Source organism: Sceloporus occidentalis, unplaced genomic scaffold (assembly GCF_023333645.1).
Source record: "Sceloporus occidentalis isolate IW3139 unplaced genomic scaffold, rSceOcc1.0.p SCAF_132, whole genome shotgun sequence".
In the NCBI taxonomy this organism is placed as follows: Eukaryota; Metazoa; Chordata; class Lepidosauria; order Squamata; family Phrynosomatidae; genus Sceloporus; species Sceloporus occidentalis.
Genome location: NW_028317112.1, coordinates 2,702,051 through 2,838,865, shown reverse-complemented (window position 1 = coordinate 2,838,865; position 136,815 = coordinate 2,702,051). Strand labels below are relative to the sequence as shown.

The 136,815-nt window shown below is 41.5% G+C and overlaps 3 protein-coding genes and 1 pseudogene across 3 annotated transcripts; 2 read left to right on the top strand and 2 right to left on the bottom strand.

Moving 5' to 3' along the window:
- Positions 1-277: 277 nt before the first annotated feature.
- Positions 278-4,429, top strand: LOC149281468 (single-minded homolog 1-like; annotated as a pseudogene).
- Positions 4,430-15,822: 11,393 nt separating this feature from the next.
- Positions 15,823-77,806, bottom strand: LOC149281467 (biotin--protein ligase-like). Its single transcript, XM_089499309.1, has 11 exons — positions 77,579-77,806; positions 75,541-75,684; positions 72,531-72,693; positions 70,255-71,159; positions 69,327-69,509; positions 51,666-51,937; positions 21,173-21,240; positions 20,134-20,294; positions 17,587-17,701; positions 17,155-17,368; positions 15,823-15,994 (listed from the first exon to the last, which is right to left on the bottom strand). Exons 1-11 carry the CDS (start codon positions 77,804-77,806, stop codon positions 15,823-15,825), a joined length of 2,625 nt encoding a protein of 874 aa, XP_089355435.1.
- A 9,860-nt stretch (positions 77,807-87,666) lies between these two features.
- LOC149281466 (protein ripply3-like) lies at positions 87,667-90,192 on the top strand. The gene is made up of 4 exons (XM_089499308.1): positions 87,667-87,764; positions 89,038-89,098; positions 89,417-89,487; positions 89,931-90,192. Exons 1-4 carry the CDS (start codon positions 87,667-87,669, stop codon positions 90,190-90,192), a joined length of 492 nt encoding a protein of 163 aa, XP_089355434.1.
- Positions 90,193-98,277: 8,085 nt separating this feature from the next.
- Positions 98,278-99,909, bottom strand: LOC149281465 (phosphatidylinositol N-acetylglucosaminyltransferase subunit P-like). The gene is made up of 4 exons (XM_089499307.1): positions 99,828-99,909; positions 99,391-99,463; positions 99,094-99,212; positions 98,278-98,411 (listed from the first exon to the last, which is right to left on the bottom strand). Exons 1-4 carry the CDS (start codon positions 99,907-99,909, stop codon positions 98,278-98,280), a joined length of 408 nt encoding a protein of 135 aa, XP_089355433.1.
- Between the last annotated feature and the right edge of the window lie 36,906 nt (positions 99,910-136,815).

The following is a 136,815-nucleotide window of genomic DNA, read 5'->3' as shown; positions in this document are numbered from 1 at the left end:
AAGTGAGCGTGACCATGAGAGCTACAACGAACCACAATAGGCCAAGTGCCTGAAGGGTGGTAACGGGGGCAAAACTGAGTGCCTGGTGGGCAATACAGAGAATCTAGCCCCAGGATGGTGTACCCACTGGAAATCTACATAGCAACGGGATAGCAAAGCTTCAATAAGCCCGATAAAGGATGGTTTACCTGGATAAAAGTATATCTCTAAGCTGTGCTATGGGAAGGAATGGGTTAAATCACCCATTGTCAGGGTACCTGTGAGGTCCAAACATAAGTGCTTTCTATTAATCATTGATTGTCGCGAGACAGTTACCGATCAGAGTAGGTAGTCCGTATTTGATGTGCACATGAAGCTTAAAGCGTGTTTTAGTATACCGCAATTCCGTGGGATTTTTGGGGTTACATTCAGCTGTTGTGGGTATTTACAGGCATCTCTGTTGCCATTTTCACACCGGAGAATAATAATCCCCTCTGATGGCAGCGACGCGGCACACAATAGCGCAGAGCGTCACTACCTCGCCCGTCTTCCGTACGACAAATGCAGAAACAAACATTTGTTTTTCTACTTCCCCGCAGAGATATCGAGTACAAGGACCTCCAGATGTCTTTAGAACAAGTGGCCGTCTCAAAGGCACCGTTTGCCTGCAGGTCCACAGTGACTACCTCACAGGAAGCCCGCAAGCCGGCCAAAATGAAAACGGCAAAACTCAAAGCCAAGCCAAGAACAAACCCGTACCCGCAGGTAACTCCTCGCGCCGGGTATGGACAAGATCAGATATTCCTGCGAATGATGCATTCTCCCCAGGTGCAAGTCCAAGCCCCGTGGCCTGGTAATAAGGCAGGCAGATACATTTGGCAGATAACACTAGCCATCTCCATGCAAAACATATTTACACAAAGCAAGTGCACCGGAAAACTTTAAAAGGATCCAGACGTTGTATAAATGCTGCCTAAAGTCCACGTTATCCTAGAACCCTTGGAATTGAAACTATAAGTAGTGTCCCAAAATCTTTAAATTAAAGCAGCCTGAGGGCAATAGACCCCCTTCCCATCACCAGTCGCGGGGACAGAGAGCAATGCCGGCTATAGAATCACGCCGGGCAATGGTAACCTCACACATCAATGCTAGAACAGGTAGACACGCTAAGCGTACGGCATGGACGCGTTATATATGCTGGATTACCAGCACAAGCAGAACATTGTTCACGTACCGCAACATTGTTACAAGTAGAATGTTCCAACATCCGGATCCTAAAAGGTTCATTTAGCCTTCAATTATCTAAAACAAGATCATATGGTTTCATGTAGAAAATACAGAAGATACATTACGCAAATCTGATTTTACCGTATGCATTGGGAAGAGCAAACACTTGAATGTCATGCAGCAAAGGCTGAGCTGGCCCTGTGTAATGCATAGAATAGAATGGGAAGTGACTTGACTGTTGAGAAACATCCCCACGTTAACTATCCAACTATCCGGTGTTCGCCGCAGGATTAGTTTTTAGACATCATCATATTGACATAAGTGTGTTATAATGTATCTAAGCAAATGGCTGAGGATTCAGGGGTAGAGAGGCAAGAGAGTTTGCGAGAGAGTTTTGTTTTCTACTGGTGGGTTTATCCAGCAAGAAGGGCTGAGCTGGCCCTGTATAATTTACAATTGCATTAAAAATTCTCACTGATTTAACTATACATTATCCAGGACCATTGAAGATCTTCCTGCAGCAGAAGGTCAATGGGGTTGGCCCTTCATAATGTAGAGTGAAGTCCAGCGGTTAAAACCAAAACTCCTCTGCAAACCCTCCTGGTCCACTCTCACCCAAAAAAGACTGGGCAAGCCACCATCGTAATACTGTGTCTTCTTTCTTTCAGCCATATAGCTCCTTCCACGCTGATAAAAATGAATGCCCGCAGTTTGGAAACTGGAAAGGTAGCCCTACATTAAACTCCACCATGAACTCAGAGCAAACCAACCATCCAGAAAACAGTGAACTTTTATATGCTCCCACATACAGCCTACCATTTCCGTACCACTACGGACACTTCCCCATTGACTCCCATGTTCTGAGCACTAAGAAGCAAGGAATGCCTTCTCGCTTTGCACAGCCTCAAGGGTCTTCTTGTGAAATGGCAAGGTTTTTCTTCAGTACGCTGCAGACAGGAGGTGAATGCCACTGGCATTATGCCAACTCGTTGGTGCCAAACTGCCCATCAAAAAGTATTCACGACCAACCGGCCAACCAAACCCGGCATGGCCTGGCTCAGACGTATGAAGGTGAGTCCGCTTTTAATATCCTTTGAAGCTTGTTCTGTGTGATGTGATGGGTGGTCTATTGATGGGATGGAACTTTTGAAAAGTTAAGCTTAATCAAACATCAGATCGGAAGTTGTTACTAAACAAAGATGGTCTTTGTAATATTCTCGTTAATATAAAACTCCTTCCTCTAAAGAAACAGTCTGAATGAAAAAGATCCTTCTGTGGTCTGCATGAAAAACACCTGATTCCCCATCTAGATATGTTGGTTTAATGCTTATGGGGTCCTTGGCAAGGTACCAATTCAAGGCCCCTTCATGCCCGGCCACTTGAAGGCCAGTGTCATTTATCCCTGCCGCACAAGAACCCTGCGTAAGACCCCAGCATTTAAGCTTCTGCACCCAGGTTGGGCAGGAATCTGTGGCCAGGGCTTTTCATGTAGGAAGCCCGCATGTCGTGTTGGGTTTATCTAGAAACATGCCGATAATAGAGAATCCTATAGAGTATATGGATGTGTGACCTCATACAAGTCCATGACCTCATACTGAATATCCACACTGAATATGGTTCAAGATGTGATCTAAGTTGTCATCGACCAACAATCTCTGAGCGTTTCTTAATTGTCCCAAGTCAAGTACCTATGGAATTGAGCAAAACGACTGAAGAGGTCAACTCAATGGAAACTTACTGCATCCCTGGGAAGCTCCTTGTGCATTTAGCAGTAAAGCCTCCAGGGTATGATGTAGGGACTTGCTCCTTATCCATACATTTGGTTGGGTTGGCCCTCTGAAACCATTAGTGAACACACCAAGGAGGTTGAAAGCAATCCTAAAATTATATCGGCCACAGACACGATAACATCTTACCTAATCATATTTTATTATATTTGCTAAAATGTCATTGAACACAAAAAAAGAATGATTTCTCTTTTTGGATTTTTTGTCACACGTCATGAATGGGTGAATTAATGGCTTGCAGGTTAACCGGTATCCATTAATGTTTGATCAGCATTACTCCTTAGCCTTTCTGCAAACAGAATTTGTAGATATAAGAGGCCTGGCTTCACCCCTGACTAAATAAGAGCTCAGTAGCTGTTATATTCACAGCTTATGGTTTTATGCCCCAGCAGTTCACAATGAAAAGTAACTATTGATGTACAGAATAAAAAGTCCGGGCAAGCCAACGCATAACACATATCAGTTCACAGAAATATCCTCCGCTGTTTGAGGCTTCGTATTGAGTTAAACGAAGTGGGAATGATTAGAACGCTGATAACCAAGTCTACAGATACATGAACTAATTACCAAGCTTTAGCATTGTTTTTTGAGCCAAGTGTAAAGTTCGTTTCTGGTCTTTTCACTCTTGGAATGTATGGACTGCAAGAAGAGCTGCGTAACTTGTTTGCGCCATATAAATAATACATAATAATAATAATAATAATGTATCTTTGTTTCAAACAGCAAGTAAGAGATACAACGTTGGAGACCACGGATCTGAAGGTTTTACGAGTTGTTCATCGTCAAGATCGAACGTCAGGTACAAAGATGAACTCTATTACTCGACAGCATCCAAGAGCAACAAGTTCGAAAACAGGGCAGCCTCAAGCTACCACGCCGTAAAAGAAGAGAACAAGTTTGCTTATGGCCGGTACCATCAAGAGAAGATAAATGCCACCGATAAGCATTATTCCAACTCCTTAAATAATTCTCTTCCGCCCAAATCAGAATGCCTCCATGCAAAGACTATTGGACAACTAGGCCACCTTCTTCCAAGACCGATGGTCTATGAGCAGACAAGGAGGATTTGTATGAAGGAACCTACGTACGGACATGTTAGTGTTCATCACACAGATTATAATGAACTGGAGAACAATGACAGAATGGCCCCAAAATTCTCTAACCCCAATTCAGAACACGAGCACTTGAAGTCTGGAGGACAAGTTCCATATGTACCTCTTAACTACCATGTGTTACCAAAACACGGGTCATGCCAAACGGCAACATGCGCAGGAACAGAACATGGATCAGAAAGCTATGGTTATAGCTCTGAAGAAGTAAACACATTTATTTACAAAAACCAAAGTCCCTCATCCATCTCCTCTTCAGAAACCCATCGAGATGCTGCACTTCCACATTATATCGGGACTTCTGTTATTATAACCAATGGAAGGTGACAGTAGCAATGCGTGGAGTTTTTGTTGTTGTTTAAAAGAGAAAACTGGAATTAAATACAGGGAACCTGAAAAAACTTGGTGACTGATCCTTACCAAGCGGAGCGGAAGGTCACAGAAGGACAAGCAAGCATGCGTTCTTGGCAAACCATGTGTAACCGAACCTATGAGGGCAGAAATACACAGTTAGCTTCACAATAACATTGTTACAGATTAATCTCCAGCGCAGGCCATGGCATTTAAGAAGTCCTATGCCAGATATTTCCTATGTTCCAACTGCAGAATGGACGGGAAGGGCAGTGGAACCTGCGTACAGATCAAAGCTTAAACTTTCTTTAAAGGAAAATAATATTCATGGTTACCGAAACTGAAACAATTCTTAGATTAAAATGATATCTGTGTTTTATATTTATATATATATTTACAAACACAGACATGCATATAACTTGTTGGTTATGCATTAAAACAAATCAGGTTCAAAAACATAAAAGTAGGGTGAAAAGAAAACAAATTACAGAAAAAGAAAACAAAATCTGAGAATTGTGTAAAATAAACCCATATCCAGAGGCTCTTAGTATGTGTGAACGAAATCAGCCTGCGTTTATACATACAGTCTACATTTTTGTGTCATTTAGGGTTGTTCCAGCTCTTTGCCGATGCACTGTTTTTATGCTTACTTCTCAATGTCTGCCACAAAAATGATTAAATTAAATTTGTCCACTTTAAACTATATTTGCCTGAATAAAAGCCTCCCCCCCCCCCCCCAAGTGTTTTGATCGTGAAATGACCGCATGCATGTAATGGGAAACTTTTATGCTCGCGTACCCTTGGCGGACGTATCCAGACACTGGCCACTGGAGCAGTACTTTCCTTCATTCATTCACATGGTGAAGGGAAACCCCCAAATACATTATAATTTAACCCATATTCCCAGCTACAGTTAGCGAAGAAAGGGCTGTCAGACCTCAAATATTAGACTACCGGGCGGCCTTTACCAGATGGGGGGGAATCATTCAGCGTGTCCTATAATAACAGGTATTCTTGGCCAGGAAAAGCTTTGCTATTATTCAGGGTCAGCCTTCTCCCGCAGCTTCAGAAACCCATCTGCTTCCAGTTTAGAAATGAATGATGAGCGCCTGAACACGGGGCAAACCCCTTAATCCAGAAGGAGCCAAGAAGGAAAAGGATCTTGGAAGGGTTGTCTTCAGATGGCAAATATTGGATACAGTTTACGATAAAACAATACAGTACACGGCACAAGTTCTCAGCCATTTTTGTTTCATTTTAAGCTTACAATGAATAAAAATCTTTAAATTGTGAAGTTCTGAAACCCTTACCTTACTTTAAGTTGGGGGATACCCTGACTTGAGTACAGGTGAGCAGATTGATGGACCGTTTCCTATATTTTACCGATGAACCCACTAAATTAATCTATTTATAAATAAAATGAATAAATAATTATCATTAATCTTAAATTACTGTTCTGAGGATCTGGCACTTTAAGGCCAGCGGCTGCCTGATGATGTAAGTATGGCCGACAGCTGTATATGCGAGGCTGCCCGCTATGTTTAAATGCGTTGGCCGCCCCAGTTTGTGTTTGGCTCTGCGACGCACAATATATATGGGCCGATTTTATACGCTGCAATGCACCGGGAAGGCCAATCGTCACTAGTAAAAGCCCAGGGGCTGCTGCCCCCTTGATCTTCCGCGCTAAACAGTATATGTAATTTTACTTTTCCCTGACCATATAATCCCCACTCCACCGATGCAGACGATGAGTAAAAGCTTCACTCACTGAGATGGACAAGCAGTGCGTTCCACTCATACCCTGAGCAGGAGTCTAGAAGATAATACTCAGAGCAAAGCTTGTATGAAAATATTGTATAATAAGGACGGTTCCTCAGAAATCTGATGTCAAATATCACAAATACTGTGGGACTATCCGCTACCGTTATCCGACTTAAAGAGAGTCATCTAGAAAGTCATTAAAAGCATGAATTCATTCCGCATGAGGTGGATATTCAGGAGGAGGACTCGTTATTAGTGGGGTACTTCAGGGATTAGTATTGGGACCTGTACTTTTAAATAATTGTATCAGTGATATTACAGAAGTCTGCAACGGGGTATATATTCAGGGTAAACTAAGCCAAATGGCAAGTGATTTAAGTAAATTAGAAGAATGGTTGAATGTGTGGCAGCTGCAGTTTAATGTTGATAAATGTAAGATAATGCACTTGGGATGTAAAAATCCCAAGGCAGAATATAGCATTGGGGGCACTGTTCTGTCAGTGACGACGGAAGAGAGGGGCTTTTTCTGATGTCTTAAAAGCGTTGCAGGGTGCTGGGTTGTATGATGAGAGGCATTAGTAGCAGGAGAGGGTGGTGGTTCTGCCACTTTACAGATCTCTGGACCTCACCTAGAGTTTTATGTAAAGTTCTGGAGGCCCCCATCTTCAGAAGGATTTTGACACGTTGGGGAGAGCTCAGAGGAGGGCGACCAAAATGGTGAGTGGTTTTCAGGACAGAAATGATCAGGAAATATATATCTCGGAGGAAAGAAGAGAGAGGGGGGGATGCGATAGAAACATTACAATACTTAAAGGGATTTAACAAAGTACAGGAGGAAAGCTTATTTGCAAGGAGGAGCAACATTAGAATAAGTGGTCATAATCTAAAACCAGATTGTCAGAGGCTTAGATATAAACGTAAGGAAGTTCCGCTTTACTGAGAGGGTAGTAGATAAGTGGAACAGTCTCCCAGCAGAAGTGGTGGAGGCTATTACAGTTTCACGCTTGCTGTATGAAGGCTCTGTCTTTCTGTGGTTTCACCATCGCACCAAACTGCTCCATAAGATTCGCAAAAAAGCAAATTGGAACTACATTGCTCCACCAAAAAAGCAGTTCCACATCAAGACCTCGGTGGATATTAACCCTTACATCGAGGAGCAAATTACAAACGATACAGGACCTCTGTTCATGGGATTTTACTGTCCGCTTGACACCTTTATTAATTTATTTTTTTGCTTTCTACAACATAACTTTTTTTTCTTCATAATTATGGTCATTGTTATTTGTATCTTGCAGAGCTGCATTCCATCATACATACTATAGATTTTATTACATGCACTATTTTACATTTGCAGCTTTTGCTCGTTTTCACATTCTTTCACTTTTTTTCAGCAGGCTGATTCCGACTATTTATATTTTTTTCTAGCAGTTTTCTATGGAGGAAAGCAGATGATGATGATGATGATCAGTAGACATGGCAGTAAAACGGCGTAGAGAACGCTAAGCTGGGGTAGCCATATGCTTCATATATCTTGCAGAAGTTCCCGTTGTAAGATTGTCCCCTCATTCTTTTTCTTATAGAATACTGGATAAGCATCTTTGGAGTTGTAGTTCTAAAACTTTTGGAGGAGCTAGATGGTTGGCTTCCCCTGGTTAATATTCATTTACAGAAGATGACCAGAGTTTGAAAAGCCGAACCTGGGGGCATTTCTATGTGCATCCAAGGGATGGAAGCCATTTTTTATTCACAATTGTTGAATACTCTATAAGGAATCGTATCAGCCCTTTAATAATTTAAGGGAGACTTCGTACATACATGTTTGTGTAATGCATGTACTTCATGCGTGTACTAGAACCAATACATTGGGATCTCAGTCCCTCAGCTAATACAGAATTTGATCCTATAATGGCAGCCATTTTACACGGAGAGTAATAAACACTAGAGAATCCGGCCTACTGAGGAAACCATTATCTTAAATACACAGGCTATGCCATGAACAATAACATTAAAATAATGCCACCGGGCGGCCGAACACATAATTCTAATCTTGTCAGGTAATAGTTTGCTATATATTCACTTAATGAGTTACCAATGTCAGGGATTACCGCCTCAGGGTGTTTCCAAAGCACATTTATTGGCTCGGCGACGCTCCTCGCTCTATAATCGCCCGTGAATATATTTCATGGCTCCGTGATTCGTACAAACATTTCAGCCCAAATCTAAATGAATTGTTCTGCAGTGAATTTGGGGATTTGAAGCTACTATCGAAGTAATTTTTTTAGGAATTAGTTTTTGCGGTTTCAATTTATTTATTTTTTTTTTAGATTTACCCAACATTTTTGTGTATTAAAATGTGTCAGGAGGCATAAATAACCAGCTTGGTGCTTTTAAGTTTCTTTTTCATTTAATTTAACTCAATCCATTACTATATTGCAAAAAAATAAGTAATTTCTAATTTAACGTATTTTCGTATATTCAACATCTACACTTTATAATATTTTCTGAGGTGTTCACCTCTTACCTGAAAATGGAATAATGGCAATAAATACCAATTTAATTTTCAATGGAAACGGGCCAATGGCTGCTTTGTAAAAAAAATAATATATATATATAAATATATTTTTTTTTAATAGTTTTTTTTGTTTGCCAATAATACATACGTTTGTTGTGACCCCTTAATGACAAAGCCCTTACATGTACGGGCTCAAAATTCATTGTTTTCAATAAGTTTAGGGACCGCCCAATGTCCTTAAGGGGTTAATAGAACTGTACACTTTTTTTTTTGCAAAATGTATCATTTCACTTCAAGAACAACTTTAATTGACAGATATGAAGATTAACGATACTTTTCCCAGAAAAAAAAAAACATTAAAAAAACTATACATTCAAGGAAATGTAAAAGATTTTCAGGTACATTTAATAGAGTTTTAAATTTCATAAAACTGAATTGCATGATGTCAAGACCGTACCTGGAAACTCTCAGGGCTTTTGCCCCAGTCTCAGGGTGAAGGGGCAGAATCACTTTGCATTGATCAGACGTTATCTGAGACTCCTAATCGGTGCTTTTGTTCACAGTTACTTTATGGTTGATATCCCTGCTTGAATGCAGGTGGATCAATTACCTGCATCTTTAAATAATGACAATTGAAGGCTTCCACAAGGACCTCTATTAGAGCCGTTCCAATAACACATTAATTAGTCGCTATACAGAGTCCAGCCATTAAAGGGTTAATATTTAGAGCATCTCAAGGATGAGACACGGAACTTACTTAGATCCCAGTGCTCATTGGACAGTCTTATTGGTTACTATGGAGATAAATCCACTTTCAAGCTTTGGGTTCAAATCATCATTAAAGTAATATTTATAAATAAGGGAATATATTTATGAATTATACCGGATTCATTATATTACCCACAACACCACCAAACATAAAACTCAGGAGCCGTACACGTTTAAATTCCCTCCCTGTATTAGCCTTTACCACACCCGCTGGGAGTCTGCTCCACTTATCTACCACTCTGTGGATGCCAGAGCTATGGACAAAGATTTAGTTTTCCCCACCAAGATCCGTTAATTTCCAATTATGAACGGCCACCTAGCTGCCTATATAGGGAAAAAATAATACTTCTGTCTATAGTGGTGAAAATGCTGTAATTCCTGTTTTTAGGATTTTTTTATTTATTTATTTTTTTAAACCAGCTCCAGTATTACGACTAATAATAAAAAAAGAATGACGGTGCTTTATATTCAGAGCTTTATTCAGACTATAAAAGCGCAGCCAGAAATATTACATTAAGCGGGACGCTATGGGTCGGCGAGACGCTACGGGTCGGCGGGACACGTTCCGCGTGGAGGGTGGGGAGAGTTCCGTTTGCCGGGGTTTATTTAGCAGAATGATGCTCCGGTGCCATGAATTCACATTACAGGCAGCACATCGAATCCAATCCAAAGCCAAAGCGTGCGGAAGATAAACAGCGGAATCTGAAATCAGGAGTGGATTACGGAGGCCTCTGAACCGGCTTTCTGGAACCGAAGAGCGCTCGGTAACCGTGCTTTCCCCATTCCGCTGAAATCTCCGCGTTAAAAACGTAATAACGCGCGTCATAAAAAATATTAACTCCATTTGTCAAGCACGTGCCCCTTTATAGAACTAGATTGCCCATCTGTCTAATTGTTACAATTACATTACTGAGAGGGTGGATCTGCCTCCCAGCAGAAGCGGTAGAGGCTAATACAGTATGGGAATTTAAACCTGCGTGGGGTAAAGATCTCCTGAATATAAGACGAGACCAACGACTGATTAATGTCCGAGTTACAGATGGGCAAATGGGTCTAATATGATGTAAAACTCTTACTTTTCTCTTAAATCAATAAAATATATTCTGAAATTTTTAAATACGTTTTGCATAAATTACATTAACGAGGCATTTAACCCTTTCGGTTATTCTCTTTTTATTGGTTGTTCACACAGAGGTATCTTTTTTATTTACTTACAACATACTTCCATATCTATAGTTTGTTTAGGGGGGTCCCGGTAAACTGGAGTGCCCCTTTAATGATAATTAACCTCTTAAGAGCCAGTACTCCGCTGCCCTATCTTTGTTCTATATCCCCAATTCATTCAATTTCTGCCAAAGGCTTTTGCGGCATGAGATTCTCCACGTACATTTATCAAGGGAAATGCACCAATATTCTGTACTTTCCCCCCAACTTATTACTACGACATACAGCTTTTCTAAATCTACAATTCTATGTAATGTTAATCACAAAGACAGACAGGGATCTGGATCCAGAGGGCCTAAAAAGACCCTCAAACTTTCTCATTCCCTATTCTGGGCGTGGGGGGGGGGGGGTGTCAATTTCAATTTAACGTTTTATATTCTGCTGTTTGTTTTTAACACCCAGTTTCTTCATTAAATTACTTTAAATAAACAATATTGTTTTTTTATCCGATTAATCAAAAAAATAATCGTTAGTTGCAGCCCTACCCAGGATTCTGAGGTACAATGAACATTACGACTTCCTGATATCACTATGCATTATACAGGAACAACCCCAAAAAACTTCAAACCCCCCCCCCCCCCCGCCGTGGACCGGTCACCCTAGGCCACTCATCTAAAATGTACTTCATACACGGCAGATCAAGCCCATAGCATGTATGACAATCAATCCCACATGCTTTGCGTGTCCCTGATATCTGCCCTCTAACACGCGAAGCGGAGGGAAGAATAACTCCTCTCGCTCTCCCCTCTCCTTGATTTCCTAAATTCCAACGGGTAGAAAAAAGTAACAGACATTCTAATATTCATACAATGCGTGCTACGCGGACCATTTATCAACCGGGGATTATTACAGACCATAAGAGCTCAGACTACAGACAAGTCCATTCTGACGTTTTATGTGAAACCAGAAATGCTTTTTTTTTTTTTAATAAAAAGCCCCAAATAAAGTCGCTCTGTTCTCCAGATGGAAATACCGTGTTTGACCAAATAAAGCCTGCACTTATTGGGGGTGCAGCCTATATTCGGGGTTTATCACAGGGATGCGCAGTTCGTGTCGCCCGACACATGTAGTTTCGGGGCGCCGGGCGGGTGTTTTTTTTTTTCCTTTTCATTTACTCCTGCTGCGGGGAAGCAGCAGGGTTAGGATCTGGATGCCCCGCAGCGCTGCAGGGGACCTGGATCCTACCAAAATGTTAAAATACATGTATTACTGTTCATTAAGTAAAATACTGTTTTACCATTCTACTCGTGTATTTTTTCTTTAAAAATAATTTTTTCTTTAAAATAGCACAAAGCTTATAATCGAGCCAATACGGTTTATCTCATATGACAAAAAGAATAAGGATACGTTTTTGTAATAATTACCTGTAAATCAAGGCACTTCCATTGGCAGCAAAAAAATAAAATATTTTTTAATGTCAATTAGAAAGCTCCTAGTAGTGGCAAAAATTGGGGGGAAAAATGGGAAAATATTTGTTTAAATGCTTGTGGTTATAAAGATCAGAGCGATACGCGCAGTAACGTAGATCTCTATCAGAGTGGAGCAATGGTTACTTTGTTTTTCATAAAATGTACATTACCTAAAGACCTGAGATTTTCCATTATAGGTCATTACAGTGTTTGGGCGACACCGCCTGCTTGCTGATCACACACTGCTAATTATTTTATGGGGCATTTAATAAATTCCCAGTCATTACTACAATTTACAGACCCAAAACGAAATGAGCTGCCCTCCTCTGTGGTCGGACGATCCTCGCCACCGACCAGAGATCTGTGAAGTGGCAGAATCAGCTCTTTCTTCTACCGACGCCTCTCGCTATGTGTAACGGGAACCTGGTCAACCCGGGAGGTTCCTGGCCGTTCTTGCCGCTTCCCTCGTAGTCTGAGGTGGCCAGAAGCGGGAAAGTCTCCCAAAGGTCCGTACCACCAGTTACATGTAAAACGACACACATAGAATTAGGGGAAAACAGAACAACGGTAACCCTGGGTGAACTCACAGAAACACAAAACATATCGACCGCCATTATCTCTGGCCAATGGAGCACTGAGCACGACGTACGAGGGTTCATTTGGTTGGACAAATACATTTGAACACGAGAAGCGGGAACAGGGGGACCAGCCGGGGCTTTTTATTGGGTGGAAGGGATAACCAACCAGAATGTTGCCTACAATTTGAATTTGGAACCCTGAGTTTAGGGGCCAGGGAGAACTCAATAAAGTACCGGTAGGGTTATCGGCTTGGTTTGTATGTTTTAAATAACCCGTCCGTAATTTATTGGCCGTCAAAGCATTGATTGTTGTTATTCATTACGCACAGAGACAAATTATTAACCAAAACTCATTTTTATTTTTTTATTTCGTACACTATTTATCCAGAAGGAACAGAACCAGATTCTCAGAAGAAAACATAGAAATACAAGGATTCTACGATTACAAAATGATAACTCGAGTGTGATAGGAAGGCCTGGAAGTGCTTTAATTCTACTAAAAACTTGATTATCTAAAAAAAAATGTAAATTAAGATGTCCTGCATTCTAAGATGAGGTTTATTCACTAAAGCTGTTATTTCCAGGTTACTTTTAAATGTACCGCCTTCATTATGCATCGTGAAGTGCCAAACCTGGTGAGTACCTCCTGCAAGAAGAGCGGAGTAGACTGCGAAGGTTAGGAATAACGTATCGATGAATGAGGAAGATTCCTGGAAGTCCCCTTCTTGCAGAGGAATCTCTTATAATGCACATGGGATTAAAAAGGGACGCTTTGCAATGTCCCCTTTACCAAGGCTCCAGCTTTCTTCCCATCAAACACATTTCATGGAATGGAATGGACTGGCTCTGTCTTAAGCAACCATGAGTTGAATGACTCCTACTGATTTCAACTGGAATGCTTTCCTGACACTGATTGGCTGTTTCAAGCAGCCAATCAGTGACAAGAAGCATCAAACCACAGAGGAATCAGGTAGCTGCAGCTCCAGAGATGCAGCTTCTACCTAAGTAGAATTAATATATTTACTTAATATTTTATGTCAACACATTTTAGCTCCAAACTCACAGTTTAATGAGTAATTTTAGAAGAGCCAGCCCTGTGGATTTTGTCATCACATTAGCCCTTCACAATGCATAATTAAGGAGTTAATATGAAATAGCTCATCTCCCAGGAAAGCACAGTTTAGTGAATAACGCCCAATATTAACCTAATCCCCTGGTTATAATCTACAAAGAATACGATTTACTTAAGACTTGCCCAGCGCTCTGTGACTTTAAACTTTCTCCTAGGAATTATATTCCAGAATAGGAAACACATTTCTATTAACCTTGCCTTCAATTGCGTCTTTATGGTTTTGGCTTTGGTAGGGATTTTGGGTTTCTGTAAGCATGCCATAAACCTGCAGCGCTTATACTGAATCTAAACACCGACTTATGACACCGACTAATATAGAACCACTTAGCGGATAATCGACTATATATAAATTCTTCGCATTCATAAAACCCAAACTAAACATATTTGGTTAAAAATTTCTAAAATCAGAAACAAACTAACTCCTCCATCATTTGAATATATAAAATGTAAATATCTAAGCAGTTTAAATGGCTTATGGAGTATCCCCCCCGCACAGCCCCGGAGGCTTGTGAAGTCTATAGCCATTCGTAATGCAGTCTACGGGGACGTTTTAAGAGCAAACGCGGAGCAATAACTGTAAAGGTCTCACACAATAGGATATTATATTCTTTCTTGCATTCCTTTTATTGCCAAAGACATTTGTGTAAAATAAATAAACCAAAATGACCAATTTGGAAGTAATATATCCTGTACCAACGGCCAAAAACACGCAGCTGCAGAAGGACTACTCCGTCGGTATTTTGGCTGCGACCACATATGTAGTTTTTTACGGAAGGGTTTTTAATTTTACTGTATGGATTGAGCTTAACCCTTAAACAGCCTGTACATATATATATATACATATATATATGCCATATATATATATAAATATATATACAGTATAGGCCATATATATATACATATATACATATACATATATATAAAAGGGTATCTGATTCACTATTAAAAAAATCACTACAGTAATTATTATTTTAATGGTTTTAGTATTTTATTAGCATTAGTATTTTTATTTAATGATCAATTAAAGATATTCAGATGTATATTACCCAGCTCGGGCATCCACTAAAGCATATCCACACCATTTTAATGCAAATTTGTATTTTTTTCCCTATATCTGATAGTGAAGGTTAGATACCATAGTATATTATTATTATTTTTATGTTGGGAATATTTACAGCAAATATGTAAAATAAACTTTTCTTTTGTATCGTGGAAGACTTGGTTAAAAGGCCACAATTTCTGAACCGCTTTATATCTTACGCTCATGTCGCTTCCGGCACGGCTACTCGGGACTACAACCCCCAGCACACTCAGCCAGACAGCATTTGTAAAATCACAGATGCCTATGGAAGGGAGATGGTTCTTCTGCTGCCCGCTCCTGCCATTCAAGCCCCCGTCTTCTCATTATTTTCTACGTTGGCCACGTAGGAGGACCGAGAAATACCTGCCCAGCTTGCGGAGTTCACGGCCATCTCTCCATCCCGTGTAACTTTAAGTATTTCCGAAGACCAGGAAAAAGAATCTTTTATTAACTTTGTATCCTTTCCTATTTCTTTAATCCTGTTAACTATCTATACAACGAGGGCATAGAGGGTTATTTCTACGGTGCGTGTGGATGTCACAGAGGAGGCAGGAACCATCTCTGCCACTGCGGTTACATGAAATTTACAAATATATATTTTTTAAACGCCCAACTATCAGAGAAAGACGCCTCGAATGAGAATTATGACTTTTTTTAAGGCAGTTAATGCTCTATATTATCCCAATTTCTGCACGTAAGGTACGGCGTAACTCTGCCATGTCTACACCGTTCCCTCAGTAAGATAAAGTAAACATTTACTAAACGTCAATCTATATAGATGGAATATATAAATTGATATAAGCTTGCCATTTGCCATTCAAAGTCCAGCATCGGATGTTGCGACCAACAAAGGCCATTTTCTTTTGGGAATGTCTTTTTTTTAAAGAAAAATCTAGTGTTAGGATTACGATTGCTTTGGCACGATTAGGTTTCTCAGCATGTCGAAAGAGTTGCCATCCGGATGGACCGAGACGATATCCTTCCCTTCTTGGAGAACCTGCAGAAATCCAGAGTCGTCTAAACCGACTATCCAAGCCAACGGTCCGTCCTCGCTGCCGAGCCGAACCTGGCACCCGCTGCAAAGCAGAAGAAGTCCATTAAATCAAGTCGCTCCAGGACTGGGACGATACCAGCGAGCCGTGCCACCCATTTCATGGAGTTTTTCATGCTAAACATCCCATTGTGCTACCTTTATAAATGTCTAAGAAAATAAAGTAAATGTTTTTCTTTTCTTGGACTGAGCGTCGCAAGGTTTACGTAAATTGCAAATTAAGAGGACAGAAAGTTTTCCGTAACACCGTGAGGCTTCTTTCTGGATCAAACCGATGAGTTTGTTGCCTTCTACCGTGTTGCCAAATCTATTTAGAAGATCAAGGCACTGTTGGGTCCTTTCTGAATTTTGTGTATATATATATATATATATATATATATAACCTGTGCAATACATTTCTTTTCATACACACATATTCAGTATGTGGTGAGCTGTAGTTGAGTTAAAGTCAGATTAATCTCGTCTCATCGTATATACATTTTAAAGAGCCGATAAAGACGAGGCCAACCTCCGAGAAGGGCTGACCTGGCCGTGAATAATGAGCAAGGGCAGGATTGTTCTTTCATAAACTCATCTGCAGCCTTGCGTTTAGCGAATAAACCCCATGGAGATGAATTGTGGAACCCGTCGTTCTATTACTAGGATGCTCTTAATAGTGTGGAAAACGTTAAAATGGACCTTCTCCCAAAACGTCCATTTTTAAGTTCAGCCGAGTAAATAAACCTTGCTAACGATACACGCTATACATACATCACGGGAACCGCCATTTTAACTTTCTCATGACCTCCCACCCCAAAACACGTTAAGTTACTCCTCTCCTACGGTTGTGGGGGCCCGGAGAAAGCATTCCTCAACATGGGGCAACTTTTTAACCCTTCGCTGAAATGCATACGGTTGCAGGGAGCAGCAGATTCCAGGCATTAACCGGCTCTGCTAGGAACGTGTTAAGTTCTTCGTCAGCTGAGCTTATCAATGCTGCGCAATGTTCTTATCTACAAGACAAATGTAGGAAATATTGTGCACACACCGCATAATTAAAAACAAGCTGTCTAATCCCAGCGTACAGGGCATGTACGGCCTACGATAAGCTATCTGAGTGTTATTTCAAGTATTCAACGGGTGAACTTTTGCCCCGTGCTGAGCAAATGGGGAACGAGCAAGAAAAAAAAAAGGGCCCCCGCTCACCTATGTACCCAATGTTTGTAGTAAAGAGGCAGAACGCCATCGGGTCCGTCCCTCTGAAACGCGTTAATGAGCTTTTCTAGAGCCGTCACGGATCTGGCAATCAAGTAATCCACCCTTAGTGGTTCAATATTTGTCTTGTTTCTCCTGTTATGCTCCATGACGAGGTCATTGATACAAATTGTTGGGTTACTATTGCTGACGTTGAACCCGCAACCTAGAAGGCAGAGAGAAAAGCATACAGTGCATTATATTATATATATTTATAAAGGCTGTAGGTGGGAATCTGCGATAATTCAAGTTCTTTATGTTCTTTATCTGCAGAGGTTTATCCTCGAATGACCGAATCAGGGACGGACCGGGGAAGAGAAGCGACCCTGGTCGCGGTGGGACGGGGCAAGAAGGATTCTGCGGGTAAAATTACATACAACATACCGATTAGAATGTGAAAAGTATTCCCCATTAACGTAGAATTCACCAGTACTCCGCCAAGCTTCATCAGGTCGCTGTAATATATATCATTCGGCCATTTTACTTTTAACTCGATATCCTGTAAATTAAAAAAAAAAAAAAAAAGATGTGAAAGAAGAGAGCAAAAACTTGTATTAACGTAAAATTATTACATAGGTATACATTCTATGGGATTATTAAATACAGAGACCCCCTGTTTTTAAAAAAGGTTTACAGAATAGAGCTAATAATTTACTGGGGGGGGGGGGGGAGTATCGAAGTTTGAGTTAAATTTCCCGAAAATAAACATTTAAGAGTATTAAGGCAACCACAGCATCAATATGGGAGAAGGGCCGTAAAGCCGGGATAAATCGCACCCCCCCCCCCTCCCCGCACTCTACCCAAGCATTTTAAAAGGTGAAATAAAACCGTATTTTCTTTGCCAATTCAATAAGCGTATAAGTCTATGGCCCTCTTCAAAGCGAATCCATCTGCTTGCGTTTAGTGGTTGTGCCGCGAGCCCCCCGCAGGAGAGACGTCGATACGTGCCCCCACACGGCTTACAAAGATTTAAGGCAGAAAGGTCTGAGGTTTGGGAAGAGCGGCAGGGGGTAGGACGCGACGTGCCGGGTTCCCATGCTGTGTGTAAAGCTAACGGATGCCGAAGAAGGCAGCCACGACTGGTCGCCCATTCCAACCTTCTCTTTCTACTGGAGACACCTAATATAGAGGAACGCGACTGATGAATGGACGCGGGGCATTGATACATTGGGGGGGGAGTACTGGTGTAAATGTGCGGAACGCGTTGCTTTGATGTGATACGGGAAACACATGGTTTTGTTAAACGCTCCTGTAGAGGGGCAAATGCTTATGGTTAGCAAATATTAGAGGACTCGGTAACAGAAATATAAAGTGCTAAACAAGACGGCTTTTCATCGCAGACGTCGGGCTGTTCTGTTTTCTCAGGAGAAAACCCGCTAACGTTTTTTGCACGTGATGAATTGCTTGTGCAAGAGAAGGAAAAGCCAAAGTAAATGGGATTTAACCTATCAATACCTAATTAGAATAATGGTCGGATAAATGAATTGTATAGACGAGGAGTGGAAAAAAAATCCTTAAGAGGTTTCAAGGCTTTCAATGACACCTAGAGCTTCGAAACCTACTCTCAGCATATTAAAGGAATGACTTCTGAGCGCTCTACAACGTTCATTACAAAGATGGACAGCATTGATCTGATATATATACATATATATATATACATATATATATATATATACACACACACATATATACATACACACACACACACATACATATATATATATATATATATATACACACATATATACACACACACATACATATACATATATATATATATATATATATTGTGGCAAGGTAACGGAGTCTGTCTATATCAGTTGCAGATTGGAGCGCTCAATATTCCCAGCATGAAAGGGTTAATAGATGGAAGTCAGCCATTTCATAGAGAGCGCTCCAATCTGCAACTGATATAGACACAATATATATATATATATATTATATATATATTATATATCCGATATATGTCATACTGGAGCAAATCTCTGGCATTGGGGTACAAGAAAGTTACCGTATGTTTGTAGCAAACCTGGAAAAGACAGCGAGAGATTTCAATTGGTCGACGGCTAATTAACAGATAACATGAGAGGTGAAATCTTGTACATTAAACATTTTTTATGGTTGCTACAAAAAAAATAAATATATATACCGTATTGGCTCGGATATAGGCCGCACTTTTTTCCCCCACTTTAAGTCTTTAAAGTGGGGGTGCGGCCTATATTCGGGGTCTAGCGCCCGGGACATGTAGTCCCGGGCGCCGGGCAGGCAGCGGGGTTAGGATACAGATCCCCCGCAGCGGTGCAGGGGACCTGCATCCTACTCCCCGATACGCTCAGACAGCCTCCCCTGCCAGCACTTTCCACGGGGGGGGGGGGGGGGGGGGGTTGCCGGCACGGGAGGTTGTCTAAGCGCATCGTGCGGTTGTCTAACCGCACGATGCGTTTTCCTCTGGCCCCCGACTTACCGGAGCAGACTCCCGGGTGTCTTGCGGGGCTGGCGGGGGACATCTACGCAATACGCGTATACAACTTCCGGTGCCGGCACATCCGGCACCGGAAGTTGTATACGCGTATTGCGTAGATGTCCCCCGCCGGCCTTGCAAGACACCCGGGAGTCAGCTCCGGTAAGTCGGGGGGCAGAGGAGGACAGTGGCAGCATATCTGGGGGGGGGGGGGGGGGACGGACAGTGGCAGCATATCTCGGGGAGGGAGGACAGTGACAGCATATCTCGGGGGGGGGCAGAGTGGCAGCATGTTTTTTTGGTGCTTTTTTAAAGAAAAAAACTTTTTCTTTAAAAAAGCACCAAACTTTTAGGGTGCGGCCTATATACGGGGGCGGCCTATATCCGAGCCGATACGGTATATATATGAGGTATTACTGCATAATAAACGTGCGATCCAGGCTGAATTATTAGAATAATAACGGTGATACCTCGTATCCAGGTAGAGACCTCACAGACTCCACCACGGCCAAAGCCATTAAGTGCTGCACGAAGGCGATCCTCTGCCCCAGCTGGGAGGACAAAGGCACCGAGATGTGTAATGTGATTAAGGCGCAGCCTTTGGGACTGAGCCAGACGTTCCCACCGCGACCTGAAAATCGAGCAAACAACCAAACGGTGAAAACGGGCACGGAGCGGCCCCCCCATCCTGCGCGTGCCAGATGTATGAGCAGCGAGAATCAGTAGAATATCCAGAGGCATAGCAAGGGTTAAATGCCCTGTGTGCTTTGAAAAGATGGATGAGATAGATAGATAGATAGATAGATAGATAGAAGATGCATACAGATATAAATAGATAGATATAGAAAGATAAATATATAATTATACATACATAAATATAAAACAGACAGACAGAGATAGATAGATAGATAGATAGATAGATAGATAGATAGATATAGAAAGATATATATATATATTATAGATAGAAAATACATACACACATTTATATATACATAAAGTATATAAACATATATGATGTATACATATCCATCTTGTTTGGGTGACCCTTTGGCATTTAAAGCCTATGTGCTGCATGCTCCTCTGGCACTTAAGGGGTTAACAGGCTATATTAATTCAATACAAACGTTTAACTATATCAACCCAATCTAAAGATCACGAAGGCTTCAGTGTAATTTCTTCATTTGGAGGAAATGCAGATTGTCGCATCTTGGTCTACATCTACTACGCGTATTAGTGGATGGGTGAGAATCATGGGAGTTGTATTCCCCCAGCCCTGGAGTAAAAGAACCCTGGAAGTAGACAGGTTCCTCTACTGTTACCCCCAACGTGATGTTTCTGGAGCCACAAACTTGGGTTTTATCAGTAAAAAGAAGCATAAAATCCCATCCGCCATGGTCTATATAAATAAGAAATGAATCACACTTGGGTTGGTTTCCAGAAAAAAACATAACAAATTAAGAAGTTAACCTTCCAGGAGTATGTTTTTTTTATTGGTAGAAAGTGGCTGACCTTTGCCTTGAGTCTGGTGCGCAGCGATGGCGATTAACCCCATTTCCTTCGGTTCATGAAACATCAGCCTGAGAGTGATGGGAAAAGAGCCGGTCGGTTAGAACAGGAAGCAGCGACGAATAAAAGCTAATTAAGTGTGAAATGAGCTATCAGCGTCGCTTGGCAGGGATAGAATTTGTCTCGGGAGAAGCAAAACCCGCTCTAAACACAGAACGCGCTGGGATTAGAGCGCTAAACAGAGCTGTCACGCCTATCGCTTGTGTTACTATTTTTACTGAAAACGTTTCCTTTACAAATGATATTTTTCAGCGCCGACCTTTAACGAAGACACAATTGTGACACTGTATGCAAATTTGTCTTCATTTCCCATGATCCTCGACAAAGATCGGATTGAAAAAAAAACAAAAAACACTCAAACAGGAAGTTAACACCGACTTCCTGGACTCTACCGGCGTTCCTTTAACGTGCTGCGCATGAGCGGCGTGCATTTGAGATTGTATCAGGAATATTTTAGTGACGTAGTTTAAAAGTATGGAATCTATTCTATCTAGATGTAAGAATTGTCATTTCTGATAATCTGGCATATGAGGGATCCTCTATATTAAAAAAAAATAATAAAAAAAATTAAAAATGATATATATATTATATACACAGTCGCTCATTATAATTGGTATCGGATTTGAGAATAATTACATACTTGCAGATACTCCAGTTTAAATTAATTAAATTGGGTGAAGAATAACCCCAAATTACGCCCCATCCATGTATTCCGACAGATGCCAACAGAATGTTGGGAATTATGTTTTATATTATATAATAAACTATATAATTATAAAAAATAGTCCATGGATTGAATTATTCATACCAGCCGGGTCGCTGATTACTGCTTATATTTCAAGAAACATAATTCAAACCAGAATATATGATTTAATATACTAAATAAGCAAAGAATAAGGAAAAATATCATCCATGCTTTGAAAAGGATTGCTCATAATAATAGTTTATGTATTTTGCTGATATTTATTTGATGTATTCCCCAAATCTGTACGGCACTCCGGAATTAATCCCGTTTTATTTGGAAGATCTATGAGGTTATTGGGTTTAATGAAGTTCTATAATATAGCCTCAAGTTATGTGAATATCTCAAGATGGCACCTTTACGGTAATTAAAGGTCGGGCCCAAGGTCGCTCGCCATTGGCTGCGTTGGCTGAAGGTACTGCGGTGTTTAATAAATTCTGTAGGGTTCAGCAAAACAAAAATAAAATGTTTAACAAGCCGGCGATAAATTGGTTTCAAAGTAACGCTGTCCCCGGAGAACTAATTAGAGCTCAATAGTATTACCATTCGATGGCATGATGGATGGTTAAGAGTCGCAATGGCTCATGCTAACGGCGTTTAACACGCAGACAAAACCTTTACGAGGATAATAAGGGACCTTAACGGCGCACATGAAAGTTTGGAAATAACTTGCTTTGCTTTAAATGTTGCCGTACGGACCAGTCATTAGCTAACGGGACGCGTCTCTAATAACATAATGAGAATGATGCTCATTATTAATAGCTAATAATGCAGTTATTGCATTAATAATAACTAATAATAATTACTGCAGGGTCTGCACTTCTCACAAACCTCTTACCACCAAAGGAAAAAGAAACGGGTATATCATTAATATTTATTGCCTCGGACTTTAAAGGCGCAGTTCCATCTATAACACTGAAAAATGGTCACTGGGGTAAAAACTCAACTTAAAATTACATAATAATATAACACATGGAATATTTTTTGCATTCCGCATACATACACCCATCAATACATAGAAAAGGCTGGAACTTCTCATTAGTCTGTAAAGGTCGGTCCTTTAATAAATATTTGTTTTCCTATATATAGAGCGCTGCATGAACTAGTAACATGGCCACCGGTTAAAATCTCGGATATTCTATAAATTTTTATTACATACGTATATTGTATTTATCGGCATACAACACGCAGGTAGGGTTTCTGCTTCGTATTTTAGTTATAAAAGTGCGTGTTATACGCCGACAAATACGGTAATTAAAAACATCCTTCAATGCTTGAGTTTCACTGTTTTAAAACATCACCTACGTGATATATATATATAGTATAGATATTACACACACACAAAATATATAGATATTACACACACACACACACACACTATATATATATATTACACGCATACATACAAAATATATAGATATTACACACACACACTATATATATATATATATATATATATTACACGCATACATACAAAATATATAGATATTATACACACTATATATATATTACACGCATACATACAAGATATATAGATATTACACACACACACACAATTTTTTTATGTATTATATATATATATATATATATATATATATATATGCCTAACATATTCAATAAGACATCATTATTCTCCCCACTTCTCTGCTGTCCCGCGTGGTTTGAACAGAGCGTTTTGAGTCGTAGCAGCGCCTGCCGGTTAGACAGTCCGTCACGGACACTCTCGCCGCAGAAAGGTGGATACGGGGACCGCTGATACCAGTAAATCAGAAACAGGTGAATGTTCCTTTCAGCAGACGGAAGCAGTTCAGAATCTTTGTTGGGGGTGAGGAGAGGAATGAATGCATTAGCATTGTCTTACATTGTAATACCCGATAAATTACCCGGCCATTGTTGTAGGAGAATAAAGAACTATTCCAAGATTTGTTTCCTACAGATCCTCTCTCCGTGTTTTACACAGACCGGGGCGGTTGGCTGGAAGTCGTCGGAATATCATCGGTTTTAAAGCAGATTTCCAGAGATGCCCAAACAGCTGCCAAGTGTCTGTCTTTGAGGTCCAAGTCACTTCCGATCCCGATGCAGTTGGGGTAGACCCCGCAGAAGGATTCTGTGCCAGTGTTTGGCTGCCCCATCTGTCTATCACCTGAGCCAGCGTGGGTTCACAATGGGGTAAAAGAGTGTCTTGCCAAGAACTGTATGCCCAACAGGGTAACTAATAGCACTCACAATCCAAATACGAAAGTGAGCGCAGAACGCACTGCTTATTACGCGACGCTCCATGAATGCAGAAGGAGCTGGTGCAGGGAGAAAGGGGCATTTTACCCCAAAACGTCTGCCGGTGGCAGCTCTTTTCTTTTCTATTTGCGGGTAAATGAGAGGGTAATACCCCAGCATTAAACTAGTAATCATTGTCAAAACTCATTGGTTTCCACATTCATCCGTGAACCAAGTACTATATGAACAGTAAGGTCAATCTAATCATCACATTATGTACTACACTGGTGGTGGGGGGGGTAGATAAGTGGGACAGCCTCCCAGCAGTAGTAGTAGATATTGATACCATCTAACCCCTGAATATAAGACAAGGGCCAAGGACTTATTAAGGTCAAAAGAGATTACAGCAATAAAAACAGATGACGAGATGGGCTGAGTGGTTCTAATCTATCTGCTATTCTACAAGGAATGAAAAAGATTCTAACCTTCAGCAGAGTAAGAGCTGTAAAACATCTAAAGAAGGACCAATCTGGCCCAAGACAAACACTAAAAGAAAATTCCCCAATACACCTTGGGGATTTATGATGCCCCTGCTGGGGCAACTAAGCTCATCTCAGGTACAAACATCAGTGGAAGCCCTTGCAGCGTCTGTCGGGGCTGACGCAACTTAAGTTGGAAGCTGAGCAGGACGTCTGAAGAAGTCCCATAAATGTCGGTGGCCACAGTCTATGGGATCTTAAACTTGTTCTGTGAATAGTAAATTTAGCACCACCGTGTCCTTCACCACCAAGTCACGCTACCAGTCTAACTGAGCTGGCATTGGATCCAAGGGAAATCTAATAATGAATTACCTAAAACGTTCTTTTGGCCATTAACTGATCCATAGAAGACAGTCACAGACGATGCTAAGAACACCAACAAAGAAGGAGGTGCAAAGCAAGAGGAACCACGAGTTCATTCACGGCCACATTCACAGATTACGAACGTACTCGCTATACCTCCGCCTAGAACGTTTAGAAACCGTGAGTGAATGGGTTAAACGTCATGACTATCGACAGCGTTAGTAAGGGTCGAGAAAGAAGTCTACGAGGGACTTTGAAGCTTCTAGACGCTTGGCAGCGGTTTCAAAACCTTATTAATGAGCTGAGTGGATGTTTCTTCGGGCCAAGAGGAAACCCTGGCAGGAGCGCCGGGGAAGTAGCTAATGCAGCAGCGGTGACAAATCGAGGCAGACGGATTTATTCCTGCTATCCGAGATAACTCTTGGGGCATTACCGCACCGTTCCGAGGCTACAATAAAAGTTCCTCAACAGAGTTTCCATCACGAGGCGCAGGAAGCCGAGACGGCGCATTCAGATCAACTGACTGATGTTCTACGGGGCGAAAAGTACACCTAATGGAGCAGAGGTACAGATCTTTATTGTGTATTATTCCGTATCTGAGCTTCGTGAGAAAATACCTATAAAATAAAGAAGTCTGACAAAAGAAACTTATCATAACCTTTCCTACCGGCCAAGCCCCAAACGGCAACATAATATTCTAATGTTTCATATGAATTCTAAAAAAAAGACATAAAGCTACAAGAAAGATAAAACAGATCAGATAAATGGGGTCGCAACCTCGGAGACAGACTTTACATACACAAAATAATCAGGGGCAATAAAAGTTACTGGTTTCACTTCTGCTCGTTAGTTTTACCCTAAAACAATAGGTAAATAACATGCGTCTCCAATATGGGGGAGCATACGGCTAAATCCCTTTATATTACGTGTGTGTGTGTGTGAGTGTGTGCGCGTGTGCATGAATGGGCACCCCCCCTATAACAAAAATGCTCTTCTTTGGCCATTTCTCTATATTGCTCAGATCATCATTGGCCTGTTTTTTTTTTTGTTTTTTTTTAAAGGGAGCCACATTACGCACAAAGGTGTGACGAAATGGGTTAAATATATAATTATTCTATGTTTATAAAACATTAATATTCTGAAGCATTATTGGAGGGTGCGAGTACCAGAGCCAACGTGCGACATCTGAATGAAGCCAAGCACGACTTACTCCGGGGGCTTATTAATTGACGATGAGGTTACTTCCTAAAGACAATATTTGTGGAACTAGTCAACGATGAGATCCATTTGAGAATGTTTATTCTTTGTTCTTTTCTAAACAATACAAAAACTTCCTGAGCTCTGGGGATGATACCGGCAGCATCGGTCACTATAACTGGGGACCGTTACCGAGAGGGTGGTAGGTAGATGAAACAGCATCCCAGCAGAAGTGGTAGAGGCTACTACAATGAAGGAACTTAAACATGAGCGGGATAGGCATACGGCTCCAGAATCTAACACAATACCATGGACTGATTAAGGTTGGAGGCTTTCTGGCAGGGCAAATGGGCGGACTAGAAGGGGACGGCAAATTCTATGTTTATATGTAACTTTCCCATCTGAATGAAAAAGGCATTGCACCCCCCTACATATGAGACATGCACACACCAGGCATGTGGATATACATCCCTAGGAACTTTTCAGGTTGGCTCTTCCTCTTCTGGGGGAGTGGCTTTCTTAAGGGGTTTGGCTAGTAATAAGTAGGCGGGGAGTAGGAGGGGTAGTGGGTAAAGAGTAGGCGTGGCCAACCACTCATCTGCCTAGAGAAAAGGAAAAGTGACCTGGAGACCCGGGGAAGCAGGACTTCAACCGGACACACCGAGTCAAACCCTAACGTATACTTTAACATGGGTGTAATATGGTGGTTCTAATGGTTCAGCTCTCTAAATCATGCAAATGAAATGATAAATCTCCATAAATAGGAGCTTTGCTGAGCTGGAAATTCCACATTCAGCTACGAGACCAAAAAAAGAATATTTTCCAAAAAACATAAGGTGATTGTAGAGGAAAGAATACGTATCAAGTATCACTTTATTCTGTGAGAAATATTATGTGGTTTATGCATTCATTTTTCAGCTCGTGGATTTAATGCCCATGAAAGTGCTAACAGAAATGAAATGTGTATTTCAGCAGAGCGGGCGCACAGCCAGACTTCCAACCATGCCGGCTTTTACCCCGCAATCACTCATACGGCTGAAAGAGAATGATCAGAGAAGAACGGAGAACGTGGGCATAGCGGTCGAGGAAACTGTCCGTGGAATTGGAAGAATGCGCGGAGCTTAATAAAACACCTTCCTGCTATTGTAAACAGATCGGTTTCCTCTGCAGACGATTAAAAAGCGCGGAGACATCTGTTACGGACACGGTGCATTCGGGGAGGAATAATACCTGGGATGTTTGGACGTGAAATACTGCATTTATTGACACCCCCCATGCCTAAGACACAATAAGACCGCGTTCAGGGCTGGGACGCTGGTTAAAGTCACCGGGAGGGACGGGAATTGAAGCAGAGTCTATCAAAGGGCTTTGGCGGTACATGCAGCCATTGAACGGATACACGCCGCGGTCTCTTTTTAGATTCAGGAGCCATATGCAGTTAACTTTTACCACTTCTGCTGGGAGGCTGCTCCACTGATCTTCCACACGCCCATGACATACTATAACAGTCACACGTGTTTCATTTGCTCACCCGCTGACTCGAAGCATGTTGCTGGAGTTTATCACACGATGGAGCTGTAGGTGTTTAATATTATCACGGAGTCCGGGGAACCTTACAAAGCGGGTTCCGCGAATAGAAGTGACATTTCTTCGTGCCAGACTGGTTTTCTTTGCTACACCTGGCCTACTTTCGTCATTTAGGATTTTTATTACTTTTTTTTTTTTTTTGCGTAGAACAAAAAGCTACATGTTTCTCATCCTGGAACATGTCTACAAAACCAACGAAAGCCTCATCAGACGCACTTAAAGCTCCCCAATCGATAACTAATAGAAAAATGGAATTATCCGACACATCTATTGTATTTATGTATTTATATGGTATTTATATAGTTTAAAGCGCGCTATAATATGGTTTTATACGGATTTAAAAATACAAAAAAAATTATAAAATTTTAAAAAAAACCCTCCTTCGTTCAATATGGTGTTTTAAGATTGTGAACATACTGGGGGGGGGGTTGCAAGTTACAACAAAGATCATTCGCTAGAACAATCGCGCGCCAAATAAACATGCAGCTGACAGGCTTATCGCGCACTAAATCCCGCCATTCACATTTGGACGAAGAAGGCAAACATTCTACGGAAGAATGCTTTGACTGATAGATACGGAGAATTCCCTCTGATCTGCCCCTAGCCCCGCGGAACAATGCAGCCCGTGGGATGAGACTCTATGTACAAAGGGATTACGCCATCGCCGGGCCACTTACATCTTATTTCACAAGGAATTCCAGCGGAGCTTGGAAAGGAGAGACGTGAAAAAGGGAGCGGACGGAGGTTATACGGCGACAGACTGCTGATGAAGAGACCCGGGATCTCGTCCCGAGAGCTGACCGCATTGTAGACGTTAAACAGATAAAAAAAAAGTCAACTTGGACTGGGAATTAATAATCAAGAAGAAAAAAAAAAGTGGTTTTGAAGATATTTAACAAGCTTCAATACAATACCTGTATTTCTACGGTATTAAAACCAGACATTCATCCCTTGACGTTTCCATAAAGCCCCCCAGCCCTCCGCTTTGGCCACGTTGATACCGGTGTCTTATCCCGTAGCTGGCCGGCACCCCACCCCACATCGCCTTTCTTCCCCTCCAATTCCCTTTGTTATAGGTTTTTCTCCACCCAAAAAAGTAAAAAAATAAATAGAAAAAGGTAGACGCGGTTCTGTTATTCTAATGATTTTACCTTTTATTTTTCTTACATTATTCTGCTGTTTATTAAAAAAATGGGAAAAAAATACATTTTTCTGCTGTTTATTACAAAAATAAAAAACGATAAAATTAATTTTTTGTTCAGCTTCAAATGTATTAACTTTTAGGGGGGAAATGTTTTTTGTTTTTTTTTACATGTTTCATAACTACATGGTCTATATCACTGATATTTTTGATTCTGTAACCCCTAAACTTTTTTTTTTTTTTTTTTTATTGATAGTCATTTTTTATTTATTTACTGCCCACATTTTACCAGTAACTACCAATGAAACCTAAGCACAGCCACAAAGAAAAATGCTTTGGCATTTTTTTTTTACATTTTTATATATTCAATTTTATTATTATGAAATTTGAATCTGTGAAATAATACTAAAATACCAATTTTTTCCCCCACTTTTTATTTCCAGGAGATAAAAAATAAAGGTTCTTTTGACTCGTAAGCGCCGCTCTGCATGCGGGCATTAGGAATAGCGGATACTGGATGCTAGAGGTGAAGGTTCACGGAGGCTTCATAAGCCGGGTACGAGCGAGCTTGGTAGCCACATGACCTGCCCAGCGCTCCAGCAGGTTAACGGCCCTGATTGAACATTGCTGCTAATTAAGTGCTCTCGTGTTTCGGCAGGGCCGACCCATCGCCTCCTGTACTTGTTCATGACTGCAGCGGCACTTTGAGGAATTATCTCCTGATCAACTCAGACAGGAGGACCCAGATGGTCTCGGCGAGTCCTCCTGCGGAATAAATGAGGATTAATACGAGCACAAGCGCTCACCAGGTGAGAAAGGCTTGCTGTGACCTCTCTGCGAGAGCCATGGTGCGGTGCGATATTCACACAATTCCTCGTTATGCCGAGAGATGACGCGCTACAGCCGAGCGACGTGTATCACAAAGCAATGAATATCAGCCTCATTAGCAACATGTAAATACTCTATGCTAATTATCGCGGCCCACCGCTGGTGACCTGCACCGACCGCGTCATATAATGTAACCTTTCTTACGCCATTACGACGATATAAACAAAAACATTATCAGGAAAGACTGAGGGGTTTCAGTATCTCCGTCTTGGAGAAAAGAAGAGAAAAGAAAGGAGATAAAGGGATTTCACAAAGTAGAAGAGGGGAGTTTATTTTAAAAGAGGGGAAATATTAGAACCAGAGGTCGGATGTAAAGTTAGGAAGTCTTATTCACAAACAGAATGGTAGACTTGTGGACCCTGACAAGTATTCTGATTCCGCATAAAAAACCCCATAATCAGGGTCTGGCTGATGATATTCCTGTATGAACGCCCCGGGGCAGACCTCCAATACCTCTGATACTTTCCTTGTGCCAAGGATGGGAGCCAGCGATGACTGAACGATGGCCCGGGAGGATGGGGTGAGAGTATATAAGAACTTACCCGCTAAGTATCCCTCTTGCGGTAGGACACTCCATCTTTGGAACTTGAATTGCTCTTTCTTACCTCTGATTTCCGTTTTCTAAGAGCTCAGAATGATTGTTGTATACAAAATATATTGTAATGTTCTTGATAACTACAGAAACTACAGGTCAGACATGATGTCACATAGGAGTGACATCATGGGGGGTATCAAGGGGCAAGAGATAGATGCCATTCACCCCACATACCTAGAAAACTAGGTTTTTTGGCGACATATATCCCACTCAGCACTGGAGCCGATGAAAGGAAATGGGCTTGGTGGTGGGGTGAGGAACGGGGTCAGGGGGATATCATAAAAACTTAAAGTGATCTCTCAGCTATCAAATGCATTAAAGTTCATATGATGGCCGTCCCTTCAACGCACTAAAAGATTAACAAAAAATTCTAAACCAGAAACATTTAATGCTTTTCCTTTTTTATCTTAACGGTCTGGTTATACTCTCCCAATTTTATATGAGATTCACGTGAACACAGTACGATTACCTTGTCCTCTACCAGCCGGACTGGACATCTGACAATAAGTGATCTCAAAACACAAAGCGTTCGCCATACGCCAATTCATTCCATTTAAAAAAAAATATCTGGAATCAAATGAAGACAGAGTTTCCATGTAAGCAATATCAATGGGAACAAAAATAACACAGAAGTGTGGCAGAACTGGTTTGCATGCATAAATGTGTCGGGATAGTTAGGGTTAAAGAAAAAAGCATCACAGACGGAAACAGTAAGAGAGGGTGATCGTTTCTTACCGCCAGGCTTCATTTGTTTATTACAATTCGAATCACGCGTCAGAAAATAAGATTCCAGCGTGTGATTCCTGATTATTTCCAATATCGTGTTGGGTGCAGCTAAAAATGTTATGAGAGGCATCGGCACGTCCTTTAACCAACTCCACTTTTTTTTTTTTTTTTTTTTTTTTTAAAGGAAATAGGTTGCCCCTGAAAAAATACAATAGCCTCCTTCAAAAAAAAAAAAAAAAATGTAAAAAAAAAAATTACAAGTGTTCCAAGGAAACTAGAATCATGGAAAACTATACCTCCTTTTTATATTATTATTATTATCATCACTAAGCTATATCTTTTTTATGGCGGCAGAATAAATTGGGAAAGCGTGTTTTCTTTGAGGTTTGTTAAAGTACAATTTTGGGATCGGAACAATGAAGCGTTAATCACGCGATAAGCTTCGGGCCGCGCATCAGTTTAATTGGAATCCGGCTATTGGGCAGTCGAACTAATTACGTTTAGCGTCTCTCTATCTGGTGGATCGCTTGGACAATGTCCTTGTGTGATGTCTTCTATACGACGGTCAAGCTTCTTACGGCCGGATAAGTGTCACAAAGAAAAGGAGTCCTTCGCGTTAGTCTGGGAACTGAAATGGGCTGCTTTAAGTGTCTTTTCTTCCATTTTTTTTTTCTAACCGTGCCATTGATTTGACCTTTCCGAAGGGAATTCTGGGTGGATTAACATGTAAAGCAGTAGTGAATTTATTTGAAAGAGAAAATGAGATCAGCTATTGATCACACAAAGCACCCGAGCCCTGGGTACGCTAAAACGAAGCTTGGCTAGTAAAAAGCAAAGGATATTACGCTGCGGTGTTTTATTTTAGTTTTTTTAATGCCTTGGATAACGCATTCCGCTAATAATAAGAACTGGCTCTGCTGACCCCTCCCGCGAGGAACATATGGTCTTCCCGAAAGAAATGTAGAATTTGGAGCCGGCAGGAACCAATTACCAGGACCGGCAAAAGGCAGCAGACGTGCGGAAAAGCCATCTAAAGTAATAAAGTATTAAAAAACGCTAAAGCATTTCCTCGTTTAGTAGAGAATATCTTCTTGGAGGAACCGATGGTTTCCTTACAGCACACGGCCGGCGCCGATCCCAAAAAACAGCCGTGGAAAGCTCTCACCCCCATCAACGAAGGCGCTGAAAAAGGCTTTGCATCTGTCTAGTTCTATAGGAAGACAATTATTTATAGGTTATATTCACTCTAAGGGTCTTCACAGACTACGTAAAAAACAGTCCCAGGAATCAGGACAACGGTTGTGCAGATCAGACCTAACAAATGCCCAGCGGGCCACTGGCGGACAGCCCCACACACTCACCCCCCGTAGCGTGCGACCACCAGCTGGATTTGTCTGGCAGCCCCATTACGTGAGCATAGAAACGTTGTCATCAGGGGGGTTTTTTTATTCTCAGTTTCTAGGCCATCAAATCAGGGTCGGCGTCCACGTCACGTGACACTTACACATTCCCTTAAAAATTAGGAATGTGGTAAATGTTGGCCGGAATTATTTCTGGGGAGGGTTCGGGCATTCGGCAAAAATGCGAATGAAGCCTCTAAAACTGTAGTTATGAATAAGTAGGTGGAACGGCATCTTTAACTCTTTCAGTTCCCTTTAACTCTTTCAGTGCCAGTCACACCTGCTCTATTGAGTTTTAGTTACTTTTACTATTGGGTTTGGCATATATGGAGGGGGGGGGCATGGGTTATCATGCAACGGGGGTGCCCTTAACTAGATGCCTTGTCCTGTGGAGAAAATATATATCTACAAAACTATTTACCTAAATCTAAGCACAGCAAAACTATGAAAATGTCCCATACGGAAAAACGTGTCCCGATCTTTCCCGCTCGAAGGGGGAGCAAAATGTAGCACTGGCCGTCGATGAACTCCAAGTCCTACGAGCCTTCTCTGTAGTGGAGAAGAAGAAGGAAAGTGCCAAGTCGTCATCCACACTTTAAAGCTCTGTCAGCGCTTTATCGGATTTCACTTTAATGTAATCACTTCACGCAAACTACATTCTTAGCGCGTCAATAACTATTACATTACACGGATAGAGGATGCAGTAAATGGGTCGCTCCGTGATGAGCAGGACGGGGGGGGCAACACTCAGCGGACTCGTTTACTATTAATCCACAAAATGCTACCCACGCCAAAACCATCAGGTTATTAAACGGGTTGGAATATATAAAACATACATGATTCACCTAAACACAACAAACACGCTACATATTTATTTTAGATTAGTGGGAAGGGGCAGCAGGTCCAGGAGGGCACAGTCTGCCCACTGCAAAAGGACGCCCTCTTAGGTGATCAGGCCCACCAGTGTGCTGCTGCTCAATGGGCCGGTTACTGGGAATATCTCTGGTGTCCCCAGCTGGCCCATTTACACATTGGAGGCTGTGCTGAGCCCGCAATATGAGATATTTTGGGGGCCATACTGAGGACGCCAGCTGTAGCTGGGACAGTTGGGGGCATTGCCCTGGGCCAGACCTAGGCCAAAGATAATCATGCCTCTTACACATGCTGCAAACATAATAGGATACAGCTATTGGTATAACACGCAGGGATGGGAGACTCCTATCCACTCTCATACCTCCCAACATTTGAAATGGCCGAAAAGGGCCACTCTTGTTTTAGGGAGTGGGGTTAGAGGGGTGACCAGGTGGCTGGGGCTCTAACAAGACACTCTATGTACCTCTGTGACCCATTGATGACTTTGATTTGAACTTTGGGTTTACTCTGAAACATTCACCTACTAAAAGTTCCAATATAGCAACATTATCTATAAAAAAAGATATATCATGGCAATTATTAAAGAAAATCCCACTTTGCATTTCAAGTTGATACGGAGAGCCATCAGCGGAAAGATCCAGAAAGAGATTGCGGTTTATGGATTGGGAAGTACATTATCATTGATCTTCTGCAGATCGATATATAAACCAATCTGGAAATGCGCCTCGTTGAGCCAATCCTGTTATCTACAAACTAAGCTAGAGAGTCATTAGTAAAAAACCCAGGCGCAGGCGGGCAGCGGTGGGATCTCGCTCGCGCAGGGAAATCTTTGTAAAAGAGATTAGCGAGGATTTGGGAGCTGCTAGGAGCCGATACCGTTTTTAATGGAAGACCCCTAAAAACGGACAGAATCCATTAAAGGGTCCGCTTCCTAAACAAGAACGCATGTTAAAGTGCATGTGGCGGCTGGAACAGTCCCTTTAAATAGCGCTCTGGTGTTTAGCGCACCGGACATGAATCTTGCTTTAAGCTACAGTTCATCTCGTGTGAAAAGGTAGCACGATTTGGTGAAAGCATTTGCCTATTCAGGCCAGCGGCTGAATAATGATGTACCTGCCAGATACAAGCAGCTACGTGAACACGCTTACACTCTTACAGCGTGACCACGTGACCAGATCCGCCACGCAAGCAGCAAAGAAAGTATGTGGCCCCCAGTAGGTTGCCAATCTAGGCCTGGAGCTGGTTACCCGAGTACCCACAATGCTCCTCAGGTCCTGCCCTCAATCCCTTAGGTTTGTCCCATACATGCTTTGATTCCCTCTCTGCTGGGAGGCTGTTCCACTTATCCACCACCCGCTCAGTCATTTTTTTTCTTATCATACATCTGGTCAATCTTCCTCCTCAGGCAGGCATTTCAAGAAGTACATTTTCGAGTATTTATGTATCTAAGCAACATTTGAGTCCAATAGATCTTTTTATTTAATATATAAAAAAAGCGGCCATAGCCACGTACAGCCCCAGAGACAGCTTAATTATTATGTAAATAATACAAATATTTTAAAAAAATTGCAGTAAATTTGGGGGAAAATGTAATTGAATTTTATATTGATTATATATATAAATATATATATATATATATATATTATATATACAAAATATGAAAAATATTATATCTATATATAAAATCTTAGATATTTGCAGGCATGTCATTTTTTTGACTTCCCTTTGACTGCTCCGAGCAAGGAATACTTTTTTTACACAAATATTATAATTATTCATGAATATAATTACAATATTTGCGTTACTGAGATTTTATATACTGTGCGATTCCCAGTAAGCTCTGCGCATGTTCGTATAACTCCGTTCTTCCCCCCCGTCCATAAAACAGAAGCCGCGTTGAAAGCTACCTGGTACAAGCCCAATTCATCCGGCGCTCGCCAACTTACCAACAGCGAAACTTGTTATTACTTAAGTCGCTGGAGAGGTCTGCAGCCCCCCCGGAGAACAAACGCCGCGTTTAAACATGATAATACCAAAAGTACCAACAGGGTCACGGCGGTCCCTTCCAGACGCGGGGGACGGTAATTCTTTAAACATAGGGGGACTTGTTTTTTAAATGAACCGCAATTTCAATGCAAGCTTGTATGTCAACTGCAATCACGAGACGTTGTCAAGAGAAATAATGAGAGCTTGTGCGTTCCGGGGCACTCGGGAGAGCCCGCCATTTAGCCGTGAAATATAATACACCCAATCAGGGTTTTAATACGGCGAACTCGAGACTCCACGTTAATCCCGGCACGGAACTTTTTTTTCTTTGGTGGCAAACAAATATAAATTGGAAGCAAAACGCTAGCCTGTTTCCTGAAATTAGGGAATGGGGTTCTATAACAATGCGGACACCATGGCTGTTTATGCCGTTTATTGACGGCTGACGTTGAGCAGAGAAGGAACGGCTCCTGCAAACTCCTGCCCCGTAGGAGAAAGGAGAGAAGCTGCCAGAAATCCCTCCATCACCTGCGCCTCGCCGGGAACCCACCCCACACCTCGACAAACCGCACGGGCTTCCCGTTACTCGGACGGCGGATCGGGGAGAAGGGCAGAAAAAGCGCTCTCTCAAAAGCGACCTTAGGTTCCGTGTTATACACAAACGCTTCTGTTAGAGCCGTTCCATGTTGATGTAGAACGTGTCGGGAGATCAGGTGACACTTGTGGACTTCAAAGACCACAAACACACACAAAGACACACACTTAAGGCAGGTCGGTTACTTGGGCTGCGTATTAACAAGGAATCGATACGTCGCTCTGTGTTACAGAACACGGCCGCGTGTCTACAGCGTGCGGCCAAAGAGGTCTTCTCAGCCCAACGGAGAACTCCTAGAAGAACAGACCTCACCAAACCAAAACGTGCGCCCTGCTTGAGTGTTTACCCCACTCGGGACACTTTGTGACTATTTACACATCACATATATATATATAGTTAGATTGTGGGGTAGGGAGCCCTACGTAAGTTTTTGTTAAGCAGGAAAGAGCACATAGAGCTTCGCACAGGGGTGGGATTCACAAGATGTTTGACGCCATCAGTTTCCATCTTTACTTATCAACACGTACATCGCTCTCCCATAACCTTCCTGAACATTACATTGGATACAGAGCTAGGAACAAAAAGACATGAGGAAAGAAATACGGGAGGTAGATCAGTAGAAGAGCCCTCCGGCAGAAGTGGTAGCGGGTAATAATCATCTCTGGCTCGCAGATTCAGTGGAATACACCATAATTAGCGAATCCTTTAGAGTATCTTATATGGGAAGATGGTTGGAGAGTGCAGGGGCATGATGTCATACGTCAGAGGCCATCAGAACACGGTCCGGCATAAACCGATGAAACCTCAAGTGTTTCTAACTAAACACAGAGTACATTTCCACGTATTTTCTTCACCTCGGATCATTCAGTAGTCGCCCGGCACGTACAGGCCAAGTTTCCACATTAGTAAGCGTGTGTAACGGTACGAGCACCTGTCATCGTGTTCAGACTCTCGGCCAACGACGCTCCTGGCGGCCCTTCATGGCCCTTAACAAACCCAGACATCCAAAGACTTTCCAGTAACATCATTCAGAAGCCACACAAAATAACCCCCACGTAGACCTCCTCGGACTTCACGCTCATTTTAAGCGCTAAAGGGTTGCGAAACATATAAAGAACCCCATAAATCCAGTTTTTTTAACAACTAAAGTATATTTGGTTTTTTTCTTTTAATAAAAGGAAAGCTAACTGTACTAAAAAAAATAATCAGAAAACGAGATTCCACAAGAGACTTTTCCAATTCTTTTAATTATTTTTAAATTAGGGAAATTAGTATAGATTTTTTTGCACTCTAGAAATGTAAGCAATGGGATTAAGGAGGATCATAAAATGTGTTTCCCCGCAGAAAGGATAATAAGGAGAAAAAGGCTCAAATTGTAATTGTTCTGCGATAATAACGTATATTTTTCTATCTGCTCGTTTGATGAAAGGTACCCAAGACGATCGCTTTATCTTCCCAACATCGTCTTCTGGCCATCCTTACTGACTGAGGTCCTTGCAAGTGGATCCGTCACTTTCTGAAATCCTTCACCACCCTCCAAAAGTTTGGGGTCGCTTAGCACTTCCCTCGTTTTTGAAAGAAAAGCTAATTTTGCCCAATAGAATAACATGAAACGGATCAGAAACCCAGCGCAGACGGTGTTAATGTTGTAAATGACTGGAAACGGCTGGTTTTTTTTTTAATGGAATCTCTTCATAGGCGCACAGAGACCCTACAGATCAAGCGGGGGGGGGGCCTCATTAACTGTCCCGTTAATTGTGTATAAATTTGCTCCGGGATCGTCTGTCTGATAGAAGAGGGAAATTTTGATCCGACAATAGGCTAGAGACCTCCGTAATCGGATACTTTATTTAACGGTTAGATGAAAATGCTTCTGGACATTTCTACCATAAGTAACGTTCTGAAGGATGTCGGGTCGGCAGGAGGGAGATGTCCCGGCGTTCCGCCGGTTTCTTCGGCTTTGACGGGCAGGAACCTCCCATGAAACAGATGTCGGAGCTCCGGAGCGGCCTTTCCCAGCATCTGCTTACAATTTCGAGACAATTGTAAATACACCACAGAAGGTCAATTGGGCCAATTAAGGTCTATGTGTAAATCTACCGCGACTTTCTTTTATTCCGGGTTTCTTTGGCTTTCTTCTTCTTCTTCTATATATTTTTACAGGAAACAGACTTTAATAGTGACCCGTGTCAACTTTCATTTCACGCTTGTACAAAAATAAACACTTTTCGCCCTTCTATACCTCATCAGCAGGGTTATTCCCCCCCAGCTCGGAGAGCGCTTACTAAAACCTACAACCTTCGTCAAAGCGGAAAAGTATTTGGCTTTTAAAAGCTACAAGAGGCGCGCAGATATTGTTTCCAGGCACAATATATTGTTTGGTTTCACGCCATTAATTAAATTGGGGGCTGTAAGTCTTTACCCAAATATAAAATAACGCCTGGAAATGGATATTGCAATATTGGTCCAAGAGAGGATGAAGCCAATGGTTAAAGGTGATACGTTTTATCGAGACAGCGTTCTGTATAGTGGTCATTTCTTGCCTGTGCCAATTAGTCCTAGGGGCAATTCCAGGGGACCAGAGAAATCTACCCCACAGGCTCTATAAGCCAGTTGGGGAGATTTCCCATGAAACCGGCACGTTTGGCTAACCGGCGCAGACCTTCTCCATTTATGTTTAAGATGTAGGACTTCATATCCCAGCTCTCAGCATAGTGGACAGGCGCAGACGAGGCAAGTGGTCGGGGGGCCACCGGTTCCATCATCTTCAACTTCACCAGACCTCGGGGGTCTCTGAGGTTAACATTTGAGCCTCATACCTCCAAAATAGTTACACTGGTTCCCAAAAGACTAAGCAAACCCTCTATTGTGATGTTACTGCGTTCATTAGTTAGTATGCAGTTCCCCTTTAAGATGTGTTTTAGAATAATGAAGTCTATATACTCTCAGCTTTAACTCACCCGCTAAACGTACTAGTAGTTCCGATGAGACTATCCCTTTAAAATATATACAGCACGGATCCGACAAAGCTAAAGTTCCAAGTCTCCCAGCCATTCCGTGTGGATGCGTGTTAATGGCTTTGGGCACCGTGGACACTCTAAAGACTTCCAACACCACAGCATGCTAAAGAGGGTAAGAGGCCAACAAACGGAAAGGAGTGAAGCCATGTAACCCTATTAGAACCCCAGCCTGCCTGCCCCTAAACGGTTAAAGGAACAGGTACATAAAAAAAAGACACTGCTCCTTTAACTGCTTCATGACAAAGCCTGTACACGTACGGGCTCACAATGCATTGTTTTAATGGGTTTCAGGACAACCTGTTGTCCTTAAGGGGTTAATGATATTTAACAGACAGAACGATTCGGAGTCTTGAATTGGGGAACTGAGAAGACGACACTTAGCCGCACTCGGTGGTCTCCCGCAGATCTCTATCATAAAGGCAAAGCCTGGTTCGGGATGTCTGGCTACGCAGAAAAACCTTTGTAGCCACAGCTGTTACAGGCAACTAATCTCAGCATTATAAGCCAGCCACAGAACTGCCACCAGCCATGGTCTTCTTCCTGCGCGGCTCGGGGGCTTTACGATCACGCCGTACGTAGATCCTTTGCATTTAACTCCAAAGTGTTTTGTGTCTTTTGAGTACACATTCGGGATGATTTTTTGCTTCGTGTGCGGAGAAGGATCCGATTCACCGATATTATCACGGATCGGCTACTTCCTATTTATAAAACTGGCGGTTTTTTTGCATGCCTGGAAACTCAGCAGCCGATTTCTCAGCGGATTGCGGATGAGATGTGAATTAATACACGCTGTTCCGAGGAGTTCCACATAATAAACTTTCCATGAAACGCAGCGGATAAAACGTGTGTGGGGGGGGGAGACGCAGAACAATAGTCTCCTCGACATAAAATCACAGCTAAGCTCACAGTAGCGGAACCTAACCAGGGAAATGAGCAGAGACCCTCAGGGCGGTCTATCGGGGGCATAAAGTGCCACTGCACTGATGTGCGCATGCGCAGCCGATCCAATTGCTCAGAATTTCTAGTAACGTAGAAAGCGATGGCAGATAAGAACCATTCGGCCATCCGGTGTTCCCAACCTCTCAATACTTTCCTTAATCCCTGGTCTTATCTCATATCTAGCTCAGCGTTATGCCTATTCTATGCTTGCTTAAACACCTTTACTTTAGTAGCCTTGACCCCTTCTGCTGGAAGGCTATTCCCCGCATCCACTACCCTTTCAGTAAAGTAATATTTCCTGATGTTACTTTAAACTTTTGCCCCTCTATAGTAAGAACAGGAATGGAGTTTGCTATACCTATGCATGAACTAAAATAGGAAGGGGTTACAGAAACATAGAATAGAAGATAAGAGCCATTCCGTTATTACGGTTACTGCGCATGTTCTAGTAAAAACACTACCCGCTCCCACCAACGCTGCAGCCATTTCTGCCAATGACTGCGAATCCCCATTAATATTAAACTTCTTACAGCTTATACCGGAACGCACGTCACATAAATGCAGGGCTGCGCAACTCTACTTAGAGTTTAGAAGCCAGGAGGCCCTTGTCACTTATTGAGACCTGTTCACACACTGTACAGCTCTGTATAATATGACGGCGATCTAAAATAAATATTAATACATAATAAAAAGGAAATGTTCTCCTTCCAACTTACAAGAGATGCTATATAGAAATCAATAAATTATGAAAATAAATGCATCTGCATACAATATGCACAAAACGCAGTAGAGTTTATACATACATTCATACACACACACATATTTACACACACACACCTGTTCAAAAGTTTGAAGTCACTTAGAAACATCCTTGCGTTTTGGGTTGGTTTTTTTTGCAACTTATGTCCATTGAAATAACATGAAATGGATCAGAAATCCAGCACAGACGGGGTTAATGTTGTAAATGACTATTGTAGCTGGAAACGGCTGATTTTTAATGAAATCTCTTCATAGGCGTACAGAGGCCCTTTATCACTCCCATCACTCCTGTGTTCCAATGGCCCTTTATCACTCCCATCACTCCTGTGTTCCAATGGCCCTTTATCACTCCCATCACTCCTGTGTTCCAATGGCCCTTTATCACTCCCATCACTCCTGTGTTCCAATGGCCCTTTATCACTCCCATCACTCCTGTGTTCCAATGGCCCTTTATCACGCCCATCACTCCTGTGTTCCAATGGCCCTTTATCACTCCCATCACTCCTGTGTCCCAATGGCCCTTTATCACTCCCATCACTCCTGTGTTCCAATGGCCCTTTATCACGCCCATCACTCCTGTGTTCCAATGGCCCTTTATCACGCCCATCACTCCTGTGTTCCAATGGCCCTTTATCACTCCCATCACTCCTGTGTCCCAATGGCCCTTTATCACTCCCATCACTCCTGTGTTCCAATGGCCCTTTATCACTCCCATCACTCCTGTGTTCCAATGGCCCTTTATCACTCCCATCACTCCTGTGTTCCAATGGCCCTTTATCACTCCCATCACTCCTGTGTTCCAATGGCCCTTTATCACTCCCATCACTCCTGTGTTCCAATGGCCCTTTATCACGCCCATCACTCCTGTGTTCCAATGGCCCTTTATCACTCCCATCACTCCTGTGTTCCAATGGCCCTTTATCACTCCCATCACTCCTGTGTTCCAATGGCCCTTTATCACTCCCATCACTCCTGTGTTCCAATGGCCCTTTATCACGCCCATCACTCCTGTGTTCCAATGGCCCTTTATCACTCCCATCACTCCTGTGTCCCATGGCAACTGTAGTTCCAACTACCGCATTTGTGTATATCGTACACACATATTTACATAAATAAATAGATATATATATATACAGTGTGTGTTTTAGCACAATACGAATCTCTATTATTGCGCTGTCAGTTTCATTTCCTTGAGTTTACTAAACACAATACGTATATCTTGTTTTACAATGTAACTTTATGAATGTAATGTTTCTATGCTTGCAATCGTATCTGGAAAATCTCCATTCTAGTCACAACCCCCCCCAAAAAAAAACAGCCCAGGAATCAATATGCATCGAGTTAGTAGCGCAATAAGAAGGGGCTGCGTGAAAGAGCCCTACCAAGCCATGTCTGAAACATCCCCGTCAATAATCACCTGGTTAGAAGAAAAAATACCCAGCAGCCGCGGATCAGGTTTCTGCACCGTGTGTAACGAGGTGGGGATGAGGCTGCGCATGCAATGCTTACGCGGTTAATGTACTGTGAAGCCAAAAAGCCAGAACACTTATTTACTGGAGAGTGTATAAAAATCAAAATGTAACCACTGGACAAACACAAAGGGAGCCAAAAACCCTCCGCGCCAATCCTAACCCTTCAAACATCCTACTGTTACGGGAGGCATTACAAGAACTCGCAAAGAAAACGATTTTAACAAAATATGTGAATTAACAAAATTTTAAAATAAATAAAAATATTTTTACAAAAAACAAAAACCACACGATCTCAGGTTGGAAATGTTACAATTGAAATAACCAATATATCTACACTCCAAAAAATGTTTTGGGTTTTTTTTTATTTAACCAAATATGAGTGTAGTATAAATGGCAAAAGCAGGGGGGGTCTGCAAACTCCTCTGATACTCAAAGGGTTAATACAAGGGGAAAAAAAAGATTCAATGAGTAATATACTTGGGGGGGGGGGCTGAAAATGTCCAGGATTACTATGTTTTACAAGCCGTGTCAGATTTGTATCGGGTCACACTGGTTTCAAAGAAAAGATAGAATGTAAGGCGCGGGAGAAAGCGCGCGGGTGATAAATGTTCCCCCATGTTAAAATAAACACCTCAGCACCTAATGCTTCAGAGAGGCGGCTCGTACGCCGTAGAAGTTATTATCATACGTAGCACCCCGCTGCTTACAAATTAGCACTCCATCAAAAGCAATTAGAGTGACAGATTTAAGAAGAAAAAAAGGAAGAAAAAGAAAAAAAAAAAAAAAACATTCTGAAGAATAACGCCCCCCCCCGTAAAAACGCCTAAATCTCCTGCAAAAAATTCAAAATAATTAAGAAAATATTTTAAAAAACATATCAAAAATACCTGGGGAGTTCTGATATTTTATACACACTTTTTTATTATTGTAAGTTAAAAATAAATATTTTGAAACTATTTTTCGTTTTTTTTTTTTGTTTTTTTTTAAATCGACAATAAAATAAACTAATTTATTATGACCACCGGGCAGAAAAAAAAAAAAAAATGTTAAGGATAAAAAAAATATTATAATAATATTATATATATTAAAAATATTAAATGTTTTACAATTTTCAAATCTAAAATAACAAAAAAAAAAAAAAAGCATTTTAACGCACGGAAATACAGGCAGGCTCTAGAACACCAGGATTAGCTCAGAATTTGCTGTCTTCGGTAAATCAGAGGTTCTGTCCTGAATCCAGTTGTCGTTATAACCGGGGGATTAATTACGTCTAGTAGTTTAAGCCAAAGCAATATTTCCAAACTGCGTTCGTTTTAAAAGAAAATACTTTTTTTTTTTTTTCTTTTTTTTCTTTTCTGTCCAATCACGACTACCGCAGATGGACAGAGCCAGATCCAGAAGTTTGCACATTCCTCTAACCTGATATGGTCTGCGCTGCTAAAAATTATTCCAGATCCCAGGCATTGGACATGACATCAGCTACCACACAGGACTTTTAATACACGCTAAGCAGGTGGTCGCCAGCAGGGCCGCTGGTAGACCTCACATCTGGTATCGTGATCCACGTTAGGTGCGGAATCTGATTTTATTATTATTTTTTTAATATAATACATGGTTCTGCGCTTGTAAAAAGCCAAAAGCAAAACATTGTTCCTTTTTTGGGGGGGGGGGGTTCTTTTTTTCTCTTCTAACTGCCCGATCGGATTTCATATCTGAAATAAAGAAATCAAAAATAACAAAAAAGTCTGTAAAATAATACGCGTGTCTGTCTAGTATCACTCGGTAATGATAGACCTGCAGGGTTCTATAGAAGACTGTTAGAACAGCTGCCTTTTGTTTGTAAAAATAAAAATGTCATATATATATATATATATATATATATATATTATATATGTATGTACGTACGTGTGTGTGTCTAAGAATATTTTCCTATATAACAATATATATCTCTGGTGTGTGTATATTATATATATATATATATATATATATATATATATATATATATATATATACATACACACACGTAGAAGAAGGGCATATATATGGTGCGTACCAAAATATAAAAGAAAATAGAGCTAATGTATAATACATTAAAATGGCCCGACATCAGGATAATCAACTATGATGTCATATACAGGTCAGCCCAGCGAACGTAGTTTTCTCCCTATTTTAAATTTATAGTGGCCTATTTCAGCAGGGCCAGCAATAGCTGCCGACCATCCCAATAAACAAACCAGAATCTTTGTGCACGATAAACCTGACTTATGCCACAGTCCCCAATTTAAGGGGTGCTATATGTTTGAGGGTCCCCGTGAACCTCATATTTCAGGCGGAAGCTGTTGTCGGAGAAGGTGGAGAGACATTGAGAGAGAATGAGTGACATTCGAAATCTTGTTTCTGAATCAAAAACGCCCTTCAAGTGTCTTCCCAACCGAAAGGGCCGAAAACGGAATTAACGGGCTGAAAACCAAACGAAAATTGTCTTTTGAATTGCTTTCGGTCAATGCTTACAAGTCTACTAAGACAATTTACAAAGGCAATTTTTAAACGCTACCCCCCAAAATGTAAGTCTGTTCCGGAATATTACAGAGATTTCATCCGTGTTATTTTATAGACTCCATATTTTGACAAAGAGAAATCGACCAAACGCTCAAACTAGGCATAGAAAATATACATTCCTCTTCTTCTTGTAACAGAAGGATCCTCACTGAAGAATCTTGCAAAGGATGTAGATTGGATGTCCATGGACTCTGTCCTCACCACTGATCACTTTGAGCTCTAACGCAAAGCCCTACCCGGTGTTCCTTTCCATATATTGTATTTGCAGGGCCAGCCCTAGGTGAGCTATGATTATGGCGCCCCCTATGACTTGCACTTGTATGCCAAGTTAGGAAAGAACGTCATGGTGGTGCCGTCCACCAGCTGTGGTCCTCAGTGATCACCTACGCTACTGGCAGGCTTTCTAAAGGTAGGTGGAGGGGAAAGAAGACGACCCAGTCCAGGAAACAAACCGTTAGACTTCTAATCGAGTGAAAATATCTTTCCTTGTTGGCCGCCGACTCCTCGCAGTTTGTATAAATACACGGAAAGTTTCCTATTTTTATGGCCGCCCAATCACGCCGCTGATTACAGTCCGTTATGCTATATCTCCGACGCTGATTAGGTTATGGCGTGGCGATTCTTAATGCAATCTACCGATGCAAATGAGTATTTATATATTACCGCGGTGCGTTTGTGTTCTGAGAAGCTGCTTTAATGTATTTCCGTTCCGTATTTTCTTCGTGTCGCGTGTAATTAGGCGAAACGGGACATGTTTATTTTTCCAGGTGATCCAATCGCGTGTTAGATCTTCGTGACCGTGTAAAAATATCCCTGTACGCAAAATTCCAAATTGGAATCATAATGCAAAATCCGATCTATGTAATCTTCTTTGCATTTTTGCCAGTTACGTCGAAGACGATCGCCCGGGACACGAGACGGCTGAATATTTTTTAAGCCAGGACAATAACCAGAAGCCCCAACTTTTTTGGTCTCTCAATAAGAAATACATTTTTCATGAAGAGTGATTTTTAACACATAAAGGAAAGTCCTACCCTAAAACGATCGACCGGCTGCAATCTGATCCAGATCTAGCACTAGAAAGAATAAAGTATTTATGCTTTTTCTGTTCTACGTATTATACTGTGTCATCCAATTAAGAGGTGTCAGCGGAACGTGAAATGAAATACTCCAGCAGCTTGCCATGTGATTTTAGAATAATTGCGGTCCTAGCGCACCGGGGTGTGTTAATTATATCGTCTGCTACTCCGTTTCTCGCGGGTTCCATGCGCCGTATACCTGCCTTAAAGAGACAGATACCTATTTTCTTTTTTTTTTTTAGGGATCAATGATCAAGGTTTGCTTCAGTGATCCCTATGGCTACTTGCAAGCGACACTTTCCTGGCGGCGGCTAACGGCACTCGGGGGTCACCGCTATGCAAAACATTGCCCCCATGCGCAGGTAACGGGAGCACGTCTTCATATGTCAATATTTTTCAGAGTTTCAGCCTAGACATGATTCTTCATGCTGGCATGATCAAAGCCGGGCAACGTCAAGCAACCAGACGGGGTTCAATACGGCCGACCAAGCTATGGGAGAGGTATGGCCAGGAGAAACTGCCCCATGGACTCACATGCCGCCCCTTTTTATGGACTTTTTGGGCACTTTGTCATGGTGAATGCTTTAGTAAGTGGTCATCTTCCTAGTTTTGCCCCTCTTACCCTCGACCATAAGGTTGCAGACGTTCATCTGCTTTAGGAACTTTGGGCTATCCATCGGATGTACCATATGTTGGCCGTCATTGACTGAGGCTTAGATGTAACATAAGGAACTTTTACTTTACTTAGAGGGTGGAAGATAAATAGAACTTCCTCCCAGCAGAAGTGGTAGAGGGTAATACAATGAGGGCATTTAAACATGCGCGGGACAGACATACGGCTCCTGAATCTAAGACGAGACCAACAATTCTACGTTTCTATGTGTGATGTAAAAGGAGTTGGTAGGTACCCCAATATTTAATGAATTTTTGAAAAAATTTAAAATACTGAGAAAAAAGGGTTAAAATTTGAATATATATATATATATATATATATATATATATATATATATACACACACACTAAATATATATGATATATAGTCACATCCACCAAACTTTAACAAATAAAACATTTCATCCCAGAACATCTCCTAAAAGCCCCCCAAAAAAAGTTTTTATATGTAAATATGAGAGTGTATAAAAATGTATTTAGCAAAGTGGAATATGTTTCCAATAAAGAAAAAGAAAAAAAGAAAAGAGGAAAAAAAAAACAGCAGCGAGACACTCAAAGATTTCAGGGGGGGAAAAAATGCAGAACACCGTTTTACAGAAATCCCGCAGATTCCAAATCAGTGTAAGGGGAAATATTCTGTTCCCTTTACAATTAAAAGGACACTTGAGCCTCGAGGATATGAGGTGTTATGGCTGAAAACTTCATGTGAATCCGCAGCAAGATTGTTCAAATATTTGTTCTCATGGCATAATTGGAAGAAAATGAGTCCACGGAGACTTGGAGGGGAAAAAAAAAAAAAAAAAAAAAAAAAGGGGGGGGGGTGAAAAATTCGGATATTTAGTTTTGCATTTAACGGGAGGCAAGTGTCACCTAATTGTGAACAGGGAGCCGGGTTCCAGGACAATCACTTGATTATCTCAAAACAAAATTAACCCGAGACCTCTGACTCCTGCGGATTAAAAGTCAAAGCCAAATTAACCTGCTTGAATTTAAATGACATGCTCAGTGTTGTCGAGTCCGTGACCCCCCCCCCCCCCCCCCGGCTACCAAATTCAGGCGCAATTTCCGAGATTTCCCAACACGAGTCGAGTCTGAAAGTATCTTTGTGCTGCGTTTTGGAACGAGACGCTTTAATAATATTTTACAAGGAAAAGGATCTTCCTCTTGGCTGAACAAGGGTTAACAGAGATCCCCCTTAAAGAGCTCATGGGAACGCTCCCATTACACGGTTCCGCTAACACGCAGCGTACTAAAGGGGTCCTGACATGTCAATAAGTGTAGTAAAAGTGGTCTGCTCCAGCTTTATTAGTTATGTAGACAGCCCCCGGGCCGCGGGACTTGCCACTTTTAGTTACCGCCGAGTTGTTACTCGGTAATCTGTATTAAGGATGAAATAAAGGGAAAGCATTCATCGCGTAACACCTCGCCTGTTTCAGAAAGATGTAGTCGTTATGGCGGGCCGGGCGAGGGGATGTCGGCGCGTAACCGCACAAAGGGCAGAGCTGTTCATTTAGATCAATATTTAACAAACATAAAAAGTTACTTTTAAATTAAAACCATCCTATGGAAAATGCATATTTTTTTTTTTTTCTTTTTTAACTTATTGAGACATTTAGAGCATTCTGTCCATCGTCTTGGTTGGGAAAGAAGTCAAGACTCAGAACGGCAAACAAAATAGGAAAACTATTGTTTTTAGCCGGATTCTGTTTGGCTCGTACGTTTAAAGTAATTCAGATAGGGATATGTTTGATTATCATATAGAATCATATTCAATATTTACTCCGTATACTATTATTTCGCTACAGATGTCATTTGAAGTAGTTCTTCCCATTACAGATATTAAACCGAGGTCACCATTAGAAAAGTGAAGCTATAAGACTATGTCTACCCCCAAAAAATAACTCGTTTGATATGTTCATTGAGTATCTATAGGTATCCATGTCCAGCAACCTGACCCAACAAGCCTTGATGCGCGCGACTAACAAGCGGCATTAAGACTGACTGAGACCGTCGGACCCGTATGAACCGAGTCAGACTCCTGCGGTGGATGTGGAGTCCTTGAGCGTGTCCTTCTAGATGATTTACACTCTTCCCCCTCCAGACAAGCTGGGCTATAGCCCAAGCTGGCTGGTCCAGCCCAAAAAAGCCATGGATTAAGCATATAATGTGTATTTACACACACGTACAAAGTAGAACTTGATGGTAGATCAGACTCATTCATCCCGTCTAACCTGCTCGTTTTTCCTGCTGTAAAGACTCATCGGTCGTTGGTCTCGCCTTGTATTCAAGAGCCAAATGCCGATCCCCTCACAAAGCATTTATAAATCCACCAAATCACTAGATGTTATTTATGTTTTTATTAATTACAATAGTATTTGACACAAAAAAAAAAAAAGTAATTAATAAAAACGTAATTCTCCTTCAAAGGGCTATTTTCTGGAAATCGGTATGAACATTTTCAGTGATGACCGCTAAATCTTTGAATGGTCGCTAAAGCCTGGTCTTCTAGATGATACAGGGTACATGCCCCAACGATCCATAATCCTCATTACATTCTAAACGCTGTCTAGTTACACCCTTGGGTAGGATACACCTGATAAAAGTTCTCAAGCAGCATAATGACAAAGCTCTAGAGTCTTCACAAAAAAAAACACCACATTGTTCTCTGGATTATCGTACTTGTTCCTCTACTGAATGCCCGGCCGGCGTTCCTCGGCAATGGAAACCCAGCCTCAATGTTTTCAGTTGGTAGACAATGACAAACGGCCGACCTCGGACACAAATCTCTCAGGAGGAGGCTATATTAGGAGGACTCATCAGATACATGTCTAAGTATAACGACGTGCCAAATTCCGAAGAAAAAAACCGATGGGTCATCCCAGCTGTACCCATTGACATAGTATGGTCCAAGTGGAAAATCTATGTACGTATATATAGGTTTTCCACCAAGGAAAAAAAAACTCCACTATATATATATATATATATATATATATATATATATATATATATATATATATATATATATATATATATATATATATATATATATATATATATATATATATATATATAAAAACAGAGCAAAAGAAAAAAAAATAAGTGGGATGGAACTCATTTAATGGATGGGTGACCTCACAGCTGAGTAACAGCCAGAGCCTAATAAGGGTCTTTGTGTATACGTTTCCACCCCGCTTGGTAACATGCCAGTCAAGGCTAAGAGTCACGCAACAGGTGGTAGCGATTAGGCCTGTCATAAAAGTTTGAAAAATTGATTCTTGGTCGGAGCTGACGAAATTGAATTTGACAGTGTTGTCCTAAAGATTCAGAAGAGAGAGGGCGAAAGAAACTACAGTTTAATTTGGAATCCCCTTGATTATTCATTAGATCTCCAGATGGCCCGTGTTGATGTTCTACATATTAATATATATGTTGTGTTATTGTTGGCTTCGCTCAACTTGTTCTGCGGTTGGAATCTGCATAGGTTTCTAAGTATCTGCATTAGTGTTGTAGGAAGAGAGAAAAGGAAAGAAAAAAAAAAGCACGAGGGAGAGGAAAGACAGACGTCTCATGCAGCTCTTGCGATGAATACATTAAGTGTTAGTTTACTTAATCCGGGGTATTTCATGGAGACCTTCTAGGCTGTGGTCTGGGGAGCGGTATAACCCCGAGCTGCCAACAGCCGAGAAATAGTGTCCGCCATCAGTGGCCGCCATATTCCCACCTAAGAGATCCATTCCTCTTACATCTGACGAAGGAACCTCTCCTACTTCATAATAAAACATTAGTGACTCGAGGTCTCGCTCCGAACTATGTTGGCCGACCATTAAGTATCATAAACCAGTAAGGACACCGTCTACTCTGGGATCAATGCAGAACAAAGTAGATCAAAGGGATCTAGTCTTTATAGGGCAAATACAACATTCCAAGCCTCTTTTGTTTGATCAATAAAGGAAAACCCAGGTGTTTCTATTACAAACTAGAATAGCAGATGACCGATAACTCGAGTCTTGGAGAATACGCTGAGAGCTCCCCGGATTTTTGCTAAAATGAATTTGCCCCAGATAGCACGTTAAAAGACTAGATGGGCCGAATGGGTCTGATCTGACGTCAAATTCTGCGTTTCTATGACATCTTAGTAGAAATGCTTTGAGAGGTCACCAGAGTTCTCAGATTAGAGACAAAACACTTTCTTGGATTTTCAGAGCATTTATCTGCTTCCAAAAACGTAAGATTTTTATCCCAGCTCACACCTGACCTTCCTTTTCTTGGCTATTTATCCGGAATCTTCATAACCTCCTTTTACGCGAGGAGAAAAAGGCTTACATCACAAGTCGCCTTTCTCTAATAACTTACACATCACGGAGGAGGACATTTCAATCGGCAATCCACATCCAAATAGTGTATTAACATTTTAACGCAATATAGAGGCTTTTAGGTTTTATTCATTAACACAAAACGTATTTGTTTGTAAATATTCATTTTTTGTGGCAAACCCACGGCCAGTTTACCCAGCTGCTACCTGCGTCTCTGGTGCATAATACACAGATTTTATGAGATCTCATATTTTTATTACTAAACGAAAGTCGCCCTGTTATCTCATCGTCGATTTGGATAGATTAAAATCCCAGCATATGAGGAGTTTCCAATCTCAAAAACGTTGATACTTTTTGTGTAAAATTTATAATGGGTAAAAAAAAAAAAAAAAAAAAAAAAATAGAATAGGAAAAAGACATCAGTAATAATTCCGAATATCTTCAAAATAGCGTCAAAAAATCCTTAATAAGGGGTATGGAAACAAGACAGGACTGAGACCCCCTAATGCACTACTGGCAGCCACATCAAAAGTTCACATTTTTAATATAATTAAATTAGAAATTATACTTTTTTCTGGAGTTCCGTATGTGTTAATACTAGAGGGTATGATGGGCCGTATACCTTCCATGATGAGAATAATAAAAATAATAATATATTATTTACTATATTATTAGTATGAAGATTTTTAACATGGACTATACAACTAATGTCTGAATAAGGCTGAAGCGCATACACAACATATTCCATAAGTTTTCCCTTTAAACTATTGCCATTCTAAAGGGCTGATGGTGAAAATCATGAATGGCAGGAATACACAAGATGAATTAGGAACTTACCCGTCCAGAAGATGGAAGGTGGACGTGGTAACTTCGGTAAACAGTATCGTCTTCCCAAGTTTTTCTGTCTGGAGATTCTCCCCGTAGACTTTGAGACTGAAGTCATCAAACAAGACGTCGTCGGCATCAGTTATCAGAGGCACAAGAGATGGACTTATCTCCATACGGGGGTCCGCGGAAGAACAGACTTTAAGGGTCATCTTGCTAGAGTTTATTAACCCTTCTTTGGCTGCTCTGGCCTTAAGCCACTGGAGAACCGCAGGGTAGAGATTCTGTACGGACAGACAGAGAGGATCGTGAGAAAGAAATTGAGTTTCTGCTACAAAAAAGGATGAATTCATACCGTGGTACCCGGCAGACATCATCTGTCATGTCTCACGTATTGCATTACATTTTTTTCTGTTATTTTTGGATCTTCTCAATTGTTATAAAAAATATATATAATAATTTAAGTAGCTCACAAAGCCCGTCTATGGCGCAGACTGGAGACGGAGAGACCCATTTAAACTTAAGTTTTATTTTATTTTATCCCAGACTTAAATGACATTTTGATTGAAAGTTCATCGTTTACTTCCGTGGTGTAAATACGTATTTGTCCGACGGAAAAAAAATAATCACACTTACACGCACACTTATCAGCAGAGGAATAAATCGGGTAAGAATCTCTTTTGATCTATACATTTTCTGCCATTATCCCTGCTGTCGCAAAGGACCATTGTCACGTTTCAACAAACTGTCCGCTTTAAAGCGCCAAACCGGTAAGTATTTGCCCAGGGAAGCCATCAAATTAAAGATGGGACGTTTACCGATCGGGAATTGCAAATCCAACCACGTCAAGAGTTCCATCCAAAGTTCACAAAAGTCAGCTCGGTAACTTTAAAACACAGAAAACGACTTTTTAACCATATAAATCTGTTTGAAGGATTCATTATATAGAATTATGAAGTGCTATTCCGGATGAGAATTATGTGCAGACTCCACGAGGGCCACATCTAGTTAGCATTCAGTAGCTCAGCGGAACATGTAAAGCGATGAATCCTGTGGGTTTCCATAGCTTACTGTTTAAAATTTCTTTATCCATTCTTCATTCCGTTACTTCTAAACGAGTGATTGTGTGAAGGCGCTGAAATATTTTAGAACCATAGCCTTCTCCACCGCCTTGGTGGATACCCAGACACTTCTCAATTCAGTATGATTTATTGAATATTAAAATAGATTCAGGTTGCACCTATTTATACAAAATTACATAAATTACGTTACATATGAATGAAGCACGATTAAGAAAAGTGCTACTTTTTGAGCGAATGCATGAAACAGGCCAGTGCTGTATGTAGTGTCTTAAAAAAAACCTTCATTTCCAATAATCTTCTCACAGCTAAACAAGAGGCGGCATGATAAATGCCTTCATTATCCAGGGCACAGGGCACTTAAAGGTCCACTTCAACTCAAAAGCAGCCAACCTTTTTTTTTTTTTTTAATAATTTTTTTATAATTTATCATAAATTTGAAGTCTAATAGAAGCAAACCAAACAGTCTGAAAACTAGTCAATTTTAGTAGTCATTTTCACGTTACTTGCCTCTTGTGCTTGAATAGAAAGATAAGAAACTTTAAACCAGCAACCCCCCCAAAAATTTGAAAAAAATATTTAAATAAAAGTAGCGCAAAGTATAGTCAACTTGTTACATTCTATCAATTTGGAAGATTGATCATCACAGAAAGTAAATGATACATAAAGAGAATAAAAGTGCTTTTATATTGCATTATTTTTTTATGTGGTTCAGCCGTAAATGTATAAAAGAAGAATAAACTAATTACTTGTAAAGCTAGGAGTATCTAGGGTGATTCCTGCACCAGTTATAAAACATGCAAAGCTATTTACTGAACCCCTTTAACTACACGGAATCCACCCAATTTACCTGGCAATCCATGCAGCGAATAAATAACATTTTGGTGCACATTAGGAATAAAATTCAAAAATATCTATCAATACAAGAAAAGCCAATAACTGGGGGAAGACAGGAATAAGTCGCACCGGAATTTATGTATATTTTACTTTTTTTTTTTTTAAATAGACTTTATCTAAAGATATGTAAATTCACCAACAATGGTCTATCTCAATGTGGATCTGATACCGGCAAAAAAAAAACAAAAAAAAATCCTTTATAGAAAGGAAAAATAAAAAAATATTGCCAGATATTTACAAAGAAAGCTAACAATACCAGCAAAAAAAAAAAAAAAAAAAACACACAAGAAAACCCAGATACAGCACCAAAAAACATATCATCCAAGTTGTTTGGGTTAACCCTCTGTTATAATGTAAAAATTGATCCAGAAGAAAATAATAATAAATAATAATAAATGCTATTTGGTTAAAAAGGCAATCAGATTTTCCAAGGGTGAATCCATTCAATTTTTTATTTATTTTTTTGTTTTTGTTACAATACTAGTTGAAGCGTCACCATTTCGTTGTAAAATTGGTCTGTTAACTAAACACGGGATCTCCGTTTTTGTTTTCAACCACATTTTCTATACAGAGACTTCCTTTTAAGAGCTCAAATCTGCAGGTGGACAAAAAAATAAAAAAAACGCACTGAACTTTCGAACATTTTTCATTTATTTGTATATTTTTATCATTTATAAAATGAGTCACATGTCACACGAGTCCCATGCTCCCGTGAGCTCCTAGTATGGCTCCCATTTGTACAGTAGGTATAATAGGACAGTATATTTTATAAACTATAAGATTTTCAACCTCTAAAAAATCCAATAAAGGACTATGGGTAAAAATTACAGCAAATTACATTTTCTCTCCTGCTCTGGAAAACACTTTTTTTTGTGGGGGGGGGGGGGTCGCCTGTTTTTTCACCCCGCTGCATTACAGCCATGCTAAAGAAATAGTTTCATCTTCTTGTTCATTCTTGGTAAACAGGTTGACCAGCATGGACAATTATGAAGTATGATGCCTTTTGCCCCGAGACACGGCGAGGAGCGATGAGACACTTCTGAGACTACGTGCCGAGACCCCCAGACCAGGCACGAGACGCCCGGCCCGTAACGTGACGGCTCGGGGACTAACGTGTGCGCTCTGCATGTAGTTTTCACTTTCACGGATAGTAAAGCCAGGTATCCAATGAACGATATATCTGTATCACATCACGCTAGGTCCTGTCAAAACCCTATCAAGGGCCGCTTTATCAAATCTATAGCAGAATTCAATACCATACCGTGTATCTAACCCCTAATTAGATTTTGGCTACACTGTAACATGAGATCATCTCCCGCAAAAAGCAAAGAGTGGCCAAACTCATAAGTCATCCACGAAGCGAAAAAGACCTTTTTTATATTGATACATTGCAAATAACTTAATTTGGTTTTCAGCGGCCGAATTGCAGAAATACATAAAAAAAATAAAAAGTATCTGGCGAGACGGGAGTGTGAAAGACAAAAAGGTCCATCGGCAGGAATCCACGCCGGGAGTACAAATAAAATAAACCTGATCCTCCGCCAGGTTCCCCCTCCGACGGGAAAACTTCCAGTACTTGAAAATGGCAGCGAGATCATGCGCGGGATCAAACGCCTTCGCCGATTTAAATGAGCATAACCATGAACGTTCTCCCTGGACAAAGATAATACTATTCTTTCAGGACAGATTCAGATTTTCCGGGATTCTAATGAGGTGAATTGTGAATAATGTTTTTAGATCGATAGTATCGGGAGTCTGAGGGAGCCGACGTAAAGCTCCCCGGCTCCGAGGCGGAATAAGGGATCCTGGTATTTGCGTCGGGGGCCGACGTCACATCGGGTGAAAAATTAGGTGGGACTCGCCTAACTTGGGGGACGAAGCGATATATGGCCATAGAGTGTGACGGAATCCCCAATATTTACGCCTTTAGGTGTTTTTTGAATGGTATTCACTGGGCATGCGCTGAATTCATGCTTTGTTAAGTAAAGGGGGGCTAGCAGATAGTTCAGGATTGCCCCTCATCTTGTGGCTCCTGGGGAAGGTGTCCTTCTTGCTTAGAGAATGATCTGGCCCTCCATGGGTCTATGAGAATTCTTCAGTCATTTTAAGGGTAGGGGTTAAACGCGAAAACTGAGATTAAATTTTATATATATATATATATATACACATACATACATACATATATATACATACACACACACACATACATACATACATATATATACATACACACACACACATACATACATACATATATATACATACACACACACACATACATACATACACACACATTCATACATATACATACATACACATATATATATATATACATACACACACACACATACATACATACATATATATACATACACACACACACATACATACATACACACACATTCATACATATACATACATACACATATATATATATACATACACACACACATACATACATATATATATATACATACACACACACACATACATACATATATATACATACACACACATACATACACAGACATAATACATAAAAGTAGCAATCAAGTGGTTACGACTAAGATAAACAGTACATTTTAACGATATAATCCCTTTAAAGAGGATCTGTAACTTCTCCCAAATCTAACACTTTACATTTGATTATCGCAACAAGATGTTTTATGTTTCTACACTTACCAGCGAGTATTTTTACCACTTTTGCTACATATTTCTTCAACCGTCATTTCACTCCCAGTCTTTAGATATATATATATTTATATATATTTATTTTTGTAGAATTGGAGCTTTCATTCAATCGTATTCATACACAGAGTCATCAGATCTACCGCGGATCACACAATGTTCTACGCCCCCCCCCCCCCCACGTGGTCTCCAAGGACGTTTGTTTTGGTGGACGCCACATAATGCCTTTTGTCCTCAAAGGGGTTACAAAATTGGAGCGGCGATCGTAACATGTTTTGGGGATCTGCGTGATTATTCCTCCGTAGATGACGGCAAGCAGGCCAGTAATTGAGCCGGTATGGCCCAAAAAGGAAGGTCCTTTGCATGTAGACAAAAAAAAAAAAAAATTACTTGCCAAAAAGGAAGCTCAGGCTCGTACTCCTCCTCTCTACATGAGCCATGGAGTTGGCTCGCCCAGCTATACTCCTCCACGTTATAATTTAAATTATATCTCCCCTATTGTTAAGTTGCTGATTATTGTCGATGGACTCAGGCACCCGCGGAAGGTTGAGGGGAGAACTGAAAAAACGATCAGACAATGCTGGCCCTGCCACGGACTGCCATCTCCGGCTTTTTCCAGGAGAGCGGGATAAAATCAATGTCTATTTAGACAGGTGTAGTCACATGACTAAACATTAATAGGACGCCTCCACCGAAGGACCTCTCCAGCACACAAGACGTTCTACGATCCTCCACCAAACCATGACAAATATTATCGTTGATGCGCTTTGCCCGCCGTGTTCCAAAAGTGTTCCTTGGCCACACAAGCCGCGTCCGACTTTGGCGTTCAAAAGGACAACAAGCTACACCGATCCCTCCGAAAACACCGGAGCGCTCAGAGAATTTCCAACGTCGTTTATGCAAGAAGAGCAGAAGACGCGATTAAATATAAATATTTATTGGCCGATTTCTCCATCCACAAAATAACTTACTGTCCCGAAGTATTATTTTTAATCCATCTATTTAATAGTTTTAAAATATCATGAAACGTAATAAAAACATTGGAAATGGAAGTTTTCTGTTTTAAGGAATAGAAGCAAGCCCCGGATATGCCTGACCCCACACTACGCAAGCATTAAACGTGCTGCGCATATCCAGCCATCGGCCACGCGTGTGAATTATCACGAGGCTAGTGATATCCCATGTGTGGCTAACCGAGCCCCCCCCCCCCCAAACTAAATTGTGAGCCCCCATACCTGGGAGGGGTATAGACGGGGCAGGGCTCTGCTATCGGACCCGGGCAGATCACAGGTACAGCCATCACGCTCTTCTTATGTCCAGAGCTTTAAAGCTGCTGTTCCACCAACTCTACTAAATGCATACTCCGGTAACAAAGATCATTCCCAACGCCAATGTACGCCCGATCCTTTCGAATACATTATTTTTCTTTAAACATAAAACACCACATTTTTGTAGGCACCACATTTGTGATACTAAATGTTTAATACAATATGATGAGGTTTATTTGCTTAGGATTCAAAAGAGTTTTGTTTAAGTGGAACAGCACCTCTAATGCCCATCTCTTAGGGTACCTCTGCTGCCTCATTACAAAGCGCCACCCACATCACCCGCCATTTAGAAACCAATGACCTTTGACTAATGAACTAAAAATAATGGCGCTTCTACGAAGCCAAGTGTCCTTACGCCGTACTACGGGTGAAACAAATCAGCCCCTAATAGCTCTCGCCTGTGTATCCGCGGAGTTGCGCCACCATCAATCAAGGCCAAAGTGGAGCTGTCAGGTAAACGGTCTATACACCACATTACTTCACTCTTTTTTTAAACAATGACATCATTTTGGGGAGCCTCAAAATAAATCGGTTTGCCCCGATCGATGCCAACCCTCATTGACGCGAGATACTTTGGAACTTAAGGCAAAAACTACAGTCTTCTAGCTGCCCCCCCCCCCTTACTTCTAGAATAGTTAGAAGTGGGCACGGCTCGCTGCGTCCTGGACGCGGTGGGAGGGAACAGGTGGGCAACACGCTGGCTCCTATACATCCAATCTGCAATAATAATACTAACAATAATATTATTATTTATAAAAATGTACCATTTCCTGAAATGTTTTCAGAAGCTCCCACATCCCTTGGTAAATCTATCCAATTCATACGTATAGGTCGCCCATGAACAACAGCGCACAGCATATCCCAGGCTAGGCACATATAAGAAACAATAATTACACCAATTTTCCACCATTAAAGCTTCCATAAGCCCCATTATGACTCTGGCTGAAGATCACGGTGGTTTAAATTCACAAACACGAATAATAAGTACAAGGAGAGGTTCTTTCGGACATCGGGGGGCACCTGTCACATTACAATGCCAATGTATACACTACACACAGACAAGGTCATTTGGGGGGATTAAAGAGTACCACCAGCTATACAACACGTGGTCTGCACCCCGAGTCCACTGGGTATCCGATAAGTGGTTAACACCAAAAGGGTTAAATGCCAATTGGGGTTAAAAGTTATGTTTTCTGTATAAGCTCGCTGGGTAAGGCTGCAGAATGTCTCTACCTAAATAATTGATGGATGATCATAACTCGCACCCTCAGCAATCTGTTTACTGTCATCGCATTAAACTCTCTAACAAACATTTCCCAACATCGCCCCCCCCGCCATATTAAAACTCTCTGACGCTGTAGCTTTTCCCCCCCAAACACTTTTTTTCTGGGATCACACATTAAAGGGTAAACCCTCCTCACCAGCTCCTTTCGGAGAATACAGAGTAGGATGGCGCTACGCCTCGACTCCCAGTCAGTCAACAGTGACCCCTAGTGGATATTCCAGGAATAACACAATCATGCAAAAGAGATTTACAAGATTTAAATACCTTAAAGTGACACATGCTGCTATTATTTTACTTTCACAGCTAAGAGCGCCCCTCTGCTGGTAGAATAAGAAAGAAAAAAAAACGCTAAAGCCAAGAAAAAGTACTGAAAAAAAAAAAAATAAGTAACATTAACTATGAAGGAAACATGCCTTTAAACGTGGCATTAAAGCCCAGTTATACAGAATGCATTTTTAGATATTTTTTTGCATTTAGAATTGGAACATACTGGGGGTTGTACCAAAAAGAAGAGTCATTAACAGATGTGGCCCTAATACGCTCTGATTTTCACCTACAGTATAAACAAGGCTACGGAGTTCCTTAGCCACTGAACAACGGCAAAACCATTGCTAAAAACAACTCTCAAGTAGTACTGGTGCGATTATTAATTAAATTAATCGATAGGCAAGGCTGAGATAGCGCTACGTTCTGGAAAGGATTATTTATAGATTTATATCGCATGATAATATTCTGCAGCCCTGGACGATGGACAACTGGATGTAAGCAGCATTTCACAAGGCACTTTTCTTCGTTTAAGGGAAAGGAAGAATAAAAAGAAGAAAAAAAAAAGAAAGACAAAAAAGAAAAAAAAAGAAGAAAGGGCAAAAGAAAAAAAAAAAAGAAAGACAAAAAAGAAAAAAAAAGAAGAAAGGGCAAAAGAAAAAAAAAAAAGATGGAGAAAGAATTCAAGAGATTGAGAAAATGAGAAAGAAAAGAAAGAAAAAAGAAAAAGGAGATATAGATAGTGTGTGTACATAAAATTATAATAAGGCACATCCCCTTTAATAATATATATAGACTGTGTTCAGTTTGTATTGGATGCAGAGCAACTCTTTACCTCTGAGATCAGCCAGCACTTGAGGTCGGTGTTTACCTGCCCCGCGCAGAGCAAACTCAATATGGAAGCAATCTGCCCTCATCACCAGAGTGTTTATTATAGGAAAATAGCCAGGTCAAGAGCTAAACCCTATGCGAGCGCAAATAGCCCCGCGCATGCGAAAACAGCCAAATAACAGAGGAAAAACATTTTCAGGGCTGAAGGGCCAAGGTGTATATTTATTTAGGACCTCCGCTCTGTGAATGAGCCTCACTGTTCCGTAATATGTTTTTTTTCGCTCAAAATTTATTTTACACACCAGGTATTAAAAGATAATGAATGTGTAAAAAAATAACGCTTTGGTCAATGGTGACAAAAATCTATCACGCATTCATTCTTTTGTTGTCGTTATTTATAGAATTCTATATTATAACGGAATAGAAGAGAAGAAACCGGTTTCATTTCTACAAGGTTAGATCGTGTTACTTTGGGAATGGAGAGGAATCTGAACATACGGGGGTTATTCCGGTTTGTGAATAAGGGGCACAGAGCTGAAATGTTTGTTCCCCTTCCTGTTAAGCGTTACTACGGGCAAATCATGAATGGCGCATTACAGAGCGAGCTCAGCCTAACAGGTTGGGTCCTTCAGAGTATATAGTGAAGTATGTTACAAACTAAAAAAATAAACCCCAAGTTTATACCAACAACTTACTTGACGTATGTATTATACACACACACACACACACACACACACACACACACATATATATATTACACACACCCTATAACGCAAACATTTTGAGTCACTTCACTGTTTTCATCGAAAACTGAAATTTCTAGCTGTAACATAATTGCAAAAGGGTTTTCTAACTATCGATTAGCCTTTTAAAAACTTACATCAGGGAACACAACGTGCCATTGGAACACAGGAGTGATGGGAGTGATAAAGGGCCATTGGAACACAGGAGTGATGGGAGTGATAAAGGGCCATTGGAACACAGGAGTGATGGGAGTGATAAAGGGCCACTGGAACACAGGAGTGATGGGAGTGATAAAGGGCCATTGGAACACAGGAGTGATGGGAGTGATAAAAGGCCATTGGAACACAGGAGTGATGGGAGTGATAAAGGGCCTCTGTACGCCTATGAAGAGATTCCATTAAAAATCAATCGTTACCAGCTACAATAGTCATTTACAGCATTAACCCCGTCTGTGCTGGATTCCTGATCCATTTCATGGTATTTTTTTAACCGAGATATTGACTTGGAGCGTTCCAGTTTATAGTACAATAAAAGTGTGGGTACAACACGTGCAGTTACATAAAAAAGGGCATCTTTATTGGGATGTAATAGTAATGAATGTATTAGTAAAGGAAGTTACTGCCCCACAGAGCTTACATTCTATGTTATGGCTATGAGGATAAGGATATCATTTATTTATTTTTGTTCGCGCATAAGATGCACTGTTAAGGATTATTTGGTAAAGCACTACAGGGAGTACAATTGGATAAAATGAAAGAAAGAGGACAGCTCACTGGCAAGACATGCCACAAGGATCTCCAGGAGACTACGAAGGTCCCTTTTGCCCGGCACAGGCATTCTTACTGGTGTTAGAAAGTTTAACTCGGTTAACTCCGCCCCCAGCTGCCTCCACTAGAAGCAGGAAGCATTCCTCCGTATGCATCTTAGCGCATGCAATGCAGCTGCAGGCAATCATATGTATACTACCTGTACGCTGAGGTTTTGTCAGCATGCGCATGATTGGCTGCTGCTTCAATCACTTCGGTGGGGGGGGCTACTGAGCATGTGCAAAAAGTTCAAAAACAAATTAAGAGATTAATTCTCTAACTCCAATAACTAGAGAATGCATGCAGTAATGTTTTTGGAGCACTAGCAAAAAATTAAATACCAACCAGAGCAGGTCTCAGCGGACCAGTCCAGCCATGGACTACTCACAGAAACACTTGCCGGCAGAGAAGACCCTGTCAGCCCGTCTAGTCTGCCCATTGTTCCTGCTGTAAAAGCCGAGACCCTAATCAGTCCGTGATCTCATCTTAGATTCCGAAACCATATGCCTATCCCCTACATGTTTAAATACCCTCACCGTATGAGCCTGTAACACCTCTGATGGGAGGCTGTTCCATTTATATGCCACCCTCCCAGTAAAGTAAAGTAAGACAAAACACCAAAGTTGATCGAGACAATGAACAACGATAAAAGTTTGATTACGTTAAAAAAAAAAAAAACGAGTTTAGGCATGATTGCCGTCCGTCGCAGAACTAGTCCTGTCGTTTAGCCATCCAGGCTATTCTGATCCGCGTTAACTTTATTAAATACCCCAGGGAAGAATTAGAACACCGGGGAAGTTTGGCACAAAGCTGTGATTGGAAAAATGATTCTGGACTTGCGATGTCTCCCATCTGTTTGTTTTCGGAGCGCTCCCCGCCGTATGAAGCCATCACAAGCCGCGCTCCCAATGACAGCAGCACGGAGAAAGCAGTCGATATCCGACATCTGCCTTCAGCCGGCATCAAATGCGTTTGACGGAATCCTCAGATTCATGAGGTTATCCAAATAGATGCAAAGTCAAGAAGCCAACGGCCGGAATCGTAAAGACGTCCAATTCAAGAGGGACTCGCGGATCTTTTAAAGCGTTTGCCTTTGTTACAGCTGCCCTTTTCAGTTTACTCTGAAGTAGACATATTCACCGATAGCATAGAAGATGAAAAACACCAACAATGATAATAAAATAACAATAATATCTATATATTTATATATTTATTTTGTAACAATATAAAAATTGAATTCAGAAATTAACCTTCTTAATTGTTTCCAAGGGCTAAAAATATATTTAGTGATTTGTAAAACATATTACGTCTACCGCAAAATACGTTTAAAAGAAATTAAATATTTTAATACGTTTTATTTCATTCATTGATGTAGGGTTCAAGTATTTAGATAATACGTAAGGTTTACAAAACTAATGCTTTTTAAGAATAAATGGGCAGTAGCATTTTTTTTGAAAGTCATACTTCCAACATTTTCTTACTTTTAATGACAATTCTTTCCCTTTCCATAACATGTTTCTATACCCAGCCTCATCTTTCCGCAGCTTACGCATTTTGCTCCCAATACCATTAATTAAAATATTTTTAAAATATAAAAATTCCCATTGGAGTCCATTTTCTGTGCACTCTGCAGCGTGACACTATCTGTGCTTACATCATTATTTGTAATAAAAAGGACGTTTGTACCATTTTTCCTGCTTTCCACCTGCTTCTGCTGAATGTACCGGTATGTTTGTGCGTGCGCAGCAGGGCATGGCCGCATAAAAGTGCATTTTAGTCGTGTTTGGGACAGATTTTCACTCAATTAATCTGACCTGCTAACTGTTTACAAAATGCGGCGGGATAAGAATTTAGTAGACAAGTACAATAAAACCTTGCAAAGAAACTCTCTTAAAAAATATGAATACAAAAAAAAATATATATATAAAAATTTGTTTTTGTATATATATTTTTTTGTATTAAATTTTTTTTAAGAGAGTTTCTTAAAAAGATCTTCGCGGTGTGTGTCTTCGTCTTCGCCGTTTTACCGCCGCCGTCTTCTCTTCGGAACGAACACCGAAACGCAGTCTTCGTGTTCGTTTTCATGTTCGCCCGAAGACGAATGCACAAGTCTAGTAATAACGGTCTTTGAGAATATTCCGAGTACCGGGTCTGACCCAATATTACAGGAATCCATACAGCCCCCCCCCCCCCATTACAGTAAAAAGGGGGAAAAAAAATGAAATGAAAAAGACATCTGTGCAAACAATACCAAAAAAGTGTTAACGAGCAGTTTGACTTTCTTGACGCCCGGGACAAAGGACTTCTTGTCATTCACTCTTCGCATCCGCGAGGCCCAACAAACTTTTCGCCCGTTTACAATCTGGTTCCACGGAACGGGAAACGTTATAGACTGTATCAATTAAGTACATGAAAGCGAGTACGTCCTCTCTCGCGTCGGCCGCGCGGTTATTTACGGCCCACGCGGGGGACGTTAAGGCTTCGCAGGATTTTCGTTGGCCCGATCCTCGCGTTCCACGCCGGTGAGCGCCGTTCACTTTTCAGGTGCGATGCTTTTTAACGATAGCCTGTGTAATCAGCAAATTTACGTCATGATCACAACGGGGTTATTTCCCCCCCCCAATATCAAATATTTTCTGTAGACGGTAAAAGTTGCAAGTTCATAGTTACTGGACTTTTTTATTCTTTTTTTTTTTTCCCGTCTAGGCAGCTGTTTGCGGATTTAAAGGGAATTTCTAAGCCAATTCCCTTCCTCGCTAAGAACCTTTCGCTCGCGGTATTAAGTTTAGCCTTCCCCGTGCTGTTTTACAGGTTCGCTTCTCATGGAGAGCGGTAACGGGTCTCCGTAGACCTTAACTCGCTTAACAATTGTTTTATTTTACAACCTTTAAAAGGTAGCCAGGAACGGACTCGGTTACAGGGAAACTGGGAATATTCGAAGTGGAAGAAAAACCTCTCTCGGGTGATTCGATACGCCATAAATTTTACTTTCGTAGAGTTTAAACTAGACAAATGTTAATCAAGGTTTAAAGGGTCTCTTTGAAACCGTTAAAAAGGAGCGGGATTTTCCTGTGTACGCCGAGGACATGCCACCAAAAGATGGTGGAGCAGCAACGGACACGAACGGTCTAAAGATAAAAGAATTCTAAGCAACATCGACGACTCAGAGAAGTATAGAAACAAGATAGAGAGCGGTAAGACTTGGCGTCTATCGGAGAAGTCATTTTTATTTGCTCATGGAATTAAAAAAATATATATTTATGGCGCCTCATCTCATCATCAGACATCAGACGCACAATGATGACATCAGCATATTCCCCCAACCAATCAGCTGGGACCAGATCTTGATCCCTTCTCTCTTTAGAGAGTGTCGCTCGACGACCAGAGAAAATAAATAGGACTATGGATTCTTGTAATATTGGGTCACACCAAAGTTATAGAAGTCGGTGACGTTTAAAATCAATATTTATTATTCTAATTATTATTTTTTCTCCCAGTTAAAGCCATAATTATGTTTAAAGGAGAATTGCTTTCCTAGGTTTTTTTGTACCGATGTCTGGGAAGAAAGAAGTTTGGATCGTGTAATGCGCAAGCTGCTTTCTCGAAGACCTCGGGGCTTTGAAAAATAACTTTGGGTTCTTAAAGCCAAGGTAAGAATCAAAAGTATTTTTGGTAATCTGAACCATGAAATCCGGTATAAAATGAGACACATAGTGGTTGTCTGCCACTTTTTGTCTAAAACCCCAAATAAGAGCCATTAGAATTAACCTGGCACTATACAGTGAGAAAAAAAACAGCAGCAAATGTTTATTGAAGAAAACATTTTTGTTTTATATATGAAATATTAATATTTAAAATAATTTATCTAAAAATGCCTGCTTAGAAGCAATATAACAATATACAAGTATATACAAAATACAATACATACACTATTTTATTCCGGTTTAAATGTAAATAAAAAAATTATTAGTAAACGGACACTGAGAGATGGAAGAGGTGGATGTCAAAGTGCTGAACTATGTCTCACAAAGCCTGGCTGGGAGTGCTATGAGCAACCCTTTGTCTCCCACTGACTTAAAGACTCTTCGAGTATCACAGCCTGTATCACCACTTCATCCCCCTAAAGCGGACGTCCCATACAAAGGAAGAAACAAAATATATATATTTTCTCCTCGCGCATAACCAACCTCAGTACTATATACTGCAATAACCCCCCAGCGCTATATACTGCAATAACCCCCCAGCGCTATATACCGCAATAACCCTCCAGCGCTATATACCGCAATAACCCTCCAGCGCTATATACCGCAATAACCCCCCCAGCGCTATATACCGCAATAACCCCCCCAGCGCTATATACCGCAATAACCCTCCCAGCGCTATATACCGCAATAACCCTCCCAGCGCTATATACCGCAATAACCCTCCCAGCGCTATATACCGCAATAACCCCCCAGCGCTATATACCGCAATAACCCTCCCAGCGCTATATACCGCAATAACCCTCCCAGCGCTATATACCGCAATAACCCCCCAGCGCTATATACCGCAATAACCCTCCCAGCGCTATATACCGCAATAACCCTCCCAGCGCTATATACCGCAATAACCCCCCAGCGCTATATACCGCAATAACCCTCCCAGCGCTATATACCGCAATAACCCTCCCAGCGCTATATACCGCAATAACCCTCCCAGCGCTATATACCGCAATAACCCCCCAGCGCTATATACCGCAATAACCCTCCCAGCGCTATATACCGCAATAACCCCCCAGCGCTATATACCGCAATAACCCTCCCAGCGCTATATACCGCAATAACCCTCCCAGCGCTATATACCGCAATAACCCCCCAGCGCTATATACCGCAATAACCCTCCCAGCGCTATATACCGCAATAACCCTCCCAGCGCTATATACCGCAATAACCCTCCCAGCGCTATATACCGCAATAACCCCCCAGCGCTATATACCGCAATAACCCTCCCAGCGCTATATACCGCAATAACCCTCCCAGCGCTATATACCGCAATAACCCTCCCAGCGCTATATACCGCAATAACCCCCCAGCGCTATATACCGCAATAACCCTCCCAGCGCTATATACCGCAATAACCCACCCAGCGCTATATACCGCAATAACCCCCCAGCGCTATATACCGCAAAAAACCCCCAGCGCTATATACCGCAAAAAACCCCCAGCGCTATATACCGCAATAACCCCCCAGCGCTATATACCGCAATAACCCCCCAGCGCTATATACCGCAATAACCCCCCAGGGCTATATACCGCAATAACCCTCCCAGCGCTATATACCGCAATAACCCCCCAGCGCTATATACCGCAATAACCCCCCAGCGCTATATACCGCAATAACCCCCCAGCGCTATATACCGCAATAACCCCCCAGCGCTATATACCGCAATAACCCCCCAGCGCTATATACCGCAATAACCCCCCAGCGCTATATACCGCAATAACCCCCCAGCGCTATATACCGCAATAACCCCCCAGCGCTATATACCGCAATAACCCCCCCAGCGCTATATACCGCAATAACCCCCCAGCGCTATATACCGCAATAACCCCCCAGCGCTATATACCGCAATAACCCCCCAGGGCTATATACCGCAATAACCCTCCCAGCGCTATATACCGCAATAACCCCCCAGCGCTATATACCGCAATAACCCCCCAGCGCTATATACCGCAATAACCCCCCAGCGCTATATACCGCAATAACCCCCCAGCGCTATATACCGCAATAACCCCCCAGGGCTATATACCGCAATAACCCCCCAGCGCTATATACCGCAATAACCCCCCAGCGCTATATACCGCAATAACCCCCCCAGCGCTATATACCGCAATAACCCCCCCAGCGCTATATACCGCAATAACCCCCCCAGCGCTATATACCGCAATAACCCCCCCAGCGCTATATACCGCAATAACCCCCCCAGCGCTATATACCGCAATAACCCCCCCAGCGCTATATACCGAAATAACCCCCCAGCGCTATATACCGCAATAACCCCCCAGCGCTATATACCGAAATAACCCCCCCAGCGCTATATACCGCAATAACCCCCCAGCGCTATATACCGCAATAACCCCCCAGCGCTATATACCGCAATAACCCCCCAGCGCTATATACCGCAATAACCCCCCAGCGCTATATACCGCAATAACCCCCCAGCGCTATATACCACAATAACCCCCCCGCGCTATATACCGCAATAACCCCCCAGCGCTATATACCGCAATAACCCCCCCCAGCGCTATATACCGCAATAACCCCCCAGCGCTATATACCGCAATAACCCCCCAGCGCTATATACCGCAATAACCCCCCAGCGCTATATACCGCAATAACCCCCCAGCGCTATATACCGCAATAACCCCCCAGCGCTATATACCGCAATAACCCCCCAGCGCTATATACCGCAATAACCCCCCAGCGCTATATACCGCAATAACCCCCCAGCGCTATATACCGTAATAGCAAAAATCGGGTTTTATCTAATTTTGTTCCAATAAACTCCCTTTATCTGCAGACGCCATTGCTGTCAATCATGTGATATTTTAGGTGACTTTCCCGGCTCAATCACCACACTGAGGATATTCTTTATAGCAAAGCTATGATGCCTGGTGCTTCTTAAACTTTCATTAGTCAGAGTGTCTTGCTGGGTGACTAAGACTGAGCCATACTATTTTTTCTTACATTCAGTAGAATAAGGAGTCGGGGGATTTGTCTTTTAGATGGGGGCTCAGATAACAGAGCGAGAACTCATAAAAAAAAAATAAAAAAATGGCTAATATGCAGCTGCCTGAAAAAAAAGCAGAATATTTTTGGAAGCATTATCTAAAACGGTTATTAAAGAGTGGTGGAAGGTTCCGTCCTCCACCAGGAGAGGGCAGTATAAGAGCGCTAGCAACGATTATTTTAGGAATTTCCTCACAGGTGTCTTCCGTTATCGAGATGCATCGTGATTTAAATAACATTTTATAAAAGCATAAAAGTTAAGAAGCAACAGCATACAAAAAAAAATAAAATCACCACCTGGCTGCGCAAGCTTCCCGAGGATTTTTCAGCCCAAATTGAATAAATCATTATTATTGTGTATTTACAGAATAATTTTCACAGAGCTAAAGACATTAGTATTGAGACACTTCCTCCACGCGCATGCACAGAAAGGGATCCCGCTGTTTGATTTTAAAAGCAAAACATTTAAAAAATGCACGTTAATGTCCTCAATCTTTGGTGAGGCCGCCTGGGACATTATACCCGGGGGGGGGGGATAATAAAGCAGTTTAAGACATATCTGTAGGTCAGTACATACGATATATTCTATGCAGTTCTATCCGAAACACAATTTCAGAAAAGGAACGCAAAAAACAGAGCACAGAAAGGTTGCCCCATCCCAACCTCCTGGTCAGCTCTCCCCTGTTCATTTAAACATTTTAGTTAAGCCACAGACATTTTCTATACACTAAAAGGATTTATTAACCCCTTAAGGACAATGCACTGTGAGCCCGCATATGTACAAGCTTCGTCGTGAAGGGGTTAAGCTCAATGATGCACTGCATCCCAGATTAAAAGACTCACCTGGTCAACCCAGCTCAGCGGCCCTTTACGTAGGTTATATATATATATATATATATATATATATATATATATATATATATATATATATATATATATATATATATATCTTTTTAGGTAAGTCAGGTAAGGAAGAGACTTACCGGCTCTGAGGTCAGCAGGTACACGGGGGTCAGAGAGGGCACAGTCCGCCGCTCACATTCTAGGCCCAGACCATTGAGGACCTGTGACAGCACCTCGTGCCTCCGCGGGTTGCTCAGCTTCAGAGAGTCGAACGTCCCCTTATCCTGATAAGCAAGTAATTCGGGAGCAGCTTCCAACTTCACCTTCAAAAAGAAATGTAAAAAATATTGCATTGCTTGTAGTTATGATGTTCGTCCTCTTACAAGACAAACGAGCCAATGCTAGATATCTCATTTGTTGCAGACTGTGTACATGTCTCGTATACGGTACGGAAGCCTATCACGTGATACTAAAAAAGGCACCCATAGCTTGTTGCCATAGAAACTGAAAAATCTTCTTAAATGGAACTCCAGAGGAGAGAATAAAATTACAAATGTGAGATTTTACTTACAAATTTGACTAATGGTTTGCCGAAGGGGAAATAAAACGTACAACGCAACCCAGCCATTTCTAGCTTTGTTAGCCTAATCTGATAATCCTGACTCCTTACCGTACTGCTTGTTGTAAACCAATAGAATGGATCAGTCTTAATCAACCATCTAGAAACTCTGACTAATGAAAGTCTATAGAGGAACGGACTTCATTAGCATTGCCATAAAGCATCAGCTCAGCATGGAGACCGTGATTGTTTACAATACTAGATAAAGTCACATTTTGACATGTTTGTAGCATACATGGCTTGATTAAGTATGACGCCACATGCAGTATAAAGAAATAGAGGATCATGGGTAAGCGAGTACTCGCATGTAACACAGTAAATGCTCTACAATACAACCATGGTGGGCAATCCCCTTCATATCAGCCACGACTAATAGCCCGGCGTTAAGTGCAGACACGGCTACTGGAAAAAGTTTTGGGCAGAAGTGAAACTTTACAACATAACCGCACCTGACAGAGAACGGCTTCTCCTCCGCCGTCTCCGCAAGTCTGGCGAACCACCACCAAGTCTTTACTCTCATTGTCCAAATGACCCCAGCTCTCCATTTGGACTTGGTTTCCGCCAGACTGTTTCGCGAACACTTTGCCGCTGGCCATCACGTCGAAGCTGGTCTCCGAGCACTCGGGTTTGCCGAAAACCAGAGCCTGAACGGACCCCCGTAGTGCCGACTTGTGCTTAACCGACACGCACCCAAAAGTGAAGTCTGACGAAAGCCCCAAAATCTTTCCTCCTCTGGACAAGTAAGTCATAAAGTGTTTACGGACGTCAGCGGGAACGTGTTCCGCGGCTACAACCAGCAGCAAGCAATTGTCCATCCAAGGAGCTTTGTGGACCTGGTCATCGGGGATAGAGTATACAACGTATCTAGAAGAGTCAAAACTTTGGAGCAACACATCTTTGATTTGTTGAAAAGTCTCCCCGGGGGCAGCGCCGCAGTATATCAGCACGTTAGGAGGCTTTCCGCTTCGTTTGGGATTCTCCCCGACGCTGCCCTGATCCGCATGGTCTTCTAAGCTGATGAACTCGTCCGGGAGGTCGGGAATGTTCTCCGCAGAGGCAAACCTGACAGACTCTATGGTACGGTTCTCCAGCTCCAGACATTCGTGGCAGCTGGAGAGGTGGAGATGATGATGCTCGCCGGGGGCAGATTCTTTGTTAGGGGCATCAGACTCTTCATTTAAACCGGAGCTGCCCTTGTGTTGATCTGGAGCTGCCATTTCGGTACTTTCATTCACTCCCATCTCTGCCTCCGAGGACAATCGAACGGACGGCAGGGTGGATTTACGCGGCACGGTAACTTCTGCCTTTACGCTGTGTGTTTTATCTTCCGCTGTTAACGCTTTGAGCTGCACAGCTATAAAAAAAACAAATAAAAAGGTACATCAGGTTCCGGGGACAATAATATAAAATGTGTCCCTTTCCCCAAAATAACTCCATTCGAAATAAAAACAGTAGAGCGCTGAAATGAAGTCCGCGTTTCAGCATCTGCTCCGTGCCTCTGGTTAATAGATGGAGCAGGACACGGCACAAAGTAACCAAATCAGAAAGAATAAGCAACGCAGGCAATGAAACAGTCGCTGCAACTCACCATAGAAGCATTATCCGAGGTCCAAGCCGCTGACAAAATAAACCCAACGACGGGATTACGGGGCAGCTAATTAAAAGTATCCGACACAGACATTCCTCCAGAAAACAGACAACTCGTGTTTTATCTAGAATAATAAAGGGATACTCCGGCCCTCACATGCGCTTTAATCCGTATGAAGCCGAGCGCCCCCTTTAAATGATCATTTAGGTACGGCTACTTGACTCGCAGGAGACGCGTGCGCAGAAAGCGCTGCTATTTATTTCAGCCGCTGTTTGCCTGCTTTAAGGAGTCAAAAGTGGCTCAATAATCAGATCAAGGAAGAGGCTCTGGAGCTGCAGCTTCTGCTAAACGTATGGGACTTTTTATTCCAAACAGGTAAGGAATGCATATTCCCACCCCAGCATGACATTGGGGGGAGGCAACTGAAACTTGTATTTTAGCTAGTAGCTGGATTATAGACTGTGTATACAGGTACTCATCAGGCACATAGTCCATATTTCAATGTAACAGACCTCCTTCTTACCGTACAAAACATATATGCACACCTACCGTAGATTCTTCTCCTCACCACTATTTTCTACAGTTGAATTATCCACTATTTCCTTCTTGCCTAATGCTTGGGTGGGCTGAAGGATCTATGTTCCCTGCACCCTCCTTGCTGAAGCCCGGCGTTATATATAGATATAGAGAGAGATAGATAGAGAGAGAGAGAGAGAGATATAGAGATATATATATATATATATATATATATATATATATATATATATATATATATATAGATAGAGATAGATAGAGAGATATAGAGATTATATATATATATATATATATTATATATATATATATAGAGAGAGAGAGAGAGAGAGAGAGAGAGAGAGAGAGAGATAGAGATAGAGATATATATATATATAGAAGCACGCAGCGAGGGAACAGAACTTGTCTTATTATACCGCAGCCCGAGGATGCTCTCTCTATCACTGGGCTGCACCTCTATTATTGCTGCTATTTGGAATGTAATGAACGGTTAATAAAATAAACAGACCCAACAAGCCACTTGGTAAACAAGAGTACAAGTGACCTTTTCCCGATGGTCTGATTGATTGATGAATACGTGTAATTTTATAAAGAGATGCTTCTTACAGGTGATTTTCTGAAGCAGCGATCCATTATCCATCTGCAGCCGGTCTTCCATGAACGCTATTCCGAGCTCGCTGAAGTTTTCAACGCTGGCTTCGGCAAGCAATTTAGAGGAATCTCCATGACAGAGAGCCAGGGGCAAGCAGTACTCAGACAGTTTCCGAATCTGGCCCGGGAGAGAAGAGAAAACACAGGTTAGTTGGGATAAATCAGCGCTGAACAATGGCCAAGATGCATATATTCAGCGCGATACACAACAAAGCTGGATAACCACGAGCCATACTTAAGACTTAAAAAAGTATTATGTAGCTTTTTTTCATGGGAAATATACTGTAGATACCTTCAATATACATAAAAGCAGACAGATTCACCAGAACAATATACCACAACGGACCGGACATCCCTGCGTCAACCGCCACTCGGGTTCCATCTCCTGGCCAACACCGAGTACCGGCCCAAATCCCATGACATGGTGCCTTTTCTTTTTTTAAAAAAAAAAAAATCAGCCATGAATATTATAATGGAGCTCAAACACTAATCAAACGAACTGTTTTTAAATCTGGTTAATGATACCCAAATGAGTCTATTCACTAAAGGGAGAGTTACCGGGAGAGTGGTGTCTCGGGACCTTCGTGCATAATTACTATATACAGCACCAGCTTAGCCTTTGTACTGGAGAAACCTGCCTGTATTCCCCCTTCATCACGATCAGTGAAGTCAAGGAGCTGAAACACAACTCTTCATTTAGTGAATAAACCCCAAAGGGTTAGAGGCTTAGGGAAGGCTCCTAGACACCAATATGCCAGGACAGCCGCCTCCGTTGAACATTATTCCCGGGCTCAGATATAGGCTCTGGACCAAAGTGCATCCTCCGTGACCGATACGGCCAAGACAAGAGCTGCGGTGCAATCAAAACAAGGCTGCGGTAACCTGATCAAAGCGGGAGCGTGTGGCGTTGCAGGCCAGGTACAAGGCACGATCCCCATTCAGTCATCCCAAATGTAAACAGGGACGCTTTAAAAGTCAAGCCCTTCCTGTGGCTTGATGGGAACCTGAGCAGGTAGCCGACGCTTAACGATCAAAGCAAAGGAAGCCAGAACTTGCCCCAAACAAGAGGATTTCCCACCGCGGAGACCAAGCGAATCCTTGGGTACGCTTCATCATTACAGACGGGGCTGCTTCGTCAAAAGTGCACTCTGTACCGGGACCCTATATATATTTTGACTTCAATCTTAAACTAATTGTTGTCTCCAGATGAATCCGAAGACCAAATTGTATTGGTTTTATAAAGCGAACGTCACATCGCGAACAGCCCTGCAATCTGCACAAATAAATATAATACCCGTTTATTAAAACATCACACAGAGACATAAGCGTGAGACCCCCCCACTCCCGTGTCATGTCCGCTGCGTCAAAGCCTGATGAGAGTTAGAGTCCTGTAAAAGGATTTGTGGTCAATAGAAGGAGTTCCGAAACTGCAGAGTTTAGAGGACTTTTCTAGAATCGCCTACAAATTCATCAAATATCTATTCGCAAATGTGGAAATATCAGGAGAAAACCTCTCCATTTGCTGACCCCTGCATAATGTACGGGGAATATAGAGCCTTTCAAATATAAAGCTAAATTATTTTATTTAAACCAGGGGAACAATAACTCAAAAGAGGAAAGACCGCCACGTTTTTTCATTAGCAGTATCAGATTAAAAATAAGTCATGTGCCGTTTTCTTTTGTTTAGTTTTTGCACAATATAATTGTGCAAAATCAGGCAGCTGCAAATCAGCCATTTATATGCGTACTGTTTGTACACGCACTCCTTATCATACTGCCTTCGGTAAGCAATAGAATGGCTCAGTCTAACCACTCAGGCAGACACTCTGGCTATGACAGTCTATGGAGGAACGGACTTCATTAGCATTTATGTAGAACCCTACATTCCTGTATACAGCGCTAGGAGAGGGGTTGTTACTGTATACAGCACTGGGCGAGGGGTTGTTACTGCATAGTGCACTGTGCGAGGGGTTGTTACTGTATACAGCACTGTGCGAGGGGTTGGGGAGGGGCTGTTACTGTATACAGCGCTGGGTGAGGGGTTGTTACTGTATACAGCACTAGGCGAGGGGTTGTTACTGTATACAGCGCTGGGCGAGGGGTTGTTACTGTATACAGCGCTGGGCGAGGGGTTGTTACTGTATACAGCGCTGGGCGAGGGGTTGTTACTGTATACAGCGCTGGGCGAGGGGTTGTTACTGTATACAGCACTGGGCGAGGGGTTGTTACTGTATACAGCACTGGGCGAGGGGTTGTTACTGTATACAGCACTGGGCGAGGAGTTGTTACTGCATAGTGCACTGGGCGAAGGGGTTGTTACTGTATACAGCACTGGGCGAGGGGTTGTTACTACATAGTGCACTGGGCGAAGGGGTTGTTACTGTATACAGCACTGGGCGAGGGGTTGGGGAGGGGCTGTTACTGTATACAGCACTGGGCGAGGGGTTGGGGAGGGGTTGTTACTGTATACAGCACTGGGCGAGGGGTTGGGGAGGGGCTGTTACTGTATACAGCGCTGGGTGAGGGGTTGTTACTGTATACAGCACTGGGCGAGGGGTTGGGGAGGGGCGGTTACTGTATACAGCACTGGGCGAGGGGCTGTTACTGTATACAGCGCTGGGTGAGGGGTAGTTACTGTATACAGCGCATACAGGGGACTTCCCTTTAACAATAGGTGTAAGATAACACAATGGAGAATAATCACAAATATCCAGAGATCACGACGTTAGGACGCCTCTGCCCAGGTTATCCGCATTTCAAATGCATATTTTGTTTATTTCAATGTTTTCAACATTCCGTGGATTTATTTACTGTATTCAGCGATAAAACGAAGGATTTGGGAGGATTCCATATGTTACACGATAACACACATATATCACACTGGTCTGAAGTGCAGAGGGATTTATTATTTAAGGTTTTGTATCGATAGTTTACACAACACTTGGGGAGGAAGGACACGGCTCACCTCTCTGGAGGCTCTTAATGCGGAGGATCCGGTTTCGCCAGGTAAGGAGACACTCTCGGTTATGAAGGCTATGCTCCCCTCGCCCAGATCGCTATCGCCGGAGGATCCAAGCAGCAACTTCCACTTGTTTAAATCTTCAAAGAGCTGAAAGACAAGAACAGTTTACAAAAGAAAGTTCAACGCGACACAGACTCTCCAAGCAGCCAGCGAATTGTGGGTCTTTACATACAATCATGCCATTCCATGCAACGGATATATGCATACATGTGTGTCTAACGTATCCACTCACGCACTGTTACCAGGGCAACAGCCCCGAAAATATAAACTGAACTTTATGTGGAACCCAGCAAGGTCCCAACCATCTTAAATATAACTTGTAATAAAGGGCTGTGACAAGTTACCCGCAGAGCTGTGTTCATAAAAGAACGGCTCGGGACGGCTGCCAGCGAATTCATATACCTGCCAGGTGCTCACTTAAAAGTCCAGGCCCCGCTGCACACGCGCCGTGCCAAATGTTAGCGATCAACGCTCTATGTGCTATTAGTATCTTAAAAACCCATCTCAGAACACGACAAGAAGGCTGCCATGCTATTAAATTATTACATGCAGGGCGGCCCTAGCAGATATATAATACTTATATATATATATATATATTATATATATATAATATATGTGAGAACCATGGAGCTGCAGAGAGCGCCACCTTGAGGTTCTTTCCTATGTTAGCGAGTAAGTGCTGCTATTGGGGTGTTCCTGGGACACCATTAACCTAGAGTGCTAGAAAAAGCTAGGAACCCTATATATTATATGCATAATGCATGTTTGAACCAGTTGATATTCAACTATGCATTATGCAGGGCCAGTTCAGACCCTCTTGCAGGAGAAACTGTCTCGTCACAATGCTAAGTGAAGCAAGCGATTCCAAACTATTGGTTTTAGTGACTAAACCCCCAAACCAAACTAAAGACTGAGAGAAAGGTCTATCCCAACCGTCCCGTATATTTGGCGATATGGGGAGTATTATTCTATGCAGATATAGTGCTTTATTGTATGATCTGTCACACGGGGACAAAACATTAGCTAACCCTTTGCCGATTTAACAGGAATCAATTAGATCAGAATTATTTTTGGATATAAAAACCTGATTAGTGTTCCTTTAAAGCTTCAGAAGGTGTTTGGGATCAAATAATGGACTTTAAATCAAAAGTAAACGAATGCATATACTGTAGATTATTTTTTATACCCCGGCTTTATTTTTATTATTTTTAAACACCAGTAATTTATCCAAATTCGTTCATTGCTAGTAACCGGTCCAGACCTTGAGTCTGGCACTGCTGTTTCTGGATTTTTTTTCTAAACTACTAAAAAAAAAGTTTCGGTTAAGGGATCCAGATATACTTTTTAACATTAGAACCTGTCAGGTTTACAACGGGAGCCGTCACCTTCACACAACTTTGCTCAGCGGACCTATGAAAACAAAAGCAAGGTTGCAGAAAGGAGAGCCTTTCACTTTACTTAACCCTTTAGACTCAATGCAAGAAAATAAAATTGAAATTGAAAAAAAAACAATAAGAGAATAGGTGAATTCTACAAATAGCAATATCTGGGAAATCACTTAAAATGAAACTTCTGGAAACATTGTTGTAATAGAAATTATGGCTTTATCCATATTATATTTATTTACATACAAATGAGCCGTTCCCTATACTTAACCCCCTCTTATCAGTGTTATATTATAATCTAATAGGTTATAAGCGTGTTAGACCATGGCATTCAGCTCAGTAAGGAGCCATACCTTCGAGCCATCCTGATTAATGTAGTAAAGTCCTGATTTTCGGGCACTACCCCGCTGTCCCCGTTAGGTAATCAGCAGGCCTGATCGGGCCAAACGCTGTGAAATGGCAAGGTGGTAAGCGGCAGAATTATTATTTGCTGGTTTCCATATTGCTCCCGGAGAGGCCGGCGTCTCACAACACGAGAGAGCGCTGCCGGCGTCTTGCGAGCAAACGGCTTAGAATATAATTTGAACGGTTAGTACCTGGGAACCCTCAATGAGGAAGACTTTGCTGCCCACCTTCAGGCAGACTTTATCTTCCCCTGGGGTCTGCTGTCCACTAGGGCTCTTTATGCCGGGATGCTGGGGCCCCTGAGCACAGAACGTGAAGGAGCTGGTCCTGTGAAGCTTGCGCACACAACTCCTGATCAGCACAGCATAGCCACTTCGGACACGCAGCCACAGATACACGTAGCAAAGGGTAATGAGCATGGCTCTGGGGCAGCAGGCGGGTGGGTGGAGGGCGCCTCGAAGCCCCCTGTTCAGAGATCTGGCATGGGTGAAACGTAGGTTATAGGCACCTTGAGGGCAAAAGCTGACAATTGCCGCAGCCCAGCATCCGACACCTGCTGAGAGAGAAAAAAAAAAAATGTACGTTACCAAAGTATATCACTAAGAACATACAGGTTCCATAGAACAGCATTGTATATATATATATATATATATATACTATATATACACATACATATACATATATATACACACACACACCATATACAAATATAATATATGGAAATATACCGTATTTGCTCGATTATAGGACGAGGTTTTTTTCAGAGCAAATGCTCTGAAAAATACTCCTCGTCTTATAATCGGGGTCGTCTTATAATCAGACCTCAAATAGGTCTGACTATGAGACGACTAAGATCCAGATCCCCCGCAGCTGCAGGGGACCTGGATCCTCCTGCCCCCCCCCCCCCCCCACTTACCGGTACTTCTGAGTCCCCGGTGTGTAGCTGGGGCAGCGTGTAGCTGGGGCGATTCGCGTAGACAACTTCCGCTGCAGCCGGAAGGAGGTGTGGCTAGTAGCGGGGGTTGTCTGCGTCCATCGCGCAGACCTTCCCCTGCTGTCAGAGATCAGATGGACGCAGACAACCCCCGCTGCTAGCCACACCTCCTTCCGGCAGCAGCGTAAGTTGTCTACACGAATCGCGTAGAGCTCTACACGCTGCCCCAGCTACATGACAGGGGAGTCAGAAGCACCGGTAAGTTTGGAGGAGGGAGGAGGAGGGAGTGTTAAATTGGGGGCATAAGGCATTTCTGGAGGCAGAGTGTTCTATGAAATGCCTTTTAACTCCCTTAATTCCACTCTGCCTCCAGAAATGCCTTTTTAACTCTCTATACGCCACTCTGCCTCCTGAAATGCCTTAAACCTCCCTATATGCCACTCTGCCCCATAATATGCCTTTTAACCCCCTTAATGCCAGAGTGGCATATAGGGGTATAAGGCATTTCTGGAGGCAGAGTGGCACATAGGGGTCAAAAGGCATATCATGGGGCACAGTGGCATTTAGAGGGTTAAAAGGCGTATCATGGGGCACAGTGGCATATAGGGGGTATAAGGCATTTCTGGGGCAGATGTGCATAACTGGGGGGGCAGGTTGGAAAATAGAAGGAAATAAAACCAAAATATTTTTCTCAATCATAGCTTTTATTAAAAAAAAAATAATAGTTTAGCTGAATTAACATTTACTGGTAAAAACTTTTTTTTCCTATAGGGTCGTCTTATATTCAGGCTTTTTCTTTTTTTTCCTAAATTAATATTCAGATTGGGGGGGGGGGTCGCCTTATAATCAGGGTCGTCTAATAATCGAGCAAATACGGTATATATATTAACAGAACTATTCTGCTAATATAATCACTTGCCAATCACTTCTGCCAGGGCACCTGACAGCCCATGATGTAAAGCCGGGCGTAGACACATTATGTGGGCAGGTTGTGACATCATATGTGGATCCACCCATATAAACGCGGGCGACAGCATGATGTCATAGAACATTCTACCTGCGGAAAGCCTGTATCTGCCCCTTTACGCATGTTCAGTGCCCACGCACCAGCATTTTGTATGTATTGTTAACAGACATGTATTATGTCTCTTGTGCATAGAACACATTCCCTGCTTGTGACATATGTGACATTGTGACGTTTACTGCAATACCTCAAAGTGCTGGCGAGCTTTGGAAAATGTATAGAATATTCAGGTCACTTTATCATGTTTTGTTGTTAACTTTAACTTACATTTCATTTCTTTTTTTTTTTTTTAATTTCTTGAAAATCATGATAAAATTTCTATAAAATGATTTTAACCTAAATTTCTTAAATGAAATCATTTTTGAGCTTTGACAAAAGTAACAATAAATTAAATAGGCTGATGGTGGCTGAGCACGGCGTGAAAGCACGCCTAGCCGGCAGCACAGGAATGTTACCAGACAACTTTTAACACAATCTATAAGGGTGAGATAAGTGGAACAGCGTTCCAGCAGAGGTGGTAGAGGTAAGAACAGACTTGATGGGCCGAATGGCTTTTTTTTGGCATGAAACTCTATAAGGCAGTGTGAGCCGGGAGCTCGTGCCCTGTGTAATATTTCCTGCCATACCGCTTTATATAGCATCCATGGGGCAGTTTGTGGTTTTTGTTGTTGTCATGGTTACCGTTGCTTCTTCGTACTACGTCTCAGGTCAGCGCCCGAATGATTGTTGGAGCCGCGACATTGTACGGCACTTATAGTGTACGTGTGTTTTGCGGTACGAGGTGCGGCTCGTATACGATACACGTGTGACGTCATTTAATAAACTCCATCGAGTCACCAAACGTCAGCAGCCAGAGGAATATATCAGAAGGGGGTGTCACTGCCGCCCCCTCCCCCGGCACTGGAATCACTACAAAAACATAGAATCTGCCGGCAGATCAGATCCATTCGGCCCCCTCTACTCAACCTGTTTTTCCTGCCGTAAAGACTTACTCAGTCGTTGGTCTCGTCTTAGATTCGGCAGCCATGCAGGTTTAAATCCCCTCACTGTATTAAACTCTGCCACTTCTGGCGGGAGGCTGTTCCCCTTACCAAGCATATAGTAAAACTTACTCGCACTACAACATTAAGACATAAAGGCAAATTAACCGTTTAAAGCCTGCATATTAATAATACAATCCATCCAGTGAATGTGCATTGCCTGCCAGCAGCTCCATTATTAGAATCACACACTGTCCGCTATTATTCAATAACATAACGGCCCCAATGCACAAGGGCAATACCAGCGCTTCACACACCAACTGCCCCAGACAGGGTAATCCCAGATGGCAACTCACATCCTCTCCTGGGGCATTAGTGGCTCCAAGGCGTGAAAGTGGGAGCCCAACTTCTGTCACTGTCATACAACCTCCCCTTCACAAGCACAGGCAGCCCACCAGCCAATGGAAGCCTCTGCATCTAACGCAGTGACCTATTGGTTCATTCTAATCTGACTAGTGATTGGCCCGCTACTGACAACTGCAGAAATATCGCCTTGTGATTGGTGGAGTACTCGTCGCCCTTTTTTATATGATGTCAAACTACAATTCCCATGATTGTCCACGTAGCCTTTGGCATGCTTGGAATCACGGTAGTTGTAGTTTAAGGGTAACTGGAGCGGTGCAGCTAAAGTTCAGCTGGGACTTCATTGTAAATAAAGCTGGCTTGTTGTATAGGGGCAGTAAGGCAGGTTGCTGGGGTGTGCTATTATACGCTGCAGGCCTATAATAATAATTAATAATAATAATAGCTTCACTCACTGCTAAACCTCGCACTTCTTCCACTGGAACTGAAGCTTTAAAAACTATTAACAAATGTATAGATGAAGTAATGTTACGATGTCATTTTATTTCCATAAACGAATATATAATATAAAGCCAGCTACTGGTGAGGCCTAGCGCTACAGTAACCACTACGAGTGCTGAGGGCTAAATAACAATATATCGCGCAGCGAGGAGATCAGACTTCTCCTTTATGTGCTCACGTGTCCTGCACGGAAAGAAGCGGGGGGGATGGGGAAATGCATATGTCGGGATTCTTCATATTATTACTTATTGTTTTATCATATATATATTTATCATATTCTGTCGCACTGTACAATGGATCAACAGGACATAACAAGTAGCGCATCACATATCGATTAGGACTTGAGAAATAAAAGGCGAGGAGTGCCCTGTTAAGAGAAGATACGTTAAGTGCTGCCCTGCAGTATGTGGAACCCATAGCTGAGAAGTGAACCCCGTACTGTGAGTTCTTAGGATTATCGAGCGCACTTTGCTTTTCGTGTCAGTAAGGAGTGTTTTATCGTTTAATTGTAACGGGGGCTTAAGGAGAAGACAGGAAATTTCCACTCTGGATTGCAAGCTTGTGAGCCCTCATTACCTAATGTGTCGCTTCGTCTTACTCTGTCGGTTCTAGTTTTGTCCGACCCTTTGAATGTAGGGACTGTAAGAAGCGCTGCGGGAACTGTTGGCGCTATAGAGCCCTGACCTCAATCCCATGAAACACGTTTGGGATGAACTCGGACGGAGATTGTGAGCCGAGCATCTCATCCAACATCAGTACCTGACCTCCCAAATGTTCTACTGGATGAACGGACAGAGAACCCCCCAAAATATTGTGGAAAGTCTTCCCAGAAGAGCAGAAGCTGTTAAGGGGGGCGGGGGCCACTACATATTAAGGTCTATGTATTTAAAATGTGATGTCATCATTGCCCCTGTTGATGTAATAGTCAGGTGTCCAAATACTTTTGTCCATGTAGTGTAAATATATATAATTTACCTTTTACTGCCACAATGGAGGCGACATTCGGTCATCACCATACTTTTTTGGTATAATTTAATCAGTAAATAAAGAATGGAGACAATAAGGAAAGATTAAAACAAAAAACTTATCACATGAACTGTCCTCGGTTATTATTTCCTAAGGGCTGAAGACTTCATTGACAGATGGATGATCCTCTAATATCAGCGGCGGGGGAGGGGTGAGGACTGAGCTCATTCTCCATAGAGAGATAAGGAGTGTGATAGCTGGGATGGGGGCTTTGGGTTTTAGCCCCAGCAAGTGAAAAGGTGAGTCGTGGCTGTTGATAAACAGAGCTGATGAGATGGCCCCTGTCAGTGAATGAGTTAAGAGGGAGAATCAGTCTTAGCCGTGACATCTGGTTCACTAGAGAGATCAATCAAAGCACTTTAGGGGATATAGAATATATAAACTGTTCATGTGTCACCTGGTTCTGTCGGAAATATCCAGATGAATAGTAATGCACCATCGTTTGCATCAAATGGACCGGCTGCCTCTTTTTAGAACGTGGTAGATATGTGGAACAGCCTCCCAGCGGAAGTGGTAGAGGCTAATCCAGTGAGAGAATTTAAAAACACATAGGATAGGGCTAAAGTTTTTGTTGGAAACACACAGCCGTGCTTATAATGCGTAATACTCTCAGTATATTTATTATTATTTATTATTATTATTTTATTATTATTTCTTTATATATAAAGCCATCATATTCTGTAGCGATGTACAATGGGTAAACAGGACATGACAAGTAGTGTATAACATAAAAAAATAGACTCACAGAAACAAGAGGCACGGAGGGCCCTGATCGAATGAGCTTACAATCTATATGTATCTTTTAGAATATATAAATGGCTGCCTCTTGAAACACGTCGCCCGCATTTCTATTCGTTATATTTATGGGGCAAATAAACGGAAGGTTCAGTATAGAACCAAAAATAAAAGGGAAAGGGGTTGATAGAAAGCACCAAATGCATGCATGTATGTAATATATATATATATATATATATATATATATATATATATATATATATATATATATATATATATATATATATATATAGGAGAATTATTATTATTTGTTTTATATATTGCCATCATATTCTGTAGCCCTGTACAATGGGTAAACAGGACTTAACAAGTAGTGCATCACAACAGAAACAAACGGAAAAGAGTGCTCTGCGCAGAGGAGCTTACAATCTATAAGAATTATCTAATGATGTACATGGGGCCATCGTAATGGAAATATAATTTATCTCCTGATTATTGAAGGAGTAGAGTACGGGGTTTATTTTTGCTTAAAATCCTTAATGTAAAAATAAATAGTAGAAATTGGGTTATTGGAGAATATTTGCTGACAAACAGAGAAAAGGGACGGAGGGTTTTCCTGCAAACAGTTTGGTTTTGAAGATAACTTTGTATTGCAGATAACAGGATATCCCGCTTTCCAAACAGGAGCCGAGGAAACGATCGTCCTCCTAAAAGTCTTCCTTGGTGTTTATGTCAAAACATCCCATGCAGCCCTTGATGTTTTGGATTTTACTGGGTTTTGCGCGGGTGGCCAGGAAGCCCCCCGGGTTAATAACTCCCATCATTATAGGCTCGGGGGGAGCATTGAAACGTTTCTCATTTATCATATATATATATATATATATATAAATACTTCGTTAGGATCATCGTTTATTTTTAATTACTTTTTCATTTTAAGTCTTAATTAATTGTACAGCTGCCGGCTCTCCAGGTAATGTCACCGCGATGTTTCTTCTTCTGGAATAAATAGTATTTGTGTTCGTTCTGCCGCAGGTGTGTCATCTCACAAAAGCACGGCTACCTTCCCTGAATATTCTTTTTTTTAATTAACTCGTAATTAGGCAATTAACTTGTCGCCAGGTCAACTTTTTGAAGCTGGATGTTTTCACGTGCTGCTGTCTTGCGTGTGAAGCGCATTAGTTCATACAACAGATACACTGGGAGTACTGGGAATTTTTGCCCATGTCAACGGGGTTTATTCACTAAACGGAGAGTCTGAAGGAGAGTTGTGGCTTCAGACTTATACATTTCCATCTCCAGTGAGCTTCTGCAGCAGTAGGATCTTGGCTGGCCCTGTATAATGTATAGTTGGATTTCACTAAGTCCTCCTCACTCATTAAGTTATACATTGTACAGGGTCCCCTCAGGCCTTCACACTGAATAGTGAAGTGAGTTAAAACCACAACTCCTGCCAGCCTTCCCTTTAGTAAAGAGACCCCAATGTTACCAAATACTACAATAATGTAATAGACCTTTTGTATAGCTACCAACAGGCCTGAATTTGCCCAGGGCTCCTGCTTTGAAGGTGGTTTTTCTGCCAGCATTGCTAAAAAGGAGCAGCACCTGTAAGAAAGCACAATGTGGACAGCGGTGTGATGTCGCAGTATTTCGGAGATACCCTTAGTCTGCCTTGGCAGCTGAAAGCTAGGACTTCAGCCTGTTTGCTGGGACTGGCCCACGATATTGGGAACTGTTAGCAGCTATGCAAAACCATAGGTGTATGGATAGCCCTAAAGAGTTGTTGGAAGGTATGGGTAGTAAAGCAATCATTTTTATGCAGGTTCCAGTTTAAGAGAGAAATCTGGTTTCCCCACTCCAAGAAAAGACTTGCTTTGGGAAGCGGCCGCGGTTCCCGCAGATGTATCACGGAGTTGGTTCTTCTCTGCGTGCCAAGCCGACCTGATATGAAACATTTCACAAGGAGATGTTAAATGAATGCCCCTTTAGTTTCGATCTGTCTAGTTATTCTTCTCAAGGTTTATTTATGTAGAAACTAGACCAAAATGGAGAGGCCAGCTCTAGCAGGGGGCTAGCAGGGGCTGCTAGCAGGGGCTGCTAAGATTCCGGGTTAACCAGGCACCAAAATGGCAGATGCCCCCAAGTCTGAGATGTTTTTAAGAAAAAAAAAATGAGCGACCTATGAAGAGGATTTCAACTCCTATCATTCCAAGCAATTGACGTTATTAAACCGGCTGACCAGTTGTTGGCATGACTTTTCCCATGGTGCTTCTCCTGTGAGAGTTATGTAAGTTCTTTGCTATACCGTAGAGACTTGTTGCAGAGGCGCTGATGTTCAGAACTGGCAGTTACCTACGAACGCCCTGAATACATATCCATTAACAGCTACGCAGCAAGCCACATAATTAGCAATTTAGATGGAATTACCTGCTTCACAAGGAATTGCCGGCCCCCCAGGACAGAATAACTAAAAAGATTAGAATTTCATTTGTTCAGATAAATGTAAAATGCATATAATTATATATATATATATATATATATAATATATATATATATATATAAAGAGACGTATGCATTTAGCGGCTGAGTGTGGAGAATAAATTGCTGTTTAAACAATAGGTTCATTCAGAGTGGTCAGGATATAAATTTGGGGTGATATGGGGGAACAGTATGGGAAGAGGACCCCAAATGCACAAAAAGCTATTGGACTCACTTTAATATACAGTACCTCAAAAGTAACTTTATGTGTTAACTGAACACTTCACTTGGGCATTAATCATAGAAAAATAGCATTTTACAGCATATAAGAACATTCGCTGCCCATCTAGTCAGGCTTTTTAGGTAAAGACTTAGACCTTAACCATTCGTTGGTCTTGTCTTAGATTCAGGAGCCGTATGCCTATCCCATGTATGTTTACATTTTCTCATTGTAGAAACCTCTACTACTGGGAGGCTGTTCCACTGATCTAGCACCCTCGCCATAATACATTAGAACCATCATTTCTAGTAATGCTGAATGTTCAAATGCTTCTGTGTTTATTTGCTGGAAATCTCAGTTACTATTTATTATCTCCCAGTGGATCAGTTCCTCTAAAAGGACATTAGCCAAATTTATATTCTCTTATACTGTAGAATACATTACATATATGTGCGTATATATATATATATATATATATATATATATATATATGTTCATTATCCTTACATTATTCTCTGACTCTTTTGTCTGCATTTCGAGTTTTTAGCAGCAAAGTGTAAAATTCACCCTTTGTTTTCCAGTCTCCTCTCTCAGCTATGGGCGCAGCTGTTGTGAACATTCAAACACACACCTTGTCGAAGCGAAACACATTGCAAACGCTGTCTTTGAACGCTCTCCCATCCCTCGCAGCCTTTGTATTAATATGAAAGCGAGAACAATCAGGTTCACAATAGCAGGTTTTTCTTTAATAAAGAATACGGGGCATCCCCAGCTGTTCTATAAAGAACCATTTAAAGGTACAAGAGGATCTGTTATAAACACAGAATTCCATTGTTCCAACGTTCTGTATACCAACGTTTTCTTTATATATATATTTGTTTTAATATATAGGCATAACTTGCCTGATGTATCAATCCGCCTTGTATACGCTCAAGTTGCCCGCTTGCTCACTGATGTCCCATGTACAACGTCTGATGTATAGTGAGGTTCACATACCTCCCAAGTGTCTCTATTCGGGATGAGCAGTCCCTCTTTGGGACTTCTGCCCCTCCTCTCTAGAAAAATGGTTGCTGGGTATGGATCTGCAGCCATAAACATTTGATCATTTCCGCTAGCTTCTTGCTGGCGCAACATGCAGATGACACTTTATTGCTCATTTGTTATAAATGTTACAAATTACAAAAATGAACAGTTTTTCTATGTAGTTCAAAGTGTTTTATTACATATCTCAACCCCTGTTGATTTTTTTTCTTTGTTTTTATTTTTAGGATTTTTTTATATTTACATTCAAGAAACAGTATTTTAAAAAATATATTACAAATTAAAAGTGTATTCCAGGAACCGTCTATACAGATAATATATATGTGTGCCTGTATATTTATATAATCTATATATATATATGACACATGTATTATTGATGATGTCACACAGCACAGGATAACACGTATACCTTATTCATTTCTTTAGTAAATAAATAAATAATACATTTATAAACTTATATCTAAACCAGCAAAGCGAACTCCTGACTCAATATAAATGGGATGCGATGGGAAAATCTTTTCAGTGACAGCACCAATGCGTGTTCTTTTTCTTTTTTTATTCTGTAGAAAATACTGTCCTTCTTCAGTTAGATTCTGTGTATTCCCCCAGCTGTGCTGAGACATATGGGATATTATTTCTGTATAAAGCCTGAGGATTATGTTAGTAGCCCAGAGGTGAATCTCCAGCACATCCAGGTGTGGCTCCATTCATTCTCCTTTAGGGATTAGCAGCCTCTGCTTCTCTCTGCAACTCCCAGTATGCCCAGACACCAGCAGCGAGCAATGAATGATTAATCTCCATTGGTGTCAGTATAGATTGAGGGCTGGAGGTGGTCTCTGTGGGGCTGATCCCTTCCTTTACCTGAAGGATTGTTTGCTTTAGGTGAGAGCTGCTTATATAAAGGAGCTGGAGTGTGAGTGATCAGCGATCAGTGATCAGCGCACAGCCAGCTCTCACACAGACAGCTCTCTGCCTGCACCATGGATTCTCTCCACTATACACTGAAGGCAACCATTAGCCACATGTGCCAGTGCTCCGCTGTCAGTGCCAGTGCAATGCATCCTGGGGAGCCAGACAGGTAAGCAAGGGGTTAAACCCACAGCTACACCAACTGATCTCCATGTAATTATATATATATCATCCTTTCTCTCAATGTTGAATACCAAGCCAAAAATGAACTTATCACCCATGATGTTGAATGTAAGCTCTTTGACCCACTAGCAACCAAAAGGGTTAAAGCTGGATCCTCTTGTAGACTGCTAGCTCTACAGACAAGAGACTGTTTCATGTATGAATTTCCTTGTTCACTTTTCCTTTTCTTTGTACTATTATTAGGGGCATTATTGATAATGGCCTGTATTTTATTATTATTACGTAAAATATTCATTGGGTTAGGAGTACAAGTTTTAATTGTGCTTCTATTTTCAGCTTTTTTTTTTTAAATTCAGTTATGGTAAATGATTATGCCTAATGTTTTTATTGTTGGAAAATAAGTAAACATATATTATACATTTAATTTTATTATACACTGTCATTTGGGGAAAATAATAATTGTTTCTAGACGAAAAAAGAGATAAATGTGATTTATTTTTTTTTGCCCTTTGGGGTGAAATCTGAGTTAAAGTTCAGACAGTGTTTAATCTTTAAGGTGGCTGCACCCTTTCTTTGAAGTGAAATTATATAGGTTTGTAACTAGCAGGTGTCATAGAAATAGTGGTTAATATTACACCTAATGGAGAGGCATAATAATAGGGGTTTTCTGGAAATATTGACCTAATGAGTTATTAAAGGAACAGTCAGAGCCTTTGAATAAATACACTTGCCCTGCAGAGGAATGTGTGGGCTTTTATACTGGATTTCTAAAGCCCATGTAAATCCCCCTTCTTCAGGTTCTGAGAGCACAGAAAGCATTATTAATGACTTGCTTTTGTTCACAGAGTGCTCTGTAAATCCAGCTCCTCAGTCTGGCACACAAACGGTTAAAGTAGAATGTCAATAAATTAATTCTTGGAATATTGCTACAGATTTTAGTGTATTGTCAGTTTGGGGAACTAAGCTGGTTTCTGGATTGAAATGTGAAATTTGTTGGTATTTTTTTTTTTTTTTGCAGATAATTGGTGTTAAGCAGAATTTTTTTTTCTTATATCCATAAATGAAACACATGATATTTCTAACATTAATATTTTAGGTATTATTGTTAAATTTTTTGGGGGTAATTTTAAAGTTGCACATTTTAATTTAATTACGGGAATTGGGTAAAGGGTATTATATACAGCGACAGAGGGCTCAGAAGGCTCAGTCTGGAGTGCGATCATTTGTCATTGATCAGTGTTCCCATTTTTTTTATTTAGTGGTCGAGCGTTATGGAGACCATGGGTGATGACCCTGGCAGATCAGGAACAACACAGACAGGTAAGTAGTAAATACATTTTATTAAAATGCACCTGATGCAAAAAGATGGAAAACTTGATTTTCCTATAGTGATTATTTTGATCCATACACTATGGGAGCCAGTTGGTTCCGTGCTCACCCACCAGTGGATTACGTGCTCACCCACAGTGGACAGTAGGCAGTCTAGTTCATTGCGCTAAACTTTTTAGCTCTACACAAGGCATTCCTTTCCATGTTCTACTATATCTACAGCTTAAACATATTATTATTATTATTATTATTAATAAGTCTGAATATTGTGCTTTGGTTTGTATGTGTAATTTGTGTCTCTATTCACAGTCAGACAAAACAGACGCCAATAACAGAAACACTCAATCCAAAGGCGCGCATGGATTCCAACACCCAGTCCGGTAAATTTTGTAAACTGCAGAAATTGACGCTTTATTATTATTATTATTAATAATAATAATAATATTATTAATAAGACCTAATGCAAGATGATAAATGCCTAATGTAAAAAAAAATATATTTCATCCAACCAGATGCTGGTTATTACTGCACTGTGGATGTAGATATCAAAAGGGAAGCATGAAGTATTTTGGTATAATTTATTTATTATATTTTATTTAGCACCAACAATTTCCGCACCCCTTCTTACAGTCCCTACATTCAAAAGGGTCTGACAAAACTAGAACCAACAGACTAAGACGAACCCATACATTAGGGAAAGAGGACCCGGCCCGGTCCATCAGCTGGGATGAAGTTAATCATGTGGTCTAAAAAAGAATGGTAGATGATTTGATTAAATGTCCTTGAGCAGAATGTGTAATCGTCACTATTCCTCGTTCTCCAGGCTGTACATGCCCAAATCCAAAACCAATGAATATTTACAGCACATGGGGAAGAAGGTCTTGGCCAGTTTTCCGGTCCAGGCCACTATCCACTTTTACAACGATGACACCGATTCTGAAGAAGAAGAAGAAGACGATTATGAAATGGAATTTTACAGGCACTACCAAAACTTCGACCAGGATCCAGGGAAGATGGTGGGAAGCACACTGGAAGAAGACTCCACGCTCCCATCCAGCCACATTGGCCACTATGGAGGTCAATAATTACAACGTAATCTTGACTTATTTGAAAGCACCTGAGATCTATGAATTCTCTGAGAGACAGATTGTTTGGAAAGGGATGGCCTTGCTGATGACGTTGTTTTGCAGATCACTTTGCTTTCATAAATATTGAGGAAGGTTCTCATGAAGAACCTCAAGTAGTCCACAGATGAATGAACTCAACTCTTTTTGCGGTACATTCCATCTTGGTCAGCACATCCATGTAAAAAAATATCCAGGCGTGTATTTACTAAACCAAGAATTTACTGGTGAATCGAGCCCTGGAACCTCACAACTTTGCTACTCTTGCCCGGTTTTTCCTCTTTGAGACGGGTGAGAAGGCCCTGTATAGAGTGAACGTTATATGCGGCTGCAAAGGAATACAAAGTGTGAAAACAGAAGTCGAAAATCCTTGAAAATCACTTTCTTCCAGTTCCAAAGCCACCTGAAGTCAGGCAATGTATAGACTACCTCGTTTCCACACATCTATAGATTGACTATCATTGTCTATCTTGCCTGATCAGAAGACAAACCCATAGATATATCACATGGCGCTAAATGTTTCTCCGTAACGATGACATCACCCCCCCCACACACTGCTTTCATTAGAAAAAACGGGCAAATCGGCTCCCAATTTTTTAATCTACAGATGAAAAGTTTGCACTCCTGTAATTTATGTAAATACATTTTTTTTTTAAATGTCTGCTTTGTACATAACATGATTTTGTTACCATGTTGTAAATATTCTACAGAGATGTTTAAATTTTGTTGCGAAATCTTTTTAAAAATGTACTAAATAAAAAAAACAAAACTCAAGCAAAAATAATTATGCAGAATGTCTGGGAAAATATTAACAACATTTTATGAAATCCTATTTAAAGTCCTACGAAGGGCAGGCTGTTGTATTTCCGTAAATGCTTTGGGTTTGAAAACGGGTATTTATTTAAAACCTCCCACTGGGGCATTATTGTCCTAGTGAATGATTTGGGGAGATACGTAAATTTCTGATGCTGCGACAAAGTTTTGTCACCATAGCAACCAATTGAATGACTAAAAAATAGTCTTCTTTTTTTACCTTGAGTGCTGGAGGACACTAACATTATTAATTATTGTTCTATATAGCGCCATCATATTCCATAGCGCTGTAACATAGAGAATAGAGCGGTCTTATATAAGAAACTGAAGTCAGATGGCTGAGTATTTGGGGATGTATGGAGTGTGAGTACACATACGATGGGAAAGGAAAAATCTGGCATGTAGGGCTCATCAAGTGGAATTTAGTCAACCAGAAGGAGAGCAATCAGTGTGTATGTGTGTGCGTGTGTGTATGTGTATGTGTGGGTCCATGTATGTATGTGTGTGGGTGTTTTTGGGCAACACCTCGCATCATTGTCTACCTCTGCTTTTCCATCACAAGCTCTGTCAATCACACTTGGACAGTCTTGAATTATATTTCAAAAGGAGACAGCCGCCTAACGAGACTGCGCTTTAAGTAAATCAGGACTACGTCTCCCATCCTCCTCAGCCAGCCCCTTAGTTGAAAGAGCATTATGGGAGATGTAGTCCTGCAGCAGCTGGAGGGCCGCAGGTTGGACGCCCCTGAAGTAAATAATCAATGTAAAATAGAACCACTCAAAAAAAAATCTTTATTCATTCAAAAGCACAAGAATTATTCATTTGAATAATTTACATTTAGTGATTTATTGACCGGTTGGCATTTGTTCTATCAATCCGTGGCGGTAGATGCTCAGTCCGATATACTTGGGAACTTCATAAATGAGCCTTCGAGATGCTTCAAGTATTAACCCTATAATATCCATCCCAAGGATTTTTGTTAAGTTATTTTAACATAAACCTTATCTTTAGTGATTCTAAATTGTCACCTGTATTCAAGCAGGAATTTCGCCAGACTCGCTACAGAATTCCCCTTTATTGGTATCGCAGTATTTGTGGCGTTTGGTAACATTGTAGACGTATCCGTTTCCTCCTCGCCACCTGTGCTCATTATCTCAAATTAGGCCCATTTTTCTAGTTTGTAACAAAATGGCTTTGTGTGGAATTCGTAAAGCGGCCCCCGGGCTCCTGACTAACGGACAACGGGGGCATATTGTGGCCCAGGCCAAGGGGGTTATGCCGCATAACCGGGGGCCACATGGCCCTATTAGATGCTTCATGGGCCAGAGAGCTCCCTTGTAGCTTATCCATATACACCATGGAGCCTCCATAGTGACCTTGGACTCCATGTAGGGTGACCACATCGGCCATGTTTTCCAGGACAGATATAATTTATATATATTGCTGACCAGCCCAGATAGAAATGCTGCCCTGCAGTATGGACGATGTATAACTGACTAATCGGTTCTCTTCTATAAGTCTATAAATCTCACATACTCCAGGCAGCATTTTATCCCATTTTGGCCGATGCGGTCACCCTCACTCCATGTCTCTGCGCATTGTACAGTGTCGCCGAATATGGCACCACTATATAAATGAATAATAACCGGATTATGAGGAACAAAAGTCACTGCCTCAAAATCCAGAAGTCTAAGTACGCAAGGGGAGTATTGCCCCTAGCCGTCCCCGAATTGCCCCCAAATATTCCAGAGACTTAAATATCATTACTGAAGGACAATGGCTGACCTTTGGCTGGCTTGGTGGAGTGGCGGGCGAAGCAATATACAATATTTATGCCCTAGATAGGTGGGGTTTTTTTGGTGGTATTCGCTGAGTTCTTGCTTTGTTTTGCGCTTTTATCGGTCATTAATTATTATTCTAGCAGCAACCCGGGAATCTGAATATTTATGTCTTTTATATTTTGTTGGTTGTGCGCTGCTCTACTTTTGTATATTTTTTGGCTGGCAGATAACTATGAGGAATGCAGTTCAGAACGGCTGGAGTGGTGAAAAGCAACTCATTAGTGATTTATTAATAAAGGAGACTCCTGATTCACGGATGTTTTTTTTCCATTTGCCGGCCTTTCATTACGAGAATTAAAAAAAGATCCGCATTTCAGGCATCTGCTGCATGAATTCCTCATTCGAACGCATTTAATTATATATTGTCGCTCTTGGATTCCCCGGGTCACAAATAGACTTAAAAAGCAGAACGTCACCTGTCACCATTGCCGCCGTATTGTGTTTCCTACACAGAATGTAATCAATCACGTCGGCTGAGTGTCATATCAATGACTGTCAGAATTTACTCAACCAGCGGCCAAACGCTACCTTGGGAAAGTCGTGTCCCGTCCCGTGCGGCGGGTAAACGTACCCCGTGCGGCGGGGGCGCTCAGTAGCTGTGGCGTTGCTGTGTACTGTAGGGCTTGTGACCTCTCCTCACCATGATGGATGACCCAAAGGTCGCCTTGGTCACCGTCTTGACAGATCCCACCAGTGTCCGCAGAAATATGAAGACAAAGGAGATGACGTGAGGATAGACTGGTATACATTGTACACACATTAACTAAAATGTTTCTGATTACGTATATATTTTACTTATATGCCCCCTAGGTTACGGGGGGGGGGCTCCCATCTTTATTTACATTATCAGTAGGGTATCTGGCGATGTGCGCTAAACAGGGTTTGGTTGCTTCAAGTAGAGGAGCAGGAGAACTCGGACAAAGTTTTCTCCCTTAGCTCCTATTTTCTCTCTATCATTTTCCAGTCCTCTCTACGGTTGAGAGCCGCCTTTCTCCGCTGGACTTTGGACGCTAAGAGACGGTACCTGCCTAGGTTGACGCTCCACAGATAGAACCCCCAGCCACATCCAACCAGCCTCCCCCCATGCGCGTCGGCATCTTCACTGCTTTACATGGCTCACTGTGCCTTTAAGACAGGAAGTGCCAGGCTATGACATCATATGTGACTCACAGCCACACAAATTCCATAGTGTAAAATGGGCCAGTTGGATAAAAAAATGGGGATCTGCGGCCCCCCTAGGCCAGGAATACGTCATTGATTGTTTACCTTTTCAATAAATATTGTTAGTTATTTTATTCATCTACGCAAAACTTTTTTTCCCCAAAATACATTTTTAAATACAATTATTTTTACACATTGACACCAAATTACCAAATTGCGTGTTTAGCATTTAATATTATTATATTATAATATATTATGAAGACTCAGCAACAGTTTTAGACTTTTTAAAAAAAAATATCTTGAAATACCTATTTTTGGTTCTAGTGATTAATAATACACTTTTTTTTTTCAATAACGCGCCGACACACACACCAAAAAAAAAAGAAAAATATTATTTTTATTTATTTGGTCCTATATTTTATTTATTAGATTTTTTTTAATATACAGTCGCGTGTATAGTGTGCAGGGCCGCGAGGTCCATGGAGCAGAGAGGCGCTTTTGGCCAACCTGGTGCCAATGCCCCTGTGCCTCATTCTGCTTTAAGAAGCAGATGTAATGATGGGGTGGCACGGACCCCTACCCCAGGCGCCAAAGTTATGACTTCAAGCATGCACACTTTAGGGTTAAATGAACCCAAAATCAGACAAGGAAAAAGAGGCGCTATACAAAAGTGTGACTGCTGGAAATTTGGAAACTTTTAACCCTTTGTGGCTTATCACACATTTCACTAAAAAACAAAAGGGACAGGGTTGGGAATCCGGTGTGGATTTCAGGGGTTTTCATACATTCTCGTTGTTAGGAAATCACGTTTCCCGCATTGTAAGATTTCTATAATCCCCACGTAGCCGGCCTTGACCCTCAGAGTAGATGACGGCTGGTGTATTTCCAGTGTATAGTATAATCTTACAAGTCAGCAGCTACATGATGCATCTAGTCAGTCAGGTGACGCTTAAGTTAGATGAGTGGTGGGTAAGCGGAACAGCCTCCCAGTAGAAGGGGTAGAGGATAACACATTTAGGGAATTTAAACATGCATGGGATAGGCATAAAGCTACCCTGAACCTTTATAAATCACCGTCATAGAATTTAGGGCAGATCAGACCCGTTCAGCCCTTCTAGCCAGCCCGTTTTCCTTGCTGTAAAGACTCTGACACGACGTGCAACAGAGCAATAAGAAGCAAAACCAAAATGCAAAAAAGTCCTTATTGGGGGAATTTTATTGATTCCTATTAAGAAACCTAGAATTTGTCAGCAGGCATTTTTCCTGAACACTCCTTGGACTCTTCTGAGATTCAGGAGCCATATGCCTATCCCATACATGTTTACATTTCCTCACTGTATTACCCACTACCACTTTTACTGGGAGCCTGTTCCACTTATCTACCACCCCCTCAGTAAATTAAATCTTCCTTAAGTTACATCTTCTGTGAATGTCACCTAGCTTATTAGATGACACTTATACTGCTATGGATTAGTGTATATCTTATTCAGAATCATTCTCTCCTTAACAATAATAATGTTACTCAATACAAAGTTTAATAAATATTGAAAGGTGATGAAGGATAATGTGATTTTTTTTCGTTCAATTCTTGTAATTACACACCAGGCAGAATTATCATCACTTGCCATAAGGAAGGGCGGCAACATAAAAAAATAATTACCAGATTAGACACATAACTTGTTTTATGTTATGCCAATAAATGTAATTCTTTTTTTAATAAAAAACATTATTATTTTAAAATAATCTATTAAAATATTATTTACCTCTTATTATTATTATTTAAAATACCATCATATTCCAAAGCGTAAGCTAGCATGGGCTAATATTGATTCATCATATTATGGCTTTATTTAACATTGATAAAAGGTTCTAATGTCTTTCGTTATTAACCTTTTAGAGTAATTGGGTCTATAAAGCCGCTGCGCGGAGGTGTGGGGGGGGGTTTAGTATTGCATTGAGTTTCTCAGCCCTCCGGCCATCAAAGTGTTAATATTAATCATAATGGTGTCAGGAGGCTGCTGATAAGGTGAGGTCAGTAGTTGAAATTGAGGGCAAGTTTGTTACCTAGCAGGGTCAGGGGATATTTGAGCTGACTTAGTTTACTGGAGACCCGTGGGTAAATCATTACATGGACGGGACTTGGAAGAGAAGGGGTTAACGTGCTTGATGGCAGAAAGGTTTGTTTTTGGTGATAGTTGAAGAAAACGCATTGATGGACAGATGTGTACCAGCGTCAGACATCAGGAGGTGAAATTCGGCTGTCATGGGGATTGTGTTTAGAAAAGGACTAATGAAAGAAATAAGACTGGAAGAGGTTAATTCCCTGGCTCATTGCGAGGGTTAAACATGACCATACACGCACTATAGAATAATAAAAGCTGAATTGTAAGCTCCTTTGAGCAGGACCCCCAACCTCTTGTTTCTGTAAATCCAAATTATGTTATGTCCTGTTTGTTGTACAGCGCTCCAGAATATGATGGTGCTATATATATCAATAAAAAAAAAATCAAGAAATCAAATAGTAATACTATGGGGCTCGCGTCTCTCCCTTCTCAGAGTCTAAAGGAGAATTGGCGTTAGATTACAGCGATAAAACCTGGACCCCGATGTTAAAGGGACTATCACTAAAACCGGCGTTGTCACGTTTCACACGCAGCGTTTCTGGGCCGGACGCCGGGTGTCTATAAACAGCCTTTATTATATATCTATATCTATATATATTATCGTGTTACATACAATGAGGTCACCTTCGTCGCTAAATAAAATATTGGGAAATGAATGCTTGAGATTCATTTAAAGGAAGAGATACAGAATTACAGCACAGCTTAGTCTTTTTTTACTAGGACGCCGTCCTCGTCGGTTCAGGAGGCTTGGGTGCTATTGAAACAGATACTGACAGGGTTCCACTCTCGTCTCGTACCTGAAGAGGGGAAAAGTTTGGGTGTTGCTCCATCAATGCACCTTAAAAAAATAATTAATGCTACTGCCCCTTTAAGCAAAGGATTTAAAGTAACGCTCTGGGGTCCCAGGGAGCCCCCTAAACAATAAGTCATTTACATGCATTCTTAAATTCAAAGGGAAAAAAAAAAATGTACAAGGGTGACCCCACGTAAACTTAAAGGAACGGCAGCTATCATATGCGCTACAGGGCTTTATACGGCTGGATGTCCCTTTAATTATCTTTGTGTGAAAAAAGTGCGTTTTCCATCAGGTTTTGCACACGTAATCACCATCGCTCTGCTCGGTGCTGATCCGATTGCGCTTCTCTTTTTTTTGTTTTTTTTGTTTAGGGACTTGTTATTTACAAAATATACGGCAAACCGGTTAAAGAGTAACAGCCGGGACCCGGCAGAAGAGAAATCCCGGCTTCAAAGTCTCCTCGTGTACTCGGCACTGTGTGGGTTAAACACAACGCCAAATGCATCACTGATAGGATCTGGACCGGTCTCACCGGCCTGTCATCCCGAAACATTCAAGCAGCCAAAAGATTCCTTCCCAGAGGTTTTAAGACATCAGGAACGACTGAGAGCCGTGTGGCCGTCTAATGGGACATAGACGATATTTATAGTAATGGAATTGGGTATATTTGAGGTTTTTTGGATGATTACAAAAATACAAAATAAATATTTATACATAGATGTATTCAAATGTATATTATGTGCTTGTAAGCCTTTTCACTCACATATCTACTTTTTGGTCCACTTTAATGTGCTTTAACATCCCCAACATATTCCAATAACTTAAAAGCAAGCCTAATTCTGGATATTAATATTGTTTTATGTAGCGCCGCCATATTCTGCAGCGATGTACAACGAGATCTCAGATACAGCCAATCATTTGCTCAAAAAACATGTACAAACCTTGGAAAAACTAAGTTTAGCCCGTTTCAGTTATTGAAGAAGTATATTAAATCCAAACCTTTTCATAGTTCTTTTCTCAGAGTAATCAGAAAGTTACTTTTTTACCATTACAAAAAATGGTGATTTTATTAGTATTTTTTTTTTTTTTTTAGATCCCCTCACCGAAACTGCGGATGTTTAGCGAGCATACGCAGGATTGGCTCTTATTGCTACAGAGCTTTTTTTTTTTTTTTTTTTTACAGAGAACAAAAAAACAAAAAAAAAAGCATACAAAAAACTTTTGATTTTATTTTTCATAATAATAAAAACGCAAAAATTGAAACTATTTAGAATGTCAAGGCTGGTGTGTTGTTTGTAAACGTTCCACGGGGTCAGCGGGGGCGCATGGTTTGAATTCGGTCCGGAAGAAAGAACATTTTGTTAACTTCGCTGATAGGGATGTCCTTGAGAGCGGGGATCGCGTCTGTCTGGGACTCCTTAACCTGCTGGTTCCCGGCGTACGTGTCTGCGAGAGAACATGTCACGAGGTTACAATATAGGGGGGATTCGTGTCAAAGGGACGATAATATGAGCTTATGATGGGACCCAGGTGTATAAAAGACAACATAGTGACTGTCTGTGTGTTATGCTCATAGAATATGTAACTTATTATTCTCAAGGGACATAATCTTACCAGAATTTAAGGATTTTAATAAATACTTAACATATAATTAACTAACGCCCATATATCCTGACATGTAGATGGAATGGGTTATCTCAATCTCAGCCTTTACTGCCCAAAAGTCCAAGATAAAGCTTGTCCATTGCCCTAGGAAATTAGCCCTAGGGCTTAATCTTGACCCTGGCATTTTATATCTACAGGCCAATAAAATGGATGCATGCGCAGCCGCTTGCTGGATACATACGGCTGCATTACACGTGTCTACTGTGACTGCGTGTCTCCAGCCGGTGGCCACACAGCAAAGAACGGGATCTGTGGTTTAAGAGGCAATAACGGTACGTTGGGGGCAGGACCGGACTAGAGGTGACGGGGTGGCCCTGGCATTCCGTGCGTACGGAGCGATGTCAGGCAGCAGCCTACCGGACATTCGCCCGATATGCCAGATGGCCAGTCTGTGCCTGGATGGAGGCTCCATCGGAGACTGGCTGAGGGTTTATACCCCAATATCATATGAAAGTCAACTCACCGGTTACAGTGTGTATGGCGTTTAGCGGTGCCGTGCTCATCATGTTTACACCATATAGGAAGATATAAGCAATGCCCAGCACGACAAGTAGATACACAGGCACAGCCACTGCCCAATACCTACAAGAGAATAAGAATATATACGTAAATCATTCTGCAATTAGTCAATGATTTCTGTGTTATAGTGAAGCAGAAATACGTGTAAATTAACAGCATTGTGAATATGCCAATAATCATACTCATATGACAAACAATAGTCGTCGGCACAGACACATTTACGTACGGGTGGATTACGTACTTTTGGGGCCAGTAGGTCAGTCCTAATGAGTGCAGCCAGGATTCAGGAACAAAAGCCCAAGTCAAGTAAAGAACTGAAACGATAAAAAACGAACACGATATTACAGGCTTACGAGCCGGTAGAGCGGGATAAACCTATAGAGGAAGGTGAAGCGACGACTGGAACGGAACCTGCTCGGAATCATCATAATTCATCCCCGTCCCAAGTATTAGAACATTAGAAGAGTAACAAAACTTTGTAGAAGGATCCGTATCAAGAAGAGCTCCACCAAGCTGGATCATGCCAACTTAGGAAGGGCTTGTTGCAGAAATGATCTCCAATAGAAAATCAGAAAACAATCATCCGACACATCACATCCCTGCCTGGATTTTTTTTTTTTTTTATATGAAAATCCTCCTATCCTATGTTTTTAATAATGGAGGTTTTTGGATACTCACCAAGACCAAACCGGGAGCCCAGGTATAGGACGAAGCCATAAATAGCTCTTTCTGGAAGCGGGGAAGGCGAGTTCTCAACCATTCCGGAACCTACAAAAAAATAATATATATAATATATATCTCTAGAAGGGGAACGGTGAGAAAGCTTATGAGTAATTTGGGGAAATGACATCCACATGGTGCAGGAGAGCCTTTGGATTACTTTGAGATTTATTGTTTATGCGCGTCTGTGTAATGTGTATCCACGTACAACGAGCTTGTAGAATGCCGTCCAAGGATGAATTGCCGAGACGAAGTCCGGGTCATTCATTTATTTTTTTACTTGTGGCTAAAGCGCGCCACCGGCAGGCGTTTCCGCACACAGTACATGCGCAAAGGCGGCAGGAGAAAAAATAGCAGGTATTATTTTTATGGACTGAAAGTTATAGGAAAAACAATAAGGAAGGAATGGAGACAAAGAGAGGACACTTCTTGTGAGATGTTACTAGGAGACATGAAAAGCTCAGGTGCTGCGGCGTGTTGCCAGTGACTGAATATGCCCGGCCGCACACTACATAGAAACAGCCACGCTTACGTCATCAGGCAGTGCCAGGGCCACCCCGCCATTGGCATTTCGGCCCCCGACCAACACCCCCCTCAGTGATTTGAGCTTGTTATAGATGATCTGCTCTGTCCTGTGTTGCTTAATGCACCTGATACTTGCATTTATAATACAGAAGAACAAATAATAAATCACCCGAGCGTCACGCCGCCGATGACCATGCCCAGTATTTTTATAATCACCAGAGCAAGTCGGGAAGCCTCACAACTGGACTTAGTACCCGGCCCCATTGCCAATAGTAATTACAGGTAATAAAACATGAAATATATACAATTGGTGCTCTCTGCCTACGGTTATCATTAGATTAACAAGAAATGGCAAGGCCCACTTTACTCACCCCGGCGGCACCGAGTCCCTGTAATCCACGTTATCACCCGAGTCTGTCCGGCGCAGAACTTGAGAGAACTACATGGTCTCCATCGCAGCCCTGAGCCGGTAACAACGTATACATATTATTCAGAAAGAAAGAAGAAAAAGAAAGCCAAACATTTTCCCCAAAAGGCTGCAGATAGAACAGACTGTCAGCTTTCCTACTGCGGTCTATGGGGCAATCGCTATTCAACAATAGTGAATATTCATAGTGATAATACTATTTTATATCGGGATGTCTTTCTAAGCTGCATTTACGGCTGTTATCTGGGGTCTTAAACTGGATTCTCTATAGCCGTGGTAATAATTGAAAATTGGATCCCAACGGTCTAGGAACTTCACAACAGGAGCACAGAAAGGACCCAGCCAGGGTGTAAACACTAAAGCCCACCTGGCACTCTGGTGGCCACATGTGGAAGTGCACGTAAAAACAATGCTGTGGCCTGCCTGTCCTTCCTGAACAGTGAGTTTGTGTTTTGATCTATACTTACGCTAACAAATAAAGCGAAGCCACCTCCTCCAATGTATCCCGTAATTACCGGCATAAAATGGAAATGAATAAACCTGGTGTCGAGTAACGCTAATGAAATAGAAAGCCCAAGGCACTTTAAAACCGAGCCTAACTAAACACATCCACACTCCGGCGTTCCACGCGGAACAGCGATGGCTCGCTGATAACAGAGTCTGAGCGCAGAAAGGGTCTGAAGTCAGCTAAAGTTCAGCGTGGTGGTAAATCAGTAACGGGGCCAAGCGGTCAGCAGAAGGTCACCGGTGGTCAGGTGGCTGCTCGTTAAGGACAGAATTATTGTTTCTGGGCTCCTATATTGTCATGTTTCTCATAAAACTGGGCAAAGGACTCGAGTTTGTTGTAACATGTAGAAGTTATCGCCGATATTTAACCCCTTCTCGAACAAGGCTCCCAAGCACAGGGCGACGTCACATGAAAGCCGTGTCCGGAGACGTATTAACCTCCGGCGCTGCCCTAGGCCTGACCCACGGCAGCGCCCTCATTCCACGTTCCTCATGGAGCGTCTGGATACGACGTGATATCCCAGCACTAATCCTCAGAAAAGCCTTGAATGTAGCCGATGGAGGCACCGCAGAGCCTCCGCCGAGTAAACGATTAGAGATCTCCCCTGTAACCAGCCCATTAAGCGGTGGGACACCAGGTGGCTTGTTGGCCCAAGAGGACACCCTCTATCGCCCCGGGACCTGCTGCCCTAAACCCTGGCCAGGATACATCACAGGCTGTGGCACTCCAAAGATTTATGCATGTAGTAGTAATAATAAATCCAATTGGCTGGTGGGACTTCTAAAGTCAAAAAGGAACGTTGGTTTTGAGACATTATTGGCCATTAGTTGCAATATAAGTAACTTTTACTGTACCGAGAGGGTGGTTGATAAGTGGAACAATCTCCTAGCAGAAGGGGTAGAGGCTAATACACTGAGGGAGATGGTTTCACAGGGCAATTCTAGGGACTGTCCTCTGAAAATGGGGACCTCTGGTCGGCCTAAATGAGGGGTACCATATCAAAAAGCCAAAAAAGCTCTTTAATAAAGAAGATGTTGGTGGACTACGTCATGGACTCTAGACCAAAGGAATGACTGCAGACAGAAGTCTAACGAGTAAATGTGGATAAAGGCATGTTGATCCAGGGCGAGTCCGGCTGCCTTGGAGTCAACGAGTTGCCCCCCCCATGAGATAACATTACTATCCGAGTAGGTTCTTTGCCTTCTTTTTGATCATTTAATACAGGTTTATGGATCGGTAGAACTTAGTGCCTTTTTCGATCTAATTAGCTATGGAAATAAGCGTTAGTAACATTTCCTCCACTCGCTAAATCCTGCTGCAGATAGAAGCATGGGTTGGTTGAGTAGATCTCCCCTGACAGGCCCAGGAAGGGGGGGGGGCTGTAAAATTAATGCAGGTCTAGGCTTCATTGTAGCTCCCGCCAGACCACCATAGATGGCTATTCCGGCCCCCTCTGGCCACACACTCCAACACAGATACACCTGAAATGTTGGGGTTTGCGGCACTTATGTATATGGAACCGGGAGTACCACATTACTAAGAAACAGGCTGCTATAGAGCGTTACTGCCGCTGCTCTAAGGCCTCATTGCTATCCAGCTGCTGGCTGAAGGTGATGAGAATTGTAGTCCAATTGCACAAACAGGTTATAACACTGTACAAGCTGTAAAGACAGGTTATAACACAACGTTCTGCAGAATGATGCGAGTTGGGTCGAGCCCTAAAACCCACTCGTGCCACAGACGGCGTAATAACGATGCGTAATAACCCCCACGGGCAACACATTTACCTCCTTAAAGGCAGCTGAACTCTGCTCAACCTCTACTGTTCCCAAGGTGCTCGCCTGATGAAACCCGATCGAAGGTTTGATATGGAAGGCATGAGAAATGAGAGCGGCTCGCTCCTGATGACAGCCGGTCGGGGGGGGGGGCATTGTGAAAATGAAGTGTTTGTTGCTGTTTAGCGAGTGGTAGATCTGTAACTCAGCACCTCGCGTAGTGAGGACACTAAACCAGAGCTGATGGCTTCGTGTGACCTAACCCTGAACTGCTCACCTTCACTGGCACGATCCCAGCGTTACACAGAAACATGCTGATAGAGTGTAAGCTCACAAGAACAGGGCCCTCTTCTTCTCCTGTACCAGTCTAACCAGTGTTACTGCTATTGGCAATTTTGCATATTGTTAATTTTACTGTTTTTGGTCATTTTGTATTCTCTCCTTGTGTAACAGAGCTGCGGAATCTGCTGGCGGGCTGTAACTAAAATTATTTAATAAAAAAGGAGGAAAAACACAACAGCTTAATTTACAGCTTCCGATCTCAGTCCCTTTTTTGGTAAAATGCCATATTTTATAATAATTATATATATATATATAATGACTTTCTTTTCTGTTAAGCCTTTTCTTTGAATATTTAGACTTTAGAGGTAATTGTTTCTTATATAAAATACTTTATATGTCCCTACAAAAGAGCGAAATAGAGCATTTTAGGCAACATTCTAGTAACAAATTCCAAGGTACAGCGCTATATAAACCAACACACAATATAAGTTTCCAAGGTACAGCGCTATATACACCAACACACAATATAAAATGCCGAGGTACAGCGCTATATACACCAACACAAAATATAAGATTCCAAGGTACAGCGCTATATACACCAACACACAATATAACATGCCGAGGTACAGTGCTATATACACCAACACACAATATAAGATTCCAAGGTATATACACCAACGGACAATATAAAAGGCTGAGGTACAACGCTATATACACCAGCGGACAATATAAAAGGCTGAGGTACAGCGCTATATACACCAACACACAATATAAATGGCTGAGGTACAGCGCTATATACACCAACACACAATATAAAAGGCTGAGGTACAGCGCTATATACACCAACACACAATATAAATGGCTGAGGTACAGCGCTATATACACCAACACACAATATAAAAGGCTGAGGTACAGCGCTATATAATGTAATATATCGTTACAACTGTGCCGTTCCCAGCTTGTCATTTTCTGCTAATATATCTCTACGTACCTTTATATAATTTATTTATTTAATGTTTTTATTAGATTTTTGTGTTGCAGTTTTCATTTTATTTTTTTTAATGAGAGCGCTGCCCACTTTTTTCATATGACATCACACAAGCATGATGTCATCACCGCATTCAGTCTCGGTTACCAGGAGCAGAGCATCAGCAGGTCCTCATTATCCATCAGTAATAATAAATATAAGTTATTTCATCGCCCGGACCCGACACACAGTGATCTGTCCCTCACTGCGCCTGATTACATCACAGGATTAATCACCCATTATTACCCGGAAAGGTCGCATGCCTTTGAACCCGCGACCCTTTCAAGGGACTGTGAGAACAGGGACTGTTTTTTTCCCAAGCTAAAGGTCACAGAAGAGGACAGAATCGCTTTGGTGGGGGGGTTGGATGGGCGACGACATGTACATTTACCCCTCCAATATTTCATGGTGACACTAGCTCTGGGGAAGGGCAGTTATCAGCCCCATCTGCCCTCCTCCACCAGTTATTTGCCTCTTGCTGAAACTGCTGATAACATCTCTCCGGACAATGGCTCCTGAAAAGCCCCTAACGGGGGATTAAGAAACCCTTCAACTCACTCACTTTTACTCGCTAGGCGGATCGGAATCTCGGTTTCTTTCTTATCCACATTCGGGGGTTGTGGATGAAATTCCTGGACTAATTATAAATATATATATATATATATATATACACACACACACGTGTAAGCTGTTGGGGGGTTGGACCTAAAACATTTATCATTTGGTGATAAAACAAAAAAAAAAAGTGTTAAAATAAAAAAAGGATCAGTAAGGTCGGCAGATTTCTTGTCTGTTTTAATGAATTACTGCATTTACTCGTTAGAGTCCCGCATTTCTAGGAGCTGGGAACGTTTGCCGGGTATGAGGGGATCGCCGGGTTCTACAGCCCTAAAACCCCCAATAATGGGTATAGAAGCAGCAGAATGTGTTAACTTGTTTAAGTGAAATATATTATTTTTGTATAAACCCTTATTGACGACACATCTCCTTAAAAGTCACATACTCATGGCTACTAAGTAGCGCGCCGTGTTTCATGTGCCCCGTGTTCTCGTTTTCGGGGATCAGTGAAGCAGACGGTTTGTTTCATCGAACCCTGCAGGTTTTCACTTAGAAACACAGCTCATCCTCCCCTGTAAATTCGGTAAGGGCGGGCTGCCGGTCGCGCAGGCGTTGGGAGCAGCGAATACATTCACCAGGTACTGATCCCTGCCGCCGCCTGTCTGCCCTGCTGCCTAGTGGGGCAGATAATGGAGGGGGGGGGTGTAATAAGCATCTTATATACACAATACCCCTGCAGGGTTACACGAAGTTGGGGGGGGGGGGCATTATTTGCCAAAAATATGGTGTCTTTGGTCTTGATCTAAACCTTTAAAAACTGGACTAAAAGCATAAACATAATCATTTACATTTCAAAGAACAGAGGGGCGTATTCACTAAACCGTGAATCGCTGCTCAGATTATTTCATTGCATTATAGGAATTTTCCTCTCGGATGGGCAGGAGTCGCAATCATTTTATATATCGCCAACAGTTTCCGTAGCGCGGCTGCAGTAGGGTACGGTAAAAATAAAAAGTGCAGCTTAATTATCATTAACAGATGTTTAACATACTGGTGCAGAAGGAGAAGATGGCCCTGCTCCTGTGAGCTTGCAATCTATTGATATATTTTATACAAACTTGGCTTACAGTCCTATATGAAACACTGGACAGTTTGTCTAAAATTTATCAATAGATTGCAAGCTCACAGGAGCAGGGCCATCTTCTCCTTTACTGGAAGGGTAGTGGATGCGTGGAATTGCCTTCCAGCAGCAGTGGTAGATGTTAATACAGTGAAGACATTTAATCAAGCATGGGATAGGCAGAAGGCTAAGCTAGACATAGGATAAGGTCACGGACCAGGGAAAGTATTGAGAGGTTGGGCAGACTGGATGGGCCGAATGCTTCTTATCTGCCGTCACTTTCTATGTTAGATTACAAGCTCTTGTTCTAATATTTCTCCTCCTTTAAAATAAACTTCCCTCCTGTACTTTGTTAAACCTTTTATGTATTTAAATGTTTCGTTCCTACAAGCCATATATATTGGGATCACTGGGGGTCTCTAGAACTGCCCTTAATACTCTAGGTGAAGCCTAACCAGAGATCTGTAAAGTGGCAGAGCCATCTCCCTCCTCATGCCACTAATGCCCCTCGCTTACCTTTTAATTCATCAGAAATAAAATATCATCCCTGACACCTGTATAAGGGTGCGACATAGTATATCCCCCAGAAAAGGGACACAGCACATCTTCAATGAATAAAGCAGGCAGCATTTCTGTCCTCTTTGGCTCGTTAAAGGGTCAGATTTTCAATTGAAGGGATGTGCTGTGTGCCTTTTCTTTCTGGTTGTAGGTTAACTAGAATAACAGCAATGTGCACGATGCCACCGGGGGCAAGTCTGAACAAGTCTAAAAGCAATGAGCGTAATACCACCGCACCTTATCCAAACCTAACAGCAATGGGCATCATTCCACCAAGTGACAGCTAGCAGCAATAGGTATACCACCACTAGGGGGCAGCCTCCCACCTGACCTAGACTCAAAGCAATAGGTATACCACCACTAGGGGGCAGCCTCCCACCTGACCTAGACTCAAAGCAATAGGTATAACACCACTAGGGGGCAGCCTCCCACCTGACCTAGACTCAAAGCAATAGGTATACCACCACTAGGGGGCAGCCTCCCACCTGACCTAGACTCAAAGCAATAGGTATAACACCACTAGGGGGCAGCCTCCCACCTGACCTAGACAAAGCAATAGGTATAACACCACTAGGGGGCAGCCTCCCACCTGACCTAGACTCAAAGCAATAGGTATAACACCACTAGGGGGCAGCCTCCCACCTGACCTAGACTCAAAGCAATAGGTATAAAACCACTAGGGGGGTACCTTGTCTTGTACCTCAACCTTTCTAACTGCAGGGGGCATGACGCCTCTGGGAGTAATAGAGTAATGGGTAATAGGGATGCTGGCCGCAGAGGGCCGCCTGTTGCATGTATATGGATTAGACCAACAGTAACAAGGATGTTGCCAACAGGGGGCAGCCTAATGTTGGTACTCGACACGCAGTGATGGATTCCAGCTGTTTATTGAAGCTCAGAACTAAGGATCAACCCAGCGTATGAACAAGAGAAGCAGAATTATACAGAGTTATGCCGACGGCGGTCGAGTGTTTAAGTTTATTCAGTGCCAGCTCTCCTATTCATATAAGGTTGGCCTTCAACTGCCAACTCACCTGTAAATTCTCACTCATTCCTGCCATGAAATGCACAAGATACCCAGCAGGCCTAATGTCCCAAACAGCCCCTAAAACAAAGTATGCATATTAAAAGCACTTGGTTACTACTGCCCCCCCCCAAAAAAAACCCTACCCCGGTGAACCCCCCCCCCCCTTTTTGTCCCGATTTGGCCACTTATTGGCAAAGAAAACCCTCCTAATATAATCATTGGCACTATCTGCTACATGGGACGGGAGGGGTGCGAGTTGGTGCTGGAGCGGTGTATATGCATGCGCAGTGACGCACAGGGAGGGAGTGTGAATGTATCCTGCCAAATTAATTAAGGGGAGGCCTGATGAATATCATATACATGCAAAAAAAGAAAATGTATATTTAAAGGTGACACTCAGCTACCGTATGCATTAAACTGCACATGGTGGCTGCAAACCGCCCAACGTTTCAAAATGTGAAATTGTGAAAATGTGAAATGGGACATTTTTTTTTCACCAATACATCCAATTGCACTTGAAAATGTTTCGCTCGCATCGCCACTTAAAACACGCTTCGTTTTTGTCAGCACAGTCATGCATATTAAAAATAACCAACACATTGAATTGAATTCCCATAAGGCTCAGCCAGACATACTACTTCCATGATGCTGGCTGAGCGTCATGGGAAGTGCAACAACAGTAAAGCTGCAGATGTTAGCTGTGAACTAAAATTCCCATGATTCTCAGCCAGCCAGGTGTCCACCATAATGCTGGCTGAGCATCATTGGAAGAGTAGTCCACAGCAGCAGATATTTTTTAAATTACAAAAGGCTAATGTTAGCCTCCCTCCCAGGACCCCTACACACACCTGCCCATAAACACACATTCACTGCCCTTACACACACCTGCCCATAAACACACATACACTGCCCTTACACACACTTGCCCATAAACACACACACACACTGCCCTTACACACACCTGCCCATAAACACACACACACATATGCATGTACACTGCCCTTACACACACACACACACATATACACGTACACTGCCCTTAAACACCAGCTAACAAATTCCTATACTGCTTTTACACACACCGGCCCATACACACACACACACACACAAGCAAGCTTACAAACACATACATTTATATACACTGCCCTTACACCCCTTCTCTTACCTCTTCCTCCATCCTGTATCCTGCATCCTGCAGTGGGAGCGCGAGGTCTGTCACTTCAGATTAGGAAGCGGTAAAGCGAGGTATGAAGTGACAGACCTTGCGCTCCCTAATGTCGAGCCGACTAGAGGGAAATTGTGATCCCCCAGCTAGTCTGCAGCTGCTGATTGGGGGGCTATGCCCCCCCCCCCGCAGCTGCACCTGAGGTGAGTACGGATCCCGCCTCACCCTTCCTCTGCCCCTGCAAAGCGGGACAGAGATAGGGATAGGTAGGACAGAGACCCTAAATCGGGATAGTTGGGGGGGGGGGCATGTGGCTGGAGTGTCCCCCAAACAGCCAGATAAGCACCCTCCAGGGCCCCATGCAGACCCTTTCATAGACAAACCTGTTTACCTGTCAGGTTATTTTTTCCACTCCTCTGTGCTTTCAGGTAGTATGCCGAGTGCCTGCCGCCCAGATACAGTACAGCCCGGATCATACAATACAGAACCGGGGCCCCTGGGCACATGCCTAGTATACCTAATGGAGACTTCAGTGCTACTCAATGTCTGGCATCAGCACATACAATCTGCCGGAAGATCGGCCCCATTCGGCCCGTCTAGTCTGCCCATTATTCCTGCTGTAAAGACTCAGACCTTAATCAGTCGTTGATCTTCTCTTAGATTCCGGAGTCATAAGCCGATCCTGCACATGTTTAAATTCCCTGCATCATTCTACCGCTTCTGCTTGGAGGCTGCTCTGCCTATCCACCATCTTCTCAGTTAAGTAGAACGTCTTTACGTTACACTTGTGATTATTGCGTCTCAGCAGGGAGACAGGTAAACAGATCATGACGAGGACAGACGTAACAATGCTAGAATGCTCTAAACCAAACAGAGGCCCTTGGCGACAGCGTGGCTAAACCAAGGACCGTTGAGCCATAGCGACTAGTGAGACCGTGTCCCCTATAGCACCAGACAGACCCCCCAAGGCGGCAGCCTACGTGGGGCATGTGGCCCTAATAAATCGCTGAATACTTCTTGCCCCATTTTTATTGGGCCTGTAATACCCCACTCACATACCCCCAGGAGCACATGTGGCCAAACAGGGGGGCACTTTTGCTTTGTCTATGCAGTTAATGTACAAAATTTAATTTATGCACCCATATACACACCTGCTGTTTCTATGCACATTATCGGGGCTTTTAGGGCTGTAGAACCCTGTGATACCCTCATACCCAGTAAGGGCTCCTAGAAAAGAGGGACTGGCATTTCTAAAACGGGATGCTCGGTAGTTAAGCGCTTACAATAATCTGATAATTATTTTCTATAACCGTTCTTGACAGCGGAAGCGACATAAACGCCGCTCTTACCCAACCAGGCTGTCTCCACGCTTCCGGTTTAAGCGCTACAGACAATGAGTTCCACGCCTCGTTTGCGTTCTGGAAGTGAGTGACGTCACTGCTTTGGCGCCCACATGCTATTCCCGAAGATTTACGTGTTTACGCTGCGCTGACTCTATGACTCGCTGAGCAGGTTCTTGATTGTTTTAGCCAGGACGGAATAAAGGCGAGCCGGAGGCAGGAGGAGGAAACTTTCCGCTCTCTTCACCCTCAGGTGGGTGTCTTGGGGGGGGGGGTCCGTCCGTATGTGCAGGCCGTGGGGTTAACCCTTCACAGTGCAAGGACCCGAGCGTTGGAAGTGTTATGGGGGCATACTAAAACGAATGACAAAATGGAATGCCCATAGACTATAATGGGGAGGAATGCCCATAGACTATAATGGGGAGGAATGCCCATAGACTATAATGGAAGGGAAAAGAATAATTGATTTTGAAATAAAAGTTTAAGAAATAGCATTTAGACCTTTGGCACACAGACTCCCTTAGGACACACATGTGATCTAAAACTCAGATTACGTTGGATTATAGCTGTTCTCTATGGAATGACAGGTGAATGACAGTTTTGAGTGAATGCCCATAGGATATAATGGGAGAAAAATGTAACTTGTTTTTTTTAGAGAAAACCCTCTGATATATCATATAGATCTTTGTCATTTTGAACACTGGTGACACTTGTAATATGTTGGTCACCAGAATGAGGAATCTGCACTCACACCAAAGGAACTCTGGTGCTTAACTGTGCCAGGAAGGGCCAGCTCCCCAGTAGATCAAAATAAATAAAGGCTCCAGGCACTCAAGGGTTCCAGCTCAGGCAGATTTATTAAAGGAAGACAGCAACAACGTTTCAACCTCACAATGAGGTCTTTATCAAGTTGATAAAACTGTTATTTTGTTGAATTGAGTCCTCACACAAGTACGCCATCCACTCTTCTCTGATAAAACATACGTTTGCCAGTTGGTAACAAGCAGCTGCAATAGACAATAATATGTCACAATTTTCTTTTGCTCTTTCTGTTTCCTTCATGGAATCTATGACTATCACCTCCCTGGTATTAAAAAGGTATTAAAAAGGCCAGTATAACTGAGCTGCAAAAGCAAATTCTGCATTTCTCACCACTAACTAAAGTAAACCATCTCATACTTACAGGCAATAGGAAGCAACTTCGAATAAAGTAAACATTGCCCTAGTAAATTAGATAAATGGTTTAAATATTATAATGAGGCTTAAAGTGATATTTATTAACTAAAATAAACTGAGATAGTGGGTTCTATCCAATTATGTGAGAGAAATCAGTTATTGTTTTTTTTTACTAAATAGGTTGTATTTCCGTCTATGGTATTCAATGAGCTGAGATAGATTAATTTAAACCACTGAATAGAGCTGGATATTTCAATATGCTGATTTAGACCTGTGTTAAACTGGACCAAACTAGGCTTATTCTGCTGTTAAAACATTTCCAAATTAGCCCAGCATAATACATAATTAAATTGGTAACATTTATTTAAGGCTATGATTAACCCGTTAATGACCAGGGTTTTTTTAGGTTTTTTTTTACAATGCTTTCCAAAAAAATATCAGATACATTTCCATCTTTTTTCAACTATGATTTCCTGCCAACTCATTCAGTGCATCCCCACAAATTATATATTGAGTTTTTAGAGGACAAGTAGGATCTTATATACACAAACCATTTAATATTGAAAACAAATTCTAAAAAATGCGAAGAAAATACCATTCTTTTCACAGTTGCTTCTATTAAAAAATATATATAGCCAGTGTAAAGTAAGTAGAATAAAAAATCTAACTTTATTTAGGTATTTACCTTGATTTTGGAAACACCTCCTATGCCTGGTATTTATATTTATTTTGGTAGTTACTGGGCAAAATATGAAAGATGTGCATCACTGTTTTCAAACATATATATATATATATTATAGTTGGGCCCCAAAAGTATTGAAAAAGCTATACTGCTGTATAAAGGTATTCAGTCCCCTTCACTAATATGGACACCCTTTGTAAATATGAGCAAAAAATGCTGTGAAAATTTGTCTTGACGTATGTTTCCATTGATAGTTTAAATTTTTTAGTACATTTGGGTGACTTGGAATAGGAAGTTGTTCAACCATGACTTCCTGTTTCACAGGGGTATAAATATTAGGTAACACATAGGCCAAATTCCCTTAGTCATTGATCATAATGGGTAAAACCAAAAAATATGGCAGTGATGTGGGGCAAAAGATTGTTGAGCTTCACAAAATGGGAAATATTTTTTATTAGTGATATTGTGGATGGAAAGGGATGTCTTTTTGCAGATGACAAAAGTTTGCAACAGGGTCGATGTTCCTGGAGGGATAAACCAAATGGCAAATGATTTAGATAAACAGAAAAAATGGTCAGAGCTGTGGCATTGATAAATGCAAAGTAATGCACCAGTGCAAAACAACCCAAGGGCAGAGTATAGAATATTTGATACGGTCCTAACCTCAACGTGTGAGGAAAGGGATTTAGGGATAATTATTTCAGAGGATATGATTTAAGTTTTAAAAAACTTAAAGGGAGTTTATTTAAAAGGAGAAACATCAGAAAATATTTCTTAACTGAAAGGGTAGTGACTTCATGGAAGAGCCTTCCATCAGAAGTGGTAGATGTTAATACAGAGAAGGTGTTTAAGAAAGCATAGGATAGGCATAAGGTTAAGCTAGATATAAGATAAGGCCAGGTACTAAGGAAAGTTTTAAGATGTTGGGCAGACTGGATGAGGCAAATATTTGTTATCTGCCGTCACTTTCTATAAGTGGCTTTAAGAAAATGGCAGAAGCACTGAAAATGCCCACTTCCACCACCAGTGAAATAATTAAGGAGTTCCAGTCAACTGAAAATGTTATGAATTAACCTGGAAGGAAGAGTATGTGTGTCTATATTGTCTCAAAGCACTGTGAAGAGGATGGTTCTAGTTGCAAAAAAAATCTCCAAGGATCACAGCTGAAGAATTGCAGAAATAAGTTGCGTCTTGGGGTCAGAAAATCTTCAAAACTACAATCCAATGTCACCTACATCACCACAAGTTGTTTGGAAGGTTTGAAGAAAAAAGTTTCTACTCTCATCCAAAAACAAACTCAACTGGCTTCGGTTCGCCGGACACTACTACAACTTCAGATAGGACCGGGTTCTATGGTCGTGTGAAACCAAAGAAGAGTTTTCTTGCCAATAAACACCAGTAGTGGGTTTAGCGCACACAGAGAGGTAGCCATATGGAAAAGGACCACATGCCCACAGTTAAATATGGTGGTAGCTTTTTTAATGTTTTGGGGCTGATAAAATCCAGGTCCTACTATGGCCATCGCTGTCCCCTGATTTGAACTCCATAGAAAACATGTGGACAGTCCACCAGCGTCGACCTTGAAATTTAACAGATGGGGAGAGATTTTGTATGGAGGAATCTGAGATCCCTCGCCATGTATTCTCCAACCTCATCGGCATTATAGAAGACTCAGAGCTGTTATCTTGGCAAAGGGAGGTAAAGCACAAAGTATTAACTAAAAGGGTGTCGATAATTCTGCCACACATAAATTTCATTTTTATTTATTTTTTAAAAAAACCTGTGTTGTGTTTGCAATTGTTTGATATCCATGATAGCAGAGCATTTCTGTGTATTCTTTGAAGAAAAGATGAAAGGGTTAAACAATAAAGACAAATTTTCACAGCATTTTTAGCTCAGTTTAAACTAAGGGTGCCTATGTTCGTGGAGGGCACTGTATACCTTTATACAGCAGTATATCTTTTTCTGGCCACTTTTGTGGGTTAAATATTATATATATCCCAGTAACCCAGTTTACCCCAGTAACTACCAAAATAAATACCAGCCATATGAGGTGTTTCCAAAATCAAGGCAAATACCTAAATACATGTTTTTCTTACTTTGCACTGGCTATGTATATTTTGTAATAGAATAAACTGTGAAAAATTGAATTTTTCCTATTTTTAGAATTTGTTTTCATATTACATAATGGTTTATGTATAAAATATTTTTTTCAAATGAAGATCCTACTTGTCTTCTAAAAACTCAATATAAAATTTAGGGATGGACTGAATGAGTTGGCAGGAAATCATAGTTGAAAAAAGATGGAAATGTATCTGATATTTTTTTGGAAAGCATTGTAAAAAAAAACCTAAAAAAACCCTGGTCATTAACGGGTTAATCATAGCCTTAAATAAATGTTACCAATTTAATTATGTATTATGCTGGGCTAATTTGGAAATGTTTTAACAGCAGAATAAGCCTAGTTTGGTCCAGTTTAACACAGGTCTAAATCAGCATATTGAAATATCCAGCTCTATTCAGTGGTTTAAATTAATCTATCTCAGCTCATTGAATACCATAGACGGAAATACAACCTATTTAGTAAAAAAAAACAATAACTGATTTCTCTCACATAATTGGATAGAACCCACTATCTCAGTTTATTTTAGTTAATAAATATCACTTTAAGCCTCATTATAATATTTAAACCATTTATCTAATTTACTAGGGCAATGTTTACTTTATTCGAAGTTGCTTCCTATTGCCTGTAAGTATGAGATGGTTTACTTTAGTTAGTGGTGAGAAATGCAGAATTTGCTTTTGCAGCTCAGTTATACTGGCCTTTTTAATACCTTTTTAATACCAGGGAGGTGATAGTCATAGATTCCATGAAGGAAACAGAAAGAGCAAAAGAAAATTGTGACATATTATTGTCTATTGCAGCTGCTTGTTACCAACTGGCAAACTTATGTTTTATCAGAGAAGAGTGGATGGCGTACTTGTGTGAGGACTCAATTCAACAAAATAACAGTTTTATCAACTTGATACAGACCTCATTGTGAGGTTGAAACGTTGTTGCTGTCTTCCTTTAATAAATCTGCCTGAGCTGGAACCCTTGAGTGCCTGGAGCCTTTATTTATTTTGATCTACTGGGGAGCTGGCCCTTCCTGGCACAGTTAAGCACCAGAGTTCCTTTGGTGTGAGTGCAGATTCCTCATTCTGGTGACCAACATATTACAAGTGTCACCAGTGTTCAAAATGACAAAGATCCATATGATATTTCAGAGGGTTTTGTCTGAAAAACAGGTTTGATTTTTCTCCCATTATATCCTATGGGCATTCACTCAAAACTGTCATTCACCTGTCATTCCATAGAAAACAGCTATAATCCCACATAATCTGAGTTTTAGATCACATGTGTGTCCTAAGGGAGTCTGTGTGCCAAAGGTCTAAATGCTATTTCTTAAGCTTTTATTTCAAAATCAATTATTCTTTTCCCTTCCATTATAGTCTATGGGCATTCCATTTTGTCATTCGTTTTAGTATGTCCCTTGTTATGCACCCGGTCTGCCCTGGCTCCTGTGGAGTGGACTACGACTCTCATGCTGGGAAATTACTGAGGGACCAGATAAAGATAATGATGGTTCTGCATCATGGGAGTTGGTGGAGCCAGCCATTGGCCCCCAGTAAGGTGTTCAGAAACATTTTTGGTGTCATGAAGGTTGGATTTATAACTGAACTTCCAGGTTACTTCCTTTGATCTAGAGTGTAAGCTTCTGAGCCGAGCCCCCTAATGTACCTAATGTACCTGTTCTATTTAGTCTGTGGTTCTAGTCCTGTCAGACCCTTTGAACGTAGGGACTGTAAGAAGTGCTGCGGTGGTGTTTGTTGTTACTTGGTCTTAGCCAATCTGGGTGTTTTGTATTGTTCAATGGCTTCCATATGGCCGAGGCATTTTTAACATTATTTATCCATATGGAGAAGGTTTTTTAGGGCACCGAACCCTGTATGCCACGCGCCGCCGGCTGTTCTGCGTGTCGGTTACATGTACAGGAAATAAAGAATGTAACTCGCCAAGCAACTTCTTCTGCCAACAAGAACACCGCCGCTCAAAAGATTTTCTAGTCAAAATGAAATGGATCAGAAATCCAGTGCAGACGGGGTTAATGTTATAAATGCTTATTGTAGCTGGACACTGCTGATTTTTAATGGAATCTCTTAATAGGCGTATAGAGGCCCTTTATCACTCCCATCACTCCTGTGTCCCAATGGCCCTTTCTCGCTCCCATCACTCCTGTGTCCCAATCCCACGTTGTGTTTGCTGATCCAAGTTTAAGTTTAAAAGGCTAATTGATGGTTAGAAACTCTTTTGTAATTACGTTGTAGCCAGAAACTTCATTGCGTGCCGGGCTCTCTCCATCTAACGTATCACTTGGTCTCAGTCTGTCAATTGTCGTCTTGACCACTTGAATATATGTATTAAGCGCTGCGTAAACTGTCGGCGCTATATAAATAAAAAATAAGTTTTCCATAAAAACAGCTGAATGACCCCAAACCTTTGACTTGAAACGTATAAAGTAACTGAAATTCCAATGCAGTGTATAGAGTGTTATAGTATGCATGTTACCTGTCTTTGTGTGTGTGTGCGTTCTGTTAATGTATATAAATACCCTTTTAATCAGATTGCTGTACGCAAGAAAGCTCATGTTTGTCTTTGACGCTGAGCTTCTGGGTACGGCTGTCGGGTTTATTCACCAAAGCGGGAGTTTGCAGGATGGTTTCTGTTGACTTTATGTTCTGAATGTCCAACCACAACGACCTTCTGCTGCAAGGAGGAGCGTGGCTGGCCCTGCATAATGTATATTTTATGGATAATAATTCTTGAGGGAGGGCGTTCCGGCTTTTCTTACACTTGCCAGGGGTAACCCTTCATAATCCATAGCGAAGCAAGCGAGTTCCACAACTCATGTACAACATTAATGTGAAGTGCAGACATCAGAGGAATGGCTTAACTTAGAGAACAAAGAGATTTAAAGCCTCTACACTTTAAGATTTATGAAGGTAGACGGTCCGACCTCAGTACCACTTTAAGAATATATTTGAATGCATGCGTTTCAATGGGAGTGCTTTCCTGACACTGATTGGCTGAAAATCTGGGGTAGGTAAGGTGGCATTCCCGGGACCCCCCCCCCCCTAGCAATCACACTCCTATCATGCCAAGTCAGCCAGTACATGCTGAAACCTGGCTAGCTGCCCCCCTTGTGTATTGATGCTGCCAGCAGTATGGGGTCTGCACTTACAGCCACCCTGTACCAGCATGTATTGGCTGACTTGGGATGATAGGAGTGTGATTGCTAATAGCAATCTGCTAACAGCAATCACAGTCCCATCATGCCTAGGTTCCAGCATTCACTGGTTGCCTGGGTATAAAAAGAGTCTGTTTGTTGATTTTTTTTGTCCAATTGTGGTGTGTTACTTTTAATAAAAGCGTGGTTACACACTAAAATTGGACAAAAAATACAATGCCCAGCCAACCAGTACATGCTGGAATCTGGGTATGCCTGAGATTGCTGTTAACAATCATAATATATAATTTTTTGTACAATTTTGGTGTGTGACTTACTTTTATTAAAAGTGTGTGGGGGGACATTTTCAGTTTCGGCTAAGTGAACCCTGAATTTTCGGTTTTGGTCCAGAATTTTCATTTTAGTGCATCGCTAAAATAAATAGAACTATTTTATTTTTACTTATCCAGAATCCTGAATTTGTAGGCCCAGAAATCCCAGAAATCAGTGAGAGGAAAAGTAAAGGTTTTGCGTCATTTACTTTATTTTAATCTGCATATCTTATTAAAGGCCATATTTTCTCTCAGTGAAAAAAAAAGTGCGGCCCTCGCACGGATACAATTCTGATGAAGTGGCCCACTGCAGAAAAAACTTGGACACCCCTGTCCTATATCATCTAATATGGCAGAGGTCTCTCTGCAGAGCACGGAGTGCAGCGTGGCCCACAGCGGGCTCGCTGTATTCGGGAGATGTTGCTGAACACATGTTGGGATGTTGTTTGGCTGCGGCATATACCAGGAACTGTAAATTCATACCTGAATGAAAAAAAATGCAAAATAATTACTACCACAAAGTTTGACATAGACTGGCGGTAGAATTAGTCCATGGAAAGAGTTAAAATACCAGCATTTGAAATACGCTGGGGTGTCTACTTTTCAAAAATATATGGTGGTTGGGGTAAATTGCATTGTCCGCTTCAAAGGGTCTGACAAAACTCAAATTGACGACCGATACATATGGGAAAGATTTCAAGTTATTATTTTAAGGGGTGGGACATATTGTTTACTTTGGATCCTCTTAACTATAAATACATTTCTATTTAATTGCTTTTTAACCCCTTCAGGACCGGGATTTTTAAGCTAGGGTGTCGCTAAAGGACCGGAGCCGTTTTTGTGTTTTTGCCATGTCTGTCTTCAACTGTAATTTCTCTCTTATCAATTGGTGCACCCACACAAATCATATATTGTTTTTTTCAGCACAAGTAGGGCTTTCATTTGAAACCATATTAAGCTGGGTAGTACATTGTTTTATTTGAAAAAAACTGGAAAAAGTGGGGAAAAAATGAAAAATTGAACCAATGGGAAAAAATTATCCCAAATATATTCATTAACTTGTCCTGATTTGGAAACCACCCAACATGGCCAGGATTTTTATCTATTTTGACCAGTATAGGGCAAATATTGCAAGGCATGCATCACGTTTTTGAAATGTAATTTTTTCCAAATTTGGCATGGTAGTCTAATAACTGCAATAGTCGTCACAGATACTGATTATCCCCCCAAAATGATATGTTTATGAACAGTAGATAAGTCAAGGTGTACAACTAGGGTAATTTTGACACTTTTCAAACAGGGATTTTATCGCCAATTGCTGCCAAATTTTGAGGTATTTTTATATTTTTTGGGGTTTTTTGCATATGTTGCAATGTTGCTTTAGATTTTATATTATATTTTGTATAGAATATGTGCAACTGCAGAAAAAAATACCAAATTGTGTTCACCAACATCCCCCGGTTCCAACAAGGCCTCACATGCATGGTTCATGCATTTTTTGAGGAAGCTATGAGGGCAAAACTAGAACATGCGCATTTTCACATTTGGAATTTTCAGAAATTGGTTTCCTGGGCCCATATCCCATTTGGGACATTTTGGAAGCCCCCCACTGTAAATTACCCCCTAAAAGTATATATTTATGAACAGTAGACAAGTCAAGGTGTTCAACTAGGGTAGTTTTGACAGTTTTCAGCTAGCCATTTCTTCACTGATGTCTGCCAAACTTCACAGGGAAATTTATTTTATTGCGTTTTTAACGCATACATTTCAATGTTAAAATTTATTTCTTGCACAGCATATGTGCAACAGTGGAAGAAAGCACCACATTTTGTTCACCAACATCCCCCGATTCCAACAAGGCCTCACATGCATGGTTCATGCATTTTTTGAGGAAGCCATGAGGGCAAAACTGGAACATGCGCATTTTCGTTTTCACATTTGGAATTTTCAGAAATTGGTTTACTGGGCCCATATCCCATTTGGGACATTTTGGAAGCCCCCCACTGTAAATTACCCCATAAAAGTATATATTTATGAACAGTAGACAAGTCAAGGTGTTCAACTAGGGTAGTTTTGACAGTTTTCAGCTAGCCATTTCTTCACTGATGTCTGCCAAACTTCACAGGGAAATTATTTTATTGCGTTTTTAACGCATACATTTCAATGTTGCACTGAATTTCTTGCACACCATAAGTGCAACAGTGGAAGAAAACACCACATTTTGTTCACCAACATCCCCCGATTCCAACAAGGCCTCACATGCATGGTTCATGCATTTTTTGAGGAAGCCATGAGGCCATAACTGGAACATGCGCAAGTTTTCAGGAATTGGTTTACTGGGCCCATATCCCATTTGGGACATTTTGGAAGCCCCCCACTGTAAAGTACCCCAAAATAGTATATATTTATGAACAGTAGATTAAGAACAGTAGATTAAGATTAAGAAAAAATGAAATAATTTTTTGTAACTGGCAACTGTAAGAAAGATTAAGATTAAGAAACAATTAAATTATTTTTTGTACCTGGCAACTGTATGAAATTCTTTAAAACAGTTGCCAATGCACAGACCGGGCTTATCAGGGCAACCAGAACAGTAAAATACTGTGTCCCTCCTGTGCCCTTTGGCATAACACACCCTGCACCGTTTTTGTGTTTTGGTTTTTTTGGAGGTAGGAGGGAATTTGAAGGGGAAATGTTCTTCTTGAATTACAAGAGACGCTGAAGGGCCTTGTTCTGCTGGAGCCAAGATTTCCTTGAGTAACAAAAACTGAAAAGATAAAAATGTGTTTGTTTTGGCAGGGTGTATTTTTTTAAAAAGTAAGAATGCATTGTGAGTTGCAATCTGCATTATATAAATGGCTACCTTTTTATACCACGTATTGGTTTTTCTCATTATGAGGTATGGCTGCAATAATTGATCGGCCAAATCCACTCCCCCCATATGCCTATTGTAGGCCTTGATGCAGGTAGGCTTTCTTTGGAACTGAGTTTTGCCCCGGACAGGAAAAGGAACAGTGGCATCATCATGAATCGTGGTTAACATGCACACATCCTTCTTGTCCCTATATTTTACAGCCGAAAGTTCTTGTTGGCGTAAAGCTAAGGATGCCCCATATTTTAGTTTGGTTTCTCTAATCTGTTTTGGGACCCCTATTCTGCTCTGCCTTATTGTGCCACAGGCCAAGGTGTCCATACAAAACAACAACTTGAACAAAGGGACACTTGTATAATAGTTGTCCATGTACAAGTGGTACCCTTTGTTCAGTAAGGGGCAAACAAGGTCCCAGACAATTTTTTCACTTATGCCCAGATGGTCTGGGCAGCCTGGTGGGTCAAGCTTGGCATCTTTCCCCTCATAAACCCGGAAGGAATATGTGTAGCCACTACTGCTCTCACATAATTTATAAAATTTTACCCCATACCGGGAGCGTTTAGAGGGAATGTATTGCTTGAACCCTAACCGGCCTTTAAATTTCATTAGGGACTCATCAATACTAATTTCTCGCTTGGGGGTATAAACGGCAGCAAATTTAGTTTGGAAGTGAGAAATAAGGGGGCGAATTTTAAAAAGCCTGTCATATGTGGGGTCATCTTTGGGAATGCACTGGGTATTGTCATTGAAATGTAAAAAGCGGAGGAGGAGTGCATACCTTCCCCTTTTCATGGTGTTGGAGAAAATTGGGGTTGAAATAATGGGGTCTGTGCTCCAGTACGACTTGAAAGTGGGCTTTTTTATTATCCCCATTATCATGGTGAGTGCCCAGAATGTTTTTAACTCGCACACATCAGTGGGAGTCCATGCCTTTTGCTTGTTTGCTTTATTTCTACATTCCTGGGCAGCGTACAAGTTAGTCTGGTAAACTAACGCTTCCCAAAACTCATTGCCCATGAACAGCTCCATAAACTGGCATGGGGTATATTCTGCGACATCCAGATGAATGCCGGAATTGGCAGTGAAGGGGGGAACATCTGGAAAAGTGCCAGCTGCAGGGATCCACTCATCAGAGGGATCAGGAGGAGTACTAGTAATATTAGTAGAAGCAACACGGCTCCTTTTAACTGGGGGTGCAGCATCATCAGAGCTGCTGCTAAACTGGCCCACATCAAAATCTGACGCAGTGTCAGTTGCAGAGTCTGACGCAGTGTCAGTGTCTGAGGCCAATATTTTATATGCCTCTTCCACCGTATAAAACCTATCCATATTTTTTTTTTTTTTATATATAATTTTTTTTTTTTTTTTGTCCTACCTAACCCTAGACCCTAACCCTAATCCCTACCTAATCAATTCCCCACTAACTGATAAATTCCCTACTAACTAACCCACCCACCCACAATTTTTAGGGAAAAAAAAGAATTAACCCCTTAGGGTCAAATGCTGCTGATCAGAACACTGATCAGCAGTGAAAAAATGAAATAAAATTTTTATTTTTTATTTTTTTTTAATACTAATCGCTCGGGACTCTCTGGAACAACGTGCTCTGTCTCTCTCCAACTCACAAGCACGAGCGAGGAGGAGGGAGACAGGGTAATATAGGCAGATACAATGTTTACAAACATTGTATCTGTCAATATTCAAAAGCATGCACGTGATTCGCTTTTAAAGCGATCACGTGCATGAAAGTGACGCCGATTGGCTGCTGCACGATCGCTGGGGTCGCCCAGCGGTCAGTAGCAGCCAGCCCTTCGCGATCCCGGCGTCAAGAGCGACGCGGGACCGCTTTTCGGCTCCGACGTACCTGGTACGTCCCGGTCTACCGGGGACCAGTAACCAGGAAGTACCAGGTACGTCCCGGTGCTGAAGGGGTTAATAGAAGACAATTTTAGATAATGTAGAATGTGTATTTTTGTGGTTGTTCTGTTCCTGATTTTCTATTTACAGGGTAAATGTAAATAAAACAAAAGGATTGACTTCCTTAGAATAAGAGCAGAAGTCATCAATTTGCAACTTAATAAACAAATACCGGTATATATTTTTTTTCCTATATGTGGTTAATGCAGTGCTTTGGAAGTGTAGATTTCTGTGCCAGTGGAGTGTTTTAAAATGCTGCAATTGTCTAATTATTATTATTTATTATTGTTAGTGTTAAATACCCTCATCGATCCTTTAAATTAGTTTACTCCAACTACCCATAGACTGAGGCTTTTTTTAATTTTTTTTAAAAAAATTTTTTATTTGCCGACCAATAAAAATGCTTGTGAGATATTGAGGGCACTGGGGGTATAAAACCTGGTGTTTTGCTATATGTGTGTGTGTGTATATATATATGTGTGTGTGTATGTGTGTATAAGGTTAACCTTATTTGCATGTGCCTACCCAGAATCCCTTGTGGTTGTGAAAGCACCATGAGATTTCTGAGGGAAAGGCAAGCCTTCTGGCTTGTCTGGTGTCTGTAGATGAGTGTTTAATAATACTTCTATATATATATATATATATATATATATATATTATATGTGTGTGTGTTGAGGGTCACAATGCCCCATACTGATGATGCTATACATGTTCTAGCATAACGATGTAGCGAGTAACTATTGTGCGGTTCTCTCAGCACCCAACATAGAAATCTACAGATAAGAACCATTTATTCCTGCTGTATAGTCTCTGATCTCAATCAGTCCTGTTCCACTTATCTACCACCCTCTCGATAATGAAAAACTTTATTAAATTGCATTTATGGACATGCATCTGTCTACATACTAATCTGTGCTTTTGTTTAGTGATCTGCTGACCATGTTTGAATGCAGCTATGATGACATGAACCGTCCCAACATTATAACGGGCACATGCATTTTGGTAGGTGTCTCATTGCAGCGGCTTTTCTTAAGTTAGGTGTGCGGTAAGACTCCCAGCGATCACGGGGGGGATTTATAAAGACACAATGCGTAAATATGAATTACCAGCCTTGATACATATCTGTCGCAGGTGAGATAGTGCTGTTTAATACTATCCAATGTGGCTTTTTGATTTGTTATAAACCAACCTTTGGTGTCTGAAATCCTGATGCAGTCAATTTAGATTACACTTGCTGTGCTTGCTAAACCAACAAGTGGAACCAATGAACAAATCTGCATTAGTGAAATAATCAGAGTCAAAGGAGTGGTGCAGAACTCGCTGATCAGCTACATTTAAAAAAAAAAATAAATTATAGTAATAATTCAAAAGCATATATTTTATTTTCTTTTTTTTTTTTTTTTGCAAACTAGGGGCATACTGTTCATATCCAAACACCGCCACTGACTGCGTACATGAAAGGTAAGCCCACCAAGTCTTCAGAAACTTTTTCTAGTATTAATGACAGTTAGGCATTGCAAAAGCAATCCTCTGTTTTTGGGCAAAAAGCCTGCCAATTGGGTAAAAATAGAATGTTTTCTTGGCTAGCCGAATCAAATTGAGCGCTCTTCTTCAGGCATAAAAAAAAAAAAAGGTTATTCAGTAGTTCCACAGCTAACATAACATGGGCCGGATCAATCTCGCTGAGACCAATAAAACAAATAATGGCAACATACTACCCCTGACAAAAACGATGTACGATTTGTGGGAGTAAATCAAAGGCTTCATCGCTATTTTGCAAATACAGTTAAAACTGTGGTCTTTAGGGCATGAAAAACCCTTGGCCGTGAAGGGGTTAATTTATGGAGCATCAGTACAAAAAGGGGGGGGGCAGTGAATATTAACAATGACATAAAAATTCACAATATGCAAAGTTAACCGGAATCGTTAACTGTTACGATCCCTTCATGCGAAGCCTCTGTGTCTAACTCACACACCTGTTTATTTCGTAGCGGTCGATCCTATAGACTTCTGGCTTTCTTATCCTGATGACGTGATAAGAGCGAATTGTGATACGATTAAACTTTTTATATTGTGGCCGATCCTTATTAGGCAAAGGGACTCCTTACGATGTGTGCAACCGCGGTGAGTAATTTTTTTTTATATATATATATATATATATATATATATCTTTTATTATTATTATTATTATTAATTTTTTTTTATTATTTTACCAAATCGGTTACTTGTGTATTTCCATGTTGCTTTTAGACACCTGTTATCGGGTGATAATTACTTTGTTACTGCTTTTGCTTTTAAATGCAGTGTTGTTACGAAGAGTTTTTACGAAGGTCTGCTTTATTATTTAAGGGGGGGGGGCTGATTTCCATCTCACTGATGCTCGTTTTCAGGAGATATCTGGTTTGCTTTACCCAAACAGTCCTGATAGTTTGATGTATTTCATCCTAAATAACAAAAATATAAACCATATCGGCACCAATCCATAAAGTTCCGACATCAACCCGGGGGGGGGGTGTTGGGTGGATTATAGGTGATCTACGCTTTGAATACTTCTGGTTAGTATTTCTTTTAAACTTGATAAGAGAGGCTGATGCTCTCCAAAATGTACTCTAAATATAAATAAAAAGGTATAACTAAAATACAATACTATCCACTTTTATTCTTTGTCACAGAATAGCGGAATACTCGGACGTGAACATTCAAGAGTTAAACTACATCGAGCTGCTGGAAGATCTTGCAGATCTGGTTAAGAAAAAAGCGGTACGTGTTTGATAACATTAAGCCCGGCGTTAATTCACATAAATTGCTGATATTGAAACCTGTACGTGCGGAAGAATTGAGTTTGCAGTTTATAGATTAAATCTAATATCATATACGGGTGAGGTAGAAGATTTTTCAGAATTAAAGCCTGATTAAATGAAAACAAATTAAATGAGCTTGGAGTATGATTTTGGGATTCTTCTGACAACAGTGAAAGACGGTCCATTCGAAGGCAAAACTCAGGGGAGGAGGTTTGGAGAAATTCCTTCCTGCAGCGGTTGTTGGGCCTGAGATTGTTGGGAGTTGAAGTAGAACTGCTGATAGGTCACCATCACCTAAGCCTGTATGGATGTAGCTGTGAAGTCTGAAGTGCTGGTGGATTTCCTACTTGTTTTTTTAAAATGTTTGTTTTTTATTTGTTTTAGAACCATCGGCGTTTCATAGAGAGTATACTGAAGATTGGGAAGAAAATGAACAATGTAAGTGTAATCAAAATTGATATATTGTGAAAAGGATCTGTCAGTCTTACAGCCCAGTACACGAAATAGTCCCTTTATGGACCGGGTTTTTATTTTTACCCTTAAAGACTAAAGGATTTTTTTATTTTTATTTTTTGCACTTTTTGCTGTCTTGCTATGAAGCATATTTTTGTCTTTCTAATTTATTTTAACCAAACAAATATGCATATGTATGTATATATATATATATATATGCATATGTATGTATATATATATATATATATATATATATATATATATATATATATATATATATATATATATATATATATATATATATATATATATGTGTTGAAAAACAAAACAAAAATCAGCCAGTGCAGTTGGGGGAGAAATCTATAAATTAGATATTTGTCCAGATTTCTGAAAAACCCTATAAACCATGTTACATCATATTTTTGTTTTAAGACAAGGAATGGTTCAAATTAGTTCGTGGACATCCTAAAAAAATTTTTCTTTTCACTCTTACCCTAAATCTAATGATCTATAACCCTTTCCCCTTCCCAAATCTAAGTGTGTTAAAAAAAAAAAAAAAAAAGTTTCCTACGATTAACAAAAGAGGGGGAAAAAAACAAACAGGTAGCTGTACGAAAACTGTACACGATAGCGGAGGACATAATATTATGTCTTCTGCCTTAACTACCTGTTTGTTGGGGACGTAATAGTACGTCTCCCATAAAATAAGCAATGTATATGTATTAGAAACCCACCTAACGTTCCACGTGCACAATTGTATTCCTGTTTTCCAGGATTATTATTTATTATCTTTTATTTATATGGATTAAGTTATTTTTAAGTTCACCTGATAATTGGTTTAGGAAGCCTTTGAGGGTGAGATAAGAAGGCAGAGAACTTTGGAACGTGAAATTGATTGTTATGATAAATAAGCGTTGCGTATCTGGAACATTTTGTGACCTTTCTAATAGAAAAGAAATATAAATCTAGTTTTCTTTTCTGCTTCTAGACTCCTGTCTCAGTTTACGTAATATTTCCTAAATTTAAGTCTATTTCAGTTTTTTTTCTTGTATCCCATTGCCTTCTTTGCCAGTAGTTTATCACCAGCCATCCTCCTTTCCCCCCACATTCTTTTCTAACTGACCCAATGAATATACGGCCACCTTAGATTACTGCGACCCGTGCTTTATCTGTTTTTTCCCGACCCGTGCACTGCGGGTTGAATATTGGTTTGGTCTTGATAAAGGGAAGTTGATTCTCTTGAAAGAAAGAAAAAGCTAAAAAAAAAAGTGTTTTTCGTTTTTTTTCTCTCTCCTAGGATAAATGTAAGAAGCCTTGTCCCATACGCGAAGCGTTAAATTGGGTCCGGTCCAACGGGGAAATGGGCCTTTATGTTAAATTACAGGAAGATGAAGCGCGGTGCACCCGCATACTGCGGTTCTTCTTCACTGAATGTAAGTGAATACAAAGTATTGCATTTGCTTTGATAAAGTACATTGAGGTCATTGTGTAGAAATTGTGGTTTTTGCAGACATCGTCGGCATTCTTTCCATGATTTTTTTTCCCCCTCCCTTTTTTCATGTTGCATGGCAGTGGTTTGCTCGAAAACGTGTTTGCTGAACATAATGAAATATAAATGATGATAAATGTGAATATTGGCATCGATTGGCTCTTCATGTACCTTCCAGTCACAGGTCTACTCCAACATCGTATACAGATCGGACTATTTTGTACCAATGTCCTCTCTGTCTTAAAGTAGCGACATTCTAACTTTCTTTAAGAAAGGTTAAAGGAACTTTGAGCCCGATTGGATGGACTAAATCTTCAGTAATTGGCTGTCCTGTTTAACAATGAATTGGCAATTTTTCATAATACTTGAAAAAGAAACGAAACTTTAATAAGTAAAAGTGCAAAAAAAGTGTTAAATTAAAACACTGCATGTGTTGATGATAAATATATAAAAGTCTATGTAAATGGTACTTGTATACTATTTAATTAGTTGAAGGTTTTCATAAAACTTTTTTATTTGTGGCAAGATTGTGGTGATCAACGTTATTTGGCGGCTTTTCCCTGCACCCTCAACTTATTTGTACTGAGGTCTTATTGTCTGCCGGATCTTAACAAACGTTAAATGTTTTCTAATCGTTTTCCCCGTTTTTAAATATTGTCACTTGTTAACCGATCTCCCCAACTTCAGAATCCGAGGCATGCGGCTGTCGGGTTTGTCGCCCTTATCGCTCAATTCACTATACTTGGTTGTTGTTTTTCCATAGATCCATTCTATATAAGACGGATGGCGGATGATCGCATGACCATGGTGTGCCTATTTAACAACCAGTGCTGCAAATTATGTGCCGAGGTAAGAAAACCTATTTACTTAAAATGCGATCCTTATTATTTCCTAAAAAGAGAAAATACTGAATTATTAGCACACTGTACTAGCCCTTAACCCTCCCCTCACATAGCAACCTATGCTATTACGTGATTTTGTTAATATAAATATTATAGCAGTAATTCCCACTATGATGCAACCTGTGGGTCCTAATGGGCTTCTTGCCACAAGTTCTTAAGGATGTACAGGTATGTCCTAAGGGGACTGAAAGGGTTAAATTAACAAAATAAAATTTCATTTATTTTAAGGATGGTTTATTCTTCTTTTTTTTTTTTTTATCTGAATTTTTCAGGAGACTGAAAAAATGAAGGCATTTGGCAATGAGGATTTTACAAGAGGCCGGTTTGATTTGGCCTTGGAAATGTACACCAAAGCTATAAACGTCAGGTAAAAGCAAACTTTTGCCCACCAAAAGTGCTCAGTACCCTTTCCCCCTTTTTGCCTAGTGCAGGCAAACTGATTATTGTTTTATTTCAGGCAGTCGGCTGCTCTTGGCTTATCACGCACGGTCCGCCATGATATATGGCTACCTGTAGTGGAAAGAGTTACACAGAGGAAAAGCCTGTAGGCTGGGTAGCCGTTATCAGCCAAATATTTGGTTTTGAAGCCAAAAACTAAAAAATAACCTTTATACCTCTGCGTCATTCATGTTATTGCATGTTTATCATTCTTATATTCTTAATAGTTACTCATTAATTTTCTTTATGCATTTGTTCTGCTCACAGCCCCGAGAACCACCTTCTCTTCAGCAATCGCGCACTTTGTTCTCTGCGTATGGGCAACTTCTGGTACGTATCATTTTAAAGTCTGTTTCTACTGGCCCCGTCAGAATGGGCTCCCAAATTGATCTATACATCGTTCTAGCCTCTGAGAGGGAGACTGATCATGCTTCTTATCTGTTGTATTGGCTCGTGTAGCAAGACACCTTTTATATAATGTGCAACACTATTTACATTTTCCTAAAACAAAATTCAGCTTATCAGCTTTGTATTTTCTCTTTAGTGTACTTCTACTGCGCTACAAACTTTAAATAGCTTAGAATGTAAGAGGTGCTTTTCTAGAATGTTTTCCTTACTCCCTCCTCTACAAATTCCCATTATATCCTAACTTCTATTACAGGAAAGCGCTTAGTGATGGGAAGAAAGCTATTATTCTCAAACAAAATTGGCCGAAGGTATGTACGTTGTTCACAACCACAACTGATACAGATAGGATTTATTTTATATATATTTGTGTTAAACTATATGTTTTTCACATGTTGCAAACAGCGACATGTAAATGTATGTGTCTCAAACAAGAAAAATCAGTATACCATAGACTTGCGCGTTGGGGTTCGTACGAATTTCCATTTTAATCAAACTTGCCAATTTTGTTAATTCTTATAAATCTCCGAAAACCAGCAGGGACACCCAACAAAACAAACACAAACCAAGCAAAGCACTGCAAATCTTTGTGTTTCGTTGGTTCTTTCACTGTCTCTGAATGTCTCCCTAGCTTCTCCGCCAACCAATTCCTTGATCTTGTCTCCTTGCTGCGCAACTCCACTCCTTCCCTCGCATCTCCTTTTTCTTCTGTCATTTTTCCTCGTCCGCTGCTCCTTGTGTCTTCTTTTTTAGTCTGTTTCCCTATGATCTTCCGCAAATGGCGGAGCCTCTCTCCCCAAAAGGCCAGAATAATGCAAATAGATTAGCTGAGAAAGAAGTGCAGAAACACTCCTTTTTCTCAGCGAATCTGTCTTCATTATTCTGGCATCCTGGCCTTGGACGATTAGGGCGATCAAGCCCCCCAGTGTCTCGCTGCACAATGGGCGGTTTACGAGGGAGATCTTTGAACTCCCCAACCAGACTTTTTCTGCTTTGGAGTCTGTCCTAACTCGGCACAGCCTCCTTAGACTTCATTAAAAGGTGGGCCGGCATATGATGCCATGTCCTGGTGCTTTGTTAAATGCGTATAGTGCCTTTGATTGTACTAAAATAGCTTAGGAAGTGATCGGAATCGCTTCCTAAGCATAAAAGGTGTTGCTGACATGCCTCGATATCGAAGCATGTAGCAACACAACCCCCCTACCCCGATAGCCTTGTGATTGCTCCGAAGAGAAACCACAAGAGCCATCAGGCAAACAACGTTGCCGCCACTCACAAGATGGCGTCAACAATAGAAAAATGAATGAGTTCACAGAGGGTCTATCCAGGTACTGCATTCAACCATGCAAGGTCAATGGAGCCTAGCTCACTAATCAATGTGATTATTAAAAAAAAAAATATATATATATATATATATATATATATATTGTTTTTTTGAGTCCTACAATTTACGCTATATCTTCACAAAAATTCCCGCATGTAAAGAGTTAAAATATTGGCATTATAAATGCGCATAGGGTGCATGATTTGGTGGGGTAAATTGAATTGGCCGGCTTCAAAGATGTCCCAAATATGGGACGTGGGCACAGACTGACCAGATGGCAAAAAAAATACACACCTCACAAATGTGGCCTTTTACCTCCCAAATAACCCAACAAACCCATGCATGTGGGGTATCACTGTACTGTATCTGAGATGTTGCGGAACATCAAAGATACCCGATATGTGGGCAGACTTTTTGACATGTCAAAATTCCAATTAGAAAAATGCACTTCTCAAAAAGGGCCTTTTAGTCCCCGAACAACCTAACAAACCCATGCATGTGGGGTATCACTGCGCTCAGGAGATGTTGCGGAACGCATATGTTGTTTGGCAGTGACATATACAAGGAGCGGTAAATTTATACTTGGAGTACAACGTGTGTGAAAAAAATACAAAAACTTCATTTTTGTGTTCACGCACATAGTATGTCAGGTATGGATTTACAGCTCCTGGTGTAACACCCCAATATGTGTTCAACAACAGTGATTTCACAAGTGCATAGGTTTGCTTGGGGGCTATAAGGTCACTTGGGAAGTGCACAATTTTTAAAATGTTGACATCTGGTCAGTTTATGTCTTTGCCCTATGTGGGACATCTTTGAAACCAGCCAATTTAAAGCCGTTTAACGCTCTAATACCGCACCGAGATGGCAATAAAGCTTGTTCCTCTGTAGACTTTCATTAGTCAGTGTCTGAGGCTGAGTCAGTCTATTGTTTCCCACAGGCAAACAATGATCAAGAGTCAGGGTGTTTGGGCTCAGATAACAGTAAGAAGGCTAAAATGCTGCTGCCTGAAAGTGTTATATTGTAGTTTAAACTTTTTGGAAGCTATTTTAACCTGATATTGGTTGACATTTACAGGGAAATAGCCAGGGATTTTTATCTACACAATATGGACAAAAGTATTGGGACACCTGACGCATTACACCTACAGGCAGGGAATGACATCACATTCTAAATTCATAGATGTTAATATGTAGTTGGCCCCCCCCCCTTTTGCAGCTGCAACAGCTTCTACTCTTCTAGGGAGTATTTCCACAAGGTTTTGGGGACAGGGGTTCTGTGGGAATTTTTGCCCGTTCATCCAGTAGAGTGTTTGTGAGGTCAGGCACTGATATTGGATGAGATGCCCGGTTCAGAATCTACGTTCCAGTTCATCACAAAGGTGATTGATGGGGTTGAGGTCAAGTTCTTCTGCACCAGACTCATCCAACCATTTCTATATGGGCCTTGCTATGCACACACCTATTTGTCAAAAGTATTGGGACACAATTAAAACAGGGGTTTGGGCCCTTTCCAGTGAAGGGTAGTGTTAATGCTTTAGCATACCATGATATTTTGGACAATGTTTTGCTTCCAACTTTTTGGAAACAGTTCCTTTTCTATCCCAACCTGACTGTACCCCAGAGCACAAAGCGAGCGCCATAAAAACATGGTTGGATGAGTTTGGTGTGAAAGAACTTGACCGGCCGCACAGAGCCCGACCTCAACCCCACAGACACCTTTGGAATGAACTGGAACGGGGATTGCTTTCTTTAGATACAATTTCCTATAAAAAAAAATGTAATATTTGAAAAAAGTTGTTTGTTTTTCTGAATTTATAAAATACCCAATGTCTTTTTCGTGGTTTTTTTTGGCCAGTGTCAGATTTGGGACACCTTTTTTGAAGACTGTTAAAAATATTTTTTTATATATTTTTGAAAACAAAAAACCTTGAGGTATCTAAACACTTCCATGCGCTAATTCTACCCCCAGACCAAAGATTGTGGTAGTAATTTTGTTTGTGTTCCCCCACACAAACTATATTTTATAAATTTAGAGCTGCTGGTTTAAGTCACTTCCAAACACCCCCAATATTTCTACAGCAACATCTCCTGAGCACAGTGATACCCGCCATCCCTGGGGTGGGATAGATAGTTATAATATATAGATATATATAGCATTGGTAGTTGATACGTCATACAGATACCTCTATAAGGAATGACATAAGATTTTCCCCTATGAAGTTGTCCGGTGGGGTTAAGGTTACAAGCTAAACTCCAGTCCAACATTTATAGTAAAAAAATATTGTGGGTTCTGCTTTCTGAACGTTCGCAGACAGCTGTGCGCTTATCGCATGTTCTGCTCTGTTTTTTTAGCTTAATCTCATAGACAAACCTTGACTCCTTATCAGTGTAAGGACTCGGTCTTAATCACCCAGCCAGACAAAAGTCTATGTAGGAAGGGACTTCATTAGTATTGAATCATCTCTGTGTGAGGAGGATGCGAAAAGACATTCAACGGATCCCAAGACTGACAGCTTCCAGGTGTGAGGATATTGCGCGTATTAGCGATGGCAGACGCCTGCTGTTACCTCATGCATACAGCCGTACATTATATGCCCAACGAGATAACCGCCCCCTCACCGAGGCTTCCCCTTTGTGTGTTTCTTACACCGAATCTGCCGTTACGAGAAGCGCCTGACAGAAAACTGAGGGCTGGTTTCGAGTCTGTGAGATTGTTACTTTAGCAGGGTGCCTGGAGTTCTGGTTATAGCGGGACGTAGGCCCCAGTCACCCCAGCTGTTGCGCTTATGTAGCCCGTTATATTTAATGCAAGGGCTGGCCATTTGTGTCCCTCTAGTAGGGGGTGCTCCAGTGAAGCTGAGGATGCTGGGAGTTGCAGTCCGAGTGCTGGCACGTTCTGCAGTACTCATCTGCGACTGCATCGTCGGTCTCGTCCCGTGCTCACATCTGTCACTCAGCCGGGCGCTTAGCCAATGAGAGGGCGAGCTGGCGCGGACACGTGATCCGGGTGGTGTATCCGCGCGCTTGGTGCTGGGTCCCGGGCTTCTTGCTGAGCTGTGCGGTACTCGACACTGCTATAGCCGCGATCCCATTGGCGGTGCTTACTGCCGGTGAGTAGTTTTAAGTGTTTTTATTAACGCGGAAAGTTGCTATTAGACGGTTTCCGTTCTGTGCTTCCTGTCTGTGTACCTCCAGTTAGTGCTGTTCTGTTTACCTGTGTTCAGGTAATGCTCTAGTTCTGTTTAGCAGGGAGTTTTCCTAGTTTAGGTCAAGTTATACCCAGTTAGCTCTGTTCTGGTTACATGTAGCTGTGTTCTGGTTGTTCCCTTTTAATAGTGTTCTATTAACCCGTAGCTCTGTTCTGGTGATTCCCTGGTAGTTGTGTATGGGTTAACCCGTAGCTCTGTTCTGGTTATCCCCGGCTAGTTGTGTGTCGGTTAACCCGTAGTTCTGGTTATCCCCGGGTAGTTTTGTATCGGTTAACCCGTAGCCCTGTTCTGGTTATCCCCTGGTAGTTGTGTATGGGTTAACCCGTAGCCCTGTTCTGGTTATCCCCTGGTAGTTGTGTATGGGTTAACCCGTAGCTCTGTTCTGGTGATCCCCGGGTAGTTGTGTATCGGTTAACCCGTAGCTCTGTTCTGGTTATCCCCGGGTAGTTGTGTATGGGTTAACCCGTAGCTCTGTTCTGGTGATCCCCGGGTAGTTGTGTATCGGTTAACACGTAGCTCTGTTCTGGTTATCCCCGGGTAGTTGTGTATCGGTTAACCCGTAGCCCTGTTCTGGTTATCCCCTGGTAGTTGTGTATCGGTTAACCCGTAGCTCTGTTCTGGTTATCCCCGGGTAGTTGTGTATGGGTTAACCCGTAGCCCTGTTCTGGTTATCCCCGGCTAGTTGTGTGTCGGTTAACCCGTAGCTCTGTTCTGGTTATCCCCGGGTAGTTGTGTATGGGTTAACCCGTAGCTCTGTTCTGGTTATCCCCGGGTAGTTGTGTATGGGTTAACCCGTAGCCCTGTTCTGGTTATCCCCTGGTAGTTGTGTATGGGTTAACCCGTAGCTCTGTTCTGGTTATCCCCTGGTAGTTGTGTATGGGTTAACCCGTAGCTCTGTTCTGGTTATCCCCGGGTAGTTGTGTATCGGTTAACCCGTAGCTCTGTTCTGGTTATCCCCGGGTAGTTGTGTATGGGTTAACCCGTAGCTCTGTTCTGGTTATCCCCGGGTAGTTGTGTATCGGTTAACCCGTAGCTCTGTTCTGGTTATCCCCGGGTAGTTGTGTATGGGTTAACCCGTAGCTCTGTTCTGGTTATCCCCGGGTAGTTGTGTATGGGTTAACCCGTAGCTCTGTTCTGGTTATCCCCGGGTAGTTGTGTATGGGTTAACCCGTAGCTCTGTTCTGGTTTATCTCCGGATACTTGTGTTCTGGTTAACCCCTACCTGGCCGAGTGCCCAAAGGACTGCACACTATTCTGGTTATCCATCGAAGTGCGGAGATAGTGGCGCCGTTTGCTTATCCGTTTACTTCCGTTGTTTTAGTCCAAATGTATACATTTTGTTTTCTGCCTGGTAATTATCTGCTCATCCGTTTAATCACATTGTATCTACCCGCGTCTTCAAAACATTGAAGCTGGGGGAAACATACGTCTATTTGTTTTTTTGCGTAATTTCAGCAGCATTTAGAGCAGGCCCTTCAACTTTTTTTGTGCCCATTCTTTGGAAACCTTGTGTACATAAATAAACCATCACTACTTATGATTTAAAAAAAAAAAGGGAACGTTTTAGAAAACAAATATATTTAGGCATTTGTCCTGATTTCAGAAACGCCTAGTATGCCAAGGTTTTGGATCATGTACATCAGCTTTTGTTTTATTTTTTTGTTTTGTTTTTATGTATTTTTCCTCTAAATCTGTGAATCTGCACTACAAATTTCTCCCGGGGACAGCCGGCGGCAGCCGGCAAACGCAGCTGGGATTGGTGACGGCAGCGGAGGATGTAATGCGGCTTCCTCTGCGTTATAGTCCTGGTTTTGCCCCGACGTATTACGTCCTCTGTGGTTTTGGGGATAATAGCTGATTTTTGCTTTCTTTCGTCCATTCCACGTATGTCGAGCGCCCGCTTACTATGTAATATTGGGCTCGTCCAACAGGGTCACTACCTCTTCTGCGAAGCCTTGTTTTTAATCGGAGAGAAGGAGCGAGCGCTGGCGTCTAACGAGAGGGCGCAGGATCTGTGCAAAGACAGCCCGGACGGCATACGAGATCTACTCCAGCAGCATGAAAAGTTTCAAAAGCAAGTGGAAGAGATGAAAGGCGAGTACAGAGTTTCTATGCGTTCTCTATGGGGTTTATTTATTTATAATATATATGTATAATATATATATATTTTACAGACATGAAAGAAAAGAAGAAAACTAGTAAGAAGCAAACTCAAGAAAAAAGGTTGGTGGCTAAAGTCTAAAGTTTTGTTATAAACCTTCACAGTAAAACTTTTTTTATGATGTAGCAATGAGTTAAATATTGTATTTATTGCGTTCCCATGCCGCTCAAGTCCATTAATTTGGCCAACACCGGAGTCGCTAACCCGCACTTAATTAGGTGGAACTCAATTCCCATGACCCTCGAAGCCCCAAATCACAACTATATAGCCCCAAATGAAGACTCTGGGGCTGAAGCGCGCTTTAGTGGCTGAAGCGTACCTTAGCCCCAGAGTCTCCATTTGGGGCTGTCGGTCAGTTGGGGAGATTATAGATCTCTCTCTAACCAAATAAAGGGAGTACGTTCTGTGGTTAATTAACAAAAACAGCATTCTCAGGCTGTACTTGCTATCGTCAGTCTGGGCTCTCCGACTCCCAGCATTCCTGGATCAAGGACATATTCAACTGTGTTCAGCCAAACTGGAACATTTCACATAACATAAAGTTCCTGTTATACCTTACAGTATACTATACAGTTTAAAGAAATATGTTAAATACTTAATTTATGTAACTTGTCTTGGTTTTTGCTTGGAGATGACATATATATATAAATATATACACACACACACCTTGTGGGCTGCAACCAAATATTTGCTGCATGTTCCCTGCCTTACCTGTTTGCTTTATATGGGTGAGGCTGCTGTGTGTCTGAAAATAATGTATTTGACTCTTATTGTGAAGGACGGACGTTACAAAAACGATAGCGAAACAAAAACAAGCGTATTAAAGAGGCAATAAACTCATTAGCCTTAACACAGGGCCGGGGAAGTAACATCTTTAACAGCTCAGCTGTATATTTTTTATTTAGCGCTAACAGGTGCGCTTATGGCTCGGAGTTTAGTAAATAAGAGGAAGATTAAACCTACAGATGTTTTGATTGGGGTACTATAGGTATGAATGTGTTAGGAAAGGAGGTTCACTTGCTGCCTAATATATCCCACCCAGAGTGGCCATAATGTTATGGCGCATCGGTGTGTATATGTGTGTCTGTATGTATGTGTGTGTATGTATATATGCATGTATGTGTATATATATATAATATTCCCTTATAATGTATGTTAATGCTGTTTGTGGACATTGCCTAACGCTACAGAAGAAAACCATAA

What these genes read in the sequence shown, in the direction of transcription:
- LOC149281467 (XM_089499309.1), bottom strand. Translation starts at nt 77,806, where the DNA reads ATGCTCATTACCCTTTGCTACGTGTATCTGTGGCTGCGTGTCCGAAGT. An exon ending in GCTGCTTCAGAAAATCACCT is followed by an intron (nt 71,160 to 72,530) that starts GTAAGAAGCATC and finishes TTTTTTTTATAG; the next exon opens with CTGTGCAGCTCAAAGCGTTA. An exon ending in GCACCAGACTCAAGGCAAAG is followed by an intron (nt 20,295 to 21,172) that starts GTCAGCCACTTT and finishes CTCGATTTTCAG; the next exon opens with GTCGCGGTGGGAACGTCTGG.
- LOC149281466 (XM_089499308.1), top strand. Translation starts at nt 87,667, where the DNA reads ATGGATTCTCTCCACTATACACTGAAGGCAACCATTAGCCACATGTGC. An exon ending in CATCCTGGGGAGCCAGACAG is followed by an intron (nt 87,765 to 89,037) that starts GTAAGCAAGGGG and finishes TTTTTTATTTAG; the next exon opens with TGGTCGAGCGTTATGGAGAC. An exon ending in ATCAGGAACAACACAGACAG is followed by an intron (nt 89,099 to 89,416) that starts GTAAGTAGTAAA and finishes CTCTATTCACAG; the next exon opens with TCAGACAAAACAGACGCCAA.
- LOC149281465 (XM_089499307.1), bottom strand. Translation starts at nt 99,909, where the DNA reads ATGGTTGAGAACTCGCCTTCCCCGCTTCCAGAAAGAGCTATTTATGGC. An exon ending in CTGACCTACTGGCCCCAAAA is followed by an intron (nt 99,213 to 99,390) that starts GTACGTAATCCA and finishes ATTCTCTTGTAG; the next exon opens with GTATTGGGCAGTGGCTGTGC. An exon ending in CGCCATACACACTGTAACCG is followed by an intron (nt 98,412 to 99,093) that starts GTGAGTTGACTT and finishes GTTCTCTCGCAG; the next exon opens with ACACGTACGCCGGGAACCAG.